This window comes from Podarcis muralis, chromosome 11, assembly GCF_964188315.1.
Source record: "Podarcis muralis chromosome 11, rPodMur119.hap1.1, whole genome shotgun sequence".
Taxonomy (NCBI): Eukaryota; Metazoa; Chordata; class Lepidosauria; order Squamata; family Lacertidae; genus Podarcis; species Podarcis muralis.
This window is the reverse complement of record NC_135665.1, coordinates 49,920,021-50,041,916: the sequence shown is the minus strand read 5'-3', so window position 1 is coordinate 50,041,916 and position 121,896 is coordinate 49,920,021. Positions and strand designations below refer to the sequence as shown.

The following is a 121,896-nucleotide window of genomic DNA, read 5'->3' as shown; positions in this document are numbered from 1 at the left end:
AACACCTGTCTGTTTTGAAGGCAGAAGTTACTTTCAACCCTTTGGCCTTGAGACACTGGTCCCAGCAGGTGCAATAAATGTTGTGGCTGCTAGCAATTAACCGAGAAAGAGAGAACTGCTTTCTCATCATCCCAGATTTTACCCAGAAATCTCAGCTTTATATTGAACCAAGGATTTGCAGTGTTTTAAGAACAGAACCAAAGTTTAGGCACAAGCCACGAGATCTAAGTATCTTGGCCATTTCCCTTAAAAATCCTTAATTTACGTTGGGCGGAGAACACTTCCACATTTTTGCTCAAGAAACAGTTTAATACATTTTGTTGGATAGTAACAGAGAAGAAATCAAAACTAGCAGAAAGAGAACAGCAGTGGAAACAATGGACAAGTTTATCAGAGAAAAGTACATGACACATCAACAATATTGATCATGAAAACAAAAGCAGTGGTAGACATTATTGTAATAACTTAATTGAAGCAAACTTCCCCCATTCACATTCAGCTAAACAATTTGTCCTCCAAACACATTTAACAAACAAGAAAAGATTCCTGAGCATTTTGTTTTGTACCAGTGTTCTGCAAACAATATATGAATTGCAGGGTTTTAAAAAATACCACTGTCCTATGTTTATTCTTTAGCCCATAAAACAGGAGGTTCAAGTCATCCACAAAAAGAAAACTAACATATGTGATCTGGAATATTTCTAGATCTGTGAAATAGAAAGCAAATACTAGATTAATTAAAATGTCTCCACTAGACTAGCCATTGTAAAACTGAGCAGGCTAGTGATGTATAAGTTTGACCAGAGACGGTCAGACTTCTCTAAATGAAGAAGTGTGCAAGAGTGTGCGTAATTCAGTACATTTAAAAGGATTTATAAATGTGACTTTTTAAACTATAGCTTAAGAATACATCCACAGATCTTTTTGAGCTACAAAAAGAAATCTAGGAAAATGTAGATCTTTAGCATTCATCCGTAATACAGTATTTACTTCTCACTTCATCTAGAAGTAGCATTTAATAAAATAAAGCTGCAATTTAAATGTGAAAGTGAGCAAGAATACAAGGCTGCAAGGCATGCGGTCAGGTCCCGGATGCACATCACTAGACATGTCTTAGCAATAGAGAAAGCATCAAAACAGATTCAAAGGCTTTACTCCAAGATGGGGGAGGAGAAAACAAAGTATCAATAATAAAAATGCCTGTCCAGAAATCTGTAAGGTTAGGACCCACTCATGGCTTTCCATTTACTACTAAGAGTTGAATTAAAAGTTACAAGGTTAACAAAATATCGAGGGGTGGGAAAATGCAATTTCCTGAGTGGTGGAAAAATGCAATTTTTCCTACAACAGAAAACACAGCCTTCAGCCTAAAAAGAACGTGCTGCTACCCTTCAGCAACTGAGTAACCATTCCAATTATTTGGGGGAAAGGGGCTTTTGGATCACTTGCAACAACTAAGCAGTACCAGCCTGGTCTTTGCAAGCTGTGACCCACCAAGCCCAAATAAAGCTCCTAGTTTTGCTGACAGCATCAGAATGCAAAAAACAAGAGATTTGCCTGGCAGCCCACTATGCGCAATTTGTGTGATTTAAGCTGCTTTTGATTTGGTGAGTCATCCAAGCTGTACAGACCTTCTCAATGTGATGCAGGTACTCTGTTCACATTATGGACTGATTTTAGTCTCACATGTTGGAAACTGTTAGTTTAGCAGCATCAGAACACGGAAAGAGAGAGAACACCCCCTTTGCACAATAGGAAGCAAGCATTTTGTTTTCCGGCAACCCAGCCAGATGAGCAGGGTGCAAATAATAAAATTACTGTTATTGTTATTTCTGTGACCAAGAGTCTAACCTTGCATGCCCATAAGGGGAGATTAATCTTTCATTTCATTTCTTATTTGTTTTGCATATAGGATCATGCTCCAAGCACTTCAAACAAATGTGTCAATGTTTTTTTTTTAAAAAAACACATTTTCCGTAGGGTTCTCCTGCCCCTTGGATGGGGTCAAGGAATCAGAGCCTTGGCAAAATTTGGTTGGCAAGGGACCCTGGACAGACCTTGATAGGCCTGAGGCAGCTGAGTGGTGGAGGCAGTGAGAAACCTGCTTGAGTTATGGGTGCAATCTGGTAGGTTGTGAAGAGTCACATGAAGCAAGAAATAATATGGAAACTCATCTCATGCAATCTTGCACCAATAAAATACTGGCTGGCTGGTGACCCTGCCGTAGACTAGTTTCATTTGTACACAGCTCAACACCACCAGATTGACCACCATTAGCAATGTCAGTTCCAGCCCCCCAATTCGAGACATTATCTGCATACCTCATCCAATTGTGGAGCTGAAACAATTGCTCAATTAATGTGTGTGCACACAAAGAATGGATTCCAGTTTGAAAATGTAGAGTTCCAAAGCTTCAAGTTACATTAGTAAATATATGCAAGTTGGGAAAGCACAAATAATGTCTGAAGAGTGCTACATACGTACACAAGCTTGTCATGGATGCGCGACAAACTATTTTAAAAAATCATCCGCCTTAAACATCACAGTGATTGCGAAGGGCTCAATTTGCTCCTTTTAAAATACAGTAATTGACAATTTGGTGTATCACAGTCTTTCTCATTCTCTCTCTTAGTGGGAAAAGAAAACCTGAGGTAGATTTGCCTGTAAAGGGGGGGGAGGGAACCTTGTGCTTTCACAGCTGTCTTGATTGTAACACGACTTTATGGCTTTTCAGCAGAAATTTATTTAGCTGGTTTAGGTTGCTTTGGTTTTCCTCCACAACATTCGCGTTATTTCAACTCAATAAAAAAACAACACATTTACTAGGTAGAAATACATCTCTGAGTTCCATGGGACTCACTTATCAATAAATGCGCTTAGGGGTTGCAGCCAAAGGAAGTGACTTAAACTCTATCAACTCAAACTGTTTCTACAGAATAGTTTAGAAGTCATCATAGAAAAAGCTGCCGATGGAGTTTTAACCAATGGTCATTACATGTATGAACGACAACAAAACGAGGCATGTGTAGCTTTAACAAAGTTACACAAAAGCATGTTAACAAAGTTAGGACAGAATTTGCTACTTCAGTACCAGTCTGCTGGGGGTACAGATTTGATATATGAATAAAGTGTCAAAAATATTCATTGAACATCATATCGCACCACAAATAGCATACTCCAAAAATTTGGAGGTGTGTGTGCCCCCAGTAACCATAGCATATCATTAACTCCAAAGATTATTACAGTATTTTAATCCAGAAAACTACATAGAAATATTTGTGCAGGGCCTCTTATAGGTTTCTGCTAGTTATATAAATTAATTGCCTGCCTTATTAAAAATGTAAAAAGCACAAATGCAACTGTCAGCAATAGTGCAGAACTAAAGTAGATATTTTATTCATATAAAATGTATAGTTCAAAGGGAGGTAAAGGTACCCCTGACCGTTAGGTCCAGTCACGGACGACTCTGGGGTTGCGCGCTAATCTCGCCGGCTTTTGTCCACAGACAGCTTCCGGGTCATGTAGCAGCATGACAGCCGCTTCTGGAGAACCAGAGCAGCGCATGGAAACGCTGTTTACCTCCCCGCCGGAGTGGTACCTATTTATCTACTTGCACTTGACGTGCTTTTGAACTGCTAGGTGGGCAGGAGCTGGGAGATACCTGTTTGCTAAACCTTTATGTGCCATATTGAATAAATTTGTCTATTTCAACAGGACCTTTAGTGAACTGCAAGTCTTAACATTGTCTACTTAAAAATATACTTGGATGAAGGTATTGTGGGGATGTTCATCAAATTTGCAGATGACAACAAAACTTGGGTGAATTAAAAATTGACAAATTACAAGTGGACAAAGGTACGCTTAGGCAGGAAGAACCTGCTGCACAAATATAAGGTGGAGATACCTGGCTTGCCAGTAGTACATGAAAAGACAGAGAGGAGATTTGATAGCCATCTTCAAATATCTCATGGTCTGTCTCACAGAAGATGGAGCAAGCTTGTTTTGTGCTGCTCCGGAGGATAGGACCCAAACCAATGAATTCAAGTTACAAGAAAGGAGATTCCAACTAAACATCAGGAAGAACTTTCTGGCAGTAAGAGCTGTTCGACAGTGGAACGGACTCCCTCAGAAGGTGGATGACTCTCCTTCCTTGCAGGTTTTTAAGCAGAGCCACCTGTTATGGATGCTTCAGTTGAGATTCCTGCATTGCATGGGGTTGGGCTACAACATGATCCTCAGGGTCTCTTCCAACTCTACAATTCTATGTTTCTACAATGCTATGATTCGTTTAGATTTCTCCTCTCCCCTAAATGTTGGAATACCTGTAAGTAACGCTACTGGTGCTAATGGAGTTTCTTTTAAACTTTGAGGAACTCGCACAGCAAATAATTCATCGCAGTAAAAGAGGAGTGGGAAGCCAGTGGCCCTCCAGAAGTTGTTGGACTCCAACTCATGTCATCCCTGACCATTGGCCGTGCTGGTAGGGTCTGATGGGAATCAAGAGTTTGGCAATATCCAGAGAACCACAGATTCCCAATTGCTGCACTAAAAGCAGAAAAACATATAAAAAAGATAACTCTGGCTAATGCCTTCAATATATTAGATCTCTCTCTCTCTCTCTCTCTCTCTCTCTCTCTCTCTCTCTCTCTCACACACACACACACACACACACACAATTTTTAACATCCTGAAAAGTGGGTTTTTTAAAGAAAGGGGGAAAAGGCAAAGAAAAATATATTATAAAAACTGTACTAGCCTTTAAAACTTATTTAAAATACATTGCAGAACATGAAATAATTCTGATTGATGGATTTTTTGCTAGTGCCAACAAAATGGAATAATAATGCAATCCATTAAGTTTTTCATTTGGGTGTTTACTTTTCGTTGAATTTGATGTATTTGGCTAGTTTTCCTCAGGCAACAGCAAAGTATGTCATTTTCAGCTGTCCAGCCTATGGCACAGATCAGGCCCAGCATTGCTATGTTGCTCTGTGGGTGATGACAATGGTACTCATTGGTGGAGCACTGCCTCCTCGACCCCGCCCCAACATACATCTGTAAAGGCCCACCAGCAACCTCCATGATGAGGACTCCCTCAAAGCTGGAGCCAGCTTCAGCACAGATGCCACAAGCAGCACAGACTGTAGGGGCCTGAGGCAGTCTGGACAGGAATGCTCCTGGGCTTAGCTATGGCACAGAGTGAGACCTGCCCATTTCTCCTGCCTGTTCTGTCCAGGGCACTCCCCAGTCAAGGAAATGCACACAGCCAATAGTTAACTCTTTGTCGTCAAACATAACACAGTCATTTCTATGGCTCTGAATACCTCCCACGCCAATTTAGTGTCTAGGCAGCTGTTCCCAGGTCCATGGTCTATGAAGAAGAAGAAGAAGAAGAAGAAGAAGAAGAAGAAGAAGAAGAAGAGGAGGAGGAGGAGTTTGGATTTGATATCCCGCTTTATCACTACCCGAAGGAGTCTCAAAGCGGCTAACATTCTCCTTTCCCTTCCTCCCCCACAACAAACACTCTGTGAGGTGAGTGGGGCTGAGAGACTTCAAAGAAGTGTGACTGGCCCAAGGTCACCCAGCAGCTGCATGTGGAGGAGCGGAGACGTGAACCCGGTTCACCAGATTACGAGTCCACCGCTCTTAACCACTACACCATGCTGGCTCTAAGAAGAAGTTGCAGCAACAGGGGACCACTCCACCTCCACCAGTTTATGTACTTTCCCCCAAAACGCTGCATGCATGCAGCCATAGACTATGCCTATCCTCTGCTCATCCCTCTTCAGTCCCCTCCTGGGTCTGGGAGACAGTGGTGGGGAAGCACCTGGCCTCTCACTTGCCTGACCTGCCTCTTCCTCCTCTCCAACCCATCCTGTGCTCCACCTGAAGCTTCCCCTGCCTCCAACTCTTGCCTTCTGTCCAGTACAGTTCCCCACAAATCACCGGCCCTCTCTCCTGAGCCAGACTCCAGCCTCACTCCCCCCGAAGCACACTCATCAGCGTCCTGCCAGTCCCTGAGATGTGCACAATGGCTCAAACTCGAGGACCTGTACACAAATTAGGTATGATGGGTTGTTCACACTGTAGTCCACACACTGCAGCAGACACCGTCTCATATATTGTACTTGCACTGTGTGACGCACAGTTGCCAACAACAGGTTGGACACTACCAGTGTTGTTCAAGAGTCTGATTACCAATATAATTTTTTGGACAATATTTTATAAGCTCAGCCTGCGTCTCTTAACCAGCATCATTTGGTGATAATCTCAGGGTTGCTTTTGTAACATCAACACACCAATCCCTCCTTGTTTTTTTGGAATGTATTACCAGAAATGGATGCTTGCGTTTTCAAAACGATGCCACAAACTTTTACTTTTCTGTAAATCCCTCTTCACAAAAAGAACTAAAAATCACAGGTAGGGGAAAAAATTGATCTGCAACCAGCATGTTCTTAAGTGATTGGCTATAAAGCGAAAGAAGGCATGAGCTACAACTGAGCTAAACCAGACATGTGAGCAGTTTTGTGCCAACACTGTTTATTTTACTTGTAGTGTTGTTACCTGTAGAAGGATGGCTAACCTTTCAGTTAAAGGGGCACATAAAATTATTTGGATCCATGTAGTCTAGCCCACCAGTCTGTACTTTGCAGGTGCTTGGACCTGTGAGACAATAGCTGAAATTTAACTCCGCTTGGCTCTGCTGACAACTCTGGGCGAGCTCTTTCAGTGGCTCCTGAAAGGAAGGCAAAGCCTCCGCTTTGGGATCTGGGAACAACACCAAAATATGGTTGGACACGACTGTTGAAACCTTGGTGTATTCATTCGTATCCCCAGGGACAAAAGGCATTTCCTTTTTGCCTACAGTTTCTTTCTGCTTTGGTAGTACAGCCAGAGCTCCATCGTGGTTGACTTTGTGAACTTCCACGTAATCTGCGGGTTTTGTAGATGAGAATGGCGGCCTTTCTGGTGGGAGTAGCCACAACCGTGCTTGGCCGTGCTGTGCATTTGAGAGTAGATCCGCTGCTTTCTCCAATTTGGCTGGTTTTCTTTTGCCAAGAGTCTCAATGAGTTCAGGATATTGTGAACAACCCTTTCCTTCCTCGCTCCCCTTCCTGTTTATATTCATGGCACTGACTGCCCTTTTACATACATCCACTGTGTCATGGTAGGAACATTTAGAAGTCTGACAGCTAGGGAGCTGACCTCCGCACCACGTGGATGGCCTAGGTTCACCACTGTTAATCCAGGGGAGCTGACCTTCAGCGCCCCCGTTTGGTGACTCCTGCATGCTGTTCCTATGAGCGTTTTGCACCCCATAGGTATCTGGTGTTTTCAATTCCAAGAGCGGGTTTTGGGCTTCCTTGCGCTTCTCTGTCAACAGAGAAGGGCTCTCGCAGCTTCCTCTTCCCGAGTCGCTGTCTGTTTCCTGGTGCGCCAGCTTCACATTTTTATTGGGGTGGCTCTTTTCGGTGCTTGGCATTAACTGCTGGTCTTCGCTGTCATCGATCTCCAAAAACTCTACCAGCAGGTCCTCATAGCCCGGTGTTGGAGGAAATCCCTGGCAGCCAAGAGCACTCAGCAGTTCTTCCGTTTTCCCTGCCTGATGTGAAGAAACATACAAGGGGGAATATAATGTAATAACTATAATATTTGCATTATGTACCTGATTATGTCTGAAAATGCAAAGGAGAAAGATGTGGTACAGAGCACTCAACAACAACCATGATGCATGCTTTGATCTGAATTCAATTAAACCCCTGTGTTGCAAGCAAATATCAGTAATATCCAAAGGCAACAGGATGACCAAGTACAACAATGTGATGTCAATATAAACTCTTTATATAATCTATACAGAACATTGAACAATATGAAATATATGAAATAGGCACTCTCTGCAAAACCAAATAAACAGAAATCTTCTAAATCTCTGAAATGACCTTGTTATGAGCACCACCTGGGGTCGGCTTTTTAAGTTTCTTGCAACATTACATAACTTTATGACCACTGTTCCATAGCAATTGTTCATACAATTCCATTCACCATATAGGTGGGGTATGTACTTTTGGTTTTATTTCATACTGAATTGATATTATAGTTCTTGCATATAGTTTATAATAATTTGAGTTACCATGTATATGCAGGTCATTGTTTCAATAATTCAATTGCAGTTTTTGAAGCATTTCTTTATCCTTCTGCTGTGCTGAAGAAGAATTCCACGAAACAGTTGGTATATCCGGAATCACTGTTCACTACGTCTGTTTGCAGACCACTTTGGCAGCATTGGACGTTATAAAACAAAGCTTTACGGCTTGTTTACTCCAGATATCTGACTCATTGCTTCTTTCAGAGACTTGCATAGCTCACAAAGACTTTCAGAGACCTATAAGACTTGTGTTTATTTGGTTCTATGTTTTCAAGAGAATCCATCAAGAGTGTCGTATTCTGTGACTTTCAGAGATTTAGAAGATTTCTGTTTATTTGGTTTTGCAGAGAGTGCCTATTTCATATTGTTCAGTGTTCTGTATAGATTATATAAAGAGTTTATATTGACATCGCATTGTTGTACTTGGTCATCGTGTTGCGTTTGGATATTATTGTTCTGAATTCAAGCAGATTAGCATCAGCAGAAGAGTTAACAGGTTAAAGCTGTTAAAGGTTTCCAATGAGGTGTTTTCTTTTACCCCCTCTAAGAAAATGCAAGACATTAAAAAATAAGAGTGCAAAACTTCTCTAAGTGCCCAAACACTTACTTCTAGTAGCTGGGCATCAAAGCCTTTTATCTTTGGTCCTGGGACTGGTGGTAGAAGGCAAGCCACCATGCTGAAAAACAAGAAAGAGGGAAGGGGTTGGAATAAAGAAATGAAGGAAATCATTTGGTTTCATACTTGGTTTCATTTTCTTCTGATAGGTTTTGAAGGAATGGGTTTCCCAAATCTAAAACCTGACTGTGCAGTCAGTCTGAAACGGGCCCCAAAAACCCATTTTCCTTCTCCAAGGGTGCATTAGCTAAAAACTATTAACTTGAGCTCTTGAGCAAATGTATAGCAGGAACCCAGCTGCATAAACAAAGATCTCTCTCTTTTATCAGTCTGTGACACCTAATGAATGGCCTTGTCCATTCCAAAGTGGAGCAGGGATGGCACCCAACCAATCGGTAAAGTCTAATAAGGCTACAGTTTGAGCATAGAGAAAACCCTGCCTGCTGGAAAAACAAATATCCATGTAAAGAGGGGACCCTCAGGATATTCCAATAAACTGATTTCACCTGAACGTACGTTCTCAGGCAGCAGAACCAAGAGTGGTCTCTTGAGTGAAGATGAATTCTACACGCAGAAACTTGTTTTTTGTGTTTGTGGATTGGCAAAATAGAGCACCGGCAACAAGCTTCACAGTTCCACTATGCATAACCCCAGCTGGATGATGTATTAAATGCATGTTTGCATTTAACATGTCTGCTTTTTAAAAATTTAAATAGCAGTTGGTGGAGGAGATGGAAGAAGAATCACAGCTGCGACCACAATGCATGGAGAAGGCTTTCCAACCCTTTACCCCCATGCTGTGGCAACAAATTTGCTTGTTTTCTTTTTTCAATACACCACCTTACAATGTCAGAAGTAGCAACTTACTTAATTTTTTTCAAAGCCAGTGTCCAGATCATGATCAAACATACGACAAATGATAAAAAAGCCACGAAGATCCAAACAAGCATATCCTTTAGTCTGAACTCTAGGAGAGAAAATGAGAAGGGATTAAATTTTTGGCAGTTAAGAGTTCATTTCAAAACATTATTAGCTCAGGGCAGGTGGCATCTCTACCATTTTACTCCCACAACAACCCTGGATGGTAGATCAGTCTGTAATGCCGTGATCAGCATAAAATCGCCCTGTGAGCTCAGTGATGAGATTTCAGAACAGGGCGTTTCAGCAGGCGTAGTTTACACAACAAGCTGTACCTGCATAAAGTCTCCTTTCTACACAAATAAAGGTGCAGACGTCTTGCCTTCTTTTGCATCCGGCCAACTTAATTTAGTTCAAGGGCAGTCAACATGGATACAGATGTTGCAAATGCCAATTCCCACCATCACTAGTCAACATGGCCACTGGTCAGGCATGATGGGAGTTGTAGTCCAAAACTTCTGGAAGACACCAGCTTGGCTCCCCCTGCACTAGCAGTCTGGAACTCACACAGCTTATATGTTTACCAAGTTGTCTGCTGAATTTGCCCTGATTTTCCAAAGCAGACCACCAGGCAAAGCCACTTCCGAGCTGGAGAGGAGGTGGGGCTGCGGGCTTCATGCCCTCCCCCCACATGCGCAGGGGCTGGCTTGCAGCCCCCACGAGATCAGGGAATCCTCGGATGTGTCATCTCCCTTGCCAGTCAATCGGCTGGCCCGGGAGCCATGGCCTGCGCTATTTAGGGCCGGCGCGCCTGAGGATTTCCCTCTTTCTCTGCTCCAGCGCCCCAGCTGCTCCGGTTTCCCACCCTCCCACCCTTTACGTTTGGCTCTTTGACATTGCTATGGACTTTGGTCGGTCGCCGTCGAGAGGCCTGGTAGGAATTTTTTCCACTTGGCAAATTGGCACCAGCCATTTGGTTTTTCGCCTACCTCGTAGCAAATCATCACAACTTCCTCGGCATTGGCGGTTAGGCATTGGTAAGGGTATTGTTATGCAGATGGGGGGGGAGGAAGTGCCATCACCTTCCCCCATATCGAAGGGTAGTCCGGTAAAGGATTCCGGGGGGCGTTGCACTGTCTGAAGCCTATGGAGGTGTGGGCCTAAGGCACGCCCCCGAGCGGTGACCCCTGGGGAGCTCCTAGTTGATGTACATCAGCAGGACTCCCCCTATTAGTGGTTAACCCTTGCCAGTCTTCTAGCAATCAGGCTGAAGCCGGTTAGTCGATAGGACCAATGCCTAAGCCAATTCCTGTAATCAATAAAGTTGTGGCCTAATTTTGCCCATTAACCTAAAATACTGGTGTCCTGTGTCTTTATTTCCATGGGGAAGGCGGGAACTTGCCACTCAAGCTGTACCTGCATAAAGTCTCCTTCCTACACAAATAAAGGTGCAGAAGCCTTGCCTTCCTTTGCATCCGGCCAACTTAATTTAGTTCAAGGGCAGTCAACATGGATACAGATGTTGCAAATGCCAATTCCCACCATCCCTAGTCAACATGGCCACTGGTCAGGCATGATGGGAGTTGTAGTCCAAAACTTCTGGAAGACACCAGCTTGACTCCCCCTGCACTAGCAGTCTGGAACTCACACAGCTAATATGTTTACCAAGTTGTCTGCTGAACTCTCCCTGATTTCCCAAAGCAGACCACCAGGCAATGTTTTGTAAGACGCACACGTCTAGCACCAGCTTCATCACATGTCAGCCCTATCCTTGTTTCATTGCGTTGCTGTTATCATTGAACTGTGTTTTCTTTTGTGATGTGGGATTATATTTTTATTCTAAATAGAAAAGCAGGATATGATGAACAAACTCCTCAACTTGGCTTTCTAGCATTTTCATATGACTGGGGTTAATTAACGAAAGGTCACCCCCCAGCAGTTGTCCTCACCTTTTCGGAGCTTTATAAAACTTTCAGGGCTCCAGTCGCTCCACGTTCCATGATCTGATCTGCAGCGAACCTTTGCAACATACCTTTCTCCTGGATTTACACTGAACATCTTATATGTTGTTCTCTGACCAACAAATATTTTCTGGAAAGATAAGAACACAGATATCCGTGACTCTGTTTATTCAGTTACAGATAGGTAGCCGTGTTGGTCTGCCATAGTCAAAACAAAAAAAAAATCCTTCCAGTAGCACCTTAAAGACCAACTAAGTTAGTTCTTGGTATGAGCTTTCGTGTGCATGCACACTTCTTCAGATACACACTGTTTATTCTGTTTATTCAGATTTCTGAAACACAGAGCATTTGGCTACTCCCAAAGATGCTTCCAGGCAGCCACTATTTTCAGATGGGATTAACTGGGATTAACAGGTTGTCAGGAGATAGGGGTGAGGGCAACATCCAATTCAGTTCACATGTAAAGGCATAGCTGCCAGGTCCGCTCCACTTCACCGTGGGGAGGAGCTGCGGTGGACCGCGTGGCCACCCACTCTCCTCCGGGGGCGGGGGACAAAGTCCCGCATTGCCCGGGGGGTCCCGGCAGTGTCAGTGACCGGCCAGCCAATCCGCTGGATGGTGGGGGCGTGGCTGTGATCATTTAAGCTGAGGCGCGAGCTGGAGGGATTCCTCTTGGCTCACTTGAATCGTTCCATGGCACAGAAGGTGCACATGTTGGGTGGCTGGGTGACTCCGCACCCCACCATAGTTTACAGCAAGGTGGCACTATTTTGTGATGATGGCATACACCTTTCTGATTGGGGGAAAGATATCTGGTTGGCTGATATTGCAAAGGGCTTGAGGCATTGGTTACAGGTGTGAGGGTATTTGGCGGCGATACTTTAGGCTCTTGTGGCGGTTAGGCATTGTTTGACCTTATGAGGGGGGAGGGGAGGTGTGGCCATCACCTGCCCCTCCAAGCTTAAGGGTATTCCGTTAAAGGAATCCAGGGGTGTGGATATTGTCTGAAGCCCGGGGCGGGGCTAGGGCCATGACACGACCCCTACGGGAACACCCGGGGGAGCTCAAGTTGGTATGCATCGACAGGGTTTACCCTTATCGGACTCCCTGCGCAACGGGCAGGAGTTATATATCGTTGGGTCCATTCAATGTCTAAGCGAATACCACTCACATTCTGTAATCAATATAGCTGTGGCCAAATTAACCTAATATCTGTGTCCTTGTGTGTGTTATTCTTCAACAAGGGGGTGGTTTCCGGGTCTCGACACACAAATCCACACTTTGTGAAACCCAAAGAGAGCTGAAATTCAACCATCCTTTGAAGTTCACACTAATCCGAATGTTGCGATACAGTCTTCCAGCCAGTGTTTACAAAATGCATATATTAAGGGGAAGTGTGGGTAAAAATGAACATGTTATTGAAAGCAGCATGCAAGAGTGCATCATTTTACGGAGAAATGGCTTGCAGAACTGTGTGTAGGTTAGCTGAAGCTGCTGACAAAAATGCGTTTGTTGGGATAAATTCACATTAAAATGCTGGTGGATGTTCATGAGGATTTATTTATTGGAAATGGCTGCAGAAATGTGGAGAACTGGATTTAGAATTGGGAAAATGAGAAGCTGAGAGGGCTGAAACTGGCAAATCTACACATCTGGAAGTGGTTCAAGAGCTTTCACCATTCTCACCTCCCATTCTTGTCCCCCTTCAGGCTTGATATGTAACTCATATTCAAGGGTTAGCCAACCAGATCTGATGTCACCCAGAGAAGGTGGAGACCAGTTCAACAACAGATATTTTCCATATACTTTTTTCTCAAATTCCAGGGAGAGGTTTTCGGGAGGGTCTGGCTGAACTGGAAAAAAAGAAGGATGAGAGAATATTTATTGATCAAATGTATATGGACAGCCATCTATCCAATCCTCTAAGGAGGCTTACACAGCAGATATAATCACAATACTTTAAAATGCAAAGCACAAGAGCTTTAAACAGCAAAAAGCAACTGCAAAAAATTCTCGATAGCGGAGAAAGCTCAGTTTAAAAGCATACTGTGGCAAGTATGAGAGCGTAAGTTTTGTTTAAAATGTCATTAAAACAGTGAAGGCCTAGAGTTTGTTTTAAAAGGCCTTGGTACAAAAAAAGGGAATATGATTATTTATTAAATTCATGCCCTTCTTCATAGATAGAAACAGAGGCACATTTCAAATATCTCACATCAAGAGCAGCTTTCTTTCTTTTTTATCTTCATAAACATTCACCAGAATTTTAGTGTGAATTCCTCCTAATGCACACATTTTTGCAAGCAATTTGCCTTAATATAATGCATTTTTGTATACTATTTTCACTAGTGTCAGATGGCAATGGTGGTTGCTCGTGAGTAACCAGCCAGGACTCCGACCTGTCTTTTACAGGTTTTATTTAGTGTGCAGAACCACAAGCTCATGTCTGCCTCAGTTGCTAGCAGAATCCGGGAGGGGTCCCTTCCGGGTCGTCCCCCAACATAAGAGCTTAGTCACCCCCAGCCTTTTCCTTCCTTCTTTGCATTTTACACCTCTGCGCAAGGTGGGCGACGGAAGAGGCGTGCTTCCCTCCTGGCTGGCTTGGCCAGGAGCAGTGCTGAGGCTCTCAGCAGCATCCTCTAGCCCTTTCCCCTCCTTTACCCAGGAGGTGTGGCTTTCCCCACCCTTAGACTGACAATGTGCTGCGCTGGGGCTCCCAGCAGCATCCTCTGGTCCCTTCCCCTCTTCCCCACCGGAGGTGTAGCTTTCCCCACTGCAGGAAGAGGAACTGCTTCTCAGGATTTTCAGAGGTTCCCTGTATCCCAACTGCCCCTCTGCCTCCCTTCCCTGTTCCGATCGCAATCCCCTGAAAACTAGCATATGTATTTTATGTTGTTTTTTTTTTTACTCAATAGGTATATTTTTATGCTCACTTTTGCCTAGTATTTGCACTTTTGCTTTGTCGGAGAAATGCATTGCAAAATTCAGATGAGTGCCAATTTCAAAGCATAGCTGTGCGTTTCAGTTTACGAAGGGCAAACTGGATAGTTTCTCATTAAAATGCAAACAAATATTCTCCCCTATCCCTTATCAAGACACATGACTGGTCATATTTAGCTGATGGTATATAAGATGCATATAGAATTCTGGTTCAACTCTTAGGACTTCCGGAGATTCCGCCCCCTGCCCCAGGTCTGCCTTGCACATTTATGCTTGCACCACATACCTATATTAGCCACATCCACATAATATGGCTGAGATGAAATACTCCCCATCTCATTAGTCGCTGTTATGGTAAAGTTGTATGTCATCCAAAGCGAAGTATGTTTTTTATCAAAATGACAGGAGTTGGGTCCCGCTGTTGTGTAGTCTGGGCATTCATAGTATGCCTTGTCTCTGAAAAACAGAATGGTTGGCAGGAAAGATTGAGAAGGAAATACAAACACAGCATTCTCATTACACATCACTTAGAAAAGAATCCACCTTCTCTCAGAGAAGCAGGTTGAAACAACCGTAATGCCTTACCCTTCCTTGTTATAGAACAGAGTGTAATTGCTCGGCAGACCTCCATCGGAACTGGGCTTCCACCAGCAAGTAAAGGTTTCTTTCTCAGGTGAGCGACATCTTATTAACTCTGGTTTCCCAGGAGGTTGGCCTGGAAAGAAAGAGATAGACAAGTCCTTTAGGCCAATAGGGTCTAGTGTGGTGTAGTGGTTAAGAGCGGTAGTCTCCTAATCTGGGGAACCGGGTTCGCGTCTCCGCTCCTCCACACGCAGCTGCTGGGTGACCTTGGGCTAGTCACACTTCTTTGAAGTCTCTCAGCCCCACTCACCTCACAGAGTGTTTGTTGTGGGGGAGGAAGGGAAAGGAGAATGTTAGCCGCTTTGAGACTCCTTAAAGGGAGTGAAAGGCGGGATATCAAATCCAAACTCTTCTTCTTCTTCTTCTGAGACAAAGAGGGGTCACAGAGGTCATTTGGTCCAAGGTCCTGCTAATTCAGGACCTACAATGCAGGATGCAACTAGGGGAAACCCCAACAGATGGATGTCCAGAATCTGCTTCAACACCTGCTATGATGGAGAGCCCACCATCTGCTAAGGCAGTCTGTTTCACTGTCTACCAGCTGTTACTATTAGGAAGTTGCCTAGTGCTTAGCTAAAATCTACTCCTAACACATTTGATTCTAGTTCTGCCTCTGGGAACTGCAAGCAGGGAGAGAGTTGTTGCTCTCAAGTTCTGCTTTGCAGGCTTCTCACAATGGGCATCTGGTTGGTGACTGTGAGAACAGGGCTCTGGACTAGATGGGACATTGCTCTGATCCAGGAGGGTTCTTCTCATGTTCTTACTAGCTTATTTGGCCTTTCAAAACAGAAAAAAAAATGATGAATGATTGACTCACCACTGTGGAGCTGGAGGTAAGTTTCCGGGCTCCATTCACTCCTTTCACTATGTTCTGTTATACAGCGAACCTGAAAAGTATATTTCACTGCTGGGTGCAGCTGGGATATTTCATACTGTGTTTGCTCTCCAACAAAACGAGTCTGGGAAGCAGTAAAGACAAGGGAAACTAAGAGAATTGTAGAGCATACGGGTTTTGCAAGGATGCCTCTATACAAGCAGGAATCTTTGGCACACTGGGCAGTTGGGAATACATAGTGTAAATAAATAAAATACATCAAGGATGAAGCCTGTGCAATGTGTGACCTTTCCAAACCAGCCCACAGATATCATGTATTATAGCTTGTCAAGGAGGTTTATCATGACTGGTGTGATTTGTTTTGCTTGGGTCCATGGGCTGTAAACCCGTTTTAAGGACCACGATTCCCCCTGGTGCCATCAGGACAGGTCTTTGGGGCGCACATCCAGGGCTCAACTGAGCAAATGAGGAGCCGCCCCCCACAAAGCAGTAAGCGAAATAAATATAAAGGTAAAGGTAAAGGTACCCCTGCCCGTACGGGCCAGTCTTGCCAGACTCTAGGGTTGTGTGCCCATCTCACTCAAGAGGCCGGGGGCCAGCACTGTCCAGAGACACTTCCGGGTCACGTGGCCAGCGTGACATCGCTGCTCTGGCGAGCCAGAGCCGCACACGGAAACGCCGTTTACCTTCCCACTAGTAAGCGGTCCCTATTTATCTACTTGCACCCGGGGGTGCTTTCGAACTGCTAGGTTGGCAGGCGCTGGGACTGAACGACGGGAGCGCACCCCACCGCAGGGATTCGAACCGCCGACCTTTCGATCGGCAAGTCCTAGGCGCTGAGGCTTTTACCCACAGAGCCACCTGCGTCCCGAAATAAATATACATTGTGTGTATTCGCGCAAAATGGCAAGCCAAGGTTATTGGATCATCAGACCATACTTTTTTTTAGGTGCTGGTGTACTTGCAGCTTGATTGCTCCCTGCCCTGCCATGAATGAGTAAACAAACCAAGAAACAAATGCTTAGTATAAAATGTGAAGAAAAAAATTATGAGTTTTTTTACCCTAAAAAAATCATGACTGATGAGCAACCATGGTTTGTCAGGTCAAAGCAAACCATGATCCTAGGTTTGGATATAATGCTAAGTTTTTGCCTTTGTGGCTTTTCTTGCACCAGAAAAGTGACATAGAAATGATCAGGCCAAATGGACAACATGCAGTGTATGCACAGTAGGATTTATTAAGTCAAGAACATAGGCTGTTACCTGTGAAAACCAACATTGCGATCTAAAGAGGTGCTCCCCATATAAGCATTAAATACAGAGTCTAAAATTAACTCATTGCACCACTGCACGATTTAGCCAGCCTCTCTTTTTTAGAGACCTTTAAAGGGACATTTTTTGCCAGGAAAAATACAAATACAGTGGTACCTCTAGATACGCCCACCTCTGGTTGTGTATCTTTCAGGATGCAAACGTGGCAAACCCGGAAGTATTTTTCTGGGTTTCACCGTGTGCGCATGCGCAGAAGTGCTCTACGCACCAAGCGCATGCACAGAAGCGGCACCTCCGGTTGCAAATTCCTCAGGATGTGGCCGGACCTCCAGAATGGATCCCGTTCGCAACCGGAGGTACCACTGTATGCACAATTTTCTGGTGACCACTGGGTACTTTTCCTGAGAGGAACATTAGCACCCATCTCACAATGAACTGATGGCCGGTATCTCTGCAGTACCATTTAACTTGCTTCGGTGTCCCTGCTTACATTTTACAGTGGTACCTTGGGTTACATACACTTCAGGTTACAAATGCTTCAGGTTACAGACTCCGCTAACCCAGAAATAGTGCTTCAGGTTAAGAACTTTGCTTCAGGATGAGAACAAAAATCATGCTCTGGCGGCACGGCGGCAGCAGGAGGCCCCATTAGCTAAAGTGGTGCTTCAGGTTAAGAACAGTTTCAGGTTAAGTATGGACCTCCAGAACGAATTAAGTACTTAACCTGAGGTACCACTGTACTTTACTGAGAAAAGTACAGTGCCATCTTTGAATATCTAAAGGGCATTGAAGATGGGGCAAGTTTGTTTTCTCCTGTTCCAGATTCTAGGACCAGAACCAATGGATTCAAGTTACAAGAGCGGAGGCTCTGACTAAACATCAGGAATAACTTTCTGACTGTAAGAGCCGCCCAACAGTAGAATGGACTCCCTCGGAAGATGGTGGGCTCTCCTTCCTTGCAGGTTTTTAAGCAGAGGTCGGATGGCCATCTGTGATGGATGCTTGAGTTGAAATTCCTGCATCGCAGGGGGTTGGATTAGATGAGCTTTGGGGTCCCTTCCAACTCTACAATTCTCTGATTCTATTACTTTTGGAGCACATTTCAGTGCTCCCAGTCTAATGGACATTATTCTTTCTTATTGCCAACATGACAAATATAGCTTTGCAGTGCTCATTAATCTAAACAGTTCTCTGGAGGAAGGGTGGCCTCCTGTTCCATAGCTCTCTCTGCGCCTAACATATTAATCATAACTACTTCCACATATTCCTTTCATGATGCCTGAGTCACTTTCTGGGGCTGCCAAGAACACCTGATTTATTCCCTTTATTTTATCCATCCTGGAAACAGAACCCCAGCTGCAATCAAACAGATCCATGTGCAAATACATATCCTAGGAACACCGAGAAGCTACCTTACAGCAGGCCAGATTGGAACACAGAATACAGGAAAGCTGTTATAGACACAAGTACACAGTCAGACTGTTATATATACACAGTCAGATCAGGGGTACCAGCTCTATGGTGCCGAGGTTTCTTTGACCCCCTAAAAATCTGTTGGAAGAGGGCCGGGACCCCCTCACTGCTGAGGAGGCGGAGGAAGCCATGTGTAAAGATACAGAATAATCACAGCTATAACACAACAAATGGTATGTCTGGAGAGTCTGGACTGAAGATGTCCAGACTAAAGTCAGTTCGGTGCATCTGGATAAACTTGATGGGTGTAATTAAATGTACATGGCGGTTTTTAAAGTCTTGCTTTGCCTATGGCATACTTCCACTAGCCCCTGTGTTTCAGGGCCTCCTTTGTAAATAAGGGAACAGCAACAGCATCTGCCTTTCTCCCGTTATAAGATGCTTGTGAATGAAAGAATGGAACTTGCTTACCTCCCATTCTTTCTCTCCTGTAGGTCTCAATCGCAATTCATAGTTGCATATTTGCTGTCTTGTTCCATCATAAACCGATTGAGGCGGCCACCATTTTGCCCACACATACGTTCTCTCTTTCAGCTGTTTGACTTCCAGAGATAGGTCTGTGGGAGGGCCGACCTTAGCTATACAAAGGAAACATTCATAAGTCAGTATTGTTTGCTTCTTCTGCCTAGGACACCTCTTTTGGCTACTCTGTATGTGAACTAATAGAATCAAATCAAAAGACAACAGGGAGAATATGTACAAGGAGCTGCTGCATACTGAGCTACAGGCACAGGGAGCCTATAGCTCTCCAGATGGCATTGAACTCCAACTCTGAAAAGCCCCAGTCAGAATGGCCAGTGGTCAGGGAAGATGGGATTGGAGTCCAACAACATCTGGTTAACCTTTCCTGAGTTAGATCAATAGTTTGTCTAGGCCAGTACTATCTAGAAATGGGAAAATATGTCACTTTTGGTTTCTCTCAGTTTCTGATTTTTCCATTTAGTTTTGGTTCTCCACCACCAGTTTGTGGTTTGTTTGTTCTTAAAGTCCCCATGAAAATTCATTGGATTTTAGTGCCAATTTCTCCTAATGTACCATTTAGCATGCAATTTTGCCTAATAACACACATTTCCAAAGCAATATCCCCTAATACAATGCGCTCTCTCTCTCTCTCTCTCTCTCTCTCTCTCTCTCTCTCTCTCTCTCTCGTGTGTGTGTGTGTGTATATAAAACATGGCTGCATTGCAAAATTCAGAGAAGGGTGAATTTCAAAGGATGGCTGTGTTTTGGTTCTTTCCTTGTTTCAGGAAGTGTGAATTTGTCTTTAAACGTGAAGTGAATGATGATGGTGGTGATTTATTTCATGTAGACCACCCATCTGACTGGGTTGCCCCAGCCACTCTGAGCGGCTTCCAACAGAATATAAAGGAACTCATTGGAACATTAAACACTAAAAGCTTCCTAAAACAGGGCTGCCTTCAGATGTCTACAGAAGGTCATATATTTGTTTATTTCTTTGACATCTGCCGGGAGGGTGTTTCACATGGCGGGCATAACTACTGAGGCTGTCCACCCCCTGGTTTCACTTCTTGCAATGAGGGAATCTCCCAGAGGCCCTATGAGCTGGACCTCAGTGTCTGGGCTGAACTTCTTTCCCCATCCCTAGTATTTTCTATCTTGAATGGCAAGAGATCTCCAGAATTTCAGACCAAGATCTCGCCCTGCACTGATTTCCAACAGGCTTTTTAGCCAAAGAATTCAGGAACCAAATATGGGACTTAGGAGATGTGAATTATGTACCCTATCTGACACACTGAATTCGTTCTAGATCAGGAAATCATTTAGGTCCTGTCAGGGAACTGCCATCGGAGCCTAGAGAGGAGGTAAGGCTCCCCAACGATGCAGGAGAAGGGACCAGCAGGGGGAGAGAGAACACTTCCTTTGAGGAAGGAAATAGGAGTGACACCAGGAAGCGGGAGGGAACTGTGGAGAGGGCTCCAAGACTCTTCCACAGAGACCAGCGGGGAGAGCACAGGACCTCCGTTGGGCATGCCCACTCTGCGCAGGAGACTTCCACGCAGGGAGGTGAGGAGGAGACTTGGTGTCAAAGAGTTTCTATGTTGGAAGAAGTTCAGGAAACGCCCACTGACGGATTCTGCCAGCGACTGACACAGCCATGGAGAAAGGGCTGTCCAGCCAGGGAAAGGTTTTGCCAGGCTACGTTGCCTAGAACAGTAGCACCCTTTACGCACAAGCAACCCCAACATCCTTTACAGGTCCCATAGTCTTCCCTCTTCTGATGTTAAACTAAACTAACAACTAACTTGTTTCAATATTGCATTTCCTCAAAACACCTTTGGCCTCTAGGTTTGGACAATGTTTGAAAAAATCATGGTACTGATGAATCAGTCAGTCCCCATCCACCCCCTGCCCCAAAGTATTGCTTTAGAGTAGAGTGGAAAGTTGTGTTTCCATGTGGTTTCCTGCCCTCCCCCCTTACCTAGGGTTTGAACATCCACATAATGAGGGTCGGAGACATTACTTCCCATGCCATTGGTAGCCTTCACTGTGATATTGTACGTTTTCCAAAGTCTGGTGACGCTCTTATCAAAATAACATGAACTGGGGCCCCCGGTTGTATAGTCTGGACATTCAAAGGCATGCTTTCCTCTGAAATAAAATAATTTAAAATAATAGTTAATGGGGACCTGTCCACACTCAACTGAACAAGTAAGAACAAATGCAAATACTCAACTCACTAGTCAGATTCAGCTTAATAAACTCACCATTGCAAATGCATAACCTGGAGTCGGTGGGGATTAATTTTATAAAAACCTAAGAGCCATACCGGATCAAACCAAATGCCCTTCTGGGAGATGCTTGTCTAGGTTTAGTCTATTGGACAATAGCCAGACAGGTTCTTTCAGAAAACCCAGAAGGAGAGCACAAAGGCAATAGCTGTCCTTCCCTTGGGTTTGGTGCAAAATGTTGGCAATTGCATGAATGGCTTAAAAAAAAGTAAATTACACAATCTGAATTGGGAGTCTATCATGGGGCACAGGGTGGGGGGGCGTTAATTAAGTGGTATATACAATTTTGTTAAATAAGAACAGTAAACTGTACCCTGGCCTTCTTAACAAATATGCAGAAAATCAATATGCATTGGTCTTCACTGCAGGAGTGGCTAAAGATATACCTGTGATTGAAGCATGTTTGGTTTTTTGAGGGAGGGCATCTGAGGGAGCCAAAGAAAAGTGACCAGATATGAAGCGGCTTATATACCAAATTATGTGGCATAATTTTATGCACCTCTATCATGTCCCCTTACTTACATTTTCCTCTAAACTAAAAGCTCCAAAGGCTGGGACCTCTTTCCATTGGGAAGTTGCTCCAGCCCCTTGATAATTTCCGTTGCCCTTTTCTGAACATGTACCAATATGTTTGTCAAGGAGCTGTAATTGGCTACACAGCATGTTTTTGGTTGACTGAAAGTAGTATGGAAAAGGGCAAGTCGTATCTCAATTCAAGCTGAGGACACCCTTTATTGCACCTAAAGGCATTATTTGCAGTTCTTGGAAAACAGATTAACCCCGGAACCTCAATAAAGTTCTCTGAGGGAAGAAGGTGGTACAGTTACTCATCACTTCACCTTGTAACTGGGAATGTGTTGTTGTCCTCTCTTGAATCTGTGCAAGGAACAACAAATGCCTTTTAAAAAAACCCCCAAATATTTCCCTACCCTTCTGTGCTGTACAGCAGAGTGTAATTTGTAGGAAGTCCACCATCTGAATCAGCTTTCCACCAGCAAGTAAATGTTTCATTTCCTGAAGTTCGGCAACTCCTTACTGTAGGCTTTCCAGGAAGTGACTGACCTGAGGAAATGCAATCACAAATTAAATTATCATCACAGGGGCTCTGAGCAGATAAGGGCCTAGAGTCGTGGTTTAAGTCTATTTTCGACAGTGATGGTGGTTCTGAGGCTCTATTTTCCTCCCTCTGCTTTTGGAGAGAACCATTGCAGTGCAGTATTGTGGTCAAAGAACTGAGTGCACATCAGAAAGACTCAAGTTAAAGCTCACTGGGTGGTGAGAGCCAGTGTGGTGTAGTGGTTAAGAGCGGTAGACTCGTAATCTGGTGAACCGGGTTTGCTTCCCCGCTCCTCCACATGCAGCTGCTGGGTTACCTTGGGCCAGTCACACTTCTTTGAAGTCTCTCAGCCCCACTCACCTCACAGAGTATTTGTTGTGGGGGAGGAAGGGAAAGGAGAATGTTAGCCGCTTTGAGACTCCTGAAGGGGAGTGAAAGGCGGGATATCAAATCCAAACTCCTCCTCCTCCTCTTCTTCTTCTTCTTCTTCTTCTTCTTCTTCTTCTTCTTCTTCTTCTTCTTCTTCTTCTTCAATAGCTTGCCATATCTCAGGGCTACCACTGCAACCCCCAAGAGCCACCCACCAATGTCAGGTATCAGAGAGGGCTATAGCGGTCGCACCCTGCTTGTAGGCTACTCAGAGGCATCTGGTTGTGGCCACATTAGAAAACAAAATGCTGGATCAGATGGGCCTTTTAAGTCATCCATTAGGGCTCTTACAAGGCACACTGCAGGAACAGGAAAGTGGTTATTGGGGATTTAACTCAATCAGAGCAGACAAGGCTCATATTTACTAGACAAGTCCCCAAATGATAGATTGTTAGAAGTGAGTCTTCACCCATAATTTTTTTTTTAAATTTATATTCTGCCTTTTCCCCTGACAGGGACTCAAGGTGGCATACAGCTAAAAACAGAAAAAGCAATCATTAAGAAGCAGTTAAACATTAATAGAACATATGGAAGGCTGATGGCTGAAGAATTGATGCTTTTGAATTATGGTGCTGGAGGAGACTCTTGAGAGTCCCATGGACTGCAAGAAGATCAAACCTATCCATTCTGAAGGAAATCAGCCCTGAGTGCTCACTGGAAGGACAGATCGTGAAGCTGAGGCTCCAATACTTTGGCCACCTCATGAGAAGAGAAGACTCCCTGGAAAAGACCCTGATGTTGGGAAAGATGGAGGGCACAAGGAGAAGGGGATGACAGAGGATGAGATGGTTGGACAGTATTCTCGAAGCTACCAGCATGAGTTTGACCAAACTGCGGGAGGCAGTGGAAGACAGTGGTGCCTGGCGTGCTCTGGTCCATGGGGTCACGAAGAGGAGGACACGACTAAAGGACTAAACAACAACAAATGTGTTCTATTGAAATACATGGCTCATCCACCATGGCACCAGCCCTTTCATTAAAAACAGTCAGTTCCCAAAAGCCTGTTTGAACAAGGAAGTCCTTCCCCAGTTGGCAGAAGGGCAACAAGGAGAGAGCCAGTCTATATATAATGACTTACATAATACTGCTGGGTATGTCAGTTACATAATTTTGTCTAATTCCATTGGTAGATTGTGAAATGGTTATTCACATGCATATCAGGGACAGCCAATGTGGGGCCCTCCTGATGTTGTTGATCAGAACTCCCAGCATCTCTGACCATTGAGGGGAGTTGTTGGTGTCAAGCCAGCTTGTTGGCTCTACCTGAAGTAAGGTTACATTAATTATTTTTGTCAGGACTTGGGGAGGTTAGCCTCTCCAAAACGACATGGGAGAATGTGATGCTAATGTCCAATACCAAGAAGAAGAAGAAGAAGTGTTTTGATTTGATATCCCACTTTATCACTCCCCTAAGGAGTCTCAAAGTGGCTAACATTCTCCTTTCCCTTCCTCCCCTACAACAAACACTCTGTGAGGTGAGTGGGGCTGAGAGACTTCAGAGAAGTGTGACTAGCCCAAGGTCACCCAGCAGCTGCATGTGGAGGAGTGGAGACGCGAACCCAGTTCACCAGATTACGAGTCTACTGCTCTTAACCACTACACCACGCTGGCTCTCAAGACAAAGGTCTACCAGTTTTGTGTGTCGGGCACACTACTTTATGGAAGTGAGTCATGGGCAACTTAGAACCACCAGGAGCGATGCACCAACATCTTCCACATGTGCTGGATGAAGAAAATTTTGGGCATCACATGGCAGGATGGGGTTTCCAACAAATATGTGCTCTCCCAAGCCCACATGATGTTTACGCTGGCTTGGCCATGGCCACAGAATGGAAGATGGCAGGATCCCCAAGGATGCTTTCCCGATTTTAAGTTTTGAAAAGGTAAAGGATGTTTTGAATGCTCACCGTTAACAAGCCATGTGTTTAGAGCAAGCAGCAGAATCAGTGCACCTGATGGTGACATCTCTAGCCTCAAGTAGGCCTTTCCTCTTCCACCACCTCCAGGAAGGAAGGAAAGCTCACTAGGAAATAATAATAATAATAATAATAATAATAATAATAATAATAATAATAATAATAATAAAACCAGCTACATTTACTAAAGTTTCTTGACGGCACACATTCATTTTACAATGTTTTTGGCCAATGAATCATTTTCACACACCCAGGTGTCCCCCAACAATTCATAATGCTTGTGTTTTAGACAGAATCGCTAGCTCTAGAAAATGAAGGTGGAAGATTCTGTTCAATACCATCAAATCCAGCCAGATATTAGGAGACTCCAGGGCTGAATTAGAGAGGCACAAAGACCAGGTTAAATGCACAGACCAACTTTACTAGTCATCAACAATCCATTTTCGTGTAGGAAGGCAAAAGTTGTTGTTGTTTTTTAATGAGCAAAATAGTTCATTGGTTAATTTCTAAACTGCGTATTACTCCTATGAACCACACTGAGATCTTCAGATGAAGGGTGGTATATAAATTTAATAATAATAATATGAATGGAAACTGCCGAGTGTGTCCCATGAGCAGAGTTGCATTAAGGGATGTTTCTACTAGTGAAACGAGAGCTTGTCTTTTTTTACATCCCGTCACACCTGAACCCTCTTTGCACCTAAAAATTCTGCTAGAGTGGGATCCTTTGTAGCAGGATAAAAGGGGAAAGGAGCTTCTGTTTTGCATGCAAAAGGTCCCAGGTTCAATCCCTGGCATCTCCAGTGAATGTTCTTTGCCTGAAATCCTGGAAAGCCACCCACTGCCAGTCAGTGTGGACAATATTGAGCCAGGTAGGCCAAAGGCCTGACTTGGTATAGAAGCAATTCCGTAGGTTCTTATGAGAGGTGGTCCAGGTGGTTGCTGGAGAAAAGCAGAGATGGGTGAAAAAGGCCACCCCACTCTAGAACCATAGAACTGTATTGTTGCAAGGGACCCTGAGGGTCATCTCACCCAACCCCCTGCAGTGCAGGAATCTCAATGCATGGTCTCCCATCCTATCTGAAACCATACCAGAACCTGCTTAGCTTTGCAAATGTGCTAACAGTTTTATTGCTGCACCTCTAGCAGGTGTCTTCTCTGTATCCCAGTCTCTTCTCAAAAGCAGGAGGAACTCTTTCATTCATAAGGGGTAGTTGGGCTCCAAGCCCAAGGGTGTATCTTTGGAGACCATTACAATTGATATAAAGCTGAATGATTATACTTACATGGAAGTCTAAATGGAATTTATTGACTGGTGTAGAATTTGGAGTACTTTGGCAAAGGCCTCTGAATTAGATTTGTTCTTTATTTTGCACTTGCTATATAAATTTGTTGATAACAACTACAGCTTTGGTTCCCCTTAGCTATTCTCTCCTCTCTTCCAAGGCAGTCATCAGCAAGCTGCAGTTAATTTATGAACTGTCTCACATTTTCCTCGTAGCACTTAGAGAAAGTTCAATTTTCTTTTCTCTGAAATACTGATCAAGCAAGTACCTTACTCCCTCCCCTAACATTAACAAGTCACAAGGGATTGTAGAGAAGCTTAATTAATTCCTTGCATCTGTGAAAGATTCTGGACTGATATCCACAACTGAATCCAATGCTTTCAGGAAAGGTGTCTGAAGACCAGAGAGGCATTCTTCTCCCTTTGCCATGAGCTGACATAATGAGCTCATGGAAATCCATGTTCTCATCTGATATCTCTTTATTTTTTTAGAAGAACAGACCCTCAGTGTCTCTCTGCATTTGGATCAGAACCATGGCACTGGGAAGGGTGGCTTAACTCTTTTCTTCTTACCATTTTCCAGATGAGAACCACCTTCTCCCAAAACTGTTATGACCCCCCCATTAAGCCTTATCCAGATACAACACACACAAACACACATTTTTAAAAACAATATGGTGTACCCCTAGGAAAGTGGAGGTGGGTAGGGAAAAGTTGTGTATTGTTCATTGCCAGTGGTGTTGCATGTGGTATCTGATAGGTGCCACAACGTTTGAGGCAAGTGGAATGTACGTTCTACTCAATATGTGCAAGGGCAGTTGATTTGATTCTTCTGCTCCTTTCCTTCCACTGTCTTCCTTTCCCTTCCCTTTGCTCACAGACACAGAAGACAGGAACTCGAGTTTCTGCTGGGCAAGTCTTCGCAAACAATCCCTGGAAGCAGGGCTGCCATTTTAGATTTCGTTGGACCTGGGTGGCATTCGGGTGCTTCATAAGCAAAAACAACAGAATGGGCTAGAGTTCCCGAATCGTGTGTAGTTAGAAAATCGGGCATGACCATTCCCCACAAATACCAGGCACCACCAAGACAACAAGGGGTGTGTGCACTGGTGACACAACCCACTGAGCAAACACAGCTTTTTGCAACATATTGGGCTGTACAGGTTTTTGTCTGTATGTGATGGCCTGGGATTTGGACTCAGAGGTTGAACCTGAGGAATCCCAGCCTGCACAGGAGTCCCCGCCTCCAGAACCAGTTGAGCCGGGCTGGGGCCTGAGCCTGAAGGGTCCTCACCTGTGCTGGATCCTTGGGTGCAGGCACCAGCTGAGTCTGCTCTGGCCCCTGAGGTGATGGAGGACCCATTGCCTGCAGTTGCTCCACTCTCAGCCCCGTCAGGGGAAGAGGAGGTTGCGTCTGGGTCCGGTAACCCTCCAGCCTCTCCTGAGCTGCAGAGGCTCAGGGCAGAGAGGCGGAGGGAACTAAGTTCCCTCAGGAGGAGTGCTCGCCTCCAGGCCAGGAGAGGTGAGTCACCAGAGGATTGGGGCCGCCCTATGCCTCGGGGCAGATAAAAGCCAGTCAGCCCCAGTCCCAGGTTGCGGGAGCAACGTTGTTGCTAGCCTGTTCCTGCCTGCACCCTGTCCTGCTCTTCTGCCAGAGTTCCTGACCCCACCCGACTCCCCGTCTTGGACCCAGCTACAGCTTTGACGGACAGCCTCCATACCGCACCATTGACCTCGAACTGGACTCAGACCTCGCCTCTCGGTTAGCCCACAGGACCAGCACACTGTAATTGCTTCGGTTATGCACAGCCCTTCCTTTCCCATTTAATTAAAAGAGAAGGCCCCTTAGAGTCTAGAAGACTACTTTCCACTTCCTAGCAGGGAAGCCTCTGTTCCTGATTTATTCCTTTTAATTTGAATCAGGCCGACTTGAAAACACAGACAAGATAATGCAATCATGCAATATGTGGTCTGTGGGATGATACTTTGAATCAGGCATATATTAGGCACTAATAACTTCCCTGTGCAATTACTGTTCTTTTCAATAGCACTATTCTGTATTGTGTGTGTGTTTTTTTTCTATTTGAGCACTTAGTGTCTTTAATTTCCATTTGCTAATTGTCTCTTTGCTTTCAAATTCGGTCGTATGTTCCTGAACATTGTATTAGTCACTTTCCAAATCTCTTTGTGTCCCACCTCTCGGTATTTATTTTCTTAAAGTGGAAGTTGTTGGAGAACAAAGAGCCCACCCCAAAAACTAATTCCACCCACAGACAACTGCTTAGTATGCCCCTCAGCCTCCTTCCATGTCTCCCTCCTCCTTCAAGTCTCTCCTCAAAACACGCCTCTTTAAGTGCAACATTTACAGCATGGGTAGCTAGGCAAACTAAGGCCCGGGGGCCGGATACGGCCCAATCGCCTTCTCATTCCGGCCCGTGGACGGTCCGGGAATCAGTGTGTTTTTACATGAGTAGAATGTGTGCTTTTATTTAAAATGCATCTCTGGGTTATTTGTGGGGCCTGCCTGGTGTTTTTACATGAGTAGAATGTGTGCTTTTATTTAAAATGGATCTCTGGCATAGCTGTCAACTTTCCCCTTTTCTTGTGAGGAATCCTATTTGGAATAAGGGAATTTCCCTTTTTTAAAAAAGGGAAACGTTGACAGCTATGAATTCTCCGGGTTATTTGTGGGGCATAGGAATGCGTTCATATTTTTTTCCAAAATAAAGTCTGGCCCCCCCACAAGGCCTGAGGGACAGTGGACTGGCCCATGGCTGAAAAAGTTTGCTGACCCCTGATTTACAGCAACAACAGTTTTTAAATACATTTTAAAAAGGGTGGTCTGGACCGGGGCCAATGCAGATGGAGAGAGGTGGTTTAACTCCCAACCATGATGGCTATGATCTACCTCCACAGTTGGAGGCAGTATGGTTATTGGAAACTCCTAGAATTGCAGAGTTGGAAGGGAGAATAAGGGTCATCTAGTCCAAAGGCTCGGACCCGTGCTTTCTCTGTAGAGGGAAGGTTTTTTTAAAGATTTTTTTTAATTATGTTTTGATATCTGATGAAAGCCACCCAGAGTGGTGGGGCAACCCAGTCAGATGGGCAGTGTTATCATTCTTAGTTTTATTATTATGATTGGCATGGGACAAGTACCAGTGTCAGTGAGCCCTTGCCTGGTACTTAGCGTTCCATTCGTTCCTGAGTTCTGTGTCTTTGTTGCATACCTGTGTCACACTGTGACATAATCAAGAAATGGAACATGAATAAATGGGCAGGGCTATTTAAAAATGAGTAGGTGTAATTCTTAATGGCTTCCATTCAGTGCTACGGAACAATAGAACCAGGCTGCAATCAAAAGCAGCATTGGGCGGGGAAAGTGAATTTGTTCTTCACAGGAAACCGGGGCCACAAGTTGCTTGTTTCCCAACATTGTGTTCCTAATGTTGTACACCATCTTGGGATCTTTGGAGAAAGGGTGATATAAAACTAAACTAAACTAAAGCATTGCTTGAGTTTCTTTCCCCTCTTTAGTCAGCTTCCTCCTACTCAGTCTCAGCACTACCTTTGTAGAACTCAACAGAGAGAAGGGGACAAAATTAAGAGGAGTTGTTGTTCCTCAGGCGCCACCTACTGGTGACCTCCCTGTCTTCTACCCTATCTGCCTCTGTGACCACTGGCAATGACTGCTATCTATAAATCTGAATTTTCGTTCGATGACTAGAAATGACTAGAAATGGCGTACATCAGGAAGGTCAATGATGCACAATCTTCACCTGTTTTGTTCAGCATCGATACTAAACCAGGAAGTGTATATTCCTCCTCATTTAGAGCTGGATAGATTGATTTGCTGGAAAGATAATACTATGGCACCCTTTGATCAATGGATAGAATATATGACAACTCTTGCAATAGACAAACGGATTGCTTTTAGATGCAGATTGTGTATAGATAAATACAATGATATTTGGAATGCATTTATTAAAAAATATAAAGTTGTGTTACTAGTTTTACATTAGTTTGCATAACTGCATTACTTATATACTCATATTTTGTATTGTATTACAATTCCATGTATTTTTCTTTCTTTTTCTTTTTGCCTTTTTTCTATATATATATATGCGCATCAGGGACAAGAGGCAGGTAAAAGAGTCCTCCAAAGCTGATAATGAATGAATTGATTCTCAGGTGATCTCAACATGTGCATCTCAATCCCCATGCTACAGAAGTCAGTGGGGTGATATGTCTGGTGATTTCCGCATTTCATGAGTGCATACAAGCGTTCTTTGTATAAAGACTCTACCGTGCAAATGTATGACCAAGGCATCTTTCTGTACTTATGCAAATAGTGCCCATCACGAATACATAAGAAACCAGCCTACTTACCGGATTAATGTGCTTGTTCATCTTCAGATTTTTCACGGGGGGCCTGCCAAATCAGATGACTACCTAGAAAGGAGGAGGGAAAGCTTTTTGAATATTTATGTTTAAGTCAAAGAACTTCATTTTCTTTTTCAAAAGTAGATGGGACTGGTGGCAGGGGAGAAACTCCATGGGCTTATATAAAGCTTTGTTGATTTATGATGTGCAATGATTTGTCCCTTAGAGGAAAACAAAAACACCCCAAGGCTGCAATCCTACACTAATCTAGAGTAAGCCCCAGGACCCTCACTGGAGCTTACTTCTGAGTAGACAGATACAGGATTACATTATATTTTGTTTAGTTTCCTCTTTATAATGGGAGAGAAGAGAAAAACTGAAATAGAGGAAACTGAGATTTATGTGTGTGTTCTAGCTCCTTGACTTTATGAAAGGCAATTTCATTTTATATACAAAACACAGGGACCATAAAATTTACAATCCAGATATTTCTGAACATTCCTATTGAATTCACTCAGACTTTTCTGGCACAAACCATATGTGAAGTTCACTTAAAGGACTTGACTTAACAACAACAACAACAACAACAATTTTATTATTTATACTCCTCCCATCTGGCTGGGTTTCCCCATTTCACAAGAGTCACATTGATTGCAAATGGCGAAGATTTGCAAAGCATCATTTGAAATGACATAATTAGATAGACAGACAGATACAGGGCGCTCCCAGAAAATATGTTTATTGAGCATTCATCCTGATGTGATGGGAGGGAAGTTAGGTGACAATGGCTATTTGATGAGCATTCACTCCTACATGTTGATGTTGCATCAAAGCAGTAATTGTTCCATGCTTCTCCGTGCCATTTCTTGTCACTTTCCTTATTGCAAAAAGTCTGCTTTTAGGAGGAAGTGGGTTTTTTACACCAGAGATTTCATTGTGCAACTTGAATTTGCTAGTATGGGATCGAGTCCTGTCCGAAAACAGTGACAGTCTGGAAATGGCCTTAGAGATTAGAAATGAATGGGAAATGGAGCAAAATAAATACAGTGGCACCTCAGGTTAAGTACTTAATTCGTTCTGGAGGTCTGTTCTTAACCTGAAACTGTTCTTAACCTAAAGCACCACTTTAGCTAATGGGGCCTCCTGCTGCCACTGCACGATTTCTGTTCTCATCCTGAAGCAAAGTTCTTAACCCAAGGTAATATTTCTGGGTTAGCGGAGTCTGTAACCTGAAGCGCATGTAACCTGAGGTACCACTGTACAGTGGTACCTCGGGTTACATACGCTTCAGGTTACACACGCTTCAGGTTACAGACTCCGCTAACCCAGAAATAGGGCTTCAGGATAAGAACTTTGCTTCAGGATGAGAACAGAAATCGTGCTCCAGCGGCCCGGTGGCAGCAGGAGGCCCCATTAGCTAAAGTGGTGCTTCAGGTTAAGAACAGTTTCAGGTTAAGAACGGACCTCTGAAACGAATTAAGTATGTAACCCGAGATACCACTTTATAGATATATTGCTGGCTCATGAATGCAACTGGGTATTCACATGGCCATGGCTTACAATTTTCACTGTTCTTTTATTACACAAAGATTCCACTTAACACACACACATGCAAGGACTCGTATCCTTAATCCCGTTTCACTTCAAATGCAGTGCACTCTCCTGTCCTCTAGAGGGCTCATGTGCACCGGAAGGCTCAATGTGTGCCACCCCCTGCCCAGCCGAGTCCTTGCCAGGTGCAAAGTTATAGTTACCATGCAGCAAGCAATTAATGCACAGGTTGGGTTAGGAAACACACCTACCCCTATTCATTCTATGGCAATGGCCACTTGTCATAGCAAGAACTTCTCCCTGATCTGTTTCCACAGCTGGTGTTTGCGACAGGCACGATGTTGGTCTACAGCAACAGGCTACTTCGTTTGGGGATCACAGGGGAACTCCCTCTTCCCAGTGCTCAGAAAATGACAGTTCTCTGCTGACCTCTTTCTTCCTCTGTCCTACACCCCCCTTGAAGCGATAACCCTTCTCTCCTTTTCCACGCACAAGTAAGTTACCAGTGCAAGGGTCAGTGGCTAGAGAAAGGGCAAAGAGTGCATTGGGAAACGGCTGAGATCTTTCAGCCATTACACCAGAACATTATTCATATCAAGACGAGTTTTTACAACCACCCCGGACACTCTACGCAAACCATATAAGGCCAGGGTTGGGAAACTCAAACAATAAGTTACCAGATCTCAGTGTGTTTAGCACCCCTGCAATAAACTGGGTGGTAAGGATAAGAAATCCAGCTTTTCGCCCCAAAAGTACAACACACTGCGAAACCGGGTTAGTTGACAGAAGCACCTTGTGCGTGCAAGTCTTGTGTGTGCAGCGAGCCTCTTTGTGTATAGTAGATGCCATAAAAATGGAATATGATAAGCTGTGTTTATGTTATGACAAAGGCTTGAGCAATCTCGCCTGATGTAGCCTGAGCTGAAAGATTATGTGATACAGAGTTCAGAAAAACAACTTAGGGACATAAGAAAACCCTGCTGGATCAGGCCAGTGACCTATCTGGTTCAGATTTCTGTTGTCATGGACTGGCGGCATGCAGCTGCTGGGGAACCCCCAAGGGAAGACAGCTCAGAGCCAGGGGATTGGTGGTGGGACGACGATGAGTGGTTAGGAGTAGAAAAGGGAGAAGACTGGGAGAAGGAGGTGATGGGAGCTGAAGAGGCAACAGGGCCAAGGAAGCAGCAGCAGGTGCACCCTACACCAGTGGTTTTCAACCAGTGTGCTGTGGCACCCTGGGGTGCCTTGAATGATAGACAGGGGTGCCGCGGGCAACACTGGCCTCTGTCCCTTTCCTTCTCTCCCTCCTCTGAAGCTCAGAGACCAAGGGTGGCTGCTGAGAGGACTCCCAAGGAGAGGGGAAGCTGAGGGAACACTTCACATGGGAGCGTGTTCGCAAAAGGGTGAGAGGCTGCCAGCTCTGCAGGCAAGGGGTCCTGAGCCCCACAGGGGTGCTGCAGAATGAATGTAGTTGGTCGAGGGAGCCTTGGACCAACCTCTGCCCTACACCCACCATACTGTTCCTTGTGTTTCCGAGCACAATTCAAAGTGTTGGTGCTGACCTTTAAAGCCCTAAACGGCCTCAGCCCAGTATACCTGAAGGAGCATCTCCACCTCCATCGTTCTACCTGGACACTGAGGTCCAGCGCCGAGGGCCTTCTGGCAGTTCCCTCGCTGCGAGAAGCCAGGTTACAGGGAACCAGGCAGAGGGCCTTCTCAGTAGTGGCACCCATGTGTGGTACGCCCTCCCATCAGATGTCAAAGAGAAAAATAACTACCAAACCTTTAGAAGACATCTAAAGGCAGCACTGTTTAGGAAAGCTTTTAATGTTTAATAGGTTATTGTATTTTAGTGTCCTATTATTTATTATTATTATTATACTAGTTTGATCTTTTAAAAGGGTAAGGAAGGGCTGTAGTTTAGTGGTAGAGCATCTGCCTTGTCATAGGATCTCCAGGTAGGGCTGGGGAAACCTGGAGTGTTGCTGCCAATCAGTGTGGGGAAAATGGATCTAGATGGACTAATGGTATAAGGAACTTGCTGTGATTAAGAACTTCAGAATGCCTTCCCCCCCTTGGTTAGCTTTTAACTGACTTTTCCCACCTCACTTTTCTCAGTATTGAAGAAGTCTATCGCCTGAGAAAGTTTACTATGTCATTATTTTTTTACAGCGGTACCTCTGGTTACGTACTTAATTCGTTCCAGAGGTCAGTTCTTAACCTGAAACTGTTCTTAACCTGAAGCACCACTTTAGCTAATAGAGTCTCCTGCTGCCGCGCCACCAGAGCATGATTTCTGTTCTCATCCTGAAGCAAAGTTCTTAACCCGAGGTACTATATCTGGGTTAGCGGAGTCTGTAACCTGAAGCGTGTGTAACCTGAGGTACCACTGTACAATAAAAACCTCACAAAAATAGTTAGATACATTTTCTTCTCCCCTTCCTCTTGTTGCATTGTTTTGCAGTAAGGAACGGAACTGCCTCAGTGGGGGCAACTTACACAACCTAATAATATTGTAAGTTGTGTGCAATTTGCATGTTCGGTTCTGCTGGGGATGCATTTGCATAATTTAGCTGTCTAATGCCAACTAGCAGCAAACAGATCCATAAATGGCCAGCTATTCCTGCCGGCTATTTAAAAAGCCATTTTTGCACAATGACCTCCTGCCATGCCCAGCCTCATAAACTTTAGATTAGATCCAGAGGACTGAGAAAATATTGGAAGGGAGGGGGAAAGAGAGAGAAGGTAGGCTGTGAAAGACCAGGTGCCTTTTTACAAGCGCAAACATGCCCAGTTCTTAGCAACAGCCACCAGGCACATCTGACTGCTGTTTGCTCAAACATTCCCTCCCTTAAGTGGATCTCTGTATGAAAGCCTCCCTCTATTTTGCTATTAAAAAATTAAATCCAATCCAAGTATGCTTCAGGCTTGCAGTTCTGCCACAACGAGAGAGCTGTTCTTCAGCAGTACTGAATTAAGCGACTGCCAGACCATTTGAAGGGGAGGTGGATGTTTCGGTTTTTAAAAGAATCTTCATGTAAGAAGTTGCCAAGCTCAAACTCCTATAGAGGGGCTATTATATATTTAAAGATTACCGTATTTTTCGCACCATAGGACGCACCGGACAATAGGACGCACCTTGTTTTAGAGGGGGGAGAACAAGGAAAAAAAATTCTCCCCCTCTCTGCCCAGCGCCCCTTCAGTGAAGCGGCAGGAGGCGCTGCGCAGAGAGGGGGAGAATTTTCCCCCTCTTGTTTTCCCCCTCTAAAACAAGGTGCCGTTTAAGGTGCGTTCAGACGCCTTCAGGCGGCTACCTTGGAATTCTGGAGAGGGAGAGGGGTCAGTGCACACCAACCCCTCTCACTCTCCAGGCTTCAGGTTCCTTTCGACCTGCTCTTTGGGGCTGGCGGGGGGAAGCCCACCACCAGCCCCAAAGAGCAGGTGGGGGAGCAGCGCAAAGGCGCGCGGCTATAGAGGCTCCTGCCATAGCTGCGTGTCACCTCTCCAGCCGGGAGAGGGTCGCTGGGGGCTTCTTTAGCCCCGCACACGCTCTCCCGGTTGGAGAGATGGCGCGCGGCTATAGAGGCTCCTGCCATAGCTGTGTGTCACCTCTCCAGCCGGGAGAGAGTTGCGGGGCTATGCTGTCTTCGCTCCATAGGACGCACACACATTCGCCCTTCATTTTTGAAGGGGAAAAAGTGCGTCCTATGGTGCGAAAAATACGGTACTTAGGAGGAGTGCTGGTACTGGCGTACAAGGCCTGATGTAGCTTAGGACCAAGGTACCTAAAATATTGCCTCACCCCTCATATACTCAGTTGATCACGGCACTCTGCATCTCATCTGGAGGTCCGTTCTGTATGACGTAGGAATTGGGCTTTTAGTGTGGAGTCATCTGTCTTTTGGAATCCCTTCCGACTACACATTAGACAGCTGTCGTCTCTGTTGACTTTTTGGCAGCTGCTGAAGATCTTCCTCTTTTAAGAAACCTTGTAAGTGGAGATATTTATCCCAGTCTGCATCTGTATTGGACCATATATATATTTGGAACTATTTTTTAAACTTTTTATATACGCAATTGTTTTCAAGTTTTTGCATCGTCTTTAAATATGGAATAGTTTTAGTTGTTTTAGACACTGCACTGGTTTTTTAAAAATTGTTTTTACAGTTTCCTTGTTCTTTGGTTTTCACTGTTTCATAACTGTGTATTCTATTGTTGCAAACTTTTCTGGGGCCATATAGTAAAGGTCAGGCAAGATACCAAACAAAGTGATGTTCATTTCGAAGTCTCCACAGTCGTACTTTTGCAGTTGCCTGAGAACAAACCAGACATTACAAGGTTTATTTATATTTAACAAATTTCTGATCCAGTTGTTTTTTTTAAGAAAGATGCTTCAATATGCAGCCTGTGATCCCCAGCAATTGAAATTCAGAGGCATATGACCTCTAAAACTGGAGACGATACAGCCATCATGACACTGGAGGTTATAAAATCACCATGACTAGCAGCCATTCATAGTCTTATCTGCCATGAAGTTATTGAATCATCTTTCAGAGCTATCTAAGATGGTGGCTGTCACCACCTACATCTCATGGTAGCAAATTCCATCATGTTGTGCGATGTGCTTCCTCTTAAATTTCCTCTAGGAACTAAAGAGACCAAAGGAGAAAATGAATGATAGTAGAATGGAGAAATCCAAGGTTTCAAGTTTGCTTTTTAAGCAGGTTCAGTGGTCTGGCTTGTGGTCTTTTCAGTAATGTGAAGAATAACAGCAAATCACTCTTGCAGGACTGAGTGTCCACGACTCGTCCCATTTACTCCTCAGGACTTATTGCTGAGACGTTTCCCTCTTTGAACTCAAACCTCAACTCAGCAAATATGCTCAATGAACTTTGGTTGAGAAGGTGTTTATGGAAGTTTTATAAACTTTGCCATAGTGACTGGTGAGGCCAAAGTCTAAAGGACACAGAAAATATTGCTAGTGGGAAAGGCTCTCCTCTTGAGTTATGGGTTCAAGTAAAATGCAGAGTTGTAGCCAAAGGCCACAGTAAACCACAGCTGAATATCTGAATGAACACAGGTGTCTACAAAATGAACACATCCCCTGGGAGTTACATGTGATGCTTTTGTGACATGCAGATTGTTCCTAACAGTGAGATTACAAAAGGCTGTAATCTTAAATGGAAAGGCAGGGATGGGTAGAAACAGTTTGAAAGAGGAGGGTTTTTTTAAAAAGCTGCTCCGGGGAAAGGAGTTGGTGGACCTGCCCCAAGGTGAAAGACTTCTGGGAAAAGATTTATAATGAATTGAAAAAATTGTTGAAATATAAACCAGAAGGCCTTCTTCTTGGAATAATGGGTCTGGAATTGCCCAAGAAAGATGTTAAATTATTTTTGTATGCCACAACTGCTGCTCGGATTTTACTAGCTAAAAAGTGGAAAATGCAAGAACTACCAACTGTAGAAGAATGGCAGATGAAGATGATGGAGTTTTCGGAGCTAGCCGACCTAACCGGAAGAGTCTGCGACCAGAAGGAGGAGGAGTATCGGGAAGAATGGACAAAATTTAATGATTATTTAGTTAAATATGTTAAGTTAAACTAATTCGAAAAATCTTGCAGGTACTAGATCGGCTTAGGATTCTACATAAGTTAAGTGATGAATTAATATGTTTAATACCGAATTGAAAAGATAAAATGATGTTAAGTGACTAAGTTAAGTTTATAAGAACTCTGATTTGGAAAACCGTTAAAAGGATATGCATTGAAATTCAACCAAGGGGAATGTTAACAATGTTAACAAGTGTAATTTTAATAAGGTTATGATTGTGAAAACCAATAAAAAATTTTTTTTGGGGGGGAAAGGAGTTGGGTTCCTCCTCGGCCTATAACAGCCTTCTGCTTCAGAATGCAATCTCCTCTGCACTTGCATTTTGAAAAAGATGAAGCATAAATTCCCTGCCAAACTATACCTGATGAAGGACACGTGAATCTGTAGTTTCTCAACAGTTCACATTTTCCCACCTGAAGTTCATTTCCCCACATTTCCTCATCTGATTGCAAATTCATTTTCTTTTTTTTAAAAAAAGTCACCATGAAAAGTCTCCAGCAGTTTAGTGCAAATTTCTCCTCATATGTGATTTTTGTACAATACACAATCATTGCAAGCAATCACATATAATGTATTTTTTGACATTCTTTTCATGAATCTGTGCACTTTCCCGCAGTGCATACATTTTGTTACGCACTACTTTGTTGGAGAACTGCCTTGCAAAATTCGGTGGGTTAAACCACAGCACCTAGGACCTGCCAATCAGAAGGCCGGCGGTTCGAATCCCCGTGACGGGGTGAGCTCCCGTTGCTCGGTCCCTGCTCCTGCCAACCTAGCAGTTCGAAAGCACGTCAAAGTGCAAGTAGATAAATAGGTACCACTCCGGCGGGAGGGTAAACGGCATTTCCGTGCGCTGCTCTGGTTTGCCAGAAGCGGCTTAGTCATGCTGGCCACATGACCCGGAAGCTGTACACTGGCTCCCTTGGCCAATAAAGCGAGATGAGCGCCGCAACACCGGAGTCAGTCATGACTGGACCTAATGATCAGAGGTCCCTTTACCTTTACCTTACTTTGTTGGAGAACTGCGTTGCAAAATTCAGAGAAGTCTGAATTTCAAAGGATGACCCTGTTTCAGTTTACATATTGTTTCAGGAAGGGTGAATTAAGTAGATTCATCTTTAAATGAGCACTGAACCAGCTCTCTCCACCATCCCTCCACTTGACTGAGCATTACTGGGCCTTTGTGAAGAACCCGCTGTGCTTAATCATAGGTCACACCACAATTAAGCTACCAGCACCAGAAAAATGTTTGAGAGTTGCTCTGCATATCAAGCACTATCTACTTATCAACATAGTTTCTTGCAGTAATTTATGTAGAGGGATTACAGCAACGGCCATTAAAATTGCAAGGTATCCTTTTGTTTCCTAAGTCCCAAAGTCTATGAGACTAGCCTGGGCACCATTCCAGATAGGTAATAGAACACATAGCTATAAAAGGCAACTTTGCTAAACTCTGAAACTAAAACTGGTGAGGAGGCAGTCATGCAAGCAAATTAGAGGTGTGGATTCAATTTTTACAATAAAAAATACTTTTATATCACATGAAAAGGTCAGCTGCTTGTGCAATCCCTGGTTTAAAGAGCCTATATTCTGTTCTCAGTGGCAAGCTTTCCTCCCCTGGCTGCGCACCTCCTCTATTATTAAGTCAAATAAAAGCTATTTTGACATCCAAGTTTTATTTCAGACTGGGAAAGCATACAGCTGCATTTGGCCACAGTAATACGCTGTGGTTTATGTATAGGAACAAGCTGCAGCCAGCTTAATCTTGCATGATAACCACCTCCCCTCTCCTTCTGTGATGGGGTTGGAAGCATTTCTTGATAAATCAGAGTTCAGCAATATGTACACACCCTAAACTGTGGTTAATATTAACTATGGTTTGCTGAAACAAGGTGGCTTCATAACCCAAGGTCTGAAGTTCCAATAAATAATAGTTAATTAAGGTCAAACACTGTTCAGCCAGGTTCAGACGTCATGGCAACCTGCGGTTAATTAAAAACAGAGGTGAAGACTACTGATTTCCTCCCTGGGGCCTCTGCGAACATTGCTGACATATGATTTGATAATTTAATACAAGCGCATCACTAGCAACCCTGCCAAAGCAGGAGACATCATGAAGAATGTGCTGAAGACTGGATTAAAGTGACAAAATTCCACAGGGAGAGATATTGGAAGACACAGCAGACAGAGATTCTGTCATGCGGTATGAAGTGGAAAAATGTGCTGAAGACTAAATTAAAGTGACAATATTGCAAGGGTAGTGACTTAGAAAAAGATCTTGTCAACCTCCCCAAGACAATTCTTCAAATAACCTGGTGCAAAAAGTTATCGGATTTCAGCAGGACTTTAAAGGGTATACACCGGAACTGAAAGCACCACATAACATTAGCAGGCATAAATGGCATTGGAATTGGGCCCTAATAGCATCATGAGCACAAATAATAATGGATGCACAATAAAAAGGACACATGGAAAGGCTACATCACCTTGCCAACAAAGGTCCGTATAGTTAAAGCTATGGTTTTCCCAGTAGTGATGTATGGAAGTGAGAGCTGGACCATAATTCTTCGGCTGATCGCCAAAGAATTGATGCTTTTGAATTATGGTGCTGGAGAAGACTCTTGAGAGTCCCATGGACTGCAAGAAGATCAAACTTATCCATTCTGAAGGAAATCAGCCCTGAGTGCTCACTGGAACGACAGATCGTGAAGCTGAGACTCCAATACTTTGGCCACCTCATGAGAAGAAAAGACTCCCTGGAAAAGACCCTGATGTTGGGAAAGATTGAGAGCACATGGTTGGATAGTGTTTTCAAAGCTACCAGCATGAGTCTGACCCAACTGCGGGAGGCAGTGGAAGACAAGAGTGCCTGGCATGCTCTGGTCCATGGTGTCACGAAGAGTCAGACATGACTAAATGAGCAAACAACAACAACAATGGAAGGGCTCCTGGAAGAGGTGTCCATGAGGGTTTGTTACATGCTCATATCTAATCATAGACTTGTAAAATTGGAAGGGACCACAAGGGTCACCCAGTTCAACCCCCTGCGAAGAGGGAATCTTTTTGCCCAGTGCAGGGCTCAAACCCACAACCCTGAGAGTCTCCTGCTCTACCAACTGAGCTATCCTGCATCTACCTTCATGCATAGATCTACCCACAGAATCAAGTCCCACTGCGTACAATGGGAATTCCTCCCCGGGTAAGGTGTGCAGAGGTTCACCCTCAGCTGAATTATTCTGCAGCCTCAGCTGAATTCTAATTATGTTGTTGATGCAGACACAACTTCACCAGTGATTTCCCGCAAACAAGGCAGCTAGTCTCCAGAGGGACCTTCTTAAAAGACACCCCAGAACAGATGTGATGAATCTGTAATTCATGTGGATGAGAACGGAAATCGCACGCCGACAGTGGGAGGCCCTATTAGCTAAAGTTGTGCTTCAGACTAAGAACAGTTTCAGGTTAAGAACGCACCTCCAGAACGAATTAAGTACTTATCCCGAGGTACCACTGTAATTGTGTTCCCTGCTGTTCAATTTCTCCACCTGGGGTACAGCTGACCCTGTAAACATGCAGTTTGTTCCTGTGTCTTTGGAAAGGACCTGCCCATCTAGACTGGACAGGGGTAGTTTCTGTAAAAGAGATCCTGTTCTACTGAGTCACTGGCTGGGCAGCAAGTTAGTCCTGACCCTCTACATTTCCAAAAACTCCTGCAGGACTGACTTCCTGGATAAACTCCTATCTCACCTCCAACAGTTCCTTATAACACAGTCTTGGCACTGTCTTGTCCGTTGCCTTTTTTGGCATATACATACTGAGTCACATTGAATACAGTCAAATAAATATTGTGAAACCCCATTTTTTTGTCCAAGAAAAGACAAAAGGAATCATAAAGTTTCCCAAGGGATGTCAAGTAGAAATAACTCAGGGTTTTGTCAATGGTAATTCCTTCTAACTCAAGGATTACAATGCTTACATTGACAGGTCATCTAGGGTGAATCCATTTTCCTGAGAATGTCCTGGTTTTTACCTCAGGTTCATTAACTTGTGGGAACAGGCCCACCTAACAACAGCTACTGCCAAGTATACAAACTGAATGAACTGGTAGGGAATAAGAAGGGGTGGGTGGGACGAAATACCATACCGCTAAACAGTCCTGATTTGAGTGGGACACCCTGGGATTACAGAAGCCATCCTGGCTTCTCATTGGATCCCAGAATGTTCTGTTTTTTGGTCTTGTGCCACGACGCCAGATCAAAAGGCACTCGTGTTTTTGGCCAAAAGACGATTGAGAGGGCTAGACCAAAACACTAGAATCCTGGTTTTTATCAGCAGGATGTTGGAGGGTATGAGATACTTCTTTCTAACCTCTTCTGGGTATACGGGGGAGATTTTATATGTAATTGGCCAAGCAATTTCAGGCCAAAGTAGACTGACCCAGTTTTGCTATTCTCTCCTTTACCCTCCCCAGTTTTATGGTGATATACTAAAAGTATGCAAAGTGCAAACTTAGAGTTCACCCACATTTCCACTTGTCCCACAGCTTTTCCCTAGGAAAACCCATTGTTTACAATTGAACTGGTACAAATACCTGCAGATTGTTCCGATTCAGCAGTAAACAGTGGGTTTTCCTGGGAAAAGTGGCGGTGCAAATGAAAAACCTTTATCAGGAAATAATAAGAGATTCTGCTTAATGGTCTTGGATTATTCAACTGGTTGGCGATATATATTAACAGACCATCATTGAGCAAAGATTTTCATGGAAATTAGACATGATGTCCACAGATGAAGTAAACAGAATGTTTCCACAGATTAAGACAGCTAGAATGAAGCTCATAGATGACTTAATCCAACCCCCACTAATGAGACGCAACACATCTTTTGCAAAGGTTAATCTTACAAGAAATTAAATTAGAGTTTCCCAAGCAGACCACAACAGGAATGACTGAAGTTATTCAGTCCCACAGAAGCCTTTCACACAGTGCATGATGTTCTGGGATGGTGGAATGTCATAGGATCAAAGAACTGATTCTGTGAAGCTGGAAATGTTTGAAATATGGCAGCCCTACTCAGCCAAAGCGTCCGAAACAGATGACCGTCCAACCTCTGCTTAAAAATCTCCGCTGAAGGAGAATCCACAACCTCCCGAGAGAGTCCATTCCACTGTTGAACTGCTCTTAATGCCACAAAGTTCTTCCTAATGTTTACTTGGGATCTCCTTTCATATAACTTGAAGCCATTGGTTCGAGTTGTTGTTGTTTAGTCGTTTAGTCGTGTCCGACTCTTCGTGACCCCAAGGACCAGAGCGCGCCAGGCACTCCTGTCTTCCACTGCCTCCAGCAGTTTGGTCAAACTCATGTTAGTAGCTTTGAGAACACTGTCCAACCATCTCGTCCTCTGTCGTCCCCTTCTCCTTGTGCCCTTAATCTTTCCCAACATCAGGGTCTTTTCCAGGGAGTCTTCTCTTCTCATGAGGTGGCCAAAGTATTGGAGCCTCAGCTTCACGATCTGTCCTTCCAGTGAGCACTCAGGGCTAATTTCCTTAAGAATGGATAGGTTTGATTTTCTTGCAGTCCATGGGACTCTCAAGAGTCTCCTCCAGCACCATAATTCAAAAGCATCAATTCTTCGGCGATCAGCCTTCTTTATGGTACAGCTCTCACTTCCATACATCACTCACTTTGGTTCGAGTACTACTGGCTAATTTAGATCCATCACAACCTGCAACGTAACTGGCACCTAAGTAACAGACTCATCTCACTCATTAATTTTCCAATTCTTTAAGTAAATTGGAAATTAAACGCAGGTCCGTTTTTTTAAAAAAAGGTGATTCTTTGAGTTAAAAACAGATGAAAAAGATTGTCTTTTAAAAATGTTTGCTAAACTGGTTGCACTCGTCCCTTTGCTTCAACCACTTTTGACCATCAGCTTGCAATGCCATTTATTTTCTTTTTGCCATTCTCTCCCTGTAAATATGAGCTTTATTTATTTATTTCTTGTGGGGGGGAGGGAGGCAAATGTCTAATCTGAGGCTCATGGTTATGCTCCCGCCTCACGGACCACAAGCTGCAATCTAGGTTTGTTCTTGATTACAGCTCCTGGATGAGGAGCCGAGAGCTTAACCCAAAACCTGGGTTTGGACAACATGCTAAGCCAAACCTTAGCATTTTTGCTCAGGCTGACTAATTCCTTGCCTATAAAAATCCAAGTTTGTTCATTTTTTTACTTATAGTTGCTGATTCCCATAGCTTGATGAACCGTTCTTTTAAATGAAGAATTTCTTTTCCAATACAATGTCATCTCTAAGACTCTAATACACAAGGAAGCAGCAACAAAGCCAAACAAAGCCTCATTTTCTGAAAGGAATGTGGAAAAAGCACTCTAAACAAACCATGGAAAGCCATTAGCCCAGAGTCACAGGGCAGGCTAGATGGAACCGCCAAGCGGCGATTCTGGCAGCCACACTGCAGAAGTGACAAAGATAGCATCTTTCCATGTTTGGCTTTGTTACATGTATGCAAAGGATGCTTGCAAGAAAATAATCCTTCCAGGAAGAAGGAATAAGCCTTCAGTTCCAAGAAATGTAGAAGGCAGTTACCAAATTATCCTCAGCAATTGCTCGTCACCTTAGACTGCTTCTTCTAAATTCAGACTGTAAACAATTCATTAGTGGGGTTTTTTGATGTTGCTGTTGTCAAACTTGCATCTCCTTTCAGTAGAAAGAGCAAATACCACTCAGTGCCAACATGTGATGCTGAGCCACATGGTGGTGGCAACCTCACAAATTATTTTATTGGTCTGGTCCGGGCTTTCTGAGTCACTTAATGTATAATTTGATAACATACAAATTGCCTTGCTTGGAGCAGACCTCAACCTCCAGCATGCTGTTTCTAATTGCAGCAAAACAGATGTTTCCAGAAACAGGGTAGACAACAGGAAGACTTCCACAAGCTTCAGACTCCAGCTCCTATCAGCTACAGTAAGCATGGCCAGTGCTCAGGGATGATGGGATTTCTGGGTGGGTGGGGCAAGGGGGGTTGTTGCCTCGGCACATGTTTATCGAGGGCGCATTTTGCTCCTCATGCTGGCCCTGCCAGCCCCGTGCAGTGGTACCTCAGGTTACAGACGCTTCAGGTTACAGACTCCGCTAACCCAGAAATAGTACCTCAGGTTAAGAACTTTACCTCAGGATGAGAACAGAAATCACGCAGCAGCAGCGCGGCGGCAGTGGGAGGCCCCATTAGCTAAAGTGGTACCTCAGGTTAAGAACAGTTTCAGGTTAAGAACGGACTTCAGTCTGGCAGATGAAGATGATGGACTTTTTGGAGTTAGCTGACCTGACTGGAAGAATCCGTGACCAGAAAGAAGAGGAATATCAAGAAGACTGGAAGAAATTTAAGGACTATTTGAATAAATATTGTAATATAAATAATTAGAAGTCACTTCAAAGTACCAAATAGGCCTAGAACTAAATTAGGATGTAATTATATAAATGTGATTTAGATGGTAAGAAAAGTGAATATGATAGATAACAGTTGGAAATATGTTTAAGAATGACATTGGAAAGCTGTTACATGCAGATACAAGGAAATTCAGAAGGGAGAGAATAGAGGAAGTCAACATGTAATTAAGGTTGGGTTATTAAAGGACTAAGTTCGTTTTTATTTATTTTTTTAGTGTTGTGGGTAGGATGGGGTCTTTTGTATTGTTTTTCTTTCTTTGATGTATTCCCCCCCCTTGTTTGTTGTTCTGTTATGTGATATTTGTTATGATTGTGGAAAATAATAATAAAAAAACAAAGAACGGACCTCCAGAACGAATTAAGTTCTTAACCCGACGTACCACTGTACTGCTTTGCGAGTCCAATCCCACACCCTAGGCTCACAAAGCAGCATGGGGCTGGCAGGGGGTCAGGAGCACAACGTCAGGGACTGGGCAGGGGAGGAATGGTGGAGACTGCCTCCCCAGCCTGACCCTTCCTGTTCAGAATTACAACAGGGCTTTGAGGGGGATCACAGCTCAGAGGCAGATGAGGGGAAAAGCTAATGGGAGAGAAGGAGGAAGAAGCAGCACAAGGGGGGGGGGATGACAGCTGATGTCTTTAGAACAGACCCTCCTCTCCCAGAACCCGGCAGGCATTGAAAGTAGGAGAGCAGAGAGCTCAGAGGCAGAAGGCACATCTCAGCAACTGTTGTGATGATGCATAATGGGAGAGAGGGAGGGGATGGAGACTCACTTGGAGCAACACCATTATTCCAAGAGGCCACATTCCCAAGCCTCTCTCTGTGAATATAGAATAAAAAGCATTGGTAAGAACAGGCATAGGCAAACTCGGCCCTCCAGATATTTAAGGACTACAATTCCCATCATCCCTGACCACTGGTCCTGTTGGCTAGGGATCATGGGAGTTGTAGTCCCAAAACATCTGAAAGGCCAAGTTTGCCTATGCCTGGGTAAGACAACCTTCCTTGTCTTATCCATTCCTGGCAACCTATCGTGGGGGTTGGATCCTCTGATGCCTGACACACACACCCTTCAAATCAGATGAATTTGAATGGCACGTGCCTGCCCTGCTGCATTCTCCTCACATCACCTGATGACAGGACAGCATGAGGAGGATGCAATAGCCATGCACCCTTTGGTTCCATCTTCACAAAGTGAGGGCAAGGCTGAGATCAGAGGGTGCATGGCTGTTGCGTGCTTCTCATGCCACCCTCCCTGAGCCGTTCCAAGAGGCTGGGATCATCTGAGAGGCTGGTCACACTGGTGGCGAGGGCTGGGCTGGTGCACCCTGCCTTCCTGGCATGCACATATGCTCTCGCCCCTGGGCACCCTGAAGACATGCTCCACCACTGCCAGAGAAAGATTGGAAGAAATATGATGCAGTTTTACTGCAAGGAACCAGTTCTCATCAGGTGTCTAGATGGGTCTTCCCTGGACTATAATGTTTGGGACTATAATTCCCATCATCCCTGACTACTGGTCCTGTTAGCTAGGGATGATGGGAGTTGTAGTCCCAAAACATCTGGAGGGCTGGAGTTTTCCTATGCCTGAAGAAGAGGGAAAAAGCACCCAGGACCCAGCTATACGGCTGCAAATAAAACACTTTGAATGTGTTGTAAAGTGCAATATACAATTGTGACACTAAATGTCAGCTGTGAGCTAGAGCAGATTCAATGCATTTTTCAGAACAATTTTTTGAAAAAGCATTTTTCACAACATTTTTAACATGTTTGTAGATTCCACCCAAGATCAGTAGAACAGAGTATTTTAAAAAAGATAAAAATAAATTACCATCATCTCCTGACCAAGGAGCTTCAGCTTGGAAACAAATTGAGCTAAATGAACATCTTATTTCTTTAATCACCGGAGCCTGTCTTCCTTCTGTTCTCAGGGCTGGCCCAAGACATTTTGGCACCTGAGGTGAACCACAAAACAGCCCAGATCTTCCGGCCAGGGAAGAAGGGGTGAGTGAAGATCCATATCAAAAACAATGGGGCGGGAATAATGATCTACATTGGGACCTGCTGCTCCTGTGGATCCAGCCGCCTGAGGCAGTAGCCTCACCTTGCGTCCGGTCCCGTCTGTTCTGCTTCCTTCGAATCAGACATAAGTTGCTCTGAGCACTTTGGAGGAACACAAACCAGAAATATGTTGCTCTGAGCACTTTGGAGGAACACAAACCAGAACACAAACCTAGCAGTTTGAAAGCATGCAGTGCAAGTAAATAAATAGGTACCACTCCAGTGGGAAGGTAAGCGGCGTTTCCGTGTGCTGCTCTGGTTCTCCAGAAGTGGCTTAGTCATGCTGGCCACATGACCCGGAAGTTGTACGCCGGCTCCCTTGGCCAATAAAGCGAGATGAGCGCCGCAACCCCAGAGTCGGCCATGACTGGATCTAATGGTCAGGGGTCCCTATACCCTTTTAAAGTTATAGGTTGAGTGCTCCCTGATGTAAATAGGTAAGTAAGAAAGAAAACAATGACCCTCTTAGAAAACATGTACGAATTGGACAGCAGTGGGTGAGAACTAGCATGCTGCAGGCAAGGTCTTTGCGATGGGTAGAAAATTTCGAGCAGGTGGTTCCCCATCTGCCAGTCCTAATTATGTAGAGGAGCTCTTAATCGCGGATCTTACTCACAGAATGTAGCCAGAATGACAAAGTGCTTTACAGCACCCATTAACTAAAGACATTAAAGGCAACCTGACAATACAATTTATGTCCGTGAAAAATGGATATTTTGCTTGCATAATTATGGGAGGTTTAGGCTAGAGTGAAGGGGGCAGGTGGGAATGCAATCAAATTACATCAACTATGGCTGCTAAGAACTGTTGTTCACCCACCCTTTTCTTTTCCATTTGATAGTGTGAGAGGAATCTGAATTATTCCAATTAGCACACAAAAGTTCTCGAGCAGAAGATTCGGCATAAATGACAACTCCTTGCAAAATGCCAGAATGGGGAAAACAAACAGGACTGTGTGGGATGATATTGTATAAACAATCAATTATGTTGTCTTTCAGAGCTTCTTTAAATGTTTTAATGGACCACATAATATTGGATTTTTAAATTTAAAAAAACAACAACACAATTATCTTTTTAAGGGAGATTCTGTAAGATGTGGGAACTTGTATCTTTTCTTCATAGGATGAAAACTAGCCGAGGGGGTGGGTTGATTTTGAGCTAACAAAATCTGGAGAGGAAAGTTAACTAGTGCTCTTCCACTCCTGAGAGCAGCATCAGAGGTTGCTTTTCATCTTTAAAGTCCTCCCCCAAACCCCTAACTGTGGGCCATGTTTACTCAGTCTGCAAGATACGCAAACCAGCTCAGTGGGAGATTTATACTGGACAAGGTCCTATCTCAAGTCACCACTCAAGGTTACTGATTGGGGCCTCCAGAAAGAGCTCTCTTGCCTGTCTTAGGATCTGAGCAAGTTAATATACGGAGAGGCTTTTCTTCGAGTATTTGAAGTCCCAGTCAGTGGTTACTAGCCATAATGGCTATCTCCTCCATCCTCAGTCAGAGGCAGGAGGCACCTAAATTTCTGGGAATCACAAGTGGGGTGTGTGCTGTTGTGCTCAGAATCCGCTTGTGGGCTTCCCATGGGTATTTGGGTGGCCACTTTAAGGACAGGGTATGGGATGAGATGACCTGATCCACCAGGCTCTTTTTATGTTCAGAAGTTGTTACGGGCTTTATATGTCAACAGCAGCACCTTGAAGTGGGCTTGCTAGTACACAGGCAACCAGCGAAACTTTTATAAAACCAGCGTTATATGGTTACAATAAGACACGGTGGCTTCATTCTGCACTAGCTGCAGCTTTCAAACAGTCTTCAAGGGCCTTCCTACATACAGTACATTATAATAATATAAACATTTCATTCATTCATTCATTCATTCATTCATTCATTCATTCATTCACTCACTCACTCACTCACATGATTTTTATCCTGTCCTCCCTTCTCTTAGGAGCCAAGGGTGAGATTACAATAATATATAACATGTAACCTACACACACACACACACACACACACACACAGAGAGAGAGAGAGAGAGAGAGAGAGAGAGAGAGAGAGGGAGGGAGGGAGGGAGGGAGGGAGGGAGGTTTGGATCATAAAAATTATTTAAAACAGAAGCAAATCAGCTAAGCAGACCATAGTTTGGGTAGCACAAACTCTTGTCAATCATTCAAAGGCCTGAGTAAACAAATGTTCAATTCTCATTTAAATGAGTCAACCGTGGGGACAACTGGAATGATCCCTGGGAGAGAATGTGGGAGAGAGTTCCACAAGTGTGTGTGTAGACACAGAAAAGGCTTTATCTCAAGTCACCTGCATATACTGCAGATCTGTGATGCTGCAAAACAGGAACCGTGTCTGGAAGGATATAGGAGGATACAAAATTGTACTGCAAAACCCTTCAAATTAGTGGCTACTTTAAGAACAATTCTTTATTCAGCCAATCAGCACATGCAGTAATGTGCATTGCATGGATGTGCTTTAACTAGTAAGGTGTTTTTCATAAGCAGTGCATCTGTCATTTTCTGTCCACCAAGCAGGTGCATTTGTGCCAGCCATATTAATTTGGCTGACAAAATGGGGAAAAACCACAGTAACCACCCAATCGTCTCCAGATGTTTCTTAGCATCATAACAGTGTTCATGATATTAGAGAAAGACCCAAATATTACAGAACCCCACAGGCTGTTTCCATTGGATCAGCTCTCATTGCACATTCAGGTATGCAATAAGTAAACCTGGAAGGCAACGCATGCTGCCATCCTATCATGGGCACATTGTTGTTTAAGTACAATGCGGACTGGATACACTAGGACTGGATACACACATTGGTGGAGGAAGAGGAGTCAGGGAGGAAGTGCACCACCCCCAGCAGTGCAATCCTGGTGGGGTGCCATTGCAGCTGCCCCCCTACCCGTGCTGGGCACCACACCCCCGCAGGCAGCATGCCACGCCCCCAGGTTGTGCACCAGCCACGCCCCTTGGTGCGGGAGCATTATGCTCTGCCACTGCATACACACATTTTATTCTATAATCAATGGAGGCTGAGCATGCATTTTTTCCATGTACAGTGGTACCTTGGGTTACATACGCTTCAGGTTACATATGCTTCAGGTTACAGACTCCGCTAACCCAGAAACAGTACCTCAGGTTAAGAACTTTGCTTCAGGATGAGACCAAAAATTGCACGGAGGCCCCATTAGCTAAAGTGGTGCTTCAGGTTAAGAACAGTTTCTGGTTAAGAACAGACCTCCGGAACAAATTAAGTACTTAACCCGAGGTACCACTGTAGTCCACACACAGTCTAGATCTATTGCATATTTGTTGCCCCTGAAAAATGCTTCTCAAGAAATGGGTTTCATTCCAAAGATAAAAGCTCATTGCAGATTGATTCTGCATTACCCTGCAGTGTGTCCGTTTGAAAACAGATGGCAGTGGAACAGAAGCCCTCAGAAGATGGTGGACTCCCATACAATCTGAGATTTTATCCAATCTCAACTAAAACATGCATGACAGCTGGCTATCCAACCTCTGCTGAGAAAACCTCCTAGGAAGGAGAATCTACCATCTTGCAAGGGAGACTGTTCTACTGTCTAGAAAGTTCCTGATGGTTAGTCAGAATCTCCCATCTCATAACTTGAATCCATTGGATCAGGGCCTACCCCCCAGAGCAAAAACAACAACCCAAGCTTGCTCCATCTTCCATGTGAAAGACCTTTAGATATTTGAAGATGGCTAATGGAAGTTTTTAAACAGAAGTAGGGTGGCCATCTGTCATGGAGGCTATAGGTGCAATTCCTGTAGGGGGTTGGAATAGACGACCATTGGGATTGCTTCCAGCTCTACAATTCTATGATTTCATGATTCACTTGTGCATGTGCTGTCATCTGTGCATGTGCAAAAGCTGAAATGTGGCTTCCATTTTTCCCAATTGTAGGGAAGCTGGATTGAAAAAAAAAGTGCATCAAAGAGTATTTCTCTACAAGATACAGATGAATTATTGCTAAGGGTAAAGGTAAAGGGACCCCTGACCATTAGGTCCAGTCGTGACCGACTGTGGGGTTGCGGCGCTCATCTCGCTTTATTGGCCAAGGGAGCCAGCGTACAACTTCCGGGTCATGTGGCCAGCATGACTAAGCCGCTTCTGGCGAACCAGAGCAGCACACAGAAACGCCGTTTACCTTCCCGCCAGAGCGAAACCTATTTATCTACTTGCACTTTGATGTGCTTTCGAACTGCTAGGTTGGCAGGAGCAGGGACTGAGCGACGGGAGCTCACTCCGTGGCGGGGATTCGAACTGCCGACCTTCTGATCAGCAAGTCCTAGGCTCTGTGGTTTAACCCACAGCGCCCCCCGTGTGCTAAGGGTATCTTTAAAAAACAAAACCAGTGGTGGGATTGGGCTGGAGCAAATGTTCATGTGGATACACCCTTAGACATTCTTCAAGATGCAGGAGAGTTGCTCATGGATAAGCAATTCATAAGGGAGTAAGTCCCATAGAAGAAAGCTCCACTGAGTTCCAAGTACACATACTTAGGATCCAGCTGTAGACCTCTCAACCACCTCTTTGCCTTCCTTCAGTATTTATTTCACACTTCTGTCCTTGAACTGCCTCCCTGGTACATGATTTATTGAAAGAAAAACCCGTGGTTGTTTTTATGACTGTAGTAATCTGTTCCTCACCTGCTTTATTTCCTTGTTTTATTATCTTAGTACATTTGTAAGGACATGTGCTCACTTTCTCATTTTGCTCACCTGGGTGAGACGTGCACTTTTTATAGCATGCTTGTAAAATCCCCTTTATGGCTTCCAAAGGGCTGTGAAAGGCCGTGTGGGAAAGAGCCAAGGCCCCAGCAGCCCTTCTCTGGCAAATCCCATTGCTGCAACTGACACCCCACCCACAACCCTCTTTAGGGTTAGGGGTCTTTAGTCTCCATATTCCCAGCTGCCAGGTGGAGGGGCTGACATCACCTCACCTTAGAGTAGGCCCAGGGACTGATGCCCCAGAAATGAAAACCAAACCTTAATAGGATCACAGACACATGCAGTGTTGCAAGATCTGGTGTTTATCAGATTGGGCAGAGTGGAGAACCTGTGTGTGTGTGTGTGTGTGGCTGCAATCTTTTTTTTATTAAAGATTTTCTTGTTTTACAGAAGTGTAATGCCTCGTATTTTTTCCATGTAACCTTTTGTGCTTTTGACACAGCAGTCCTGGAATCTGGAGCAGCTGATAGCATCTCCTGTAACGTCAGAAAGGTGTGCGGGTTAAGTGAAAAGTATTCTTTCAAAAATGGTTTGGCCTGGAAGATCTTGATGGGTCAGCCAACTCATGATTGTGGGCTGTTCAAACTGGATGCTCAAGTTTACCCAAGGCACACCTCCAATTCCTGAGGTTGTCTCGGCAGCCTTGATCTTTATCAGCCTGGCACTTCCCACAAAGGGAACTCTGGCCAAGACACGTTTTCTTCATCCAGGTTTCATTGGTGGTTCCATCCAGGCTAAGTAACAAGCTTCATGGAAATGGTGGGTCCAGCCAAAGTTAAATGCATGTAAGTACTATTGTTATGGATGTGGGAGAGAATAAAAATAATGTGCTCAGCTCTCTTTTGCAGGAAATGTCAAGAGCGAAAAATTGGACTGAAGTCACTACTGATAAAAACAAAAGTATGTGCAAAACAATTTTGTAGAAACTTACACAATAAACTTCTATTTAAAAGAGGTGTGGGGAACCTGTAGCTCTACAGATGTTTCTGGACAAATCCCCTGACCATTGCTTGCTTGTTGGTTGGTTGGTTTAGTATATTTATCTACTGCTTCATACTTAATAACTATGTAGTTTACAAAATAATGAAACTGAAAACTAAAATTTGCAATGCAATATAAAACAATAAAATCCCCCACAAAAACATAGCAGTATATTTTGAAAACATCTTAAAAGTCAAGGATTCCTTCCTTCTCCAGCCTGATTCACAATATACAAGATTCACCCCAAAACACATATACATTGCACCCACATTCTGTCTTATTTACACAAATCACACAGTATCTACTTGTCAGGAGTAGGTCAGCAATAAAGAAAAACACTGGAGCTAGAGAAGTTAACTCTTTATTCAGGGAAATGAAAAGAGCGCAGGCCGAGTGGTCACAGCAACTCTTCCCAGTATGTCTTGCCCCAATGGGGCAACTGCAAGGATTGAAGGTCCCCACCTTCCCACCTCTCTCTAAGGATCCTCCCATGGTTCCTTTCCCAGCAGCCTAAGGCTCCATCATCTTGTCTCTCATCATCCCACCCTCTTCATTTCTCTGTATATTCTGGGAGACCAGTGGAGAGGGGAGCTGGCCGCAGCAGATGAGGAAGATGCCCTAGATTCTTCAGCAACCTGCCTCATCTGTCGCCTGGTCCCTCTCCTCCTCCCACCTTTGAGTCTGGACTGCTCTCTTCCTGCTCACTAAACCCTGTTGTCTCTTCAGCTTCTGACACCTCCTCCTCCCTCTTCTCACTCATCATTGTCCCACCACCAATCCCTACCTCAGAGCCTTCTTGCCCTGGCCCAGCTGGTTCCTCCCACCACTCCTCTCCATCTAGCCAATCCATGACTCCTTCAATATCATTCACCCCATTCTATTCCACCTCAAGCCACTCCATTATCTCCTTCTCAATCACCAAACCACTGCCACCAATTATTGCTATTGCTCCAATAAAAATATATTGCAAAACCCACAATGAGACAATGAAACCATTCACTGGCAGAACCATAAAAGAATGTAGAAACAAATGGCTGCCTGTTAGTTGCATGGCTATATTGTTCCTGACAGCCATCTGGCTCTCACCCAGGTTAGTTTAACCCACCCAAGGATGGGTGGACCTGCACACCCACTCCCTGGTGCCCCTTCCTCTAATCTAGGAGTGTCCTGTCGACATTTCAGTTTGCACACGAGACGCTCCATTAGTCATGCTGGCTGGGACTGATGGGAGTTGGATTTAAAACATATCTAAACTAAAGTAACTACAGTGGTACCTCGGGTTACAGATGCTTCACGTTACAGACTCTGCTAACCCAGAAGTAGTACCTCGGGTTAAGAACTTTGCTTCAGGATGAGAACAGAAATCACGCAGCGGCAGCGGGAGGCCCCATTAGCTAAAGTGGTGCTTCAGGTTAAGAGCAGTTTCAGGTTAAGAACGGACCTCCAGAACAAATTAAGTTCTTAACCCGTACTAAATGTGCAGCCCAATATTTTGCATATAAGGACTGGGCCAAGCCTCCCTCCATAGTTTCCCCAAAATATTTTTATATGCCACTGCAATTTATGAGCTGTGCGAGATTCCAGGTGCTGCAGATGTCCTTGCGAGGGTCTGTGTTTCCTTTTGGAAATGAGGCACAGCGGAGACCGTGGTGTCTTTATGATATATTGTTTATTTACACATATATACAACCTAAGCCCACAATTGAGGGGTTCACAGCATTAACACCCCCCCCACAAGAGGTTCTGGCTTCTCCCATAGCCACTGCATTGGTTTCAAAACAGACATAAGCATTCTGCTTTTTGACTGTTTTTCCAGCTCGCTCCAGTAACTCTGTTGCTTAACTCTTAACTGCCGTTCTCAACTCTAACCTACCTAAAATAGTGGCATTGTTATTATGAACTAAACTCAAATGAAAGAGGGAGGAAATCCACTCGTTTGCAAATGAGAGATTTGCCCTTCCGTCCTTTGTCGTGCTAACGGCTCTGGCTTTTGACATTTAGCTTAATTAAGGGATTAGCAAAGTCTAGCATGCGGCTTCAAAACACACTGGGACTGGGTCTGTCTTAAATACACATACGAGTCTGGCTTTCACCTCCACGGAAATTAGCTTTGACACCCCAAACCTTAATTAAATTCTAGCACCTATTACAATATTCCGCCGAATGGCGCTAATGGAAACACATGGATCGGGACCATGGAGGGGCAAAGGCTTAAAGCCCCTTTCTGCAACAATACAGTACCAATTCAGCTCTCTCTCTTGTACACACAGACTGCACCAACTATTTGTGAAGGAAACATAGAATAGCAAACCACATAAGAAGCATAGCATCTAATTTGCTGATGAAGGTAGCCTGTACTCAAACTGACCCAATTAGGTCTTGTGTTTCCACCATCAGAGACTAGACTGACACAGAGCTCTATCTTCTCATGGCAGCAATCACAGCTGTGGGATTCTTTCCTTGCCTATTTTTCCCCCACTAGCCTAATTTTTGGTGACTATCAGCAAAACAAACATGTGCTTGCTTCTGAAGCTTCATTGAGCTTCTTCCTCCCTTTCCTTCTCTCTGAGGTGTTCCACCTCCAATATGCCTCTGAATCCAGTTCCTGGGAATCCCAAGTGTGAAGAATGCCCTTGCGCTCAGGTCTTGCTTGTGGGAGAATCCAGGACAACTCTGGGAGCTGCTGAGTGATTCAGCATCAGGTGGCTGATGGAAGCTAGCAACAACTTTGAGGTCCACAGTGGGCAAAAGTGCTATCACATCTAGGCTTCTAGTCATTCTCCCATAGTATGAGTCTTCTACATGCCTGAGAGGTGGAAAGAAGTGGATTCAGAGATCCACCATTTATCTGAGAATTTTATGGTAGAGGCCCATTTGGGTTCAAATGGCAAGCCTCATGAATTGCTCCAGGTTTATAAAGGCCCCTTTAACAGCATCTCTTTAGTAATGCCCTGCTTTTGCAAGGCTCTTGCAACCATTAGTCATATGCCTCTTGAGTGAGCCTTAATTGCCCTCTCTTATGCACAGACACACAAGTGCACAGTGTTTACCTATGCCCATGATGAGAACCAGGTGCTGGACATTACAGTCAAGGTAATTTAATGTGTGTCAGATAAAATTCTGCAGCCTTGCAACACATGCAACTGTCTGTACTGCTCAGCACAGTGGAAAACATCCTGGCTCCTTTGCTGTGCTGCATGTATTTCCTATTGGGCGATGATGTGTGTGATGTCATTTCCAGCCAATAAAAATGTGAAATGGCCTGAATGTGTGAATGGCACGAAGATGGCCACCGAGGCTAATTTTCAACTTTGAAATATTGAAGACTTTAGCAAGATTTCAAGGCAAGCTCCATCTGACAACCTTCCAGGCTGGATGGAGCTGCATTCAAGTCCGGTGAAATCTCTATTAAAAGAGAGTGGACACCTTAAAACCAACAGTAACATCCATATAAAATGCAAAGTACAGTGGTACCTCGGGTTAAGTACTTAATTCGTTCTGGAGGTACGTTCTTAACCTGAAACTGTTCTTAACCTGAAGCACCACTTTAGCTAATGGGGCCTCCTGCTGCTGCTGCGCCACTGGAGCACGATTTCTGTTCTCATCCTGAAGCAAAGTTCTTAACCTGAAACACTATTTCTGGCTTAGTGGAGTGTGTAACCTGAAGCATATGTAACCTGAAGCGTATGCAACCCGAGGTACCACTGTAACTGTGAAAACCTCTTTTTTCTGTTGAGTAAGACTAGAGTTTCAAGTTAAGGGTCTTGTGGAAAGAGAAATCAGCTTGTCAAATTTATTTTGATTATTTTTGCCACTAACTCCCAGAAGTGGACACTTCTAAATAGAGTTTAAAGACATGTACCCCAATTGGATGCATGATTATTTTCAAGCAAGTTCAGCCAGGGTCAATGGGAGTGACTTCCTAATCGGAATTAGGACTTTAGCCTTAATCTGTATTTAAAACGGGATGTGCTTAAGTGATAGCAACCACTGTAGCTGAACTAGAGGCATTCTCTGTTAGCAAACCACAGAGAACATATGCCTCAGGCCTGTTCTTTCCTGCTTTTAATGACGACACGCAAGGCATGAATGGCAGAACTGCCTGCCTGTTTTGACTTTGCACGGGGCCATCACAAATCAAGGCATAAAACAGTTTTTAGGTACAAGTTACACTTAAGCATGTATCCATTTCCAAACTGATGTGCTTATTCTTCTTTCGCTGCCATCCTTGTGGCATATGCTTTCAAAACTAACAAACTAGTTGAATTTTGAAAGTGTATTACAAGAATATCGGGGGGGGGGGGGTTTGTTTTAAAAAAGAAAACCCAAGCAAGTCTAAAACAATAAAATCTAAGAGCGCGGTTTTTGCTTTCAGGAAAACACATATATCTAGCAGTTGCTATAGCAATGAATATAGTAAGTTAAAGCTGAGCAACCATGAGATTGATTCAGAAGGCAATAATTGATTTAAAGCTTCAGTGACTCACTCGGCAAATCCTGCCTTGACTATTTTGCTGTGGGGCACAACATGCTCTTAAAAAGGCACATACAAGTGGGTAAATAGTTCTGGGCTCTGTAGCTCCTTTGATGACTGAATGCTGTTTGCAGGGTTAACATAAATAAGAAGGGAGATTACAACATATTCCAAGTCAACAATGCCCACTCACATCACAAAGAACTCATAACCCACCTACTCTCAGCAGCCAGAAACACCATAACCAGACACTGGAGAGACCTGTCAGGAGTAAGCATGGACCAATGGTACCAAATAGTATGGGAAACAGCCTTATTAGAAAAACTAACCAATAAACTGAAATGGAAGAAGATGTCTTCATCCCTTATGGCTCCCTTTTATCACATACACAGCCCAACAAGACAACGACAAGAATCCACCAATAGCATACGAATCAATATGGCTAACCTGATTCAAAAACATCCACCCATCCCACTCACACATGAAAACAAGCCAATCACAACCAACCAACCAACCAACCAACCAACCAACCAACCAACCACACCCTAGGCCAACCCCAACCTCTTTCACCACCAAATAAACACAAGCGAATAGGAAAGCGAACCTGCACAAGTGACGCTGACACAAAACCCTACACATACATTAAGTAAAATAGAAACATCGCCACCAGACCCCACCCCAATCCACCATGGCCCCTCCACCTCTTCCCCCCTTTTCTTCCTAATGTAACACTAATGTCTCAACAAATGAAACTGATCTGCAGAAAATGTACCTTAAAAAAAAAAAGAGACATTGCACATACTGTTGTAAACCAATCTTTAATAATAAAAAAATGTTTAAAGAAAGAAGGGAAATTACACATTGTCTAAAAAACCCTAATACTATCCCATGTCCTGACCTTCAGGATTTGTATGAAGGGCTGCAGCTCCAAGGTAGAGTGTCAATCCCAGGTTCAGTCCTTGACATTTTCATAAGGTCTGTGAGGACTTGAAACCTGTGAACTAATTGTCAGCCAGCGCAGGTGAGCCAGGTTTGATGTTCTATGCTCGAACCATCTTGTCCTGGTGAACAATCTGGCCATTTAAATTTTGCACCTGCTGAAGTTTCCAAACTGTCTTCAGAGGCAACCCCACATATAATACATCACACAAGTCCAACCTAGAGGTTACAAAAGCATAGGCCACAGAAGTTGCACGCCAGCCACACCGCCACATTTAAACTTATAAGTATTGCTGATAACAGGTAGATAGTTAAGAACTTAAGCAGCTTCAGAGGTGAGCACCTGGCGCCCCGCCCCCGAATTCGATGCCCAGGTGCCCTGCACCTCTTGCACCCCCCGGGTAAAGACGGCCCTGACTTCAACTTGATCAATGCTGCAGTTCAAGTTTTATGGGGTCTTCTAAAGCCCATGCCTCTTCCTCAGTCATTAAGCTAGGGTGTACTGCAGCCTTCCCTGTGCCCTAGTTTAATACCTCTCCACTTGTTCAATCAAATATCCTTTATTAGGCATAGCAAACAACACACTATCAAACAGACACCGTATACAAATTGTGCAAAATACGAGCTCAGCATATCAAGGTTTGTCCCAATCAGATCTTTAATTCCAGAGAAAATCAATTTGCATAAATAATACAACACAACACTACCACATCACTGATCAGTTAAGAACCACTAAATCTCTTTATAATGGCCCAGTCTTTCTACATGGACAGCACTCAAAAATTCAGCCACTATTAATGTAATTTGATCATTCGTGTCCGAAACCGTTGGTGGCAAAGAAATCAGCCTATTGAGTTGTAAGGCCTCTAATAATTGTCTTCTGGCATAAATGCCAAAATCACAAGAAAAGAAAATATGCTCCAAAGTATCAGGTTCCTGTTTACTACATTTGCAGAGATGCTCTGATTCTGGGAGAGCTAAATATCTTCCTCTCATTTTCATTGAGGGAAACATATGAAATCTGGCTAACATAAACAGCCTGCACAATTCATGATTCTTCAGATTTGTCATGTATCCCTTTTGAAAATCTCTACACAAAGGGAGATTTGAATAGAGAGGAGAGCAAGTGCTGTGCTTTGCAATCTCAAGAGACCTCTCCATTTGTTGTGAGGAAAGCACACTGAACTACACCTAAACTACTCCAGATTTTGCCCAGTGCCCTTCAGCCCCCAACATTATTACATTCTTAGATAAGGCACAAATGAAAACAACTGGTGTTGAATAAGGAGTAGGAGCCAATTTAAATCTGTGCCAAAGATCGTTGCACACAAGAGACTGCTTATGAGCATGGGAGCGCTCAAGTGCAAATGGTTTTCTCCATGCATTTTAATTTCAAACTTCGATTAGCCACTTTCAGAATGGCTTACATCAAGGTGGGAAAACTCCAGCCTGTGGGCCAATATTGGCCTGTCATGCCCTCCTATTTGGCCTGCCAGGCAGTCTGGGAGATACCATGCCTGGCCACCCTACATTATATGACTCTTAATCTCAAGGTTGTGGGTCTGAGCCCCACATTGGATAAGTGATTCCTGCATTGCAGGGGATTGGACCAGAGGATCCTCAGGGTCCCTTCCAACCCTACAAGTCTATGATTCTACAATGTCAGGTGTGTGATGGGTTAGGCCAGGGTTTCAAAGAAACAACCGGGAGCTTAGCATTGTCTCCTGATTGTTCCCTTGCTGGAGCAAAGCACAATCCCATCTGCCCATCACCTGATGGGCTGCAGAAGTGCAACCCTGCTCAAGCAAGAGTTTGGATTTGATATCCCGCTTTATCACTACCCGAAGGAGTCTCAAAGCGGCTAACATTCTCCTTTCCCTTCCTCCCCCACAACAAACACTCTGTGAGGTGAGTGGGGCTGAGAGACTTCAAAGAAGTGTGACTGGCCCAAGGTCACCCAGCAGCTGCATGTGGAGGAGCGGGGAAGCGAACCCGGTTCCCCAGATTACAAGTCTATTGCTCTTAACCACTACACCACACTGGCTCTCACTGGCAAGGGGAAGCGGCTTCCATTCAGTGGAGACTGCTCCCTGCCCTGCTCTGCTCTTTGGAGTGTCCCTTGCATTCCCTTCCAGCTTCTGAAATCAACAGCTGATAGTAGCATCAGCTCACCCAGGGCTCCATTTGTCTGTGCACACCTGTTCCCCACCCCTGGGAACAGGCACCCACGGCCAAAGGAAGCTGCCTGTTTTGGAAGCAGCTGCCTTTGGGGGAAGATTGCCTGCATGCAGGACTCTCCCACACACAGGTGATCTTCCCAAAGGCAGCTGCTTTCTTCATCTCCCAATCAGATGATTGGGAGAGGAGATAATCAGTCTTTGCAAAAGCACCTGCTTATCTGCAGGACTCTTAAAGGAGGAGTGTTGCTTCAGGCAGCTGCCACCACCCTTCTCCTTTAAATGTAAGAGGAAGAGAGATACTTCAAAGAGCACTTTTGAGAAGCGCTTAAAGGCAGCCCCCTGTGCCCCCATTTCAGGCTGAAACAGGAGTGTGGGGCTGTCTTACAGGCTTTGCAAGTCCCCCTGGGCTCTCCTTTTAAGCTGAGACTGGCAAAGCCACCCACCTGTTGATTGTGTGATGGAATAACGATGGCATGTGATTGACTTGACCACATGCCAATAGGTTCCACATACCCATCAGGATCTGACCTGTGAGGCTGATCCCGATAGGTATGAGGAACCAAAAGGTTTCCCATACCTGCCGCACATCGTGAAACATGAAAGCGCAACAAAAAGCATTTCTGCAGAGAGTTACCAACCGAACATAAAATAGAAAGCAAAACTAAAAATCCTGGGCAAATTAGAAAGTTTACCTCAAAACCAAAAAAAAAGGTTGGGATGATCCCCTCTTGGGCACAATTTTCACGCACAAGGTGTCTCTGCATAGCTGTCAACTTTTCCCTTTTCTTGCAAGGAATCCTATTTGGAATAAGGGAATTTCCCTTAAAAAGGGGGAAACGTTGACATCTATATGTGTCTCTGGTGTCTAGCTGTCTTACTTCACTTAGTGGAGGGATGTAGAGCAGTGCCTCTGAGAACGTCAAAAGTTTTTTTTTAAGTTCTTGGAGTTCAAAGTTAGTAACGAGCACTGTATCAGTGCACGTGATGTAGGAAATGTTCTTCCACATTGTCAGACCCAACCCCTGCTAAACTGAGAGGAGGGGGTGAAAACAAAAGGGGGCAATAAATTTGTGTCAGAGCTTATGACCAAACTGCATGTTAAGTTGAGTAGTTTTGCCTTGTGTCAGATAGTGGCTTTGCGGGGAGAGTAGGGGGTTTGGGGACAATATTTTGGCATCGGGGAAAGGGTTAACCCTATACACCAGTCCTGATCCACCCTCCTCCACCAAACTGGCTGCATTTAAAGTTTTAAGAACAAGCGCTCATTGCCAAACTATGTTTAGCGTAGCATGTTGTTTGAGAACATCTCTTTTTTGAGAATGCCAAGATTCAGTTGTGATCCTTGAGCATGGAGCATTTTCTGTTGCAGAAGTGAGCATACAAGGAACTGTAAGGTCTGGATAATACTTTAGGGCCAGGGATAGGGAACTTGTATCCTTCCAGCTGTTGCTGAACTCCAAGTCCTATCGGCTCCAGGCCCAGCTAGGATGGTCAAGTGTCAGGGATGGGAGGAGTAAATCTGTCAATTTCCGTTTTTCATTTTCCCAATCTTAAATACATCAGTTTGTGGTTGTTGTTTTTAAACCCAAGTCCTCATGAAAATTCATCATCACTTCAGCACAGATTTCTTCTATTACATTATTATTATTATTATTATTATTATTATTATTATTATTATTATTACCACCACTACTACATACATTTATGGACAATTTTGCTGAATGCACGCATTTTTGCAAAGCATTCCCCCCCCCCCAATATAATGCATTTCCTATATATTATTTTGTTTTCATTACGCATTTTAAGGCACAGTATGTGCATTTTAGTACCCATTACTTGGCTGGAGTAAAGCACTGCTAAAGTCAGAGAGCAACAGAATTCTGAAAGGTGGTTGTGTTTTAGTTCTTGTATTGTTTTAAAAAGTGCAAATAAGATAAGGTCGCCTTTAAATGCAACCAGAGTCCGAAAAAGTTTAACCATTTGGCAGCCGTAAAACAACACCAGAAGTAGCAATACAAAGGGCTGTTCATCAGCTGTTTTCCTGAAGATCAGCCAATTTAATGTGTGGAAACTTGTAAGCGATGTGTTCACGACTCTGCTGAAGTGTGAAGCTGTCGTCAGTACTTAATTGCTGATGTAGTTCAAATATTCACAGCCCACTTCTCCCCAAATGGGAAACAAATCTGCTAACAGAAGCCACAAAGGAATGTGCTGCAGGTTTGGCACAGTGGCTAAGAGACTGAGTCTGAGTACAGTGGTACCTCGGGTTAAGTACTTAATTCGTTCCGGAGGTCCGTTCTTAACCTGAAACTGTTCTTAACCCAAAGCACCACTTTAGCTAATGGGGCCTCCTGCTGCCGGAGCATGATTTCTGTTCTCATCCTGAAGCAAAGTTCTTAACCTGAAGCACTGAAGTCTGTAACCTGCAGCGTAAGTAACCTGAGGTACCACTGTACACACCTTATGTTCAAAGCATACAACTTGCCCTAAGGAATCCTGAGAACAGTAGTCCACTAAGAACTGTGCTGGGAACTGTAGATCTGTGAGGGTAAACTATAGTTTCCATGGTTCTTTGAAGGAAGTCATGTGCTTTAAATGTGTATGGAGGCTGAGCTATGAATCAGTATGTCCCTGGTTCAAACTGTGGTGCTCACTGACCTCGGTTCCCCTATCTGCAATATGAGTATAATAATATAGCGTTACCTTACAGGGTTATGCTATTGCAACGATTACTTCACCTGCATTATCTAGGTGTATTTGGAACGTTTTGAACTGTGATATGAACATGAAACATGATGTGGAACCTGTGAGAAGGGACTTCCAATGAAAAATTCAACAGTATCCTAATTACTTCACATTAATTAGTCCGCTTTTAAAATATAGGTCTCCACTGGCACCATCCAACAAGGAAACTAGGGGCACCACTTGAATCCAAAAATGTGTTAATCAAAGCCTTTAAGAGGATACATGATATGGTTATGTTATTTAGTCAACAGAAAGCACCATGGACACTTATAATTTAGCATTATCCTGCAATATCCCAACTGCGGTTTTCTTTTTAGTTCTCTTTAGTTGCTCTGTCAGTAAAAAAGGTAAAAAATAAGCAGACCTCTGCCAATTCCATACTGATACCATTTGCTACATTCGTTTGTAAGGGAGATGAAAGGAAGGGTTTTTTTTGTTCGTTTGTTATTCTCAAACAGAAAAAGTGCTGGTTATAAAGTTGATATGCTTCCAAGGCAGTGTTTATATTCAGGTAGATTAGTCTTTGGAGCACCTGGGCACTTAATTGTTTCAAGTCCTTTACTTGTTTATTACTCTGTCATATGATTTAGCTGTTGTTGTGGATTTTTCATCTCATGCAAGTTCACAGCTCTTAATTGTTCCTTTAAGGGCCTCTTCAAGATCCACACAGATGAACCCACATGTGGCTATTTCCATTAATGGTTGAGGAAAAGACAACTCTTTGAGGCAGGAAAATGATGCAAGTTAGACCTCCAATCACTGGGTTCTTAAAAGGCTCAAGGAAGAAAAAGATGATAATGATTTAATTTATTTATATACCACTTCATGTCAAAATAAGCTTTTATATAATGTCCCTGCAGAACCAAATCTGAACCTAAGCCATTTGCAGAGTAGCAAAGGGTCACCTATGTCAAGGATTGAAGACTTCAGTTTCTGAGAATTTTAAAGCAAACTGACCCCCTTGGACTAGTGTGTGGTTGGGAACATAATTATGCTAAGATTTTTGCATGTCTCTGAATTTTGCAATACAGTACTTGGCTCAGAAAAAAATGATAGAGCACATCTTTGATCTGACTGCCACTGTAGCTAAACAGGCGAGGCAGGTTTTGAGACAATAAATATCTGTTTATCAAAGGCAAAAGTTGAGAAAAAATATACATACACCACAAGCCCCAACCCATCTTCAAAACCACCTTCAACTGTCTGGGAAAATTATCCTCTGAGCAAAGAGTACAGCACTGTACAGAATGCAATTGTAATGCAGTTAGTGTGTACCTCTGTGCTTGTCCAAGTGCCTTTGTAAATGGTAGGTTTTTCTTTTCTTTTTTGAGGAAACATGCCTCTTTTCTAATCATCCATGTGACAAGAAACAATATTTATTACGTGTTTGTAAGAACAAATCTTATGCATTAGAAAAGAGAAAATTGATGTTGGATCAAAGTGTTTCAAAGTTTGCCAAGTCAAAATACATATAAAAAATGGAATGGAGTTACAATTAGCTACTGCAGGTATGAAAAATTGGCAGTGTTTCTTCTTATGTAATCAACTATGAACCTGCTTAATTGCATTTAAACACATACAAACAGAGGCACCCACACACACCCACCCACCCACCCACCCACACATACACCTTTTCGCAATAGTTCCCAAAAGCTGACTCAGTTCTCATTGCTATTCAAGTTTGCACAGCTATTGTGAATGTCACTCAACATTACCTGAAACTGCAAGCCATTTCTTTTCTCTGTTCCCAGTTCAGTGGAGCTTCACTTGTAGTTCATTTCAGTAGTTTATTGCTCTAGCCAAAGGCCATGACAAACTTGTATCAATAATATTAATAAAATACAAAACATCCATCCATAATAAGCTGACATCCATTATGTAAGAGAAGATACCAGAGAAACCAACAAGCTTAAATTTAGTTTGATTTCAGATTAAACCTTTGTATCGCCAAAACAACTCAGTGATTTGATCTAGCTCCCTTTTCCCAATTTTTTTTGCAGCCCGTGCATAGAGGGCCACTGCATGTTACCAAGTTGTAACTATCCACAGGATTTGTCAGTCAAAATCAGCACCCACAGAAGATGTGGCACAAACACAGCAGATCTCAAAGGAGTTAGGCAATCATCCTCTTTGGCTCTTCTCACAGGACTTGTCCTGACTAGAAGTCTCGACTCCCAAGTTAAACTATTGCCAATCACAGATGGGAGTTCTGGGAGTTATGCCACCAGAACATTATCCCAGAAGAAGGTGATCCATACCCCCTTTGAATGTTCCACCACCATCCATAACTCCCTGTGCCAGCATAATAGGCAGAAGGATTCTGTCTTAACCTCGTGTGGTCAGAGAGCTTGGAGCAACCAGCCCAGACCTCTTTACACCCAAAGTTCACATGGCAGACTGAGAGAAACAATAGGCTTGACTTCATTCCTCCCAAGGTGAGGGGGAGTAATCTTAGTTAAGCCAGGCAGGATAACATACTCTATGGCATTAACCCCTTCATGTGTTAATTAGACAAGCATTTTGGTTATACGAGGCTTATTATCCTATGTTGACAACTGATTTGATTCTTCCAAACTGTTGCAGAATGACATGCCGTTTGATGTCCACTCTATGCAGGTGTCCCGTCACTATCTTTGCTTAGGACCTTGCTAAGCATAGGAGATGCTGGGCTTTTTATTTGTTTTGCACTGAGCAGCATTCAGCGCTAATGACTGTTCTTCAATGTCACTCAGCTCTGGGTGTGGGGAGAGCCTGTGTAAACAGCCAAGATGGGCTACAGCAGAAGGCAGTCCCTTATAGCTATACCATTAAAGGTGTTATTCATATGGTAACTGGAGGTATCATTTGATACTCCAAGAGTGTGAATAAGCTTCTGCCATCGTTCATCATGTTATGAGTCACCACAAATCAAAGTGTCTCTTCCCACCTCAGGGAAATAATTAGCCAAACAGGAGCCTATCTGCAAGATGATAAAAAGACAAGAATGTGTGTTTTGCATCTCGCTAGCTGAATGATTGATGATGCAAATAGTGTCTCAATTTTCTGTTTTCCCAATCTAAGCATCACTCATTCCTTTCAACTTTTCCCCATATGCCAAGTATTTCAAACTTATGGAGTGCAATCCAGCTCCTTCTCCACACTGATTTGAAGGGGGAAGCTATTCAAGCCTTTAACATTAACATTCCTCTCTTCTGACTTCCCTCAAGCCTTCAAGCTTGTAAATATGCTCATCAAGTTTGCTTTAAAAAATAAATGATTACAGATTTTCTTGCAAGAAATAAGCAAAACAACCAAACATGTATTGGAGGTCACCCCAGAACTGGCCCTGTTGAACCACAGGTCTCTCACAGCAGTCTATACCACACTCAAAATATTTCACACTAACCTGCTTGTAGCACATAAATGTAGTTTTCCCTCATTCTGGCACCGTTCATGCTTGTCCTCAGCATGTTGCTTTCAATCTAGATTGATCCTACATCCTGCTGTCCACAAGGATGGGTGTAGTTACTTGATACACATTTGAAAACCTTTTCCTTGATTAGGTTATGCAAGCCTTTTCCTTCCTGTACTTGCCCCAGCTGAGGGAAGGAGGAAGTGATGATAACCATCTTGATAAATGCCCACCCACAATGCCATTGGGCAGGGGAGGATACAACTCCCACTGCTGGGATGGCCAACTTTTTTTCCAAATGGATATGCAGTGGGGTAATGCGAAAATCGGGACGCGGATGGTGCTGTGGGTTAAACCACAGAGCCTAGGACTTGCCGATCAGAAGATCGGTGGTTCAAATCCCCACAATGGGGTGAGCTCCCTTTGCTCGGTCCCTGCTCCTGCCAACCTAGCAGTTCAAAAGCACATCAAAGTGCAAGTAGATAACCTTCCAGCGGGAAGGTAAATGGCGTTTCCGTGCACTGCTCTGGTTCGCCAGAAGCGGCTTAGTCATGCTGGCCACATGACCCGGAAGCTGTACGCCGGCTCCCTTGGCCAATAAAGCGAGATGAGCTCCGCAACCCCAGAGTCGGCCACGACTGGACCTAATGGTCAGGGGTCCCTTTACCTTTACCTTAATGCGAAAATCAATTGTCAATGAGCTTTCATTTTTGGAATGGAACTTGTTTCTCAAGAAGCACTTTCCGGGGGGTGACAAATATGCAATAGATCTAGATTGTTTGTGGACTATATAAAAGAAATGTGTGCTTCACTGAGTCTAAAATAAAATGTGCATACACTCTCTCAGAAATGAAGGGGGGCAGAACTATGGAGGCTTTCTAAAGTATTGGTTCGGTTCGGTAGACCAAGGTTCATACTGCGTATATTTAGCCTAGAGAAGAGACAATTAAGAGACAAAAGCTAACAATTTTCAAACCACGTTCAAACCATTTTTCTGCCCACTGTCATGGAATACCCTGCCAATAGAGATTTAGCGGGTGCCTTCTCTTTCAATCTTTAAAACACAGGCTGAACACTTTTTTATTCTACCCAGTTTCTCTAAGCAACTAATAACACATCTTTCTATGATTGATGGTCTTTAATTGATGGCCTCTGGTTTTAATTTGTATGTGTTTTTCTTATTAAAAAAACAAAGTAGTTTCCAATAATAGCTCTCTATATTGTGGCATATAAATATTTTTAAATGAAATAAATGATAAATATATGAAGGACTGTCAAACAGATGGAGTTAATTTGATTCGACAGTGGAAACTAGAAGGGCATCCATCAGAGAAGATGTGGGGTTAGACCTGGTAACATTTGAGGTCCCATCCAACTCTATTATTCTAACAAACCCAGTTCATTCAGAACTCCCAGATCAAGGAGGAAATTCTGATTAGGAGAGTATCAGAAGTTCCCCTAGCACTAAGGTTGAAACCTTCTACATTCTAAGTAGAATGTTTAGGGAAGCTTTTAATGTTTAACAGACCATTGTATTTTAATATTTTGTTGGAAGCCGCCCAGAGTGGCTGGGGAAGCCCAGCCAGATGGGCGGGGTATAAATAAAATTATTATTAATTATTATTATTATTATTGGTGCTAGTTTCTAACTTTAATTCACAATTCTCTTAAAGAGCTACGGCTGTCGTTCACTTTGCCCATACAACCTTGCTGAGCCACTAAATTGACTTTAAAATACTACAAATGTAGGAGCACAAAGTACTTTGGACTGGAGCCAGCAAGACCTTTTAAAGCTTACAAACTCATTTTGCAGACAAATGCCAACAGTGTATACATTTTTCTTGTAGTTTCAACAGCTTCCTCATGTTCCTCTAAAGGTTAACAAGGCTGAACATGTATGGATGTGCCAACAAAATGGCAATATTACTGCATGCTTGACTCACTGGTACATGAACTAAAGATCCTTCCCTTATGTTCCTTCCTAAAATATCCTAAAGATGTGTGTGTGAGAGAGAGCTTTATTATCTCCAAGTGGGCAGTAGAACCAAGACATATTGATTTTTGCACTGCATTCTGTAGTAAAATTGCTATAGTACCACACAAATACTTCTTCCTTTGATATTCTGATCAGATTAAAAATAACTGAAAGAACTTCCCTATACAGGGCTGCCTTCAGATGGCTCGGGAGTCAGATAACTCCACACCCTCCAACATTTCTCCAATGAAAATAGGGACGTCCTAAGGAAAAGTGGGACATTCTGGGATCAAATCAGAAACCAAGATGGCTTCTGTAAATCTGGGCTGTCCCTTCAAGGGTTGTGGAAGTTCCATTGTAGAAGAAGACCTAGCACTATTTTAGACACAAGCCAGATGATCCAAGGGGGCTGAGGACCAGTCTGCATAGGTAGGTTGTTCTTCATTTCTGCACCTCCCCATATATACATTTCCATAATTAGGTAAAGGGAAAGGGAACCCTGACCATTAGGTCCAGTCATGGCCGACTCTGGGGTTGCGGTGCTCATCTTGCTTTACTGGCCGAGGGAGCCGGCGTACAGCTTCCGGGTCATGTGGCCAGCATGACTAAGCCGCTTCTGGCGAACCAGAACAGTGCACGTAAACGCCGTTTACCTTCCTGCCACAGTGGTAACCATTTATCTACTTGGACTTTGACGTGCTTTCAAACTGCTAGGTTGGCAGGAGCAGGGACCGAGCAATGGTAGCTCACCCCGTCGCGGGGATTCAAACCACCGACCTTCTGATCGGCAAGTCCTAGGCTCTGTGGTTTAACCCACAGCGCCACTCGTGTCCCATTTCCATAATTACCCCAGGGCTATTTGCCTTTTGAGGCAGCTCATCTGGCCTGAATACAAAGGCCAGACTTCTCTAGAGGTCTCTCCGCTGTAGCTAATCTTTCTCATCTTTTATAATTTCTGAAAAGCAGAAACATGTGATAGATCAAATTCTAGGAAAATACATGCCCCCATTTGACTTTTGAAAGCTGCTTGGGAGAGTTCCAAATTACCCATCACAAATCAAGATCAGCCCAGTCATAAAGCCCAGCTTTTCCTACTGCAGAGCAAGCACTGTCAAAGTTAACAGTCCAGAGGTGAGTTTTGAGTAAGCAGGCAAGTACAGAGGCGGTGGAGGTGGCGCCATCCCTGAGGGGTGTGTGTGACAAAATCCCAACCGAGTCCGATTGCGGCCAAGCCAGATCCCACCCCCTAGCCTGGCCGCTGTGCTGGATTGCACCCCCAGCCTGGCCACTGCAGTGGGGCGCACCCCCCAGCCTGGCCACAGGGTCAGAATGCATCCCCTGGCCTGGCTGCCTTGGTGGAGCGCCCCCTGGCCTGGTCACCAGGCCAGATTGTGCCCCCCGGGCATGATTGCCCCACCCCCTGGGTCAGGAGTCATGGGGGGGCACCATTACCCCATGCTCCCACATGGAGGAGGCAGACAGGCAGGGGAGAGGGTGGGAAAGGCAGACGAGCAAAAACAGAGGGGGCGGAAATGGCCGCTGTGCTCCCTGTCCCTCCCTATGGACGGTTCGCCCTGCCCCTATGGGCGGTTTACACCACCCCAGGTGCCAGAGAGACTCCTTCCACCACTGGGCAAGCCCATAGATAAACAGATGAGTGAGTGGGCCCAGCCAGAGAACAGTCAGATCCTTTCTCTAGCACCAAGATATTCAGAACGAGCCAGGCACAAATCTGAGGATTTACAGGATTACGTGGGATGTTACTGCCCCCTAAGTCACCTGATAGCTGCTTGGTAGCTTCTGGCCTCCATCATTGGAGGGGCCTTAGCATAGTGGTGATGAGGCCAGATGCTGCCACATTGATCCAGCTAACACAGTACCTTCCCACTCTGAAAGAGGATACCAGCACATTGCAGTGTGCTAGTGGTGGAGTATTTAAGGCTGTAAAACAGATGGGAAATCAGTGGTCCTCCAGATATTGCTGGACTCCAGCTTCCATCCTCCCTGACCACTGGCTATGCTGGCTGGGGTTGATGGAGTTCAGCAACATCTGGAGGACCATAGGTTACCCATCCCTGCTGTAATATAGAACAGGTATTTAAATGTGAGCAGAAGTTCATAGCACCGAACATGTGTGACATCACAGGCATCGTCCAATAGGTGCTTGAGGCATTAACACTCCACTCACTAGTAGAATTATGGAGTGGGGAGGGTTTTAAAATGTGGAAGGGGAGGTTTATTGGGTTGTTTTTCTTTTTATTATTTTTTTCTTTTTTATATTGTGATTTTATGTTGTGAACTGTACTGCGGTCTACAATTATACGGCAGTATACGAATTTAATAAATAATAATGATAAACAAATAATAGTAAATTGAAAAGGAATGTGATTTTCTCACCTACATTTCCAGATCACAGAAATGCTTTCTCCATGAAAGATATCTAGATTCCCCCCAAAGTCTAGAGTAACTACTGTACTTGCCTTGCTCAAAATCAAATCAAGCGAAAAGCTCTATAGTAGGCATGGCCAAACATGGCTCTCTAGCTGTTTTGGGACTACAACTCCCATCATCCCTAGGTAACAGGACCAGTGGTCAGGGATGATGGGAACTGCAGTCCCAAAACAGCTGGAGGGTCATGTTTGGCCATGCCTGCTCTATAGGCTGCACAGTCCTAAGCACACGTACTAGGAAGCTGGCTCTACTGCACTCAGTGCAGCTTATTGTGAGTGAAAATGTGAATGACCAACCTGTATTAGTATCTTTCTGTGTTTGGCTAGACCTGCGCCACTCTGCCAGTCCAAGCCAAGCCAAGAACATTATGCTGCCAGAAGCAGAAATCAGAGATGGTGTCTCTGTCCAAGGTCCAGGTCAAATGGTGCACAAGGTTAGCTAAATCGTTTTAACACCTGAGGCGGGGGGGAATCTGACACGTGGCTCTTAGAATCATAGAATCATAGAGTTGGAAGAGACCACAAGGGCCATCGAGTCCAACCCCCTGCCAAGCAGGAAACACCATCAGAGCACTCCTGACATATGGTTGTCAAGCCTCTGCTTAAAGACCTCCAAAGACGGAGACTCCACCACACTCCTTGGCAGCAAATTCCACTGTCGAACAGCTCTTACTGTCAGGAAGTTCTTCCTAATGTTTAGGTGGAATCTTCTTTCTTGTAGTTTGGATCCATTGCTCCGTGTCCGCTTCTCTGGAGCAGCAGAAAACCACCTTTCTCCCTCCTCTATATGACATCCTTTTATATATTTGAACATGGCTATCATATCACCCCTTAACCTCCTCTTCTCTAGGCTAAACATGCCCAGCTCCCTTAGCCGTTCCTCATAAGGCGTCGTTTCCAGGCCTTTGACCATTTTGGTTGCCCTCCTCTGGACACGTTCCAGTTTGTCAGTGTCCTTCTTCTTGGGAGTAAAAATGCAGCAATAGTAAAATTAAACGAACAACAACCAGGAACAAGCCTCCTAACAGGATGGCTGGCCAAGCTGGTTGAGGCTGATGGGAGTTGTAGTTCAGGGGCATCTGAAGAGCCACAGGGATTATTAGCCACACCTGCCCGACATGGAGTGAGCAAATCAGACTGGTGTGAGTTCAGTGATCATCACAACTGGATGGTAAAGCATGTTAACAAGCTGCCGGAGCACTTAATCCTCAAACAAGTTAAACTAGACAACATGTAGGAGATACATGGGTAACATCTCAACATGGGTAACATCTCAACTGGTGTCTTCTGAATGAAAAACCAGCATTAGAAGTTATTGCGAAGAGAAGTGGGAGGAGCAATTCCTGAATTTCCTTTCTTTCTTTGTTTGTTTTCCCACTCATTATGCTCCTCTTCCACCACCGAATCTGATCTGATATCACATCAACAGTGGGGAAGTTCTGGGAGGCTACCTGTAGTTTTGTCCTGTTGTTTTGGGGCTGAAAATGATTTGGTCAGCCTCATATGCTGGGCTGTCCAAAATACAGTGGCAATATCATCACTTGAAGTCCATGGAAGTGATCAATCTGGCTTGAACTCAAGTACTTCTGCCTAACTGGTTTGTGAACTGAGCCAAGTGTCTCTTTCATCAACAGCAGTGATAAATTGGTATTCGCAGTGTTTATTTAAAACAAAAGGCTCCTTTATGGGGCTCCAGAGGAGGGCAGGAGGCCCTCTGGCAGGCAGTTTTAGTGCAGTCAGGCGTTCATAATAAAAATATATTAGAACGGCCTCGGTCCAGTACATCTGAAGGACCGTCTCCACCCCCATCGTTTTACCCAGACACTGAGGTCCAGCGCCGAGGGCCTTCTGGCGGTTCCCTCACTGCGAGAAGCCAAGTTACAGGGGACCAGGCAGAGGGCCTTCTCGGTAGTGGCACCCGCCCTGTGGAACGCCCTCCCACCAGATGTCAAAGAGAACAACAACTACCAGACTTTTAGAAGACATCTGAAGGCAGCCCTGTTTAGGGAAGCTTTTAATGTTTGATGTATTATAGTATTTTAATATTTTTTTTGGAAGCCGCCCAGAGTGGCTGGGGAAGCCCAGCCAGATGGGCGGAGTATAAATAATAAATTATTATTATTATTATACAACCTCTAAAAGGGAAAAAGCAAATATACCCCAGTATAATTAGCAGCAAAGCTGTATTTGAGATTATGTGGCGAAATACATTTCAAAATTCTTAATTGTATTTTGTAACGCCCCATGTTGATCATATATCCACAAGCTTCAACATAAGGACACAGTTCATCCTTCTTTCAGGCATCAACTCTTTACAATTTCCTGATTTTCATACTCCTTCCGGTTAAAAAGTCAGGCTGATCTACCGACTTCCTGCAATCTTTCTGATCTCTCTTCATTTCCTCTGCAGCCATTACCATACTTATCAGAACTGGGAGAAAATAAGTGGTATGGATCCTGACATAAATATAGGAAGGGCCTCTTGGTGTCGACTAGCAAATGGGGTAGAAATTTGGTTTGGGTACGATTTTAATGTAAACCTGCCTAATTTGTGCTTTCCAAAACAACAGTGAACCGAAACACAGCTCTCCTTAAAAAAAAAAAAAAAAAAAAAAAAAGGCACTTCTCCAAATTTTGTGGTGCAGGTCTCCAACAAAGTAACATGTACAAGAATGTGCAACTTAATGAAAATGCATTAGGAAATATTGCTTGCAAAAAAATGAATTTTGCACTAAAATGCTGATGAATTTAAAATTGCAAACTGATGCAGAAATGTGGAGACCTGGATTTAAGACTGGAAAAGTGAGAAACTAGGAGAAGTGAAATCGAGAGATTCCTCTGTCCCTAGTGCCGATCCAGTAGGTCCTTAAACTAGAGAAATATATAGCCTTAATTATGGACGATTCCTGTAAAGGGTTTGTCTTCTTGACAGTCTGAGTCAATATTGTTAGCAGTGAGGTGGAAGAGCAGAGCGATTCCTTGCCAGCCAATGTTTTCATATTTTGCATAAACTGATGGGCCCGTAATTAATGGGGAAAACAGGCCATTCAGAAGCAGAGCAATCTAGCTCATCCACTGCGCTGGACTCCTTCAAGCAAAATCTCTTTATTACACAAAAGTGCCAGCTCACCCATCTGTGACAAAGGATGTAAGTTGTTCCAATGAAAACGAAGGGATCCCATGCTGGAGAGCACTTAAAGACCCTGTCAAACAGGCAGCCAGACAAGGGAACATGCTGCGCTTGTTGTGCCAAGAAGGCTGCCATGACCCTGGAGTAATATCCCCTCAGCTAGCTCAGTCAGTAGAGCATGAGGCTCTTAATCTCAGAGTCATGGGTTTGAGCCCCACACGGGGCAAAAAGATTCATGCATGACCCTCATGGTCCCTTCCAACTCTACAATTCTAAGATATTACGGGGAGGAAGGGGAGGACTCTGGAGTGGAAGGGGAAAGGCATGCAAGACCAACTCCACCCCCCAGCTGGAGAATGTGGTACTGCCATCATCTGACTCCACTGCAGAAGGAAGACCTGAGGCTCTCCTGCTCAGTTGCAGTAGAAGGTTATTGGAGAAGGATGCTCTCTTTTCAGTAGAGTGGCATCTCCCAGCACAGGTGGTGCGAACCATTAGACTGCACCAGCTACCACAGAAAGGCTCAGTTTCAGCTTGTGACTTGCCCGAGCAACTTCACAGCTCCGCATTCCCCAGAACGCAGCATGATTCTTTGCGCTGCGATTTGCCTCCTGTCTGAAATTTGCCCTGCCTTACGCTCTGGTGGGGCCTTGCCGTGCTGCAGGGCACAACAAAGGCACACTTAAGAATGGAGAAGGGAAAGAGTAATACGGAGTATGCACTATTTTGCCTTAAGGCAAAACCTCATCTGTTGGGCAGAGATATCGTTTTCAGAAACATAGTGCTTCAGCTATACCAAGCCAGAGGCATTCTATATAGAAGAGGGGTACATTTCACATTTGTTGGGGATACCTCCCTCAAGGTGGCTACCACCCAATTCCCAGAGACACTTGTGTTGCTTCCAGGTGACCTGTTTATTGAGAATTCATCCTGATTTGTTTGTGGGGAGTTTAGAAGACGTTGAGTCAATATATTTTATTTCCCACTTACCGCGGCATTTTCCTCATCACCTTCCTTATTGCAAAAAGTCTCATCTTTGGGGCAGTTTTGTTGTGCAAGAGCTTGAAACCAGCTTTAATTGCACAACCTGAATTTGCTGGTATGTGACTGAACTCCACCCAAACACAGCAACAGTCTGGAAGCATCCTTCGGAAGCAAATGTTCCACCGAGACCAGCACTTTGCCATCTCCAAAATGGAATGGTACTTCCCCACTTCCAAGTTCTACATCTGTGAGATCTAAACTAATCTTAACCTGCTGGTGAACGGCAAGTAATACATTTAACATCAAAAACAACAGCAACATTTCCAGCCCATGTGTGCAGTGGTACCACGGGTTACAGATGCTTCAGCTTACAGACTCCACTAACCCAGAAATAGTACCTCGGGTTAAGAACTTTGCTTCAGGATGAGAACAGAAATCGTGTGGTGGTGGCACAGCGGCAGCGGGAGGCCCCATTAGCTAAAGTGGTGCTTCAGCTTAAGAATAGTTTCAGGTTAAGAACGGACCTCCAGAACGAATTAAGTTCTTAACCTGACGTACCACTGTACATGAAAAAGAAAGAAAGAAATACCTTTACCTTCCCATTCAACCCAGCTCCTTCAATCCGTTCCCTTCAAGTCCTATAATCAACTGGTTGCAGGACCTGCAGCTCCAAATCCTCAGATGAACTCATTTTAAATGAGTGTGTTAAACCACATATAGGATGCCGATGGCTCATCTAGGTATCAGTTTGATCAGGCAGCAGTGCCAGCTTGAAACACATGGTAGGTGATGGCATTCATCGCACATTTACATGCCAGATATTGCTCACTGCTTAGACTTGTTTGTGTGGTGTAGGCAATCCACTCTTCTGCCCTGGAGAAAGGGAGTGTCTCAGCACTAAGGGACTCATCTCTCAAAACAAGGCGGAAAGAGTCTCGTGATATTCTACAACTTGGAGGCTTGCCTGTGGAGAAGATAGTGGGGCTGCCTACACATGATGTGTGCCTGATTCACACATGCATGATGCATGTTTGGCGTCATCGTGCAGTTTCACATTGCTTAATAACTTGTGTGGCATCACAGACGCCATATTCCCAAGAATATTGAGGGGTCCCCACACAATGCCCTGAAGTTGCATGTGCAATGGCTCTGTATTCAGCCTCAACAATGCAGGAGGGGCTCTACTGAATATTTCCCAAGACCATAATGCACACTCACACTGCAAAGTACTCATAAGCAACCTACTTTCAGCAGCCAGGAGCATCATAACCAGACACTGGAGGGACCAGTCAGGAGTGAACATGGACTACCAGTACCAAACTGTATGGTAAACAGCCCTGCTAGAAAAGCTAATCAACAAATTGAAAGAAGCACAGGGACCCACACAAGAGGACTCCCCTTTACTGCATACGCAGCCCAACAAGACGACAACAGGAACCCACAGCAACCCAGCATATAAATTGATATGGCTAACTTGACCCAACAACCCCACCTTCTCACACACTGCAGTCAACTAAAGGCAAGCAACCAGGTCCTGGGTCCCCAACTTCTCTTAATGCCAATGAAAACAAATGAATAGAAAAAGAACCTACCCATGTGACGCGGACACCAAAACCTTTGACATTCACCATATAAGGGAATGAACGTTTACCGTTCCCCCTCACCCCCTGTTTTCTCCCCACACTTCTCTTCTCCCCCCAACCTTATACTGTTTGCAACATTAATGTCTCACATCGAATATAACTGATCTGTAGAAAGGATTCTATGAACGGAAAACAGATGCCTTATGTACTTTTGTAACCCAATTAAATCTTTAATAAAAACAAAATTTAAAATAATGGGGGGGGGGCCTGGCTCCTCAGAAAAAAACAAAAGATTGAGGGGGGCCCAAATGCATCAGCTCCCTGCAGCCCTTGTGCAGCACAGCGGCAACTTTGTGGCACAGGAAATCCAGCTCAACCCTGTCTTCTGCCACTATCCTTAGGCAAGGCACTATCTTTCAGCCTCAGTACTAGCCCTCCCATCTGTAATATGGGAATAATATCAGTGACCTACCTTACAGAGCTGATATACGAATTGCAGAAGTAATGAAAGTCAGGGGCACAAATGGTGGCAGTAAGAGTTACTCTTCCCATCCCCTGAAGACATCTCATAACACAGACTATGAATGGCCGGGCAGGGCAGGAAGAGACATTGCAGACTCATACTGGTCGCACCCCCCCCCCCCGATGCTGTCCAGCAAGCAATGGGCTGTAGCAATCCTGTGCATCACACAATTGCATCTAATTCCCTAAGGGCCATTTCATACACTAAAAAAAAAGGTAAAGGACCCCTGACAGTTAAGTCCAGTCACAGACTACTCTAGGGTTGCGGCACTCATCTCGCTTTACTGGCGGAGGGAGCTGACGTTTGCCCACAGTCAGTTTTTCTGGGTCATGTGGCCAGCATGACTAAGCCACCTCTGGCGCAACAGAACACCGAAATCAGAGCAGTGCATGGAAACGCTGTTTACCTTCCCGCCGGAGTGGTACCTATTTATCTACTTGCACTTTGACGTGCTTTCAAACTGCTAGGTTGGCAGGAGCTGGAACAGAGCAATGGGAGTTCACTCTGTCATGGGGATTCTAACAGTCAACCTTCTGATCAGCAAACTCAGTGGTTTAGACAACCCACATTTCTCGCCTGATGCACTCAACAGGGACCTGCAGCTAATCCCGCCACTGTATCGAGATGCATATATTTTTGAACACCTCTTTGATAGGAGCAAATAGACACAGGTTTGGGGACAGTTGCGAAGCCGTAGTGGTCAGGGCGAGGGAGAAAGCGATTTGCGAGGGAAAAGCAGCAGGTGGGAAGAAGGGTGCTCAACCCTTCCCCCACCCACCACGTTCCCCCTGCAACCCCTTCCCCCAGCTGCTGTTCCTTGCAACTTGTCAAAACACTGCAATTGGGCGAAGGTACAATTTGAAGCATTGCATTGACGTCCTCTAAGGTCGCCCCCAGGCAGAGAGAATTTCACAGGAGGCATTCAAGGAAACACGTGCTGGAAATTTAGGTTGGCACGATTAATGTGGAATAAAGTGCTTTGTTGCCCTAGCAGAACAAATCCACTTTTGAAAAAAGGGATGGATTCTTTGTGGTTAAGAAAGTGTTGAGGAAGTACACAGAAAAGTGTAGGATGAATGGGTGGTGAACGAGAAGATGTATAACCATCAGACAAGCAAATCAGGATGTCTGACCATCCCTGCAGAACCTCGCCACAATCAAATCAGAACAAATGCTCAGTAAAGTCTAGACACAGTCTAACCTCTGCATGAGCTTTGAGCTAGCAAACCAGGATGCATGCACAGTAAGCAGGTTGTGTTAAGCAGCCCTAAAGCAGGCATAGGCAAACTCAGCCCTCCAGATGTTTTGAGACTACAACTCCCTAGCTAGCAGGACCAGTGATCCCTAGCTAGCAGGACCAGTGGTCAGGGATGATGGGAATTGCAGTCCCAAAACATATGGAGGGCCGGGTTTGCCTATGCCTGCCTTAAAGCAATCTTCCCTTGCCTATAGATGAGATTTAAATCAGATTCGTGCCAATTGATCTAGAATACCTGCACCACAAAGTTAGATACATATTGACTGGGTCACACACCCAATATTCGTTGTCTCTTCCACCCCACAGTAACACTCACACCTAGAACAGTACAAGAGAGGCTCAGGTGCATTTTTAAATCTTTTAAATGCTCAGTCCATGTCATTATTACCTTCCTACATTGTAACTGATATGCCATAAAAAATTCCTCTTAGTGTGACGAAAGTTCAATTTAACCATTCTAAATCAAACTTACTTAACATATTATCATCATATCACCTCTTTTTAAAAACAAGAAGACTCCATAATGCAAGTAATTTGAAAGTAAGCAAAACTCCCATCTTGGATTTGATTTAGTTTAATTTAATTTAATTTAATTTAATTTAATTGTTGTCTGGCATTTCAGCTACAATGGTTCAAAGGAGATCTAATCAAATATGAAGTTTTCCAGGCCCCAGGGAAACTGTTTTAATGCAGAAACATGGAAAAGAAACCTCAAACAGAAAACCAATCATCTGAAACAATATTAGTAAAGGCGGGACTCTGAAGCTAAGTAAGAAGAACCATTATTTCCCTTTTTTCAAAGCTTACATACAAGTCACTGAAGTCTGGGTATTCCTAGCGTGCGTGCAAACACCCACATCCATCCACAAACCTTATGGAGCACATCCATCATTTAGAGTAGGGGCAGCCAATGGTGCTGCCCTCCAAATGTTGTTGGACTTCAGAGGCAATCATCCCTGACCATTGGGGTGATGGGAGCTGTAATGTGGCACCTGCCAGATGTTTGCTGAACTACCTTTCGTTGTAATAATATGCTCAGAAAATGCTCTGGGAGGAAATTGCATTATAATAGCAGTATTTCTTTCTTGAGCTTATACCCTGCACCTTCCCCTCAAAGGAGCCCAGGGTGACAAGCATACTAAAAGAATACAATTGAAACAGTTTTCCTAAAAGCAACCGCCTACTCTGAACTAATAATCTGAGGGTGCCCAGGATTTTCAGCCATCGGGTGCCCAAGTAAACCGGAATGTTTTTAAACTTCCTAAAAATTCAACAGTGGAGACACTCAGTGCATTTTCAACTGATACTGTCCTTCCAAGTGATACAGAGGAATGGTCTGCGTGTCTATCAGTATCTCCTCGTGTATCTTCATGAATGATATTAGACATTCAATATCCAATTCTTTTTCTCCTTCACACCTCTGTGTGGGGCAAAACCATGGGTGCAGCAATCTTAAGACTGAAAGAGCTGCAAGCTATAAATGATTTGCCTACGGCGGCCCTCAAAACTTAAGCAGAATTGGAAGTATTCCCAGCAGAGGCCATCTTCTCAAGATGATTGAGGGGGCGCAATGCAACATTGTGATGTCACACAAGGAGCCAGGGGCGGAGCCGAACACCCTCTGAGCATTGAGGGGGCCCAGCCCCCTCAAAAAAAAAAAAAACATGGAGGGGAAGTGACTTGGCCCCTAGGACCTGGCACACTTGATCCATAGAGAGGGTGTTCCAGAGTAGCTTGAATGCCCAGGAAAAACTGAAAGGTTTGTGCCTGTCCCCAATATATTTCCAGAGGTAGCTTCCTTGGACCATGGCCAGAAAGGTCCACTCTCTAGTCACTACTCAGAAGGTGGGAAGACATGGAGGAAGGTCTCTGATGAGGACTGTAATGTTTGGGCAGACTGGGGAGGTGAAAAGCAGCTGTTAGTTCCACATGTACCTTTGGAGGAACTGTGTGTTTTTCACCTCCAACTTATTTTCATCGGTTGTTAAGTCTGAGGTCATGAAGGCAGTTTCAGCAAGTTCAAGTGACACCCCTATGGGGTGCAGAAGGTGAGTGGCATCACGAGATGCCTACAGGCACAATGTGTGTTTTTTAAAAAAAATAACAACCCAGAAATGCCTCCTAAACGATTGAAGGAAGTCAATGCAGCCTCACAAATTATTATGCGAACAGTTCAAGCAACAGGTCCTTGCTTTCTGCTGTTTTAGCAGAGCTCACCAAACTAGCAAACGATTAGATCCTTAACCAGCTGCCGACGATCACACACACTCCGTGCTGTTTCATAACACTTTGATATTCGTTTTATGAAGGTACAAAGAGCCTCCCTTGCTCTGTCAGTAAAATTACAGACCATGTTATATTGTACGTACATTTAAAAGGCAATCTCTCTATTTAAAGGAACAGACCAGCTGTAAGACTAAGTTAAAAGCACAGTACTCACACTCAAGTAACAAAGTCTGGTTCGATCCATGCCAGCTCGGGAAAGTCTTCCTGGACGGGGAAAATTAAAACCCAGCGTTGGTAAGATAGTTTTCAACTGATTCGGTAAATCCAGAGAGAAAGCAAGACCCGGGAGAAGCGAAAGGAGCACGACCACAGACAGAACGAGAAAATCTGTACAGTTTGGAGCTTAGAGCCTTAGATATTCAGCCAATCATCTCAGTGGGAAATGGAGGAGGAGCCAGGATTGCAACATTAATGTTCCTTGCTGCAGGCAAAACAATGATTTTCTTCACTATGTTAAATGTCCTGAGACTGACAGCTTTACAAGGTTACAGAGGACAGATTACATGGATGTAGCAATGGAGACATATTTTAAGCCTCAGATTTACATTTTTAAGGTGCCTGTGTTTATGTCCGAGCGCATAAGAGAAACTTGTGTGTATGCTTTTAAATTCGCCGTCAGTGTACTTTCCCTACAAAGGGCTTGCAGACATCCCTACGCACGGCAGGAAAAAATCACACACATGAGAAATAGCAAAGCCTTTTGAATCTGAAAGGGGCTGATAGTGATTTGTGTGCCATTCTGCACTGATGTGAAAGGAACAGGACTAGAATTTATCTGAAGAGGCTTGGCAGAGACTCGGTCAGTGAGGGGGGAAAACAGCCACAGCTGTCAACACCGGGCAGAATTTTTGCCAGGATAATCAGGTAAGTTTTGTTCACCCAGGTAGCAGAATTGTGTATCCTAGTAGCCATTTTCAGATATGGATGTCATGGAACCTGTAGAGAAGTGTGAAAAGAAGGGAGAAGGATCAGAGGAAGTTAACGCTCCAATCCCTGTTCATTAGCAAGTCTGAAATAATATTATTTTTACATACAAGTGTATACATGGAAGATTCTCTCCTTGCAACCAAGAATTATGAAAAAGGAGCTAAATCCACAGCTATATAATACCTTTATTAGTAGGACCAACCTAATTGTAACAAATCAGTGGGTGAGCTTTTTGGTTCTCCAGAACTGTCTATCAGAAACTACTGGCCCAGGTTCAAGGTCCTTGTGTTAATTCACAAAACCCTAAATAATTTGGGCCTAAGGATCAGCTGATCTCTCATACTCCACCTCAATCACCGAGATCCTTTGCTGGGTGCTACGGACTGGTTGGATGCAAAGGAATCATGGGAAGAACCAGCTGGGGAACCACCAAGGGGGAAAGGCCCAGAGCCCAGGGACTGGTGGTGGGACAAAGATGAGTGGTCACAGGGAGAAGAGGAAGAAGACTGGGAGGTGATAGAGGAAGCTGAAGGAGTAACAGGGCTTAGTGAGAAGGGAGAGCCTGTGATAGGGAGAAGTTCAGAACCAGAGGCAGAAGCTGAAGCAAGAGGTTGGCAGGACAGAGGCCAAGAGGCAGAGATGAGTCAGGCTGGCGAAATGTCATGGATGTCTTCCCCTCCTGCTGTGACCAGTTCCCTTCCTGCCTTGTCTCCCAGAACCAGAAGAGGCATGAAAAGGGCAGAGGAGATGTTCGCCATGCACAGGTGCAGTCTCAGATTGCTTGGGAAAACCACGGAGAGGAGGGGGCTTAGGCAGCTGTGGGGAGGTGGGGACCTTCAATCTTAGCACCTGCTTCATGGGGGCAAGACCTACCAGTGATGTATCGCTGTGCTCATTAGGACTTACCCACCCACCCCGGTGCAGATCCTGTTTTTGCTAATAAAGAGTTAAATTCAACTTGCTCAGTGTGATTTATTGCTGTCTCATTCCTGCCAATGGTATGTCTGCAATGAATGAGTTGAGTTTTTCTTCATTAGGCCTGACACTACTGTGCAGAACATGTTTTTGCTAATAAAGTGTTAACTCCAACATGCACAGTGTGATTTATTGCAGGCTTGCTCCTAAAAATGGGGCACTTCTAGCGGCTCCCCATGCCTCTGAGTTTCGGTTGACTTCCATTAGGGGCCAAGTCTTTAGCATGGCAGGCCCTGCCCCATAGAACTCCCTGCCAGCAAAGATTCGGCAGGAAGCTCTTCAGATGTCTTTTAGCTGACCAGTATTTACAGATGCTTTATTGATGTTTTTGAATATGTTTTATAAATATTGGTTTTACAATGTCTTGTATGTTGTAAGCTGCCTTGGTATACTTTATGAAAGTGCAGGTTATAAATATTTAAATAAAGATATTATCAGGTTAGGTGGTACACAAAGCAAAGGGAGGGGGATGAGGAAAAAAGGAAACAGTTCAAAAATTAGGCTGGATGCTACAGTCCTAAGATTTGCATTTAGACTCTATTCCAAGATGGAGGTTGCAGAAGGAATTGGTGCTGCATGTATTGGCTAACACTTAGGAATGTGGGATAAAGAAGCAGTGATTGATCCTCATCTTTGATAACAAAGCCTGGTTGTTACTCAGATCTTTCTCACGCCTTCGCTAACCTGTGTGCTTTGTTTAAGGTGTGAAACACATCTGGGTGACAATCAGGCTTTATGTTTTCCAAAATGAGATCATTTTTGAATGAAATGAGACAAAAATGGCTCTCGGGTGCTCCTTTTCCCTGTCGTTCTGAAGTCTCCAGGGGCCCCACACCAACTCTTTCTGCCAGCTACCAGCATCAGAACCTGTGACAGTTGTTGCTCTCCCATCATGGCAGAGTCCCATCAGTACCAAAGACTCTCCCTTCTGGGCATGGAGGCTGGTGGGGCCCTAACCTATGTCCCATCCTTATTTCCCTCCCAAAACGTCAACACTAAGGGACAGAACTGTACCCTAAGTAACCACAAGTGTATTGGCTCACATTTGCCCAGTGCTACCCCTACGCTCTTCCTTCCTATGAACTTTAGTTTTAATTGATCAATTCATTACATTTTTGTTAAAAAAATCCAACCCTACCTTGAAGACATATTTATACTGCATCTTTTAATTAAAAACAAAACCACAAGATGGCTTCCATTTAACTAGCAATCTATAACACATGGTTAACTTAAGGACATAATAGATACTACTCAAGATACCTCCTTGATCTCTGTGCTTGATGCTGCAATCAGAAATTAGCAATGACAGGCACTGATTTGTAGAGATTGCGTATTAATGGTTTTATAACGATGGAAATAAATAAATAAATAAATAAATGGTACAGAAAATACAATCAAATCGTTGTGAAATACAATGCAACAATCATTAAAACAGAACCACAGAAAAGATCTGATTGCCCCTGGGAGCTTGTGAACAGAACTTGTAAACAGGGGCTTTTGTGAGAGCATATAGCGGAGGTGTTTAAGGGGGAAGCCCGGAGTGCTGTCATGGTGTATGTAGGGCCAAGAGAGATGGATAGCAAAAGAGCTGCTGCAGTGACTTGCAACACCTGCCTGAGAACTCCTGCCTGAGAACGTTGCAAAACTACACCGGATAAGCTGACCCTGTGTTGTTATTGGGTCAAAAGTTTAATGGTGTTTTATTATCCGTTTTTGATAATGTGTGTTTTAATGCTTTTGCTAAACTGTCCATTTTCTACAAGGAAGCTATAATTGTGTTTTGCACACCTGGGACAGATGTGTGGTTTTTAGGAGGGGGTAATGTTATGAGTTTATGGGTGCCTTGATTCCCTTAAATTCCTGGGTCTAATGGGTGCTGGATCTAATAGGAGTTGAAATAATACTTGGAGTATTGAGATGGGCTGCCCTAAGGAGAAGGCACAGCTGCCACCACCGCTCCAACCCCGAAGGCTAGGCCAGGCAAGGCTTCCCTCAGTGAGGGAGCCTGTTGTGGGGGGCGCCTCATTGCGCCCTCTCAAAAAATGTGCCTGGGGCCATGGCCCCCCACCACTGCACACAAATTAAATGTGTGTAAATGGCAGGCTTGCTGTAGATTAAAATGCTCTAGCACAGACACCCCCAAACTTGGCCCTCCAGATGTTTTGGGACTACAACTCCCATCATCCCTAGCTAACAGGACCAGTGGTCAAGGATGATGGGAATTGGAGGGCCGAGTTTGGTGATGCCTGCTCTAGCACAACAATTGCATAACTATCTATGCAAGCAAATCAGGATGAATACTCATTGTCATAACCTCCCTGGAAAGAAATCTGAACAAATGCTCAGTGAAGAGCATTCAGATCACCAAGTTGACTTGTATAATAATAATAATAATAATAATAATAATAATAATAATAATAATTTATTATTTATACCCCGCCCATCTGGCTGGGCTTCCCCAGTCACTCTGGGTGGCTTCCAACAAAATATTAAAATACCGTAATACATCAAACATCAAAAGCTTCCCTAAACAGGGCTGCCTTCCGATGTCTTCTGAAAGTCTGGTAGTTGTTGTTCTCTTTGACATCTGGTGGGAGGGCGTTCCACAGGGCGGGTGCCACTACCGAGAAGGCCCTCTGCCTGGTTCCCTGTCACTTCGCTTCTTGCAGCGAGGGAACCGCCAGAAGGCCCTCGGCGCTGGACCTCAGTCTCCAGGTAGAACGATGCGGGTGGAGACGCTCCTTCAGATATACTGGACCGAGGCAGTTTATTGAACATTCACCCCGATTTGCTTGCACAAAGCTTCCTGCAATAAATAAACTCTGCTTAAACTTTACACAAGACAACTGGGGTGAATGCTCAATAAACTAGTCATCTGGAGGTGCCCCAGGATAGCTGTCCTTGTACGTGTGTTTTCCACTTTTTGCACCATGTGAAGTGTTCACCCTAAGAATCGACTGACCCAAACACCACTGTGGTGTTAAGAACCAGCATGAGACCAGGGATAGGGAAATCTGTCCATTTTGGTTTCCCTCTGGTTTGCATTTTTTCAACCTGAATTTCAATTCCTCACATTTCCATATCACTTGATGCATTAATATCATTCTTTTTTGGTACTCAATACATGGACAGAGAATTGCACTGTATTGGAGAAGTGCGAATTCTGAAAGATAGCTGCGTTTCAATTCCTGGACCACATCAGAACATGTGAATCACGGTAAGATCGGTTTTAAATGCAAGATGCATCAAATGTCTTCCCCCTGCCCAATCTCTACTTGAAACTGGCATGTAGGTTTAAGCTTCCTGGTAGGTGGCCTATGAAATTCAAAGGCATGCTCAAAAACAGCAACTGAGATGCTCACACGTGAAAAGGGGCAGCTGGAGATTCTTGTTCCTGGTTTATCTCCAGCAAAGCCTATTTCTGTCAATCAAAAGAAATCCTCCTTGCTAGATTTTTGTTGTTGTTCTTAATATTAGCTCCTAATAAAAATGCTTAAGATGGGGGTAAAAATGGTTCCTTTCCAAGAGAGAAATGACAAGGGAGGAAATGAAAGACGCTGAAACAGTCAAAGGACACGTCTACACCATCCTTTAAAGCCCCCCCCCCCAATCCCTGGAACTGTAGTTTGTTAAGGGTGCTGAGAGTTCCTAGGAGACTCCTTTATTCCTCTCACAAAGCTACAATTCCCCACGTTCTCTGGGAAGAGGAACAGATCATCAAGCTATTCTTGGTCCATGCTGAAAAAAATGACAGCAACTCCACAATCCACAACTGGGCAATACCTTTATTAGGATCAATTAAAAATGTGGCAAGCTTTTGAGATCTCCAACACTCTTCCACCAGGCATTCGCCTTGATTTGGTTGCACAAAGCTTACTCAGGGGTTAGATTTTATATTGTTATAAGTTAGTGGGGTGCGAGGCACCCTAAATTACTGGGTCCAATAAAAGTTAGAATTAATCAAGGTTAGAGGAGTTAAACTGTGTCAAGCACTGAACCCCGGGATCCAGTGCTTGTGTTAAAAATGCAAGCCAAGCCAGCTTGGGGAACTCTTGCTGAGTGTGGGTCATTAGGTTAATGACTTAGGGTCATTAGGTTAATGACTTGGCTTTGTTCCCCCAACAGAGGCAGGGAGGTGGGCAATTAACAAAGCAGTTGCTCTGTGCAGAAGGGTATGAACCCTTCCTTCCCCTAGAGTAGGCATGTCCAAAGTCCGTTTTGGGGGCCTAATCCTGCCCATTGGTCAATTTAATCCAGCCCCCGTGGCAGTATATGTCCTGGGGTAAAATCCTTTAAAAAGCTCATCAACTTAAAGCTCAACAATTTCAATCCTAAAAAAAAGCTCAACTTTGGTTGGCCCTCACTCATGTTCACTTCATCAAATCTGGCCCTCTTTGAAAAAAGTTTGGGCACCCCTGCTCAAGAGAGTTTGCGGCGGGGGGGTGGGTTAAAAATGGTAAGCATAATGCTGGTGGTCAACAAAAGAGGTTCAAAGACACTTTCAGGGCAAATCTTTAAAAATGTAGTATAAACACTGACAACTGGGAAACACTGGCCTGCGAGCACTTCAGTTGGAGAACAGCCGTTATCAAAGGTGTCATGGGCTTTGAAGAGGCTTGAACTCAGGATGAAAGGGAGAAACGTGCTAAGAGGAAGGCACGCTTGGCAAACTCTCAGCATGATTAGCTTACATAGTGTTTACTCATCTTTCCATTATTCATTCATTTATTCCACACTTTTCAAGGAATTTGAAGTTGATTGGATTCTGGAAAGCAACCTAGAGGACTTGGTGGAATCTGGACACAAAACCCAGTCCCATTGTACTTTTTCTGGTGGAAAGAGCGGCAGTTCTGCCCATCCTTCCGACTGAAAAGCAGAAGGGAGATACACTTTCCCGTCTGCAGAATGTTTTCAACCCGGACACAGACTTGAAATAAGCCAGAGTTATACTTGATCCCGTTCCACTGCTCTTTGTACATGTTTGCACTGTGTTAGAGAATCCTCTAGCAAACAGCCATCTGATGTGATGAAGAAGAAAACAAGTTGTATAATCACTTTGGCATCCCTATTGGGCTTTTTATTACCTAACCAAGGACATCTTTTCATTTATTACAGATATAATGGGGGGGGGATATATATCCATAAAGGCACTCATTGCTGGCCATATTCCCAGCAATAAAGAAGCGTTTTCTCCACCAGATCTGAAAGTGTTTCATAAAACAATACTTTCCCAAAACAAAGCTAGGGAGGAGGTTTATGAAATATTGCAGTGTTGCTGTCTTTGGGACAAAAGAATGGATAAGAGCACTTGATGTAGCCATACTAGTTAATGCCTCGATTAGAGACTGTGAGGGAGACCACTTAAGTCCCACGATGGAACTTGGCGAAAGAACATAATTCATTGGGAGAGCAAGAGCTAGGAGAGGCTTTCATCTGAAGGTTTCTGCCCATTCGTGGTGAAATGCAGCCAGCCACACTGGAAAGCAGCAGCTGTTTAAGGCAGTCGATAGTTTCCATAGTACCTGTGGCTGCATTTCCATTACAGCATAAAAGGTAAAGGGACCCCTGACCATTAGGTCCAGTCATGGCCGATTCTGGGGTTGCGGCGCTCATCTCGCTTTATTAGTTGAGGGAGCCGGCATACAGCTTCCGGGTCATGTGGCCAGCATGACTAAGCCGCTTCTGGCAAACCAGAGCAGCGCACGGAAACGCCGTTTACCTTCCCGCCAGAGTGGTACCTATTTATCTACTTGCACTTTGACATGCTTTCGAACTGCTAGGTTGGCAGGAGCAGGGACCGAGCAATGGGAGCTCACCCCATCGCGGGGATCCGAACCGCCGACCTTCTGATCAGCAAGTCCTAGGCTCTGTGGTTTAACCCACAGCGCCACCCGAGTCCCTCCATTACAGCATAGTATGTTGTATTCATTCATTCTATTTACACCTGCCTTTCCCCATAAGTATCTCAACATGGCATGCATGGTTCCCCACCTCCTCATTTTATCCTTATTACAACCCTTTGAGGTAGGTTACGCCTAGAGAATGGCTCAGGTTCACCCACTAACCTTCATACTTTGTATAAGTAAACAAACAGAAGGATTTTCTTTAAAAACAAACAGTGGCTTAAATAAAAATTATTGCGATTACTTGTGTGCCTGACCTTTTTCAGCCGGCTTGAGATTTAGGCTAAATTGTCGGGCGGCAGATGTGTGTGGTAAATACTTATTTTAGCAGATGCTGAGTAAGCAGCTAATCTCGTTACCATTGTAACCATCTGTCCTCAGAACATGGCACGATGTTACCATTCATGAGAATAACTCTTCTGACCTTTTATTTTTTTTTAGTTTCTGCTTCACAAGATTTGGGATTTTGGGTCATGTAAGGATACTAAACTCCACATGCTTTTCAAATAAGTTTTCCTCAGTCTGCCCATCCTAGGTGCCAATTCCCTGGGTGCCCAAGCACCCACAAAATTCCCCATGAAGGGGCTGGGCACCCACAAATTTTGGCAACAGGGCCATGCATGCTGAACGGCACCCACAATCGCAGGGCGACGTTGGCACTCCTGCTGCCCATCACCACAATGACAGCTTTTACATCTGATTTAAAGCCAATCCATTCTGGAAGTGGGAACCAGATCTTAGTTCTGACCAGGTTCACAAAAATAGTTAATAAAATTATTATTGCTTTACTGAGTTTTCTTCAATGGTGATGAAGAAAGCATAGGATCCAACTCCTAGGGGCTGAGGTCTCTTTGCCCCCCCCCCCATAAAATATTTGAGGGGGCTGGACCCCACTGAAGTTGATGGGCATTGTCATTTAGATGGTGTGCACGCACCCCGTCTTGTGATCAATTATGTGGGGCAGGGCTTACCTAGCCCCTCATATTTTATTCAGGTTGGCACCCCTGGAAGAAAGGAATGGGCAAGACATTCCTGTTTCCCAAACAAACATGTAGACTTAAAACAGAGCTATTGGAATGCACCCTCCTTCATATGCTGCCATGCAGTTCTTTGACCCAAAAAGTGCATTAAAAAAATGAAGATATTAGGCAAAAATGCACTCACATTGATGAAGAAATAAAGCAAGTTATTTAAGTTTGAAAAAGTTAGGAATTTAAATTGACACCTTCTACAGATACATGAATCTAAGCTCTGCAATTCAAAGAATTCCTTTAGCTGCTGACATAATATTTGCAAATTAATAGCACTGTAAAACCTGCAATGTCAGACCAAGCCTGGCGCCTTGCAAGAGCTCAGCTCCCCCTGCAATAAAGATTGCTAAGCTACTGGATAGGAAAAACATTGCAGACTTCGCAGGACCTTGCCGCTTCTGCTAGCAAACTCAGCAGGAGAGATGGGAGAATGTGGAATAAATTAATGAAATTTATGCCTTTTTCTTCCTCCCTAAGTAGCCCAGGGAGCAAACACATAAGTGATACAACAATGCAATTAAAAATAAAATAAGATAAAGCATATTTAAAATATCTAATGTGTCTGAAACAGTGGTTCCCAAAGAGAGGTTGTGGGATTATCGGGGACGGTGGAGGTATAAATGACATCAGTTTTGTTGAATTAAATAAACCAAATAGTTTTAATTGGATTTTGAATAAATGTGCAATTAATTGTTAATGTTTGACAGTGGCACAAAGAAGTTTGGGAACCACTGGTCTAAACAACTGCATACTCTCAAAGGTAGCAGTTTCAAGATTGCCTAGAAGAGTATCTTCCAGCCATCAAATGCCTATTTAAACAGTGATGTTTTAAATTCCTCCAGAAAATTAATGAGGGAGACAAATGCAAGTCACCAGGAAGGGCACACCACAAAAGAGAGCCACCACCAAGGTGGTCCTGTAATGGGTCAACAACAACCACACCCAACAGAATACAAATATGTACAAAACTTGCTTCCCCTATGAAATATACTCAGAGTCGCAAAGTGATTTCATGCTCTTTATTCAGCTCATAGTGGTGAGGAGGAATGAATGCATGTCCCCTCAAAGTATCTGCTTTATATACATTATTTACACAATGGGCTGCACATGATTGGCTAATTCCGGAATTCTACTGTAAGCCAATCAGGTTGTGGATTCACTTCTATCTGGAGCATGATTGGGTAGTTCCTGCCAACCAATCATACTGCTGCATTGTTCTAGGACCAATCAGACTGCTGCATTCTGAATCCTATTGTTCTAGGACCAATCAGACTGCTGCCTTTTGGATCCTATTGTTCTAGGACCAATCAGACTGCTGCAGTTTGGATCCTATTCAACTCAGTACATAACACCCCTCCCCTCTAAGTTCCAGTCCTGCCCGGGAGGTCGCATTCATAGTCCTTGAGGTACGCCGGCGGCCTACGTGTGCGTTGCGGCCTGGGGTGTTCCCTGGTCCGAGGTTCAGGTTCTGGCTCGTCTTCCAAGGATGCTGGCTGTGATGGGGCTGTTTGGTCTGGCGCAACCGGCTCGCTCAGTCGTGGTTCTGGTTCCGGTGTCCTTTCAGCCTCGCAGGTCCTCTCTGTATTTACTGATTCTGCCTCTCCTGCTGGCCCCTCGTGCTCTATGGGCCTCACTGCCCCTCTGTTCCCTTGGGGCTCCTCTGCCCTTTCCTCCTCCTGGTTTTCTCCCGGGAATCGTCGCCGTATCTGGTCGCAGTGGCGGCGCCAGCATTGCCCCCCATCCGTTAGCACCTCATATGACACGGGGCCAGTGACCCTGGTGACTGTGGCGGGTACCCATGCTGGGCCTGCCCCAAAATTCTTTGCGTACACTGGGTCCTGAGCCTCGAAGGTCCGGGGGTTCTTGCCTTCCCCCACCACTACCTCATCTTGAGCTCTATCGGGGTGAAGGCGGTCCAATCTGATTGCAAGGCGCCGACCCATTAGTAGTTCAGCGGGGCTCCGGCCAGTCGTTGAGCTGGGGGTGCTGTGCTGTGCTAGAAGGAATGTGGCAAGGCGGTACTCCCAATCCCCTTGCGTCATGCGGCGAAGGGTGTCCTTGGTGGTCCGCACCATGCGTTCTGCTTGGCCATTGGTGGCAGGGTGGAATGGCGCCGAACGGATGTGGCGGATGGCGTTCTGCGCTGTGAAGGTTTGGAATTCTCCTGACGTGAATGCAGTCCCGTTGTCTGAGACGAGAGTGTCAGGGAGCCCGTGGGTTGCAAACAGCCTGCGTAGTACCCGGATGGCTGCGGACGTAGAAGTGGACGGTACCAGTGCAACTTCCAGCCATTTGGTGTAGGAGTCCACCACTATGAAGAATGTTTTCCCCTGAAAGGGGCCAGCGAAGTCCACATGCAGGCGTGACCATGGTGCTCGGGCGGACTCCCAGGACTGGACTGGGGCCCTTGGGGGATCTGGGCGGGATTCTTGGCAGGCCTGGCAGTGTTTGACCCAGGCCTCTATCTCTCCGTCGATCCCCGGCCACCATACATAACTCCTGGCAAGGGCCTTCATTCTTACTACCCCTGGGTGTGTCTCATGTAGGGCTGTGAGGACCCTTTTGCGGAGGGGCTGGGGAACAATGACCCTGCTTCCCCATAACAGGCACCCCTTGTGGGCCGACAGTTCATGTTTGCGGGTTGTGTAGCCGGCGAATTCTGGCCCGGGGCTGCTGCTGGGCCATCCCCTCCACACCCAGTCCAGGACCCGGGAGATGACCCTATCTTTCTTGGAATGGTGTGCAACTTCTTGTGCCTGAATGGGGCGGTCGGGAAGCAGCTCCAGGCTCATAACCTCTTGTGCAGGTGCTGGGTCGGGGCCTGTTTCCGGTAGTGGTAGCCTGCTGAGGGCGTCCGCATGGCCCATCGCCTTCCCCGGACGGTGAATCAGTGCATACTGGTAGCTGGCAAGGAAAATTGACCACCTGAGGACGCGAGGAGACAGCACTTGGGGGGTCTGCTTTTCAGGGGCAAACAAGCCAAGCAACGGCTTGTGGTCAGTCACCACGGTGAAGGGCCGCCCGTACAAGAAATCATGGAATTTTTTTACTCCCTTCACGATTGCCAGACCCTCCTTGTCGATTTGCGAGTAGTTCCGCTCAGTTGCGTTGAGTGTCTGGGAAAAGTATGCCACTGGTACCTCTCTTCCATCCGGGAGTTGGTGTCCCAGGACAGCGCCAATTCCATAGGGCGAGGCGTCGCATGCTAGCACCACCGGCAGCCTCTCGTCGAAGTGTGCCAAGACCGAGTTTGAGACAAGCAAGTCCTTGACTGCCTGGAATGCGGCCTCCTGGCGCTGGCCCCACACCCAAGGGGCCCGCTTGTCCAGGAGTCTGTGTAGGGGCTCCGCTACCGCCGCCTTGTGGGGAAGGAAGGAATGGTAAAAGTTCAATAGTCCCAAGAAGGCCTGAAGTTCAGTCTTGTTCTTGGGCGCTGGGGCATCACAAATGGCCCGTACCTTGTCCCCAGTCGGGTGGACCCCTTCTGCGTCCACCATAAATCCCAGAAAGTCCACCTGAGGCACTCCTAGTAGACATTTTTCCCGCTTCACCTTGAGACCCGCCGTCTGGAAACGGTGCAGAACGGTGCGGAGGCGGTCCTCAAACTCCTCTGGTGTGGGCCCGGCAATCAACACATCATCAAAGAAGGGGGTGACGCCAGGGATCCCTTTAAGTAGAGAGTCCATTAGATTCTGGAATATGCCTGGTGCCACGCTGACACCGAATTGCAGCCGCTTTACCCTGAATGCTCCTCTGTGCGTCACAATCGTCTGTGCCTCTGCTGTGGCCTCATCTACTGGCAGCTGTTGATATGCTTGGGCCAAGTCCAGCTTGCCAAAAATTTTCGACCCAGCCAGGGTGGCAAGAACATGGCTGACCACTGGCACTGGGTATGCATGGGCCGTGAGGGCCTTGTTTATGGTACATTTGTAGTCTGCGCAGATGCGGACCGAACCATTAGGCTTGACGGGTGTGACGATTGGGGTTTCCCAGGGGGCATTAGGCACCGGCTCCAGCACTCCTTGCTCCACGAGCCGGTCCAATTCCTCGTCAATACGGGGTTTCAGGGCGAACGGGACCCGGCGGGCCTTGAGCCTGACCGGTCGTACTGCGGGGTTAAGCTGTAGAGCAATGGGGGGGCCGGTATACTGTCCCAATTTCCCATCGAAAACCCCCGGAAATTCCTTGCATATGGCGTCCACGTCCACTTGTAAGCTAGTGTGGTTCACCCCAGTGACGGCTAGTCCCAGTGGTCCAAACCATGACAATCCCAGTAAGCTAATGTAGGGGCCCTTGACCACCAGCAAGTCCAGTTGCCGCATCCGCCCCCGGTATTGCACCCTGAAGGTCCCCACCCCCATTGTGGGGACCTTACGTTTCTGGAAGTCCCGGAGGGTGAATGGGGCCGGCCTGAGTTTGGGACCCCCAGTAGGACACAGTTTCCTTAAGGTCCTTGCCGAGATTATGGATAGAGTTGAACCCGTGTCAAGCTCCATGCGGCATGGGGTCCCCTCTATCTGTACCTCTACATAAATTTTCTCTACGTTGGGGTGGGGCAACTGGTATACCTGGAAGTCCGTGAGCTCTGTCGAGTTGCCTTGGTGCGTTGGGCCCCGGGACCTGGGGCTCTTGGATTGGTCATCTGATGCCTGGCGTCGGGTGGGCCGAGCCCGACACACCCGGGCGATGTGTCCCAATTTTCTGCATTGCCTGCACTCTGCGTTGCGGAAACGGCAGGTCCTCCTCTCGTGACTTTCTCCACAGCTTGCGCAGTTCCCTCCTTCTCGTCGAGGCAGCTGTGGTGTGTGGGCTGCTTGAGTGCGCTGCTGTACTCGGTGCACCTCCTCCCTGTTGGATCCTGAGTCGTCGGTGAGGTCTTCATGGTGGACCCTCGGTTGGGACGGCTGGCTCGGCCGTGCCTCTTGCGTCGACCTCTCGGCAGCTTCCGTTGCCAGGGCCTCCTCCAGAGCGACCTGGAACGTTAGGTCCTTCTTAGCGTAGAGGCGTCGTTGAAGCCTCTCATCCTTCAGGCCACCGACGAGGCGGTCACGAAGCATGTTCTCCAGCTCTGAGAAGTTGCAGAACTGGGCGGCTTGGCGGAGGGAGGTCACAAACCCAGTTATGGTTTCCCCAGGGGCTTGCCGCTTTGCGTAGAAGGCATTTCGACGAGCCACCACTGAGGGCTGTGGCGAAAAGTGCCCCTTCAGCTGTTCCATTATTGTTTTGTATGGAACAGTAGCGACGTCTTCAGGCGCAAGGAGAGCCCGGGCGATTTCAAACGTCTCCTCTCCGCAGACGCTGAAGAATATCGCCCTCTTCTTGGCGTCTTCTTCGTCGGTGACCCCTTTGGCTTCTAGGAGGAAGGTGAAACGGGAGGCGTACGCTTCCCAGTCTCCAGATGCTGGGTTGAATGGCGAGAAGCTGCTGTCGGTTGCCATTCTGAGTTCCTTGTGTCCCGGAGCTGAAGCCTGGATACACGGTGCGAGGCAGCGGGCGGCAGGTGGCGGTGCTGCGGTGCTGTGTGTGGCAGTCAGCTCAGCGGGATCCCACCTTCGTCGCCAGTGAAATATACTCAGAGTCGCAAAGTGATTTCATGCTCTTTATTCAGCTCATAGTGGTGAGGAGGAATGAATGCATGTCCCCTCAAAGTATCTGCTTTATATACATTATTTACACAATGGGCTGCACATGATTGGCTAATTCCGGAATTCTACTGTAAGCCAATCAGGTTGTGGATTCACTTCTATCTGGAGCATGATTGGGTAGTTCCTGCCAACCAATCATACTGCTGCATTGTTCTAGGACCAATCAGACTGCTGCATTCTGAATCCTATTGTTCTAGGACCAATCAGACTGCTGCCTTTTGGATCCTATTGTTCTAGGACCAATCAGACTGCTGCAGTTTGGATCCTATTCAACTCAGTACATAACACCCTAGCACAGAAATAACATTTTCTTCCCAACATAGCAGTAACCTCTCCCAGCATGGAGATTAATGTGCAAAGCAGCCCAGAGTCCCTGGGGATGAGTCTGTCCCAGAAAGACAAAACCTTATTGCTTACCTTCCCTATTCCAATAGATCAAGTACATCTAAAAGCAACAGCAGGCACCGACTTAAAATGATTGCAATAAGCACATTTTCCAGATGCAGACACCTGGATTATAAAAACCAGTAGTAACCTTGAATTATCTTCCATGGAAAAATGGGATATGCCAAAAATGTGGTCCTGTAGGTGTCCAATTCCCTATACTGTTATCTATGCCCAATAGACTGAAAAGGCATTGATACTTATGGATTATTCATATCACACCCAAAATATACATCTAAGCCACTTTAATAGTCATGGCTTCCCTCCAAGAATCCTGGAAAATGTAGGTTAAGGGTGCCAAGTGAGTTTCAGAGACTAACAGAGCTACAATTCTCAGAGTAGTTTAATAGTCAGTCACTCTCCCAGTGCCCCAAACCCCTGGCCTACCTGGTGGCAAGTTCAAAGAGGCAAGCAAAGTCCAAGGTCCAAAGGTCAGGAACCACAGTCCAGGGTCAATCCAAGTAGGCCAAGTCTGAAGTCCAGCTGCCAGGATACTGTCCAGAGTCAAACCCAAAGCAAACTCCTGCAGAGGTCCAGGAGCACCCAAGCCAAGGTCCGTCAACATGGGCAGTTGAGCAGCAATTCAGCTCTGCTTCCCTTTTATACTCTGCATGCTGATTGCAGCATCTGGGCTTGATGAGGCATGTGACTCTCACCTGTTCCAAGCCTACTCCAGCTGAGGAATCACACACCTTCTCCCAGAGCTAGCAAGCCCCAGCTGGCCAGCTAGGGCCCTTGCCTGACTCAGCCTTCTAGAGTGCCCCTCCTGCTACTCCCTACGCCTCAGAGCCCACCATGTTCATGGGGACAGGGGGCCCTCTTCCTTCTCCCTGTCGTCCTGCCAGTTCATGACCCCCAGGGAACTCTGAAAATTGCAACTCCGTGAGGTGAATTCTTAGTTGAAGAACAAGCATGATACCCATTTTCCAGCATTTGCTCATGCCTGTTAGTCCTCATACAACAAAATAAAGGTAAAGGGACCCCTGACCATTAGGTCCAGTCGTGGTCGACTCTGGGGTTGCGGCACTCATCTCGCTTTATTGGCCAAGAGAGCTTCCGGGTCATGTGGCCAGCATGACTAAGCCGCTTCTGGTGAACCAGAGCAGCGCATGGAACCGCCGTTTACCTTCCCGCTGGAGCGGTACCTATTTATCTACTTGCACTTTGACGTGCTTTCGAACTGCTAGGTTGGCAGGAGCAGGGACTGAGCAACAGGAGCTCACCCCGTCACGGGGATTCGAACCGCCGACCTTCTGATCGGCAAGTCCTAGGCTCAGTGGTTTAACCCACAGTGCCACCCGCGTCCCTCAGAACAAAATAGAGGCAGCTAAAAACAAAATGGTATCCCGAGATGGAGACGATGCCCCTTCTGAATATCTTAAGGCAGCGCTGGGGAATCTTTGGCCCTCTGGATGAATTCCCATCAACCATTGGCATGGCCAATGGTTAGGGATGAGGAGAGTTGTAGTCCAGCATCATCTGGAAAGCCAAATATTTCCCCAGCCCAGTCATAAGGAATGGGCACGCTGATACAGGCATTCCTTCAGAGATTTAGATCCCAAACTGGTTGGTAAAAAGGTAAAGGTACCCCTGCCCGTACGGGCCAGTCGTGTCCGACTCTAGGGTTGTGCGCCCATCTCACTTAAGAGGCCGGGGGCCAGCGCTGTCCGGAGACACTTCCGGGTCACGTGGCCAGCGTGACGAAGCTGCTCTGGCGAGCCAGCACCAGCGCAGCACACGGAAACGCCGTTTTACCTTCCCGCTATAAAGCGGTACCTATTTATCTACTTGCACTTGGGGGTGCTTTCGAACTGCTAGGTGGGCAGGAGCTGGGACCGAAAGACGGGAGCTCACCCCGCCGCGGGGATTTGAACCGTCGACCATGCGATCGGCAGGTCCTAGGCACTGAGGTTTTACCCACAGCGCCACCCGTGTCCCTAAACTGGTTGGTAGTGTACTTTAAAAACAAATACCCTGAATAGGGTTTGGAAGTGAATAGGCCCCTGCTCAAGTTGTGACAGTTGTGGACTGCATAAACTCATAGGTATTACCCCAGGAAATGCAACAAAACATGTGTATCCTTGACCAATCCGGATAACATGGGCAATTTCTTCCCAGTTCCCAATTAAGTGACTGACTCAGTTGGCAGAGCATGTGACTCTTCATCTGAGGGTCATGGGTTTGAGGCTCACATTGCACAAAAGATTCCAGCATTGCAGGGGGTTGGACTAGATGATCCTCGTGGTCCTTTTCAACTCTACAATTCTATGTTTGTATGACTAGAGGGAAAGTGGGGGGGGGGGCAGCACATTCTTTATGTACGCTACAACAGCAGCAAGAATACTTATCGCAAAGTATTGGAAGACACAAGATCTACCCACTTTGGAAGAATGGCAGATGAAGGTGATAGACTATATGGGATTGGCAGAGATGACTGGCAGAATCCGAAACCAGGGAAGAGAAACAGCGGAAGAAGATTGGAAGAAATTTAAGGAATATTTAAAGAAATATTGTAAAATTAATGAATGCTAGAAAGACGTTGGGTCAGAAAATATGTGGTTAGCAGCGGTAATGGATAAGTAAAAAAGAAAAGAAAGGTCAAAAATTAAGTGAATAACAAGGGAAGGATTTGCTGAATATTAAATTAGAAATTGGAATACAGAAAGGGGAGGTATGAGGAAGTCGGGGAAGTAACTTATAAGAAAATAAGGGTTGAAATTATACTTGTTTTTTATTCTTTTGTTTGTTTGTTTTATTGTATTGTTCTGTTTTGTTGTTATAAAAAACTTTGGAAACTTTAATAAAAAATTTATTAAAGAAAAGAAAACTTCATATGTGCCAGACAGACTTCCCTTCAAGTATCTCTACTTTTTACTGAAGAATCATTAAGCCATTTAAATTAGTTTTTTTAAAAAGCGCTCACTGCCAGTCTCAATAATTAAACCCACACAGAAAGAACAGCAGACATTTTGAGAAGGTAAATATTCCATTGTACAAGACAACGCAAGCTCTTCTGCTCTTCAAGGTCTGGAAAATATTCTTGGTGTTTACTGTGTAAAAGTGTTCTTCTGGAAAATTGTAGTGCAAAGAAAGTAATCATCATGCTCAGGATGTAATTTCTTTTTTCTTTTAGGGCTGCACAAATTGGCAGGTGGGAGACAGTGGTATATCTTACGGTGAAAGTGTTTTCGCTCTTCATACTGTAGTATCAGATGGATGCTGAAGAACACCAATCACTCATGTCCAGGAGACAGAAACAGGTATCAAACAATTGCACCAACACAACCTATGGATTCCTTGAGCAAGGCAGTGCCTTTTGTTGTCACACCCCAAAGCTATGTCAGTGACATTAAATGTTTTGTTAAAAGCATGTTGTTCTGCTTTTTAAAGTCAAAGAGCAAAACTTAATTAAAAAAGGAATGAACTACTAGAACAGGCATAGGTAAACTCGGCCCTCCAGATGTTTTGGGACTACAACTCCCATCATCCCCGACCACTGGTCCTGTTAGCTAGGGATGATGGGAGTTGTAGTCCCAAAACATCTGGAGGGCCGAGTTTGTCTATGCCTGGACTAGAATATGGACAGAAATTCAGTAAGCACTTCTGATGCTCACCTTCATTTTGATTTAGTGGGATCTTCATGCACAGTAGGGGGAAAAGAAGAAGAGTTTGGATTTGATATCCTGCTTTATCACTACCCGAAGGAGTCTCAAAGCAGCTAACATTCTCCTTTCCCTTCTTCCCCCACAACAAACACTCTGTGAGGTGAGTGGGGCTGAGAGACTTCAGAGAAGTGTGACTAGCCCAAGGTCACCCAGCAGCTGCATGTGGAGGAGTGGAGACGCGAACCCGGTTCCCCAGATTACAAGACTACCACTCTTAACCACTACACACACTGGAGGGGTGGAATGGAAGCTTGGGGATCACAGGGCGCTTCCAGATTTCAGGCTGGCAAATTCAGACTGCAAAATTAAAGTTGAACTCGCTTCCCATCAACATTGGAGGTTTTTAGATAAGGCAAGGGAGATGAAAATTCATGAGAAAGCATGGGACAATTGTTTGATGCAATGTTGAATACCCCCCACCAAAAAAAACCCCCGATCAGAATCAATGCAAGGTAAACAGCTGATCTTCCACGATAAATACTTGTATACAGGCAACGACTGATACACGGTGTCCGTTTGATGCGCAATCACACATTCACGCATGGCCCCAAAACCAGAAGTGACCCTAAAACGTCACTTTATTCCTGCATGCTTATTAGATTTCACCAAGGAATACGTAAATATTAAATTTGGTTAAGCAAAGAATGATGAAGCACAGCTTGCAAATGGGAGAGGTAAAGGGATTAAAACAACGATCAACGCCAATTTCAGGTTATGTAAGAGTGAGAGTGACAGTACATTCATAAACATTACAGCTCCTCAGGCTTCGCATGCTGTGTCGGTAACTGAGGAGTAAAGCTATCTGTGGAACAAGTTTTTACATGGATTCCTGAAGCACGTGTGGACGCCCATGAAATTATGTGGATTTTCTGAGCACAGCCCTGCCAATAATGTTGGAACAGCGTTAACGTTATGAGGGGTGGTTGTTGGAAGGGAACAGGAAGAGTTTGACCCTGCTGGAAGCTGCTAAACCACAGATGGTACCAAACAAATTCAAGGATTCCCAGGACTCCTGGATGACCTGCTTATGAAACTCCACACACACACACCCTTACCTGCAAGAGCTAGCCTACTAGGTGTGTGAAACTCAATGAAACCAAAGTGGGTCAGATTTCTTAGCAGAGCCTTTGGCCTGCTATTCTGCCCTATATGCACACTTCGCAACACATATTTTTCTGACTATACTGTACTGCATTTCCTGTATGTTATTTTCACACATACCTGCCTTGGGATGCAGACTTCAGCCTAGTGCATGCATTTTTGCAAGACATTGCTTGGCAGGAGAACGGCATTGCAAAGTTTGGAGCACTGTGCAAAGTTTGGGTGGCTGTACTTTGGTTCGCATATTGTTTCAGATAGTGTGGGTCGGGTAAGGTAAAGGTAAAGGGACCCCTGACCATTAGGTCCAGTCGTGACCGACTCTGGGGTTGCAGCGTTCATCTCGCTTTATTGGCCAAGGGAGCCAGCGTACAGCTTCCGGGTCATGTGGCCAGCATGACTAAGCCTCTTCTGGCGAACCAGAGCAGCACACGGAAACGCCGTTTACCTTCCCACTGGGGTGGTACCTATTTATCTACTTGCACTCTGACGTGCTTTCGAACTGCTAGGTTGGCAGGAGCAGGGACCGAGCAATGGGAGCTCACCCCATCACAGGGATTTGAACCGCCGATCTTCTGATCGGCAAGTCCTAGGCTCTGTGGTTTAACCCGCGTCCCATGGGTCGGGTAGCTTTGCTTTTAAATCAGATGTCTCCCCTGTTCCTATTCCTGGGTCTCCTTGTTCTTACTGTCCTTGGATCTTGGCATCTGTTTACCCTGCTACACCTTAAGTCTTCGATATTTTGCAAATTCCCGATCCTAATCTTGTTTGTCTCTGGGCCTCCTGCAGCCTCTGCATGCACTTCTCTGCTCCTTGACTTGCTCACGTGTATTTTCCATGACCTACTTCTGTCTTGGTTTAGCCTCAGTCCTAATTTTGCCAAGCCCCTTTCGTGGATCTAACTCTGTATGTAAATTTTCCGATTTGGTTCACACCATTTGGGAGTATCTAAAATTGCAGAGTGCTGAAAGGGTACGGTAACTGATTTTGCCTTATCCACTGATCTTACATTTAATTCTTTAATAATCTCTAGATAAACACCTGTTCTCTGGGGAAGCGCTTTGTAGCAAAGGATCATTTTGCAGTACAGATAGTTACATGTTTTCTCATTTGGCCTAGCTAAGAAACACTTTGTATCTGAGTGTTGGATCTTGATTGTTGCACAAAGACAAGTAGGATTTATAGTTACACCTTTACATACATTTGCCAAGGCGTGTTGTTGTTGGATGAGGAATAGGGGTAAGCAGTTAAGCAGGTCATTTGAACTACCAAAAGGGGGGTGTGCATTTTGTTTCAATGACAGGCTGAGGGGGCAATTTGGTAAAGACTCACGTCCCTCCATTTGTTGGTCATAATATGAACCGGGCTCCTTTCTCTAGTTATTTGCAAAAACAAAACCCCACAAAACCCTGCATTTAAGGGCAGGGCTACATGACTAACATGATGGAAAATTTGGCCCACCTGTAAGTAAAGTCTGTGTCAATGAAATAACTGCACAATCCCTCAGATTTTTTTGTCTCCCCTGTTTCAGCATCTGGATTCACAACCAGCAAAGGCTGCTGTGTCAGTCTACAGTCATACCTCGGGTTACAGACGCTTCAGGTTGCGGTCAAAGGCCTGGAAACGATGCCTTATGAGGAACGGCTAAGGGAGCTGGGCATGTTTAGCCTGGAGAAGAGGAGGTTAAGGGGTGATATGATAGCCATGTTCAAATATATAAAAGGATGTCATATAGAGGAGGGAGAAAGGTTGTTTTCTGCTGCTCCAGAGAAGCGGACACGGAGCAATGGATCCAAACTACAAGAAAGAAGATTCCACCTAAACATTAGGAAGAACTTCCTGACAGTAAGAGCTGTTCGACAGTGGAATTTGCTGCCAAGGAGTGTGGTGGAGTCTCCTTCTTTGGAGGTCTTTAAGGAGAGGCTTGACAACCATATGTCAGGAGTGCTCTGATGGTGTTTCCTGCTTGGCAGGGGGTTGGACTCGATGGCCCTTGTGGTCTATTCCAACTCTATGATTCTATGATTCTATGACTTGACATCTTTCCACAGGGCCTGCAAGACAGAGCTGTTCCACCAGGCCTTTGGCCAGGGCACAGCTTGACTCCCTCCTTCGGCAATCTTCGCGGAGCTCTGAATTAATTTTATAATGAATGATTTTAGAGTGTTGTGTTGTACTGTTGTACTGTTTATTGTTGTTAGCCGCCCTGAGCCTGGCTTCGGCTGGGGAGGGCAGGATATAAATAAAATTTATTATTATTATTATTATTATTATTATTATTATTATTATTATTTCGGGTTACGGACCCGCCGAAACCCAGAAGTACTGGAATGGGTTACTTCCGGGTTTCGTGCATGCGCAGAAGCACTAAATTGCTCTTTGTGCATGCGGAGAAGTGCCGAATCGCAACCTGCGCATGCGCCGATGCACTGCTGCAGGTTGTGAACGCTGCGGGTTGCGAACATGCATCCCGCACGGATCACATTCGCAACCTGAGCGTCGAGTGTACATGAAAAAAATCCCAAAATCCACAGTCAAAGCTCAGTCAGTGGTATAGCACAAATTTTGCATGCAAATGGTCCCAGGTTCAGTTTCCATGTACGGCTGCTAATGTTCAGCCCTGTCAGTGCTGACAGCATTGAACTGGAACATGAAGGAGCAGCAGCTGTACTGTGAAGCAAAGGGAAGCAAGCTGCTTCAGGCAGCAGAGACAAGGATTGATATCTGAATGGTGCAGCAGGACTTAACTTAGCACAGGAGGAAGGCATCATTTGGTGCATGACTTCACAGGCAATGGCCATCCACTCTAGTTTGTCCACAGCCTCTGTTATTCAGAGATATACTGCCCCTGAGCATGGGCTGTGAAGTGCCCTCCGGCAAATGTTGAAGCCAGAGTGCACTTCACAGCGAGGGCCCTGAGGACACTTGTAGGCAGAAGCCGCTCTGAGTCAGAATGTCGGTGTGTTGAGTGTTTTCACTGATGCACTTCTACAATGCTGTGTAAGGAGAGGGAGACGATACTCACCCTGTCATCTGCCAGAAATGTCTGTCCCTCCAACTACACCTCTGCTTGTCTTCTGCACACCCCTCTCCACCTCACCCATTTGAAGCAAAAGATTGGTTTAGTTGGTTTTTTATTTTATTTTTTAAAGGGAAAGCAAAGCTTTCATCAGGATGTGTGTCAAAGAAAGAGGCACATTTCCTTTCTTTCCTTTTTTTTTTTTTTTTGAGGGGTTATGCTGGCGGGGGGGGGGGGGGGAGAGCAAAAAGCAGAGACATCACCTTGCCAACAAAGGTTCGTATAGTTAAAGCTATGGTTTTCCCAGTAGTGATGTATGGAAGTGAGAGCTGGACCATAAAGAAGGCTGATCGCTGAAGAATTGACGCTTTTGAATTATGGTGCTGGAGGAGATTCTTGAGAGTCCCATGGACTGCAAGAAGATCAAACCTATTCATTCTGAAGGAAATCAGCCCTGAGTGCTCACTGGAAGGACAGATCCTGAAGCTGTGGCTCCAGTACTTTGGCCACATCATAAGAAGAGTAGACTCCCTGGAAAAGACCCTGATGTCGGGAAAGATGGAGGGCACAAGGAGAAGGGGACGACAGAGGATGAGATGGTTGGATAGTGTTCTCAAAGCTACCAGCATACGTTTGACCAAACTGCAGGAGGCAGTGGAAGATAGGAGTGCCTGACGTGCTCTGGTCCATGGGATCACGAAGAGTCAGACATTACTAAACGACTAAACAACAACAAATGTGTTCTATTAAAACATATGGCTCATCCATCATGGCACCAGCCCTTTCATTAAAAACAGTCAGTTCCCAAAAGCTTGTTCCCAAGGAAGCCCTTCACCTGCTGGCAGAAGGGCAACAAGGAGAGAGCCAGTCTATATGTAATGGCTTACATAATGCCGCTGGGAAATGAGTTACATAATTTTGATATGTCTAATTCCATTGGTAGATTGTGAAATGGTTATTCACATGCATATCAGGGACAGCCAATGTGGGGCTCTCCCGATGTTGTTGATCAGAACTCCCAGCATCTCTGACCATTGGCCCTACTCACTGGAACTGAGGGGAGTTGTTGGTGTCAAGCCTGCTTGTTGGCTCTCCCCAATGTAAGGTTACATTAACTATTTTTTGTCCGGACTTGGGGAGGTTAGCCTCTCCAAAACGGTATGGGAGAATGTGGTGCTAATGTCCAATACCAAGAAGAAGAAGAAGAAGAAGAAGAAGAAGAAGAAGAAGAAGAAGAAGAAGAGGAAGAAGAAAGGGGGGGTACATTTCTAGAGGGTTTGGGGGAGGTTGCTTGTTTATGGTTCAAGTTGTCTGATTTGTTTATTTTGCCTGCCTTTTTCCCCTTTTGTGTGTGTGTGAGGTGTTTTGAGGGGTGGTTGGAAGCACTGCAGAGCTTACTTCTTTTTTGTAGTGCCCATGACTGTTTCTTTGATATCTACTGTAAATGTTTCCTCAGACATTTGTTGTGGGACACCAGCTTTATACCACCACAAGGCACCTTCTGTTTTGAGTGGGAGTTCGCAACCTGAACAGCCCAGGTGGAGTGCACAGAAATATTTCGGTAACTAAAAACACTATGCCGTTACAGAGAGTGGCTACACATCACAGTCATTTAATGATTTTGCAGTTGCCATTTCCTTCAGCTCTTGACAGACATTTTAGGGAAGTTTTTAAGAAAGATCAGCAGGATCAAATATAACAGGTAATATAGCTGTGAAAAAATGACACGGCAGAAGGAGAATTAAAGTGCTAAATATGACATATATAATAACAACATGAACGACTGTGCTTTATTCTGTTTTGCATTTGGAAAACATTCATACAATTCAGTTCCTTTAGAACAGGGGGACCAACTTTCACTTTCTATTAAAGGGCTGATTTTTATTTTTATTTTACATATGTCACAATTTCCCTATTGAGCATTGCATATATAATTTTCTTTGAAAGGTGCAAAGATGGAAATGTTTGGCAGGCCAGCTTAATTACAGACCCTCCAAAGATGTAGAAAAGAAATGATGGGTTCTTCATTATGGTAAGCCATCATGCATTATTTAGCCAGCGTGTGCAATTATGCGTTCCGTTTGAGGAGAGCTCTTTGGATGTAATTGGGCATATATTGTTAATGAAAAGCCATTCCAGAGACGTTGTCATGCAGCCTTCCAAATCTTCCTCATCAACCTGAACCTCTTTCTCCGGTATTTATGAATTCGCTCTTTCAGATGAGAAGTGCGTTCAAAGTAACAATTTCAACACCAAGGATGAAAGCACTCAACACTCCAGTCCAGCAACTGCTCTCTGGCTAGAGTGGGGCAGCTGCCCCAAGCAGCTGATTTATGGTGAGATCAAAATGTAGCAAATTGATGGGTATTATTTAATTCACTGCAAACAGGGAGATGCAAAGGGATTTTTCTACCTCAGCTGCCAAAGTAACTAGGATGACTTAGGATACTATGCACCATGACTTGCAGACGGTGTGTGTGTGTGTGTGTGTGTGTGTGTGTGTGTGTGTGTGTGTGTGTGTCAGTCATTTGTTGCTCTGCCTGAAGCAGCAAAATATTTTGGGCCAGATCTGGTGTAATAGGTGAGTTACATGCCACCCACACTGCATGGAGCGAAGGAGAAAAGTGCTGCAGATCCTCCCCTCCATTTGCACAGACAGACAATGAATGCAGGGATGCAAGGGATATTGACACAAACTCTGAACTTTCTGGGTATCAAGAATTAGGGGGCCATGGGATGCCACTCTGGCAACCCTGACCTCTAAAGTCTCTAAAATCCTAAGAGGTCTCATGTTTTTGTGAAAATCACATATTTTATAAGTTATATTATATGTGAAAAATTCACTTCAGAGCACAAGAAACAGGAAGTGCAGGGCATTTCTACTTCCTGTTTCTCCCCATATCTTCAGCCATATGACGAGCCTTATGTGGGAGATTAGCAGCCAAACCTAACAAATGCATTTTCTTGCTAGTTAGCACAAGAATGGGCTAAGTTCTCAGGGCTGTGTTGCTGACAGGCAGATACTCAGACCATAGAAATACAATTGGTAGAGAGGGCTCAGTGTGATGTCATTTCCCCTCGTCTCCTAGAGAGGAAGAGGCATATATTATTTCCTGCTTCTTCCTCTCTTCCTTTCACCAGCATTGGATGCAGACATGCATCCACTTGCTCCAGCTTTATGTACATGCTTTAGGTACTTACATTTACAGTATAAGTATTTTGCCCGCATAGTTTTTACTGCTGCAATTGCTGTGAACCAATACATGATTATAAAGTAAGCAACTCTTAGTTTAAAACTTACAAGTTGTTGCCTGATTCTTTTTTAAGCAGGGCAGGAAGAAGGAAGCGAGCTTACTTCATAACTGGACTTGCTCAAAACAAGATTTTATAGCCCAATTCCTATGCTTTTAATTTAGCTGCCAAGGATGCGATTTTGAAACTCTCCTGCACCCACATACGTGGGTGCCCAGAGAAATAAATTGCAGTTAATATGCCCTCTCCTACCCATTAAAATTCATCACACAACTGATCTCCCTCACAAAAGAAACGCTGGAGTGAAAAAGATGGAGGAGCGTCTCAACTCCGATTGTTCAGCCCGGGCACTGAGATCCAGCACCAAGGGCCTTCTGGCGGTTCCCTCATTGCAAGAAGTGAGGTTACAGGGAACCAGACAGAGTGCCTTCTCGGGTAGTGGCGCCCACCCTGTGGAACACCCTCCCATCAGATGTCAAGGAAATAAGCAGCTATCCTATTTTTAAAAGCCCTGTTTAGGGAAAATTTTAATATTTAATACTGTGTTGTTTTTAACACTTGATTGGGAGCCGCCCAGAGTGGCTGGGGAAACTCAGCCAGATGGGCAGGGCTATAAAATTATTATTATTATTATTATTATTATTATTATTATTATTATTATTATTTATTAAGCTTTGTTTTCCCTCCTCTTCTTAAAATTCTAGAACTTGGGGGTTACCCTATCAGGTTAGTCGGTGAGAGGTTCAGGATGAAGAAAGGAAGTTTGGCACTTTCTTTGCACAATGCATAATCGACTTATGAAATCTGGTGTACAAAATGTGTTGATGGACACTGGCTTAGATGGCATTGAAAACCACTGAATCACAGCAGAGTATCTACTAGAGTGGTCCATAGATAGATAGATAGATAGATAGATAGATAGATAGATAGATAGATGATAGATAGATAGATGATAGATGATAGATGATAGATGATAGATAGATAGATGATGATAGATAGATAGATAGATAGATAGATAGATATAGATTAGATAGATAGATAGATAGATAGATAGATAGATAGATAGATGATAGATAGAGATAGATAGATAGATAGATAGATAGATAGATAGATAGATAGATAGATATAGATGATAGATAGATAGATAGATAGATAGATAGATAGATAGATAGATAGATAGATAGATATAGATAGATAGATAGATGATAGATAGATATAGATAGATGATAGATAGATAGATGATAGATAGATAGATGATAGATAATAGATATATAGATATAGATATAGATAGAAAGAAACAAACACTGTACAGGGGACAAGGGGGCACAAAAAACCTTTCGGCAACACAGTGACATAACTATGGGAACAAGCTATTTTAAGAACCATATTTATTATTATTAATTCTAAACCCCAATAAAGCACCCATTCCGCAACTCTCATTGCACGACACATTTTCCTAGCCAATGTTCTATGCTGCTGACATACTGTGTAGTTTTTTCCTAATTCATGGTAAAGGCCACCCTTGCTGTACAGAACATTCCGCTTGGAGAAAGAAAGAATTGATGCTTCCAGACGCAACAGGGCTATTTCCACATCCATACATTCCTACCAATTCCCCAGAATATTGGCTATTTGTGGGTCTTGTGTTAGGGCCTTGCCAATAGCTGTGTACAGAAGGCAAATGTGTGCCCCCCCCCCTTTTAGATCTTGAACAAAAGCACTGAAAGATATACACATCTGAGTTGCAATTTAAAAGCAATTACCCAGGAGACTAATCTATACCACACTGTCAACAGTGCCAAGAAATCCCATCCTTCATACACAAGAATGGTACAGAAGACAGACATAATGCTTGAGGGATCTAAGATCAGCACATCTATATATCAAAAGCAGCAGTGGTTTGGCAGCAGCTCTATACACTGGAGCCCTTAAATGTGCCTCATCTATAATCTTCAGCAGCAGAAGAAAAAACAGGAGGAGGAGCACAAAAGAAGTTCTTCAAAGTCAAAAATGGATTGAACATGAAATCTGAGAGGCATACTTTTCACAATCTTCCCAGTACAATACAAGCAATTTATGGCTCCTTCTATTTTCTGGGCTTGCAAAATAAGAGGTCTCAATTCTCATCTCATTTATACTTGTGCAAATCAGCAGGAGTCATTCTGGGAATCCTCAATGGTCTCTGGTGGTTCTGAAAATGAAGCTGGAAGAAGCTCATTGAAGCAGCTGCAGCTTCAATACATGTTTTTTAAGGGTTTGATGCTGGAGATGAGCACTGCAACTCTCATGAGCTTTTTAACCAGGAGTGCAGAAAATCAATCCCCGCTTCTACCAGTTTTTCAAACTGGTTCTTGAGTTGGTCAGACTTTAAGAATGAGGTCTTTTTGCATGTAGGGGTGAGCAAATGCATTAGTTTCCATTTCTCCCACTTTCTAATTTTCCCAAGTTCAGTTGCATGCCAAGGCCCTATGACCCCACAGTTCCCTGGAGAAATGAATATGCACACGCTGGACAACAGCCTATTGGGGCACAACTATTACTGGTTAAAGTAGTGAACAGTTTGGCGTAGGCACTGGGTTAAGCCATTGCTATTCCACTCCAGCCTGTCTGCTGGAAGTGTATCTAAGGGTAAACCACATCTTGCAGGGAGTGGCCTATGACCCACATCAGGCATGTCCAACTTCGAGTAGGCTGTGATCTACAACTTTCTCCTACTGTTGCTTTTAACAACAACAACAACAACAACAACAACTTATTATTTATACCCCACCCATCTGAGTTTCCCCAGCCACTCTGGGTGGCTCCCAATCAAGTGTTAAAATTAAATATTAAATATTAAAATACTAAATATTAAAATACTAAATATTAAAATAAAAGGTAAAGGTACCCCTGCCCGTACGGGCCAGTCCTGACAGACTCTAGCGTTGTGCGCTCATCTCACTCTATAGGCCGGGAGCCAGCGCTGTCCGCAGACACTTCCGGGTCATGTGGCCAGCGTGACAAGCTGCATCTGGCGAGCCAGAGCCGCACACGGAAACGCCGTTTACCTTCCCGCTAGTAAGCGGTCCCTATTTATCTACTTGCACCCGGGGGTGCTTTCAACTGCTAGGTTGGCAGGCGCTGGGACCAAGCGACGGGAGCGCACCCCGCCACGGGGATTCGAACCGCCGACCTTTCGATCGGCAAGTCCTAGGCGCTGAGGCTTTTACCCACAGCGCCACCCGCATCCCTAAATATTAAAATACTAAATATTAAAAACTTCCCTGAACAGGGCTGCCTTCAGATGTCATTTAAAGAAAAGATAGCTGCTTATTTCCTTCACATCTGAAGGGAGGGCGTTCCACAGGGAGGGCGCCACTAACGAGAAGGCCCTCTGTCGGGTTCCCTGTAACCTCACTTCTCACAGGGAGGGAACCGCCAGAAGGCCCTCAGCGCTGGATCTCAGTGTCCAGGCTGAATGATGGGGGTGGAGACGCTCCTTCAGGTATACATATATAAATCACAGCTTTAAAGCCTTGTGGTGTTAAAGCCTTTCCCTTGCTCAAGCTCATGGAGCGCTAAGGGGTTTCCCCCTCATGTGCTTTGTTCTTTGCCTTCCTCACTGTTTGGGGGGGGGCTCCTTTCTCATTCCTTTCTTTGCATTTCAACTAGTGGGTGGGCAGGCACAGAGCTTTTCATTTCCCGCCTTCCCCCCCTTCAGCAAGTCCCCCTCACTCCACCGCTGGAGCTCTAACTCCCGAGAGCGCAATGCAGAGTGACCAATATCACTCCCAGGATTGACGAGTCGGTTGCGATCCATGTCTTGGACATGTCTGCCCTACATCAAATAGGGGTACCCTTTGTGGGGTCCCCATTGGAGGAGTGGTATAGGCTTAGCCCCCACCACTTCATTTGGTTTTTTTTACTGGCTAATTTGACAAAGGAAAGGAAGAAGTAAGGGGATAAAGGAGAACTGGGAAAAGAAAAAGATTTTTAAATGTATAAAAAATACTAATTCTCAACATTACACCTCCAGCATTTATCTGTATTAGACAGTGTCTTCCTACAAGTGGAGTCCAATATGCTTCAGTATACAGAGCAGGGAAATACAGTGGTGCCTCGCAAGACGAAATTAATTCGTTCCGCGAGTTTTGTCGTCTTGCGATTTTTTTCGTCTTGCGAAGCACGGTGTCGGGAAAGTTTTGGAAAAGCTTCAAAAATCACCAAAGTCTTCAAAAACCTCAAAAAAGGCTACCACACCGCGTGCTATGAGTTGCTCCTCGAAGTCAAGTCGCAACTGTATTAACGGTGTTAAGAAAAAGGAAACAAACTTGCAAGACGTTTCCGTCTTGCGAAGCAAGCCCATAGGGAAAATCGTCTTGCGAAGCAGCTCAAAAAACCAAAAACCCTTTCGTCTAGCGAGTTTTTTGTCTTGCGAGGCATTCGTCTTGCGAGGTACCACTGTAAGCAGCGGCAAACAAATGGTAAAGAGCTTTTTTAAAATGACAGGATGCTAGAAAGGTTTTCTATCATTTGAAACTCCTTCTTCACCTCTGAATTTTCATGGGTGAACATTTTGCACATCTCTAATGGGGGGAAAAAGTCACAAAAAAGTGTTATTTGTAACAGTTAAAAAGTGCCAAAATTAATTTTCAAATCTCTGGGATCTGAGGTCTCAAATAAAAAGAAAGGCAGGTCGTTCTGGCACTCTGACCCCAAACACATTTATTTTGGAACCGTTTTGCTTTCACATGGAATGTACTGCCAAACGAATATACTTAGGATCTCAGTCCAAATGCAGAAGAACCATGTAGAGGAGAAAACATGCATCAGAGTCCATGCCAGACTTAATGAGCAGCTACAAACATAATTTTCTTGGGAATCGTGGGCACTTTAAATATGCAAAAAGGGGGAAACATTTCATGCAATTACAGAAAGCAGATGAGACTCTCTGCTTAATATGATTTTAGGCGGTTTGTGCCCACAGGATATGCCAGCACTGCAGATGCTCAAAGGTCTTCTATCAAAAACAGACAACAATAGCCTATTGCTTTTCTACCATCAACAAAACAAGATGGGGACCCTTCTGGTTTAATAAAGATCAGCCTGTCAGCATCACCGTTCAGAGAGTTTCCAAGCATCTGAAAACTCCCTATCACAACCTGAAATGCAGATATCAAGCATAAACTTTCAAGTGTAACCAGTGAACCTCAGTTCACTAGGCAAAACCTATTTAGCACGGGGCGGTTGTTGGTTTTTAAAACTGTGCGCTGACTTAAACACGCAACCTGTTTTCCTATGCAAATCTTTTGAAAGAGGGTTTAGCCTGTAAATACAAATGACCCTGGACTACAGCCAGACAGCCAGAATCTAAAAATAGATGGCTTGGTAACATCTATACTGCAGACATCAAGTCTGCTGTTTCTAAGCTCTGTACAGCACCTAGCACACCACTTAAAATTAACTAAATGCAGCTTACTGCCTATCACGGGGGACTTGCCTGACGGTGCTCATGCTGATTAAACTGAAGCTGTTTTGGACTCTTTTTGAAGTATGGACAATCAACTAAGCTGATTACCATCCACGTATCAGCATCTCACTCCTTGCCTTCCGCAATCCTTTTTCCAGCTCTTACACAGTTTGGGTGCATATTGGGAAATACTGCATTCATATTCCTGATTGTAAGGCTAGTGCCTCTGTCTCATTTTCTAATGTTCCTTTCGCACTGCAGTGGCTTTTTTGTTTTAACCATTTTATAATGTATATAAAATGGAGAACACAACTATAACAACAGACAAACATTAAAAGATAAGAAACAAAACTATAAAACAGGCACGTTGAATGAGTAGTTGCAGAGGAATTAAAATAACAATGTCCAAGTATAGACTGTCAACTTTATAAGATTGGCAAGTATAGCTCTAGATTTGTCAGTCTTGTGACAAGGGTTGTCTATGGTTCCACTGTATATGTCATAAAGGAATGCCAAATCATATTAAAAATGTTTGGAGAGGCTAGTCCTTATCAAAATCTCAAATTATATGTGATTTTCTCCATTATAGCTATATTCCAGAATAAGTGATACGAAGCATCCCATGTAAGATTTTAGGCTGATTTCCATTGAGTTGCAATTACTATTTGTGCTGCTAAGATCATATATAAGAGTAGACCAATTCTTTTGACATTTACATTGGTATCATCAAAAATATTCAGTAACATTAATTTTGAACAACAAACAATAGTTTCTTTAGTTATTTTTTAATCATTTCGGTTGAAATTAAATCCCAAAAATCTTGCATCAACTGACATTTCCACCATAAATGATAATATGTCCCACTTTTATTGCAACCCCCCCCCCAGCATTTAGATGATATAGATTAGAAGAGAACATTTTTGACATTTGCAAAGGAGTGCAGTACCATCTGTGTAATAATGTTAATAAGTTTTCCCTAAGAACATTGGAAGCAGATTTTAAGGGTTGCAATTTCCAAATTTCATTCCAGTCCTTGGAAAGAATTTGTGCATATCTAATATACCTTCATGGTTCACTGCCTTGTCGTGGCGAAGGGGCTTGAATAACTCAGAGAAGCTATGAGCTATGCTGTGCAGGGCCACCCAAGATGGACAGGTCATAGTGGAGAATTTTGACTAAACATGATCCACCTGCAGCAGGAACCGGCAAGCCACTCCAGTATCCCTGCCAAGAAAACTCCATGGACAAAAACAACCATAAAGAAGGCTGATCGCCGAAGAATTGATTCTTTTGAATTATGGTGCTGGAGGAGACTCTTGAGTGTCTTATGGACTGCAAGAAGATCAAACCTAACCATTCTTAAGGAAATCAGGCCTGAGTGCTCACTGGACAGACAGATCGTGAAGCTGAGGCTCCAATACTTTGGCCACCTCATGAGAAGAGAAGACTCCCTGGAAAAGACTCTGGTGTTGGGAAACATTGAGGGCACAAGGAGAAGGGGACGACAGAGGACGAGATGGCTGGACAGTGTTCTCGAAGCTACCAACATGAGTCTGACCAAACTGCGGGAAGCAGTGGAAGACAGGAGTGCCTGGCATGCTCTGGTCCATGGGGCCACGAAGAGTCGGACACAACTAAATGACTAAACAACAACAACAGTTCCTATATCTTTTTAAGGGGTTCCATAGATCCATAAGTTACATTAATACAATTTAGAAACTAATTCCCCCCCACACACAATCATCCACTGTGCTTAATAAATTTTCAAATTGTGTTAAGAGTCCCAGAGCTTGTGTCTTTACATGTTCTTTTATAATAATACTACAGGCATCCTCCCATCCCCCTCCTTACATGGGTTCAACTTGTGCACATTCAGCTTTATGTGCTTGACAAATAAAATAAAAAAAGGGTGGAAAGGGGGTGGGTATCCGGGAAATCCCACTGGCCAATGAACCCAATGGTGTTTCCACTATACGCGAATTCACACATACATGCGGGACCCGGGAACCTAACCCTCACGTAAATGGGACTCGCCTGTATGAATTTGATTAAAATAAATCCAGTTTGTGTTAAACTGTGGCTTTTTGACTGATACACTAACATACAGTCATACCTCTTGTTATGTTTGCTTCAGGTTGCGCGTTTTCAGGTTGTGACCCGGAAGTACCAGAAAGGGTTACTTCCAGGTTTCACCGCTTGCGCATGCGCAGACGCGCAAAATGACGTCAGGCGCAGAAGCGGCAAATCGCGACCCGCGCAGACGCGGGTTGCGTTTTACTCATGTTGCGAACGGGGCTCCAGAACGGATCCCGTTCGCCACCAGAGGTACCACTGTATTGTGCCAAATTTCACCAGCATCTTGTGCTAAATTTCACCGACAACAGTGGGCTTGGTATGACAGAACAACAAACGCCATTGGATAGCATCACAAGTCCCCCCCCCCACCCTTGTGCTTCTGTTCCCCCCATGAGTCACCCAAGCAAGCAAAAGGAAAGGGCACCACCTCAAAATTTCATCACTTTACTCCCATAATGTTCTGGGATAATGGGGTTACAAACTGGTGTTTTTTTTCCTTTTCTTTTCTGGAAGCAATTAATGTGGAAATGAGCGTTAAACTTCCACTAGATTGCCAGAAGTTGATTTTACGTCACGTTGAAAACTCGAATATAATGCAGTAATAAACAGTTTGGGAAATGAGATAAACTGCCATGTGAAGGCAGCCTTTGGGAGGGGGTTACCTGAAAAACGCCCCCCCACCTTGTAAATAGCTTAAATAAATAAAACAAATAATAAAATGAGGGACAGGAAGGATGTGTTTATTATGTGGCAAGAGCCGTGTGGGTAAAGAAAAATTATGAGAGTAGCATGTTCTGCTGGGAGGGATTGTGAGTTTTACATACTGCAACTGGGATTCAGAATGATTGAAGTAAGCTAACAAGATCCACCGTGCCAGGGAGTTAGAGCTAGTTAATGTGCATTAGGCACACAGCCAAAAAACCCAGATATCAGGAGGTCGTGAACTTGTAATGTGGAAAATGATCTGGAATTAAAAACAGAAGGAACCATGCAGAAGCTTGTTTCTCTTAAAAACACCACATTTATTATTATAATCATTACAGTGGTACCTTGGGTTAAGAACTTAATTTGTTCTGGAGGTCTGTTCTTAACCTGAAACTGTTCTTAACCTGAGGTACCACTTTAGCTAATGGGGCCTCCTGCTGCCGCCACGCGATTTCTGTTCTCATCCTGAAGCAAAGTTCTTAACCCGAGGTACTATTCTGGGTTAGCGGAGTCTGTAACCTGAAGCATCTGTAACCTGAAGTGTCTGTAACCCGAGGTACCACTGTATTATGATATATTTATTTGTACCCCATCATTTACCCTGACAGGTCTCAAGGAAGCTAACATAAAAATGCAAAGCACTAACAACATAGAAAAAGCAATAATTTTAAAAACCAAACAATTAGGCACTGTTAGAAGTAAAACTATAAACATATATAAAGGTAAAGGAACCCCTGACCATTAGGTCCAGTTGTGACCAACTCTGGGGTTGCGGCGTTCATCTTGCTTTATTGGCCGAGGGAGCCGGCGTACAGCTTCCGGGTCATGTGGCCAGCATGACTAAGCCATTTCTGGCGAACCAGAGCAGCGCACGGAAACGCCGTTTACCTTCCCGCTGGAGCGGTACCTATTTATCTACTTGCACTTTGACGTGCTTTCGAACTGCTAGGTTGGCAGGAGCAGGGACCGAGCAACGGGAGCTCACCCCGTCGTGGGGATTCGAACCGCCGACCTTCTGATTGGCAAATCCTAGGCTCTGTGGTTTAACCCACAGCGCCACCTGTGTCCCCATAAACATATATAAAATCTATCATACCATACAAATAATTGCAATAAAAGCAATACGTACCATTATAATCTCATTTACACCATTTAAAGAACTATGAGACTGCTTTAAACAGTCATTGCTTCCCCCAAAGAATTCTGGGAACTGTAGTTTCTGAAGGGTACTGAGAGTTGTTGGGAAACGCCTTGCAGAGCTATATGTGTGAGTTCATATTTCAAGACTGATTTTTCAAAGCACATGCCAAGCTTTCCACACCCCAATGTTTTTTAACAAGATCCTTTTCTTCCATTCTAGAATTCTTTCGCTAGGATTGTACTCTTTTCTTTTCCCACCCCACCAAATTCATATTTACTTTTTTTTACCAATTAATATTTCTTTTGTACCCTGATCATTGGTACAAGGACATTTTTAGCTTTAATTAAATTTAACAGAAGAGGAATCAATAAGCAGTATCACTATGGATACGACCCAACCAATCTCTAGCATTTTCCAATCACATCAGCTGTCAATGGAGTTTAACAGTGCTTCCTCCCGGGTTAGTGGATTGCAGCTTAACTCTTCCAGACTTGAAAGCGCTTAACTTTGGCTGGATTGTGCTAAGCATGCTCACATCGTAAGCAACTAGAGTGTGGCTGATTATAGTTTCCCTACTGGCTTTCAGCCAATCCCTTCCACCCTCTGTATTAAGCAAATTACGAATAGCTAAGCGCTAACATTCTTGGAGGATCATGCAGCCTATAAAAGTATGTTTGGGTTTTATGTCCAGATGAATTGCTGCTTCTCCCAGATATAAACACACGAGAGTGGACAAAGACTGAGAGTTCATAATCTGCAGAGTTACAGATGCCTCTGTGATACTCTTAGGCATACCAGGCATGTTGCGTCGCAAGGGAGCATTTGAAACAAGAAAGAAAGCCAAAGAGTAAAGGCAGGCAAAGTCAGTGCTTGTGCACTGTGTCGTTATTTCAATACCAAAAATACTTCTCTGCATATCTTTCCACAACCACCCCTCCAACACGATATTCTCTTTTGTGCATATTAGGGTGCAATGGCTGAGTTTGGTACTGTATATCAGTGCCTTTTCTCCAAAAACGACCTGTCAATCTCCTGGTAAAATAAACTTGTGTCACCCAGTGGGGTGTAAGCTTATTATTTCAGCACCGCAAATGCAAAACACCAGTCAATATTTAAGAATGAACTGCTTACTTAAAGGAAAAGTGAGGCTAGTTGACTCAGCTGCCTTTCTGCGCTCTTCTATGCTTTCCTGTTCTGACTTGACTGTTTTCGGATTCCATGCCTGAAAACATTGCTGGCTCTCTCTGGCTGGGAGGCGCTGGTTCATCCTAAGTTTATCACAACTGCTTCACAAAGTTCTCAAAAACTTGCATTCTAAAAACAACAACTCTGCCAAGACTTTCCTAAATAACATTTTCAGTCATCACCCATTACCGCACCTTTAATTTTCTTAACAATAACCGGTCATTCATAACACTTGTCTTACTTACAGAAAGTGTCCATCTCAGCTGGGAAACGAGTCAACTGTTTGAATAATCCACCTTCAACATTTCAGTTAAGTACACAGCACAAGGTTGTTTGTCTAGTTTGCAGATAGCTTCCACCTTCCAGAGGAATACCTGCATAGTATATATCAGATAGATTGTGTTGTGCTCTGATAAGGTCACTGAGGCTTAGCTAGAATCTAGCAATGCTTAATCCTCATTGGTCTTGCCTGCTTAGCACAGGGCTGTTTCCTTGACAACGCAGTTGCAGTTGCTACAGCATCCTTGGCCACATGTGATGTCAAGGTTTGATGTCAACATAAAAAAACCCTACTTACTACTTTATGATTTATGTGTACATCTGCCTGCGCTCTTTCTCTCTCTCTCTGTAGAGAATTTTTTACTCATTGGTTTTCCCCCTTCCCATTCTGGAAATTATTTGTGTCTTATTTGCCTGGGAAATGCATTGCAAATTCATTAGTAAATACAAGGAAGCAAACGCAACAGACCCAGGTCAGTAGTATTGACAATTGCTCTGACGACCTGTTTATTTGAAAGGAACTTATTTTTCAAATAAGTGTCCTTGAGATTGCAGCCTGGAAAATAGTGACTGAGGCAATGATAAAAAGCAGCTCCACAGAAGATGATGGTGGTCTAGTCCCTTTGTTTTCTTCTGTATTGGAGCTTACCTGGCATCATGGACATCACAGCAATTGAGTGGTCCCCTATTCTCAGCTCCATATCATTGACTGCTGAGGGTGAGAGTGAGGAAATGTAAAATGTCAAGACATCACAGTGTGAGGTATGTTCTACTCAGGGTGATGGTGGTGGCCTAGACTCAAGTATTCCATTTTAGGCTATGTCCTCCCTGCACTATCAGAATCAGTTTTGGGAATCACAAGTAGGGAAGAACACAGGTCCTGCTTCCAGGCTTCCTGTAGGCCCACCCCGTCAGTTTGGACAATTTAAAATTCAGTATTAAAAGCAGTTTAAAGAAATTACAAATTACAATTAACTAACAATAACGCTAATTATCCTGAGATAAAGGAATATCCATTTTGCATCAAAACACAGGGAAGCGTTTTGAGGTAACAGGTTTCTGTTACAGAAGCTGTGACATTTCTTTCCCCGTATTGCTTCTCAGCCATGACTGTGAGCGCAGTAATTAGGCCCTGCTAGGATTCAAGATTTCTCTAAGCAAGTGCATCTGCCAAATCATAGAAAAGAAGAGGATGCAATGCACAGCACAAAAATAAATTGGAGCAACATGACAAAAATAGAGCAAATAATTACAGACAAATGACATCAAAGGTCATATGAACATAAATATAATATTTCTAAAACAGTGAATAGGGAGAAAAAATTATCCATCTCTCATTATATTAAGGCCAGGCGGCTACCCAATGAAACTAATGGGCAGCAATAGATTCTAAACAGACACACATCCAGCGTAATCCACTGCCACAAGTCCTGATGGTGGCCACTTACTTGTTGTTGTTGTTTATTTGTTTAGTCGTGTCCGACTCTTCGTGACCCCATGGACCAGAGCACGCCAGGCACTCCTGTCTTCCACTGCCTCCCGCAGTTTGGTCAAACTCATGCTGGTAGCTTCGAGAACACTGTCCAACCATCTCGTCCTTTGTTGTCCCCTTCTCCTTGTGCCCTCAATCTTTCCCAACATCACGGTCTTTTCCAGGAAGTCTTCTCTTCTCATGAGGTGGCCAAAGTATTGGAGCCTCAGCTTCAGGATCTGTCCTTCCAGTGAGCACTCAGGGCTGATTTCCTTCAGAATGGATAGGTGTGATCTTCTTGCAGTCCATGGGACTCTCAAGGGTCTCCTCCAGCACTATAATTCAAAAGCATCAATTCTTCGGCGATCAGCCTTCTTTATGGTCCAGCTTTCACTTCCATACATCACTACTGGGAAAACCATAGCTTTAACTATACGGACCTTTGTTGGCAAGGTGATGTCTCTGCTTTTTAAGATGTCACTGCCTTGCCATGGCGAAGGGTCTTGAATAACTCAGAGAAGCTATGAGCTATGCAGTCCAGCGCCACCCAAGACGGGCAGGTCATAGTGGAGAGTTTTGACCAAACGTGATCCACCTGGAGCAGGAACTGGCAAGCCACTCCAGTATCCCTGCCAAGAAAACTCCATGGACAAAGACAACAGGCCACAGCTATTTCCCACAAGAGTTAAGTGGCACTTCCATTTTCAGAAGCAATACACCTCTCGATGCTGGACATTGAGGACAAACAGTTCAAGGACTTAGCCTCATGCCCTGTTTGAGAGCTCCCCCTGTGGCTGGTGTTTGAAACACAAACCTAGAGTGCGTCCAGATGAGTGTTCATTGTGGGATCACAAGCATGCACTGGAGTACAATTTTGTGCATATCTACTCAGAAGTGAGTCTGTGGAAGTAATGCTCTGCCGCCACAGTCAGAGGCTTCTGAAAACCATAGAAAGGGGAGCATGGTGTTGCACTCAGGTCTTGCCCTTGGGTTTTCCACAGGCATTTGGTTAGCAACTGTGAGAACAGGATGCTGTGGCTGGATGAGACTTTGGCCTGATTCAGCAAGTTCTTCTAAAGTCCAGCGGGGAAGGACTGGAAATCTCAGCTAAGTGTATATACCAGCCAAACTTGCCGTCTTTAAGTGGAAATTGTGTTTACAGACCCTGCATTCATTTCTGGCTTATCATTGGCCCAGGATTAAAATGTTATCTGAATGTGTTTTGCAGTATCCATATCGCCCTATTGTTAGCATCATCTCAAATGCCATGTGATCCAAGCCCCAAGTTGCAAGCACTTTCTCGTTACCTTATCATATCCACAGCTTCCCCCCATTGTTATTCCAAATTCAGTTTCATTACCCTAATTATACTTCATTGTAACAGCTCTCAAAACTAAAAGCATCAGATTAGAGATTGCCATTTATCCTTTTTATTTGGCACTGTTAGAAACATAGACTGCTTTCCTTTTCCCCCCAAAACCACTTTGATCAATTTCAAACACTGCCTACTGCAGCAAATCTGTTGAAGGCTGCCAGCTATAACATTCGAAGGTGCAAACTTCAATTTAGTTACAAAATAGGGGTGAGATTTATCAGCAAAAGCCCCGAAAGCCCCACGCAAGAACTTCTGCTTCTGCAAAGGGGCTTTCTTCCCTCTCCCCCCTGCATGCACCCCAAAATTGGCTTGGGGAGATTGGGAGAACCCCTGGAACTGTGTATGGGCGGGAGAAGAGGGGGGGTTTGTTCCATCTGGCAAGCCGAAAAATGCTTCTCCTGGTACAACGAGCAGCACAGCACAAATTTGAATCCACCCCTCTGTCATATAGTTATCTATGGACTCAGCTACATTAGTAAAAAAATCAACACTTTGAATGTGTTATAAACATGCAACACCAGATGGCACCAGAGAGCAAAAAAAATATTCTATGCAATTTTTACAAAGCTTTTTTCCCTTTTGTTATAACGATTTAATTTCTGACTTATTTATAGTGGTTTTTCATGTGTGTAGATCCACCCTATATCTATATGTATATATAAAGTATGATATTAAGGGTTGTATTCAACCCTAGTCCACTGGAATTAATGAACCCAAGTTAGTCATATCCATTAACCTCAATGGGTCTACTCTGAGCAGGACAAGCATTGAATACTTCCTAAGTATGCTAATCGTTAGCAACATGGGTGTTACTCAAAGCACGAAGGAAAGTGGGGTGTTCTAAGCGACACCCCTTATTACAGTGGTACCTCAGGTTAAGTACTTAATTTGTTCCGGAGGTCCGTTCTTAACCTGAAACTGTTCTTAACCTGAAACACCACTTTAGCTAATGGGGCCTCCTGCTGCCGCCGTGCCGCCGGAGCACGGTTTCTGTTCTTATCCTGAGGCAAAGTTCTTAACCTGAATCACTATTTCTGGGTTAGTGGAGTCTGTAACCTGAAGCGCATGTAACCCGAGGTACCACTGTAAGTTCCACAAGTCGCCATAGATGATATGCTGCTTATTCTACTCCTTTTTCTTCAGCAGCTGAAAGTTGTTTCTAGCCCCTCCCACAGATATATTTACTTGTTCACGTCTCTAATTACCCACGTGACAGTGTGAAAAGGTAACACTGAAGTTTAAAAGGGAAAGAAGTAAACATACTGTGCCCTTGGTAGGAGAAGAACTGGATTTTTCACAATCCTGATGTGTGTATTTATAACCAAAAGTCAGCAGAAGAGACTATAAGGTCCTCCCTCAGG

General features: G+C 44.5%; 1 protein-coding gene across 2 annotated transcripts; it reads right to left on the bottom strand.

Annotated features, from left to right (window-relative positions):
* Positions 1-369: 369 nt before the first annotated feature.
* PRLR (prolactin receptor) lies at positions 370-117,788 on the bottom strand. Of its 2 annotated transcripts, none has more exons than XM_077936432.1 (14): positions 117,656-117,788; positions 30,564-30,626; positions 24,884-24,999; positions 22,420-22,552; positions 21,181-21,350; positions 19,152-19,318; positions 15,978-16,119; positions 15,104-15,233; positions 14,805-14,974; positions 13,268-13,434; positions 11,570-11,711; positions 9,630-9,729; positions 8,754-8,823; positions 370-7,603 (listed from the first exon to the last, which is right to left on the bottom strand). In XM_077936432.1, exons 3-14 carry the CDS (start codon positions 24,939-24,941, stop codon positions 6,587-6,589), a joined length of 2,466 nt encoding a protein of 821 aa, XP_077792558.1. In that variant the 5' UTR covers positions 24,942-24,999; positions 30,564-30,626; positions 117,656-117,788; the 3' UTR covers positions 370-6,586. The 2 variants fall into 2 exon arrangements, with proteins under 2 accessions (XP_077792558.1, XP_028605036.2); XM_028749203.2 differs by lacking the exon at positions 117,656-117,788 and adding an exon at positions 81,050-81,336.
* Between the last annotated feature and the right edge of the window lie 4,108 nt (positions 117,789-121,896).

Bases quoted from the DNA above. Each gene is read 5' to 3' on its own strand.
- PRLR (XM_077936432.1), bottom strand. From the start codon at position 24,941: ATGTCACCATCAGGTGCACTGATTCTGCTGCTTGCTCTAAACACATGG. The intron at 11,712-13,267 runs GTGAGAATGGTG...TTATCTTTCCAG, and splicing joins AAGGGGGACAAGAATGGGAG to AAAATATTTGTTGGTCAGAG. The intron at 8,824-9,629 runs GTAAGTTGCTAC...CTTGTTTTTCAG, and splicing joins CTGGCTTTGAAAAAAATTAA to CATGGTGGCTTGCCTTCTAC.